This window comes from Zalophus californianus, chromosome 3 (genome assembly GCF_009762305.2).
Source record: "Zalophus californianus isolate mZalCal1 chromosome 3, mZalCal1.pri.v2, whole genome shotgun sequence".
Classification (NCBI taxonomy): domain Eukaryota; kingdom Metazoa; phylum Chordata; class Mammalia; order Carnivora; family Otariidae; genus Zalophus; species Zalophus californianus.
The window spans coordinates 166,395,935-166,540,113 of record NC_045597.1 but is presented as its reverse complement, the minus strand read 5'-3'; the positions used below and the strand labels follow the sequence as shown (position 1 = coordinate 166,540,113).

Sequence of the window (144,179 nt, the reverse complement as noted above, 5' to 3'; positions counted from 1 at the left end):
ATTGTATACAAAAAAGGCTCCATTCAAACAATATGCTTTGTGGTATGAATTCCATTATCAAGAACAGGAGTACTATGGGAGGCCCATGGATGTTGTCTAGAATGGGGTTCCCTCCTTCTGGTCCCTCAACATGTGAGGTGGGCTATGGTTCCTTGCTCTTTGTTCCATGAGATGAAGATTCTACATCTATTCATTGACATATGGTCATAGACCAAGAAACATTTTCTCTGTCTCCAGGGACCTGCCTTGGGCATCTGGAGGAAAAACCTTCCTCTGTCTTGAAGAAGGGCCTCTTCCTGAAATATTCACTGTTGGCTTCATCTCAGCTACTACCAAGCAAACATCGAGGATACTGAAATCTTCTCAGTCCTTTCTGGGTCCAAGTTTAAATGTTTAAAGGCATTTTCTTTCAAACTTTATCACCTTATATCCCATGTAAGATGTATATATTTTGGATTGCTTTCAAAAGAAATTAGTTACTAAAAAGTCAAAAGGCTTTGTTCTAAGGCCAATTTCACCTGTAAGGTGGTCCCTCAATTTGGAACTGAAAGACATTCTCATTTAATTACACAAATAGGACAGAAATACACAAAAGAAGGAGTTCAAATTTGGCAATATATATTTTACAACATAAATGACATGGGAAATAGGTGTCAACTCTAGGGTTTGGTGGAGAAAGGAGACTTGTTTAGGTTGAAGTATCAAGAGACATTTATGAAGAACGCTGGAGTTAAAGTAGACCTTAACATTTGTGTACTTTGGGATGATGGAGATGGAATGGAGATAAAGGGGAAAAGAATGATAGGATCTGTGAGCAGTAATGAAATGTATCAGAAGGTAACTCAAGGTCTGGTTGTAAAAGGCCCTGAACGAGAGAGTATTTGTCTTATATGCTGGGGATCTTGCTTCCATTTGGGAACAGAAGATGCTCCTGTTGCTGCTTTATTTTAGTAAGAGCAACTTGAATAGGTGTATAGAGTGAAATAAAGAGGGAAGAAATTGGTTATGCAAAACAGTTAAAAAATAACATAAGCACTTGGCACGCATTATCTTGATCATTATAGCAACTCTGGAGGTAGTTACTTACTGTTATCTCTACTTTTCAGAGGAGGCTTGGAAATGTTAAGTAACTCGTCCAAGGTCACACAGCTAGCAAGTGGCTGGTCCAGAATTTGAACTTAGATTTGTTTGCCTCCAGAGGTGAATTCTTATCTACTTTCCCATAAACCAATGAGTGTGATAATTCAGTTGTTAAGTTATAATGACCTCTATTGAAGTGATAGCAGTGGGGATGGAAGTGAAGGTTGGAGGTGAGAGATAATGTAAAAGAAGTATCCACAGACCTAGTGACTATGGGTGAGTGACAAAGTGAGGATAGGCAGATATTTGGTTTCGTTGCTCTAAGCATGGATATTTAAGAAAATTATGGTAATATTGGTGGAGAAAGGAAGTTAGGAGGAAGCCTTGGCTGGGAGAGACAGATTATGAATTATTAACAAAGCTGCATTCAACACTGGCCTCCAGTTCTTTCTTTTCCTATCTTTCCCTCTATCTTATCCTCACGATCTCTCCTCTTTATTACCAGCATCAATGGAAGGCAGTAGGATGCTTGCTTTAGTCTTATGCAGAGTCCTATAAGACAAGACTTATATAATACGTGAGAGGGTAGGGTGAGGGCAGGGGGAGGAGGAGGAATTAGTATTTAATGAGGATCCTCAACAGAATTTATTCTCATTCCTCAGGATTTATTGTAAGGAGATTTCACTGTAAAAATACTATTATACTTACTTTGCACTATTCTCTCAGTAATGGCACTAGGCCCACAGTGCAGTTATAGGACCAAATCACAGTAGGCATTTAAAATTCATGATCTTGCTGCTGCATGGCAGAACAATATAAATTGAAAGGCACAGCCTGGATACCATCTTGTGGTCTTTATAAGGGGAAAATTAGTGGCACTTTGATTCACGAAAGGCTTATGACAGGCCTGGGCCTGTGGTGGCGCTAATATAGCCATCACTGGAATGCCAAGAGGTGGCCTGCTGTGTTAACAGCTGTCATTTTGTGCCAAACTCACATAACTAAAGGGTTATGGGCCAATAAAAAAAAAAAAAAGATGCTGCTCTTCTCCTTTGGTTATTAAATGCAAGAATAAGCACTTTGGAAAGCAAGTTACCTCGTTTCCTGCTAAAATATGCCTGTCAAAGTGGCCAGTGTCTATGGTGAAAGACATTCTGTAAACGTGTCCCTGTCAGAGTTTCTTTGTCTAGCTGGTGAGCCTTGCTGAACTGTTTTGTCCTCAGAGCTGAGTCCTGGGCCCCTGGGGGGGAAACTGACTTAGGATAGAGTTACTTTAACATTTCAGTCAGGACGGTGGCTTGTATGGGGGCCAAAGTGACTCTGGGAGTCAGAGTAGAGCAGGACCCCTGAGCTCTGGGGTCAGAGAGACCTGGTTCTGCCACTTGGCAACTCTTTCATTTGGTGCGAGTCACGTGGCTGGTTGCCCATATCTGTAGAACGAAGTTACCATCTATTTTGAAGTGTTGTTTGAAAGGTCAGAAATAACATATACTAGGTGCTTTAAAATAATAACAAACTTGACTTCTTACTCTGCCAGGCTCCATGCTAGGCAGTTCAACATGCATTATATCATTTGATTCTCAGAATTGCCCAAGGAGGTAAATCATAGTTTTATTTCTTATTTGACAGATAAGGAAACTGAGTCTTAGAGAAATAATTTGCTGAAGCGATTTCCCCAGCTAGTAAGTGGGAAAATAAGGATTTAAATCCTAATCTGTTGGCCTAAGGTTCTGTATTACTAAAGACTAAGTTGTAAGGGTTAGTCAATTGGCAGTCATGTTTGTGATTTAGATTCTGCCTCATGTTGTGTCATTCTACCATAAGGAATTATAGATGAGTATATCTCATCTGTTACCTGTTTTCCTATAGGTTTAATTGAATTTTTGTCACACTCTGAAATTGTAGCTCCATGAGCCTGAATATTTATTTATTTGTATAGTCATAGTTATTGGGAAGAGAAAGCGGTTGTGGGACTGGGTATCATGATTCCTCTTTCTTTTTGCCTTTCACTGACAAAAGTTTATTATGTGTCTTATCTCAACCATTAGAACTTCTGTATTGGGATTAGCCATCAGGAAAATGCAAATAATGGCCTCACCTAGGAAATGTTTCAAGGAATCAATTAAACCACAAAATAGTCCTGTTAATCTCCCTTCTGGGGCTATACTGGTGCCAACACAATGATCCTGAGGTGTTGAAGATCATTATACAACCAATGGTACACAAAACACAAGGCATCTTTAATATCCAACATGCCTTCATCAGAGAGAAAACTTAATTTTCCTTCTGTGTAAATAGTTCTAGGATGTTTTGCACTTTTCCCACCTTTGTTCCTAGTGATTATAGTGTTTGTAGAATGCATGGGTGACCTCTAAGAATTTACCTCTCCATGAAAATGCACGTCAGTGTTTTAATGCCTATAGTTCTGAATTAGCCTAACTTAGACTCTAGAGGTTTCTTCGAAGTAGGTGATCAGTTGGCTGAAGTCAAGATGGCGTTCTATATCTATGAATACTTTCCAACATCCAAAGTGGTAGGATATTATAAAGGAATTTGGGTACTTATTCTGACTCCCATTGTAACACTCAATTTTGTCCTATGCCTTATGATAGCTCTGTGGGGCAGACACTGTATTTCCCTATGTTATAGATGAGGAAACTGAATTTCAGAGAAATTGAGATCACCAATTTGACAGGCATGTGTCAAAACTGGACTTCAAATATAGTCTTGAAATTCCAAAGCACAAGCTACTGAATCTTATAACCTCTTCTGAAGGTTTTCATTTCAGCCTTGACTAAGTATTGGCTCTACTCACAGGCAGTGGGATGCTTCCTGGGAACAGGGTGTGATAATTATTGAGCAAAGTACTGAGGCTGAGAAGGGGCTCTGACTGCTTTGACTTAAGACTTGATTTTGCTGTATAGCTATGTAAACTTGGGCAAGTTACTTATTTTCATTGTGCTTCATTCTTATGAAGAAATAGCTCATAGGATTGGTGTAAAGATTAAATAAATTAATACTTAAATCATATATAAGGACAAAAGACACACTCTTTAGAAGTTAGTCATTATTATTCTACCAAAAGGTATTATCAATGTTTTGTTCCTTGCTATAACTATAGCATCTAGAGAAGCATCTGGCACATAGTAGATATTCAAGATCTTTAAATCATTATAAATGATTAAGTTAGTGAATGCATAAGGGAATTATAAGAGATTATATCCAGTCCTGGGAGCCAAGTAAGATATAGATGTTATTAGCTTAGTCCTCTAATCTGCATCATTTGGCAACAAAAATACAAAGAATAGGAGTGCCATGGTATTTAGGAGGTAGGAGTGACCAGTTATATCATCTACTCCACCTCACCGGAAATGAGGAACCTGAGGTTCCCAGAAGTGAGGTGACATTGTGTGAGGTTATTCAGTGAACTGACAAGGCTAGTATGAGAGTCTAGGTTATTTAAATTCTCAAGGACTTCAAGAGCCTGGTGGAACTATACCAGAGGTGCCCTGAACTCAGTTTTAAAAAAAAAAACCAAATATTTTTTTTTAAATTACCTTTTCATAGTTTTCCATGGAAGGAGGGAAACACAGTGGAGAAAGAAGAACCATCTCCTTTTTGAAGCTATCAGTTAATATGGAAGGGAATCTCCATAATGTTTGTGATATAAATCTGCATTCCAGCTCTGGCTCCTAGCTTTGGATTTGGGCATGGGTTGGTATCTCAACTCTGTAATTTGTAATCTTTGTGACCTTGGACAAGTCACTTAACCTCTATGAGCCTGAGCATACCTCATCTATGAGGTTAGTTATCATACAGACTTAAAAAGTTGTCATGAGAAGGATTAACTATGATGATGTGACTAGAGCACTTGGTACAGGGCCTGGCACAGAATAAGTTCTAATTAAGCGGTAGCCATAATTGTGGATCATGTTGATTTTTTTCTATGGAACATCTCACTTAACTATTTCTTGTGGGGTTACTACCCTAGTGTAGTTCCTGGATCGACTACTGGTCTAATACCTTTTTTTGTTTGTTTCCTCTTCATGCCCTACTGCATATAGCTCCTAGCTTTTTTAAATACGCTCCCAAACTGTCCTTTGGTCCTGATGTTTTATTTCTACATAAACTCTAGACCTTCTGATTTGCTTTTAAAAATCCTCATCATAAAGCCTCCCTTTGCCTCTCTTACCTCTTTTTACCACTTCTTTTTAAGTGTGCTTTTCCACTGGACAATCTCTGCTCTGTCCGTGGTCCTGACTTCTGAGGTTCCCCTTATTGGCTTCCCCCCTCTTTTAGGCTATCCAGGGCCTCCTTATGTTTCAAGGAAGGACTGCAGTGCCAGCTCTTCCAAGAAACCTTCTTTGATTATTCCAGTCTGCACTGTGTTACTATTCTGAGTTCTGACAGTGCTTTTGAAACCTATTACGATAGTGCCTGATTTTCACTGCAATGGGTGCCCATCAACTGTAACTGAAAGTAAATTGCTGTAAAGTTGTAAGTGCAATGTTATATTTGATGGTTGTATGTGATCAAGAAGCACACCAAATATATTATTTTAATAACAACCTGTCATATTGACATAATAATATGTCAATTATACAGAACCATAGTAAATATCTGCATGAATTTCTGTAAAGTAGTACAGATGAACACTTGATGTTAATTTGTTAAAAGGAGACCAAAGTATTTAAAAGGGTCCATTTTTCTTAATAAAATATTCATGTAAGGGGGCAAAAATGCACAAAAATGTTTTTGGTAGCATTGTTTAAGATATCAAAACATTGAAAACACTCTAAATATATGTCAGTAAGCCTTGATCCATCTATAGGCAGAATACCATGCACTTATTGAAAAGAACAAAATAGATACATTGACAAGGAATGATATCCTTGGCACATTAATTACAAACAGCAAGCTGTAGACTAGCACATATGACTAAATTTTGGTAAAATAATCACATATTTCAAATGTATTTTATCTTCCTCTATGGATAAAAAAATATCTAGATACACAAAATACCGTTAGAGGTGCTTATCTTTGAGAAGTTGGATATTGGAAATGGATTGGGGAGCTGGAAGAATAGTTACTATGTTTTTTAAGTATCCATACAAGAAATAAAAATCTAAGGTTTTTATGTCATAAGTTTAGACCAAAGCACAAACCAATTATAATAGGTATTAATATCTTATATAAAACGTTGCATTTGTTTTCTAATAATTCTAAGGGCATTTAAAAATATATAAAGTATATGATTAAAAGAATTGATTTTTTTCTCAGTATAAATCATCTCTGAGCAATAGGTGTTACTCATGTCACCTTCTTTTAACCTTGGAGCTGCCTTCAAAGTTGATATCACTCTTCTCAAAAACCAATATTCAGTGTCCTCAAATTTCAGGGACCCATTAAGTAGTTAGGGGAGATGATATCTTAAAAATATGTCACGTCCTCAGGGACCTTTGAACTGACCAATTAGGAAGGATGCTGGCTGCTATGCAGGACTGGGGCATCCTCACAGAACACCAGCCCTGGCCATAGCTTTGTGAATTGGCAGAAGGTAGTCTCTTGGATCTTTTTTTCACTTTTGCCTTCTTGTGTTTGACCTCTCCTTTTTCCCACCCAACCCAGAATCAGGGGCCATTTTGAAGAAGATTATTCACAGGTAAGGTGGAAGTGACAGTGGTTATAGGCATGGTTTGGTCAAGATGATAGAAGGTATGGAGAGAAGTAGCAAGATGGAGGAGGTGTGGGAGACCTAAATTTTGTCTGGTCCCAGGAATTCAGCTAGATAGGGATCAAACCATTCTGAACATCTATGAACTCAACAGAAGATCAAAGAAAAGAATAGCAGCAACTCTATGAACAGAAAAGCGACCACTTTTCTGGAAGGTAGGACATGGGGAGAAGTGAATCCGAGGCGATATTCGGGAGGATAGACAGTGGGGGAGGGGGCCTCCGTCAGCTGCTACTGGCAAGTGCTAGAGCCGCGGAGCACAAAATCAGAACTTTTAGAAGTTGGCTCTGCTGAGGGACTAGCTCCAGTGGCTAAGCAGGGTGTGGAACCCTCGCGGGACAGTGTGGTCTCAGGATCCTCGGGGTCACAGAAAGACTGGGGGTGCCTGAGTGCGGCAGAGCTCCTAGGTTATCAGAGCAGGGAAGCTGGCTGCAGAGACGGAGCCGAGGAGTGGGCTCTCAGCTTGGGGGTGCCATAAACCCTGATCTGAGGAACAGTCAGACCACTGCTCTTCCAGCAGGGACCCAACAAGCAGCAGATCCGGGGAGACTCCCCTTCCTCCCCCAGGAGGAGCGGCGCGGGAGCGCACCACAGGGATCTGCTGGGTTTGGAGACTCCACACGGATGGTGTGCCAGAGATAGAAACACTCGGTCGAGGCCAGGTGAGCACGGAGTGCGGCCGGAGACCAGGGAGACCGGAGTGATCGACTGATTTTCTCTGGGGGCTAACTGAGGAGTGGGGGTCCCGAGGTCTTGGCTCCTCTGGGGCGGAGATTGGGAGGCCGCCATTTTCACTCTCGTCCTCCAAAGCTGTACAGAAAGATTGCAGGGAACAAAAGCTCCGGAGAGCAAACCTGAGCAGATTACTTAGCCCAGACCTGGCAAGGGCGGGGCAATTCTGCCTCTGGCAAAGACATCTGAGAACCACGGCAACAGGCCCCTCCCCCAGAAGATCAGCAAGAACAGTCAGCCAAGACCAAGTTTACTGATCAATGAGAATGGCAGAACTTCAGCGCTAGGGGAATACAGCTCACAGAATTCATGGCTTTTTTACCATGATTCTTTAGTCTTCAAAGTTAATTTTTTTAACTTCTTATTTCTTTCTTTTTTTTTTTTGAATTTTTCTTTTTCCCTTTTCAACCAACATCTTATCAATCCCTTTTTAAAAAAATACTTTTTATTTTTCATTTTTAGAGTCATATTCTATCCCTTCATAGTAGTTACCCTTATTTTTGGTATATATATATATATATATATATATATATATATATATATATATATAAAGTTGTTCTCTCTTTAAAATTTTGGGATACAGTTTCTTCTAAAAGACCAAAATATACCCTAAATCTCTATTGTATGACGTTTTTCCTAGACTCCTGCCTGATCACATTTTTTCCCTTTTTTTTTTAAATCCTTGTCTTTCTTTTTTCAACTAACTTCTTATCTTATCAATTCCTTTTATAAAGTCTTTTATAATTTTCATCTTTACATCATATTTACCCTTATTTTTGTACATATATAAGTTTTTCTGTCTTTAAAATTTTGGGAGACACTTTCTTCTAACAGACCAAAGTACGCCCAAAATCTAGTGTGTGGCACTGATCTATTCACCAGCCTGATAATATTTGATCATATTCTGTTTTTTTTTGTTTCTTTGTTTTATCTTTTTCTTTTTTTTCTTCTTTTTTCTTTCTTTCCCTTTCTTTCCCCCTGCTTTCAGGTCTCAACTGATTTGTTTAGTATATATTTTTCTGGGGTCGTTGTTACCCCGTTAGCATTTTGTTCTCTCATTCATTTATTCTCCTCTGGACAAAATGACAAGATGGAAAAAATTACATCAAAAAAAGAACAAGAGGCAGTACTGACTGTCAGGGACCTAATCAATAAAGACATTAGTAAGATGTCAGAACTGGAGTTCAGAATGACAATTTTAAAGATACTAGCTGGGCTTGAAAAGAGCATGGAAGATATTAGAGAAACCATTTCTGGAGAAACAAAAGAACTAAAATCTAACCAAGTCAAAATCAAAAGGGCTATTAATGAGGTGCAATCGAAAATGGAGGCTCTAACTGCTAGGATAAATGAGGCAGAAGAGAGAATTAGTGATATAGAAGACCAAATGATGGAAAATAAAGAAGCTGAGAAAAAGAGAGATAAACAACTACTGGATCACGAGGGCAGAATTTGAGAGATAAATGATACCATAAGATGAAATAATATGAGAACTGGGATCCCAGAAGAAGAAGAAAGAGAGAGGGGCAGAAGGTATATTGGAGCAAATTATAGCAGAGAACTTCCCTAATTTGGGGAGGGAAACAGGCATCAAAATCCAGGAGGTGCAGAGAACCCCCCCAAAATCAATAAAAATAGGTCAACACCCCAACATCTAATAGTAAAACTTATGAGTCTCAGAGACAAGGAGAAAATCCTGAAAGCATCTCGGGATAAGAGATCTGTAACCTACAATGGTAGAAACATTAGATTGGCAACAGACCTATCTACAGAGACCTGGCAGGCCAGAAAGGACTGGCATGATATATTCAGAGCACTAAATGAGAAAAATATGCAGCCAAGAATACTATATTCAGCTAGGCTGTCATTGAAAATAGAAGGAGACATAAAAAGCTTCCAGGACAAACAAAAACCAAAGGAATTTGCAAACACAAAACCAGCCCTATAAGAAATATTGAAAGGGGTCCTCTAAGCAAAGAGAGAGCCTAAAAGTAACATAGACCAGAAAGGAATAGAGACAATATACAGTAACAGTCACCTTACAGGCAATACAATGGCACTAAATTTATATCTTTCAATAGTTACCCTGAATGTAAATTGGCTAAAGGCCCCAATCAAAAGACACAGGCTATCAGATTGGATAAAAAAAACAAGATCCATCAATATGCTGTCTGCAAGAGACTCATTTTAGACCCAAAGACACCTCCAGATTGAAAGTGAGGGGGTGGAAAACAATTTACCATGCAAATGGATACCAAAAGAAAGCTGGGGTGGCAATCCTTATATCAGACAAATTAGATTTTAAACCAGACTATAGTAAGAGATGAGGAAGGACACTCTATCCTACTTAAAGGGTCTATCCACCAAGAAGATCTAACAATTGTAAATATCTATGCCTTTAACATGGGAGCAGCCGATTATATAAGGCAATTAATAACAAAAGCAAAGAAACACATTGACAACAATACAATCATAGTGGGGGACTTTAACACCTCCCTCACTGAAATGGACAGATCATCTAAGCAAAAGATCAACAAGGAAATAAAGACTCTAAATGACACATTGGACCAAATGGACTTCACAGATATATACAGAACATTCCATCCCAAAGCAACAGAATACACATTCTCCTCTAGTGCCCACAGAACCTTCTCCAGAATAGATCACATCCTAGGTCACAAATCAGGTCTCAACCAGTACCAAAAGATTGGGATCATTCCCTGCATATTTTCAGACCACAATGCTTTGAAACTAGAACTCAATCACAAGAGGAAAGTCAGAAAGAACTCAACTACATGGAGGCTAAAGAGCATCCTACTAAAGAATGAATGGATCAACCAGGAAATTAAAGAAGAATTAAAAATATTCATGGAAACAATGAAAATGAAAACACAACTGTTCAAAATCTTTGAGATGCAGCAAAGGCAGTCCTAAGATGAAAGTATATAGCAATACAAGACTTTCTCAAGAAACAAGAAAGGTCTCAAATACACAACCTAACCCTACACCTAAAGGAGCTGGAGAAAGAACAGCAAATAAAGCCTAAACCCAGCAGGAGAAGAGAAATAATAAAGATCAGAGCAGAAATCAATGAACTAGAAACCAAAAGAACAGTAGAACAGATCAACGAAACTAGGAGCTGGTCCTTTGAAAGAATTAACAAGATTGATAACCCCCTGGCCTGACTTATCAAAAAGAAAAGAGAAAGGACCCAAATAAATAAAATCATGAATGAAAGAGGAGAGTTCACAACCAACACCAAAGAAATACAAACAACTATAAGAACATATTATGAGCAACTATATGCCAGCAAATTAGATAATCTGGAAGAAATGGATGCATTCCTAGAGATGTATAAACTACCAAAACTGAACCAGGAAGAAATAGAAAACATGAACAGACCCATAACCACTAAGGAAATTGAAGCAGTAATCAAAAAATGTCCCAACAAACAAGAACCCAGGGCCAGATGGCTTCCCAGGGGAATTCTACCTAACAATTAAAGAAGAATTAATACCTATTCTTCTGAAACTGTTCCAAAAAATAGAAATGGAAGGAAAACTTCCAAACTCGTTTTATGAGGTCACCATTACCTTGATCCCCAAACCAGACAAAGACCCCATCAAAAAGGAGAATTACAGACCAATACCCTTGAGGGACATGGATGCAAAAATTCTCACCAAAATACTAGCCAATAGGATCCAACAGTACATTAAAATGATTATTCACCACGACCAAGTGGGATTTATCCCTGGGCTGCAAGCTTGGCTCAACATTTGTAAATCAATCAATGTGATACAATACATTAATAAAAGAAAGAACAAGAACCATATGATCCTCTCAATAGATACAGAAAAAGCATTTGACAAAGTACAGCATCCTTTCTTGATCAAAACTCTTCAGAGTATAGGGATAGAGGGTACATACCTCAATATTATAAAAGCCATCTATGAAAAACCCACAGCGAATATCATTCTCAATGGGGAAAAACTGAGAGCTTTCCCCCTAAGGTCAGGGACACAGCAGGGATGTCCACTATCACCACTGTTTTTCAACATAGTACTAGAAGTCCTAGCCTCAGCAATCAGACAACAAAAAGAAATAAAAGGCATTCGAATCGTCAAAGAAGTCAAACTCCCACTCTTTGCAGATGATATGATACTTTATGTGGAAAACCCAAAAGACTCCACCCCAAAACTGCTAGAACTCATACAGGAATTCAGTCAAGTGGCAGGATATAAAATCAATGCACAGAAATCAGTGGCATTCCTATACACCAACAACAAGACAGAAGAGAGAGAAATTAAAGAGTCGATCCCATTTACAATTGCACCCAAAACCGTAAGATTCCTAGGAATAAATCTAACGAAAGAGGCAAAGGATCTGTACTCAGAAAACTATAAAATACTCATGAAAGAAATTGAGGAAGACACAAAGAAATGGAAAAATGTTCCATGCTCATGGATTGGAAGAACAAATATTGCGAGGATGTCAATGCTACCTAGAGCAATCTACACATTCAATGCAATCCTTATCAAAATACCATCCACTTTTTTCAAAGAAATGGAACAAATAATCCTGAAATTTGTATGGAACCAGAAAAGACCCTAAATAGCCAGAGGAATGTTGAAAAAGAAAAGGAAAGCTGGTGGCATCACAATTCCAGACTTCAAGCTCTACTACAAAGCTGTCATCATCAAGACAGTATGGTCCTGGCACAAAAACAGACACATAGATCAATGGAACAGAATAGAGAGCCCAGAAATGGGCCCTCAACTCTATGGTCAACTGATCTTCGACAGAGCAGGAAAGAATGTCCAATGGAAAAAAGACAGTCTCCAACAAATGGTGTTGGGAAAATTGGACAGCCACATGCACAAAAATGAAAGTGGACCATTTCCTTACACCACACACAGAAATAGACACAAAATGGTTGAAAGACCTAAATGTGAGACAGGAGTCCATCCAAATCCTAAAGGAGAACACAGGCAGCAACCTCTTCGACCTCGGCCGCAGCAACTTCTTCCTAGAAACATCGCCAAAGGCAAGGGAAGCAAAGGCAAAAATGAACTATTGGGACTTCATCAAGATAAAAAGCTTTTGCACAGCAAAAGAAACAGTCCACAAAAGCAAAAGACAACCAACAGAATGGGAGAAAATATTTGTAAATGCCATATCAGATAAAGGGCTAGTATCCAAAATCTATAAAGAACTTCTTAAACTCAACACCCAAAGAACACATAATCCAATCAAGAAACGGGCAGAAGACATGAACAGACATTTTTCCAAAGAAGACATCCAAATGGCCAACAGACACATGAAAAAGTGCTCAACATCCCTTGGCATCAGGGAAATCCAAATCAAAACCTCAATGAGACACCACCTCACACCAGTCAGAATGGCTAAAATTAACAAGTCAGGAAACGACAGATGTTGGCAAGGATGCGGAGAAAGGGGAACCCTCCTACACTGTTGGTGGGAATGCAAGCTAGTGCGACCACTCTGGAAAACAGTATGGAGGTTCCTTAAAAAGTTGAAAATAGAGCTACCCTATGACCCAGCAATTGCACTACTGTGTATTTACCCCAAAGATACAAATGTAGGGACCTGAAGGGGTACGTGCACCCTGATGTTTATAGCAGCAATGCCCACAATAGCCAAACTGTGGAAAGAGCCAAGATGTCCATCGACAGATGAATGGATAAAGAAGATGTGGTATATATATACACTGGAATATTATGCAGCCATCAAAAGGAATGAGATCTTGCCATTTGCAATGACGTGGATGGAACTGGAGGGTATTATGCTAAGCGAAATAGATCAATCAGAGAAAGACATGTATCATATGACCTCACTGATATGAGGAATTCTTAATCTCAGGAAGCAAACTGAGGGTTGCTGGAGTGGTGGGGGGTGGGAAGGATGGGGTGGCTGGGTGATAGACCTTGGGGAGGGTATGTGCTATGGTGAGTGCTGTGAATTGTGTAAGACTGATGAATCCCAGACCTGTACCTCTGAAACAAATAATACATCATATGTTAAAAAAAAAAAAAGAGGAAGATAGCAGGTAGGGAAAAATGAAGGGGGGGATATCAGAGGGGGAGATGAACCATTAAAGACTGTGGATTCTTAGAAACAAATGGAGGGTTCTAGAGGGGAGGGGGTGGGGGGATAGGTTAACCTGGTGATGGGTATTAAAGAGGGCACGTACTGAATGGAGCACTGGGTGTTATACGCAAACAATGAATCATGGAACACTACATCAAAAACTAATGATGTAATGTATGGTGATTAACATAACATAATAAAAAAAGATGATAGAAGGTATGAAAGGGACAGTGACAACAGAAAGTGTGGGAGCTTTGGAGCAGACAGATCTGGGTTTGAGTCCTGGGTCACTCATTTTTTGGTTGTGTGGCCTGGGGCAAGACAAGTAATCTCTCGGACACGCTATTTCTTTATGTGTAAAATGATGACATTGATCTTTACTTTATAGAGCCCTTGTTAAGGGAAAATGTAGCAACTTGTGAAGTGTCTGGGGCCATACTTGGTATTTATAAATGTTAGTAATTCTCTCTCTCTTCTTTTCTCCCCAGTCCTCTTTCTCATATGCCCTTAATTTACTCTAAGAATGTAAGGTTCAGGTTTTTTCAGCATCTGCTGATAAATCCACTTTCTCCTGCTGTGTACTATCTGAGTTATTGCTCGGTGTCAGTTGTAATGACGAGTGAAGTACAGGTGTTTATTAGACAGCTTTGAATGGGTAATTATCAAACAGTCTAGAGCACAGACTACACCAACCTAGCAATTTAGCCATAAATACACATGAGTTCACAAGGGTCAGTTTCACCTCTTCTAACTCAATCAGAAGCTCCTTGAGGGCAGAAGTCAATTATTATCCTATATCTACAAAAATGCCTTGCACAATTAGCACATTTACCAATCATTTGTTGAGTGGCCGACTGGCACAGGGGTAACAGGGTCCCTTTCGTGTGGACAAAGCAGTTTTCAAACTGGTTAACAGGGCTTGATAAGAAATAAGGTCCAAATCTGACTGCAGGAGCTTAATTACACTTTATAAGGACACACATCTATACCTACATCATTGTAAATTGGAGAAAATCTTCCAACTATAGCTATTCTTCATTTTCTCATTGGCTTTGCAGCAGCTCATTAGTGAAATGTAGATGCCTTAGGGCAAGCTTCGATAGTCTTAGAGCACAGGCAGACATCCCGGAGCTCAGGAAAGTACCTGGACAGGCCCTGAAAGCATGAGGGAAAGCTTTGGAGAAGGCAATTGAGAAACCTCCCGGCGAGACATTGTCTGCAGATCACTGGCCCGATATCACATAAAGGCCCCATCTGAGCCATTACAGCCCATTGTGTCAATGTGTTTTCTGGGAGGCTGTCATCCATAGATCACAGTCGGCCGCGAAGGTAATGCCTCCATGGGAACTGTTACTATTTCCCAACAGTGAATTCTATTAGAGGTCCATGGGTTACTGCCACTGGAGTTCATATTAACTCGGTCAAAGGGATGGTGATTGATTCTGTGAAATTTTGTGAATACACACAAAATACATTTCATACTGTCATCTGGGTTTTGTATTGCACTTCCACGATTCCTGCTACATGGTAAATCCAATATCATCTCCTTCAATTGCTACAGAGAAAAAAACAAATTTCCCATGCCATTTTAAAGCTAAAATACCTGCCCATTTCTTTTCTTCTCCAGTCAGAAAAGATTTAGACCTGACTATAAACCACTGACTTATCTTCTGACTTAACAACTTGATCTGATGGTGAGGGCATTTAGAGAATGTCCACTGTGTGCCAAGAAATAGCAGTGGGTACTACAGGATTATGTCAGAAAATGAGTACAGCAAGTTTATGCCCCCAGGGAATTTACAATATAGTTAGAAGCAAGCATGAGCAGGGGGAGGGGCAGAGGGGGGAGGGAGAGAATCTCAAGCAGACTCTGCTTTGAGTATAGAGCCAGATGTGGGGCTTGACGTCATGACCCCAATATCATGACCTAAGCCAAAACTGAGTCAGAAGCTTAGCTCACTGAGCCACCCAGGCGCCCTGCATTCTGACATATTCTATGTTCAGTGCCTTGACAGCCTGAGACCTTATGTGTACGTATAGGTACTTGGTGGTCCTCTGACCCCACATCTGGACTCCAAGAGAAGTAGGTACTCTCAGAGAATCCTGGGTTACTTTGGTCAGTGGCACTGTGAACGGAAGGGCCCAAGGGTCTCATATATTATGGAAATTCTTTTGGTTGTGTGACTCTCCTCTCTGAAGGTCTTCAAAAACAGTAATAATGGTGGGTACTTCATTAGATTGAGGTCTCCATTTGGAAGATGGAGTGATGATCTGGATGGATAAACTCCTACAATGTTCCTTGAGTTTGTGCCTCCTTCTAATTCTCAAACTCCCCTGGTTGTTTGGGTTCTCTTTGCCATAGATAGATAGATAGATAGATAGATAGATAGATAGATAGATAGATAGATAGGTGGTAAGTAGGTGATAGGTAGGTGATAAGTGAAAGGTAGGTAGGTAGATAGATAGATAGCAACAACTCTTAGATAATTCTAATTTTCATCGCTCCCTAGCCTAACCCATTCTAAAGCCAACTGGAATGCAGCTGTCTTTAAGTTCAGAAACCACCATGTTATCTCTCCGATCAAGAATTCCCTATTGCTTACCTTAATGGGTCCAAGTTCTTCTCTCTGTCTCCAAGGTCCTTCACAAACTCCCTCTCAGTGCAATTAAACCCCTCTCTCTATCCCTCTCTTTAATCACCAACATTTTTCCTTCCTTTGTACTCTCTGCTGCCTCCTGAGGAAAGTTGGTTCCTTGCCTTCTGTTGTTTTCTGTGAGGTAACCCACTGCTCAAAAGCCCCATCCACTTCTCCCTTCCAAGCCACACCCTTTGAGGCACAGGATTTGTAGCTTATATATTGAGTGTGGTTTAAAGACCCACCTGGTAGACACCTTAGTTCCAGGGCACAATTGTTGCAGAGCCTGGCCGGGCAGACCTATGCAAGACTGAGGAATGCCTTTGCAGGATTCCCAGACTTGGCAAGCAGAGAGCCCAATGTGCAAACACCCCCTTTGCAGGGAGCCAGCATTGGCCAAATGTAGGCATTGGTTCTGCAGGGCTGAGAAGGAGTAGGGGATGCCTGCCTCAGGCAAGATCAAAAGCTGAGAATCATGAACAGAGGAACAATTAAAGCTCAAAAATTACAGGGAAAGCTGAGGTTCAAGTTCCAGACAGACAAAATCCCAACAACCAGCTCTGAGGTCAGAGGGTAGGGCTACACAGCTGAGAGTTTGGAGATAAAAGGAAGTCAGCCACAAAGAGTCCCCAGGAGCTTATGGCAACCTTCAGAGGTGGTAGGGCCAGGGGAGCGGGGTGTTGGCAGGTATGTGGTATGGATGAACCCACCTCCTCCCTCCCAAGGGCAATGGCAAGGAACACAGTGATGGGAGGTTCTTTCTCATTTGCTTAGCCTCTGGGGCCTGGAGTGCTTCCTTGACATAGACAGCATTTTTGTCCAGGCAGGTAAGCATTTATAATAGGCAGCATTACATCTACCTGTATATACCTAAGGGAGCTTAGTTCTATGAGAGTAAGGGCAGATCTGTTTTGTTCACCAAGTCCATGTAGCCTAGCAGGCTGTTTGGCACCATTTCTAGGTAGTATATAGCTGCTGAGTGGGTAAGGTTGTTAAGAAAATTGAAATAAATAATATATGGAAAGATGCAATCGGCTGAATGTTTGTATCCCTTCAAAATTCATACATTGAAGCCCTAACCCCTACAATGTGATGGTATTTGGAGATGGGGCCTATGGGAGGTAATTAGGTTTGGATGAAGTGGCATGGGGCTAGAGCTCCCACAAGGGGATTAGTGCCCTTATAAAGGGAAGAAGAAACCAGATCTCCCCTCTGCCGTGTCTTTCTCCCTCCCTGCCCCTCCCCGTCACGTGAGGATACAGTAAGAAGGCAGCTATCTACAAACCAGGAAGCAAGCTCTCACCAGATACCAGATCTGCTATCATTGTTATAGCAGCATGAACTAAGTCCAGAGGGCTTAGCCAAAAGTGAATCATATATTGAAGGGCTGGTTTAATGATACTAATTAATTGGTGAACAGATCTAACTTGAATTCCTGCATCCATATCTCAACATGTGGTAACACTTCTGCTATAACATGATATGCGTATTTCTGAAAAAACAAACAAACAAACAAACAAAAACCCCTTGTGTTCTGCAAAAGGCCCTACCAAAAACAGCAGCACTTTTGGGAAAAATAATATTGAGGACCAACTAACACAGACAACATTGTAAACAGAGTATCAATAAAAAAAATCATTTCAATTAAATACTGGTATTTTTAAAAATCAAAGCCATGCCGATTTCTTAATAAATATATCTTATGGTATTATATATAAGACTTGAAAATGCAGGAGCTTGATAAAAGGGGTGTTAAAGGATGGAGACAAGGCCCAGATACGAAAAGATTGGGGAAAACTGTAAATCATCACTTCTCAGACAGAACGGGACACAACAATGCTGCATTCCTCTGTGACTTGCTGCATTGAGCTAGGCTAATGTGCTTTGGTTCCAGCTGCCATTTTGCTATATGACACAAAGCATTAATGTGCTGGCAGAAAACTCTGTGTGAACCAACGTGTCATTTATGTTAACACAGTTCCCTTATTTTCCAATCATAGATTAGCTCTTTTACATTCTGGAAACATGTTTAGAAGTGAAACAGACTAGATTTCACATTCTGAATAAAGATGATCTGGAGAATTATTCCTCTTGAATATTCCAAGTTTTCCATTTGAAGAAGGTTCATGGTAACTTACAGAAGCCTTCTGTGTGGCTTACACAGTATTTTTTAAGAATTTTGAATTGGTGTGTTCAAGATTCAAATATTCAGAGGTTTTTAATAAAAATGTGGATTTGCTGCTCCTTATTCCCATGTGGCAATAATTTGGTGGCCTGGGTAGTGGCTGACTTCATTTAGAGAGTGGTTGTATTCATTGATGTCACCTACACGATCCTGTAGGCATTGGGATTGGCAAGACTGGTTCTATTTTTCATTCGCCAGGGCTCTGCTCTTATGTATGTGTATTCATAAGTTGGATATTTGTAGTTTAGGGAATGCCTGCATTTTATTTATATCCACAGTCCTTTTGTGGACTTCTCATTACCCTAAAATGCATACTCTTCAATTTAAAAGTGACCCAGATCCATACTAAACAGGTCACAGGTAAGTGAGATAAATGAATCTCAGAAATAGGATAAGAAATAATGAGTTTTATGGGCAAATCAAACATTACCCTCCTAATTATCACAGCTAGAAGCTTAAGGAAGATCTGTTGATCACCTTTGAATAGTGAGTATTTTAGTGCATTCTTCTAAATTTAATTTGATTTGATTGCTGTGGTTCTTGTGGAAAGACAAGTATATATAATGTCAATGTAATTTTATTAGCTGCCTCCCACATAATTGCTTTAAAATAAGATAATTTTTCATTGCTACACCTTGAGATTCTATTATTATTATTATAAACATAAACAGAATGTAAAACCTTTAATTTTTGTGTGACAACTGTCTATTATTTTTACTGTTGATCTTATTATTGAGATGAAATCAATACACATTTATATATTAGGTCTTTATTTTTTCAAACTAGATGATGAATATTTCTTTATATTGATCTAGAAAATAAAACTGGTACCAGGCTACTCTTCAATATAATTCTTACATTTAGAATGTTTTACTTTGCAATTTGGCATTTCTTTACATCTGATTCCCATGGTATGTAATCACTCCCCCATGTACACTACAATGAAATGAATAATTAAGAGCTTTCTTCCTGTGTTTGACCAGGGAAGGGTTTGTATTATGTATAAGCTTTATTTAAAACATCTCAGATTCCTTGACTTGAATTTAATGGATATGTGTTCACTGCCTCAAATTCACCCTGTCCTGTTCCAACAATGATTGACAGCCTTGATTTAAGATCAGCAAGTTAAAGGCACATTGTTCAAAAGATGGCTGCCATTCCCTATCAGGATATGAATGGTTTACCGATGATATACAATCCACAATCTTAGTTAGAGCTTTTCAAACAAAGAGTGGGAATAGAGACATCATAGAAATATAAATGTATTAAAATATTAATGTAATAGGTTTTCTTCTCTTTATGATTTTACTTGGTTAAAAGATTATTGACACCATTCATGAGCAGTCAGTCACCTAGCATGAGACAATTAAATGAACTATAACTGAACTTTTACAAGCCATTGTTAATTTCATATCCTACCAGACCTGGAAGCTCAACTTATTGTTCCTTTTGGTGTTATTGCTAATTAATTGTGTTTTCAGGGTCAGAAATAGTCAATGAGTTTCTTTTTCCTGTCCTTCCACCACTCAAGTGTTATATAGATTTTTTTGGACTTTAGTAGTTGATTCTCTAGTCAGTCAAAGACCTTGTCATTTTCTACCTCCCTGTCTTTCTGATATCATGGTGTATTTTCATGGAAAAGTAAAGTGATGTCAGAAATAGAAGATTAGGCCTACGTCCCAGAAAAGAATCGCTCTTACCTCCTATGCATCATCTACTGTATCTACTGCTGTTGCTGTCTCAGACCATTTTACAAGTGTTTCTTTTTTAGCTTTTATCTCTGAGTTCTTAAGTCAATACAAAACTACTTTACACAAATTCCCCTTCCCCCAAATAGGTGCTTATTTTTCATTTTCCAAAGCTCCAAATCATCATGGTTCCTCACAAGAATTTCCACTCTCACCTTTGGTAACTTTATTCGTGATTATTGAGTAAGTTACTGAATAGATACATGAATTGCCTCTATTTTTACCTGCAAAAACATTTTAAAAATTCATCTTCAAGGATTTTCCAGTTAGAAAGGAAGCCTGTAAGTGTGCACAGCATGCTGTCCCACTACCGCCAGTCTTCATGGCCCTGGGGACACAACAGATATTGTCAATGACCGTGAAGTAACAGTGAGCCCCAGCTTCTGACACGCTACCTTCTTTGGAAAGACCACTTGGATTGGGGGTTATGAGAGCTGTCCTGACCTTTATAGTATAAATATTTAGTCCCCCATCTCTCCCTACAAATGGTTTGAGACTACTTACAACAATATTGCAACAATAATAAAGCCATACATGGAAGTAATAAGCCAGGATAAAGGAAAGGAGAACCAGAAATATGCCAAGCCTAGAGTCACCAGAGTTGCTGTTGAGCTGGTAGCCAGGACATGGTTACAGTCCAGGGTCTGCCTCTAGCATACTGGTGATCTTGAGCAAGATGATGGGTCTCTCTAGGCTGTGACTTCTTCAGCTGGAAAGTATAAGGATTATATTATTAAGTGATTTCTGAAATATCATCCATCTTAAAATTCCAGGTTTCTAAGATTTGGGGCTTTCATGAACCATTCAGCTGAATATAAAGAAAAAAAATACTGTTTTAGGGCTTGAGGGAGTATCTAACAGTTATCTTGGAAATGGGGCTACTGTTGATTATGATATAACAGTGCACTGAATGCAGAAAAGAGCAGCCTATCTCCGATGAGGGGGTGGGGGAAGGACCTCATGTTTTTATTTCCATAGGGATGGTATTTGCAGTTAATTCTCAAAGTACAGGATCTTCTGCAGTCGTGTTCTCTGCAAAGTCTCCTTTCAACTTTGGACACAGCCAATTTTTCAGGTTTATTCATTCATCCACTTAGAGGTGAATCTAACTTATTTCTTTTAAAGGAAAATTACTTTATAGTTTTTATGCAATATATATTTCTATAGCACAAAGATATTTTAAGTGATACAGAAGAGTACAGGCAGAAACAAAACAAACAAAGCAGAAAAGAAAAACCAAACTAAATCCTGCAATCCAGAAATCAAAATCACTGATTGCTCAGGTAAAGCTACTTTGAGAGAAGCGGTAAATGCAAATGTTTTTCTACTACCTGGTCATATTATACTTACTATTTTAAACACTTAGAATTGATTTTAATTTAATTCAAATTTACAACAAATAAATATAAACTGAAGTGAAACAAAAGGAATTACCGAGTTTAAGATAAATGCTTGCTCCCCATCTGTCGTGGGAAGATGACTTTTATCCCAGTTTGTCCCACGCATTTATGTTCACTTACAAGGAGGTACAGAGACCAAAACATTTAACGCTGAGCTCATTCTCATAACTTTATCATTTTCTTGTACTGTGGTAGTTAAGTGCAACATATGTCTATACCTTAGAGCATAATTCCAGTTAAACTTGAGTATTTGGACCAATGGTTCCGTGGGGATAGATATTGCCTAGTCAAAAGAAAAGAAAAAGTCCCTATGTTTGTGTTTAATGGTTAATCTGCAGGGAGTTTCTAGAGAGATGATTCCGTGGCCCTGAGTATAAGTAGTGCATGGCATGCGCTCCTTCATACACACTAAAGTACTTACTTTTTTTAAACTGGAGAGAGGCAGGTTGACCAAATAGATGTGTGGAAGGGAGTCCAAGGATCTGACCCCCGCTCCCACACAGCAGTCAATAATCCAGTGGTTTCCAAAGCAGAGAGAAGACAGGCTGATCCAGGACAAGAGAACAAATTTTAAACTCGTCCTTTGCAAATCTTTATTTTTGGTGTATGCTTTACAATGTACCTAATGTATGACTGCAGTAGTACAAGTATATCGCTTACAAAGAAATGAATCAAAAGACGTACTTTGGGGGTGCATGCTTAAAATTGTCTTAGAGATAGGAGTGCCCAGTCATGACTCTGAGACCCTGCATTCGATGGAAGTGGAGCCAGCCTCTGTCTCTCCATTTATAGACTGCAGCTCCTCTCCCCCCTCTTTCTGCCGCCTCCCTTCTAGAGAAGTTGCGAGGTCCAGAGATAACTCTGTTGCCCTAAAGAGCAAAAATTCCATAAATATTCTGCATTAACTGGGGTAATTTGATTCAGATTAAAAAATTGTTTTATAGAACTTATTTTAGTTTGCATGTTAATGGTCTCCACTTCCTATGTTTAATTCATGTTTGTGGGCATTCTCCCAAATATATATTCTGAATTAAATTAAGAAACCAAAAAAAGAAAAATGTCTGGAAGAAGCTTTTGACTATACCTGACAGATTCATATTAAATCCCTGTGTCTTAATATATGACTGAAAGGGAATAACGTAAGTGGACTCGGAATTTCTCCCATGTAGCTGATTTACAAGAGTACCTCGGCTGCTAAGGATCTGCCTCTTCTTGGCCATTAGAACACTTACTGGAATATTTATTAGTTATTAACATGGGAAGTGTGTTTGCATGTGTGTATGCACATGCTGAAAGAAACGTAGCTCTCTAGTTGCTTATTATTTGGGCTAGTTTAGATAATAATATGTTGTACTGGCTTAAAAAAATAACTAGATCCAAGAGGGAATGGAGCTGAGACTCAGGAGTAGAGGGTGGTAGGCTGAAGGGGGCAAGAGCAGAGAGAGCCTCACTGCCTAAGATAGCTTGTATTTCTGGGATTCAGAGATGCAATCCCCTATAAATCCAGGCTGCAGCGCCATTCGTGCCTAACCCTGTGGCTGGACCAGTCTGCCAGGACTGCCATACAAAGCACCACAGACTGGGTGGCTTAAACATCAGAAATTTATTTTCCCGCAGTTCTGGAGCCTGGAGGCCTGAGATCGAGGTGTCAGTAAGGTTGCTTTCTTCCGAGGCCTCTCTCCTAAGCTTGTAGATGGCTACCTTCTTCCTATGTCTGCACATTGTCTTTACTCTGTGTGTACCTGTGTCCTAATCTCCTCTTCTGATAAGGACATATATAAGGACATACCAGTCATAGGTGAAGAAGTTCCACCCTAGTGACTTCATTTTATCTCTCATTTTACCTCTTTAAAGCTCCTATCTCTAAATACAGTCATTCAGAGACACTGGGAGTTAAGACTTCAACATATGAACTTCAACACACAAATAGTGGCATTCCCTAAGGTGATGGCTGGCTCATCATGCCAACAGCATTCCAGGTAAGTTACAGGTAAATGCACACTGGGCAGTATCTGTCTTTGGCTTGGACTATCTTTATTCACTATTGTGGAATGCTTTATTGTGTAGCTTTTAAATAAAGTTTGTTGCTTTCCAAGCCAGAAGTGGCTGCATTCCAGATATGAATGAAATGTTTCCTGTGCTTTTTCTGTAATGAGAGATGGTGAGAAAAGAAAATTGGGGACATTAGTACTGGCAATTACTTTTATAAGGTATTCAGGAGTGCAAGTTTTAATCTTATTTGTAGGTTTCATTTTCATGGGAAGAATGTGATTTATAAATCAACATAAATTTGGTTTATTTTCTCCTGATTCAATTCCACTTGAAGGGACCTGAATTTGAATTTTTCAGAATATAGAGAAGAGGGTCAAAACGCAATTAGTTTGCTAAGCTGCCACACAGGATTCTCTTGTTAACATCTGCAGTGTTTTCCTTGGCTGACCAAGCACTTTTCTCCCTGGAAAGTAAACAGCAAACAGCTATTTATGAAATGGGTCAGAGCAGATATATTTGGTCAGGTGCAGGATAAGTAGATCATAGATCGACTAAAATAGTTCTAAACAAAATAGAACAAAACACATCTCTAAGCCACACAGATCCAACCTGAAGGCTTTCAAAGGCAAAATAAACAAACAAAACATCTAATATATTCATGATTAGTTCATATTTCTATTAAAGGTATGTTTCCTAAAGCTTTATTCTGATAACTATAGATGAGCAGAGCACCAACCAACCAACCAAAAACCATAAGCCTGACAGAATTTTTGCAAACTATGGTATCTCATGATGTCATAGACCAGAGAGGTTGTCTAGAGATTCTGGAGTCCTCGAAATTATAGAGAATGGAATGATTGCTGCCTCAAGAGATAGGAGAATATAAGAGGTTATAACCAAGTCTGATATTCCAGATAATGATGAATATTCTTTTAATTACCAGGAAAGAATATGAGGAACTATGTGGACAGAATGTATAGAAAACTAAAATACTCAACTTGTAAAGCAAAATGAACAAAATTTATCACCTCCACCAAAAATGAAATAAGATAATTCAGACAATAAAAAATTTAACTAATCTATTAGATATCAACTTCCAAAGACTTTTGGATTTTTCCCATTCTATTTCAAGTATATCAGTCCCTCAGCAAACCCAATATCATTAAAACTGTCAATGGGTGCAAAGAAGGGCCATATGCACCCCAATGTTCATAGCAGCAATGTCCACAATAGCCAAACTGTGGAAGGAGCTGAGATGCACTTCAACAGATGAATGGATAAAGAAGATGTGGTCCATATATACAATGGAATATTACTCAGCCATCAGAAAGGAGGAATACCCAACTTTTACATCTACATGGATGGGACTGGAGGAGATTATGCTAAGTGAAATAAGTCAAGCAGAGAAAGTCAAGTATCCTATGGTTTCACTTACTTGTGGAACATAAGGAATAGAATGGAGGACATTAGGAGAAGGAAGGGAAAAATGAAGAGGGTGAAATCAGAGGGGGAGATGAACCATGAGAGACTATGGACTCTGAGAAACAAACTAAGGGTTTTAGAGGGGTGGGGGGTGGGGGGATGGGTTAGCCTGGTAATGGGTATTAAGGAGGGCATGTATTGCATAGAGCACTGGGTATTATACACAAACAATGAATCATGGAACACTACATCAAAAACTAATGATGTATTGTATGGTGACTAATATAACATAATAAAATAAAAAAATACTGTCAATGGGATCATAGAATTCTATATTTCACTGGGAAGTTAGAGATATTCCTTCCTTGAAACTCACTTGGTTTTGACGATATTGTTCTATTTTGGCTTTTTCCACCTTTCTAGTTAATTTTTCTTAGTCTTCTGTGAAACCTCTTCATTCTCTGTCCATCCTCAGATATTGGTGGTTTTGTCCTTTGTGTTTTTCTCATTACATCTGGGTGATATTCACTCCCATGTCTTCAGCTGCCATCTTTGTGCTGATGACACCCAGGGCACATCTCTCTTCTGCATCACAATTCACAAATTCACCTCTCTGCTGTCTATCTCCACCCACCTTGATACTATATAAATATTTTATGTTCACACCTGAACATCCCAGACTGAAGACTTCACTGTCCCCAGTTGTGATAGCCAGCTGGCAGGATGACAACTCCCTCCATGATCCCTGCCTCTTGGTTTTTATGCCCTGTTGCATCTCTTCCCACATTAGATAGGACTGACCTGTGTAACCAAGACAACATTGTGGAAAGGATAAAGTGTGCATTTCAAGGCTTACTTATAAAATTGTGACTTCTTTATTGTTCTCTCTTGGATCATTTGCTCCAGGGGAAGCCTGCTGCTATGTCATGAGGACACTCAACAACCCTATGGAGAGGACCATGTGGCATGGAAGATGCCTCCCCCTACCAACAACCATCCCTAACTTACTCTGAGAGAGCCAAACTGGTAGCAAATCTCCAGCCCCAGTCATGCCTTCAGACGACTGCAGCCCCAGCCAACATCTTGACAGACACCTCATGAGAGACCCTGAATCAGAACCATCTAGCTAAGCCATTCTTGAACATTGCACCATAGGAAGAGTGTGAAATAATAAATGTTACTGTTGTTTTGGACCACTAAGTTTGGTGGTCATGCAGCAAATGTATAATCGATACTACAACAAAACCTAAAACTCCTCCTGTGTTTCCTTCCTCGGGCATGTACACCACAATCTAATTTCAACAAGTCATGCAAGGAATAATGAAGATCTGGCTTAAGGTAGTGGTAATAGATGTGGCAAGAGCTGAATGGACTACGGAGACATTAAGGAAGCATTTGACAGACTTGGTGCATGAAGTGGGGAGTAAGAGAGTGACAGGAGTTTAGGATGAGAGGCTTGTTCACTTGGTTTTATGTTTTGCTGAGCTCAGTTCCAAAAGGAATGGAAGAAAAATTCAGCCAAATAACTTTAATGAGTTAGGAATTCTTTCATCAATCAGTTTGTACAACTTCTTCACAGGAATCAGATTTTAAATATTGTGATTGAAGAGAGAAAATGGCAAGAGGAGGTTACCGTTATGGTAGATCAACAATAATCTTTTATACTTTCATATTTCTGTTTATACTCTTGAAATTTCCTTTATATGCATTAGCTCATTTGCTGTTTACAACAATATTATGTATTAGCTCAGCCAGTGTTTATGCAAATATAAGCAGTGAGAAAAAAAAATGAGATAATGTGCCAGTTAGTGCATTTTTTATTGAAATTGTGACAGAAGACACAACTCAAATGGGCTTAAGCGAATAAAAGGATTTGATTACTAAATTTGTAAGAATAGGTAGAGCCTCAGATCAGTGAGATTCAGTCCTCAACGAAGCCACTAGCTTCCATTTTTTTTTGGCTCTGCTTTATTTCTTCCTTTGGGCTGGCTCCTTCTTAGATTCTGTATGGTATGTCTTGGTGGCTTAGGCTCCCAATATTCAGATCAACAGAGCTAGAACAAGTCTCTTCAGGTCACTTTGGGTAAAGTCCTGAGATTCGCTTTGATTGGCTGTTTACCCCTGAATCATCCACATAAGCCAGGGAAATATGAAATGCTGATGGGCCAGGCTTAGTGCACACGATTCACTCCTAGAGCTGAGAAAGGATTGACTCCATCCTGAAGCTCAGAGGAAAACCAGAGTGGGGTTACCAAAGCAGGCAACTCAGAATGCTAGACCAGAAAGCAAATAACTGTCCAATAGTGAAAGCAGGGAACACGTACCCAGCGCATGGTCATTACTAGCAAAAATATTGTTAGGTCTCAGTGTGAAAATTGAAGCAAAGAATATGTGCCTAAGTAAAACTAGAACCCAGAGAGATTGTGTGTTGAATTGATTTGTGCCACTTCTACCCAGGCACTGTTAAGGTGAGTGGTTAGCTGTCTTCCACATTGCACATAGTGGATGGCTGCCCTCAAGTCTCCAGCCCCCTCCACCTTCTCATTTCATGGCTGGGCTGAGTCATCCCATATTCTAAATGCTGACAGTGGAGGTCATGGCCATGCCCATATATTATCTCTGAGCCTCCTGTGACTGCAAAGACTGAGACTTGCAGAAGAGAACCAAAGTTGGAGGTGGGGAGGGAGTTGGTTCCAATGAATCAAGCAGCAAACTGGAGAGAAGGGACACCTCTACCCAAGGCAGTAAATTGGAACGGATGGACGAGCAACAGACATAATGTACATCCTTCATTAGCATGTAGACCACTTCCATCTTGGAGTCCTGGGGAAGGGAAACTTTGCCTCTAACCCCAGAGCAGGGAGCACAGTGTCAAGTGGGGACATTGCAGCAGAGTTGTGGCAAAAACTCTGAAGTCCTGTGGGAAAGTATGTTTCCAAGGAGGGGCCAAAGTGATTCCTCCTAAGCAAAGTGCTAAGAAAATGTGAGTAAGAGGTAGATGAAGCAGTCAGGGCATGTCACTTAGTCATAGCATCATAAGAATTCTACTCAGTGTCCTTAAAATGTTGGCCAGTAAATTCCCTGACTCAGGTGGGTCAGCTTTGAAACCATTTAAATACGCAGTCTTGTGTACTATGTTTAAAGGCATTTGGAAAGAAGATCCCTGGTTTGGAAATGTATTCTTATGATGAAGCACTCTTTCCATTGAAAATTCTTTCTTCCATATTACTATACTCCGTTTTCTGTCTTTAAAGAGAGCTAAGTAGTTTGAATCTGGGAAGCGAGTTGAAGGACCAGTTCCTCATGACTGTTTGACCTCACATTTTGTCATCTTGCTTTTCAGTGCCATAATTTTTACATCTATAAATCAGAAATAAGTAACCTCCTTTATAGGAACATAATGAAGATGAAAAGATACAATATTAAAAAATATATTGAGCCAGAAATACGAAAAGCTCTATTTAAACAAGCTTATTATTATAACCTAAATTACTACTAACAATGATAGTTGTCGTAATATGTCTATTTGCAGAAAAAAAGAGAATAGAGTAATTTCTGGTTTGGGTAAAGATGTATACTTGAGTTAAGGAAAGATGAGTAGTGACATTTGGCTATCACTTGATTTTCCATTTGTTATAAGAAAACAATTGAGAATTTCTATCTTTGAGAGAGAAAGAGAGAGAGTCTGTGTGTGTGTGTGAAATGTACAAAGAATAAACAATATTTTGCATTTGAGGCCAAAACTGGAAATCAGTATGACTCCAAGTTTTGTTCATTAATTTTGATACCTTTCTACAATAGACCCCAGATATGTTACAATTAATCTTTTACTTTCTAATTTGGGGGCATTTTCTGGGTGCGGATGGTCATAAATTTTGAAAGGGATACTGCCCACTTCTTGTAAGACTTATTGGTGATTTCTAGGTGGGAGCATGCAGTCATGTATCATACCCATGAGCTTTAGAATTTTCCCAGCAGACATGCTCACTAGAAGTCTGGCAGCTTTTGTAGTTGCCAGCAATTTCACGGTTACTGTCCGAAGCAGAAAGGGCACATCATCAAATTCTTCCTTCTAATGCAATCTTGTCTTCCTGGAATTTGTAATATTTTTCTAATATGAATAGGGAATATTTTTTTGAGAGTGCACAGTCATGTTAAAGTAAATACCCTGGAGAAATACTTTCAATTAAAATTCAGAAGGTTTAAAAATCCAGGCTAGAAAGGATTTCCCTGACCTACAAAACCTAATAAGATTTTTCCTTTCCATTTTCTCCCTCCTTGTCCCCTCTAAGTGTGTGGAGCCGTCCTGCTTTCTTACCTGGTGGCCCCATTTAGCTCTGTCCTCTAGACATTTAAGTCAGAAAATGGCTTTAAAGAATGTTTTGAGAAAACTTGACATACTGATCTACTCTCAAACTCAATGAATTTTTTTTAAGCTGGAAAAGAGAAAGAAACTGCAAAAGCAAAACAATAATAATATCTTTTAGTTAAGTAAGAGAAATCTGACCTGGAGATGAAGAAGTAGAATTTGTGGTGATTGAGGGAATTAAAACAAGAATAACTGAGAAAGCAGGGATTTTTCAGGCCCGAAGGGAGGGCAGGATGCAAGCAGCAGGTGTGGGAGTAGAACAAGGTAGACCCCTGTTAGTGTGGCCCTGTCTTCTGTGGGGCCAGGGGCCAGTCATTGAATCTCTCTTGGTCTCAGCTACAAAGTGGGATCTGGATGGTGCCTACATTGCAGAATTTCTTAGTATTACAGATAGCATATGTACAATACCTTTAGAGTTTCAGTACATAGGTACTTGCTCGTTTGAATTATCACTGTAAAAAATTAAATGCCTGGATATGAGGGAGAAAGATTCTCTCTTTTTTTTCTGTGAATGTGTTCTTAGGAGTATAGCGATTCCACTGAAAGTAATAAAACATAAGAGTGTTCGTTGAAGATAATTCTTAATTGAAGGCAGGAGAAATGCCCAGGGTGACCATTAAGAGGCGCTGGCTGTGTTTCGCGTAGTGCTGAAAGTGAGCACCTCCTTAAATTTTGCTTGTGAGATGCCTCTCCTGCCTTACCTGAGCCCCTGTCCTGTACAGAGGACATCCTGCCTGGCTCATTGGCGACTGCTTGTTTCTCCCTGGCACTTGCCTTCCTACTTCAATATCTGGAGTCATGACTGCCACTTGTTGTCAGACTCCTTTGGCTCCCCAAAGAATCCCAAAAGACATCATTACAGGGCACAGCATGTGAAAGGGAACAGAAGTGCATTTAAGACTGTAAATTGTAACTGTAGAGATGATCTCATGTGCAGTCGTCAAAGAAGTACATGGAGGGAATTACTAAAATTTCCACTGTTGAGGGTAACAAGTCATGACTTCATTTCCTCACAACAGAACCTTGGTATAAATACTAAGAAGAGCAAGCAGGATCTTTTTTTATTGGCTTGTCGAGAACAACATTGGGGAATGGAAGATACCAGTCACCTTCAAGACCTAGCAACAAAGGGGAGTTTGAAGGACATTGGTGGACAGCCTCCAACTTACTTATTTTTCGTAGACATTGTATTCAGAATGTCTATCAAGGTATGGTACTTTCATTATTCAGTTCCTTCAACCCTTTCTCAATCTAAATCATTTGTAAACATAGCCTGATAATAACTAGTTCTTTTACTCTGGATTACTGTATAATTTGATAAAATCCTATAAAGCCCGTTATTTGAGAATGGCAAAATATATTAGGAATGTGTCATGGGAAACCTCACTGCAACGACTTTTAGCAAAGGTGATAATTTTCCTCATGTAACAGACATGAAGAGTCAGGCAGTTCCTCATGTCGGTTCAACTCCTTAGCTCTCTTGGTCTTTCTCTCCTAATCCCAATAAGGCTGAGTAGCTCCAGCTATGGAGGCAGAATATAAAGCAGAAAGGAAGGACAGTGGGAGGCCATCACACCGTGGCTGTCCTCTTTTGTGAGGAAAGCAAAAGCACCCCCCAAAACACATACTCCTCCCATATTATGGGTTGAATTGTGTCTCCCCACCCCTCCAAGAATATGTTGGAGTATTAACCCCCAGGACCTCAGAATGTGATGTTATTTGGAGATGGGATCTTTACAGAGGTAATCAAGTTAAAATGGGGCCACTGGTGTGGGTCCTACCCCAATATGAAAAGGCAAAATTTGGACACAGAAATGTGCAGACAGGAGAACACCTTGTGAATGGGGCACGCTCATCTACAAGTCGAGGAGAGATGCTGGGAGCAGATCTTTCTTTCATAGCGCTTGGAAGGAACAGACCTTGCACACACCTTGATTTCAGACTTCTAGCCTCCTGAGCTGTAAGACAATACATTTCTGTTGTTTAAGCCATAGCTTATGGCACATTGTTATGGCAGCCCTAGCAAACTCATACAGCCCACGAAACCTCCATTTACATCTCACTTGCCAGAATTGTGCCTTTGGCCATCCCCTAACTACAAGGAGCAAGTATGCAGGTAGTCGAACATATTCTAATGGAGGCATTAGGTTTCTGGTAGCAAATTTTAAAAGGAGTTGGCTGGATAACCGAGAGCATTTTCCACAGGGAAGAGAGTGTTTGTGCTTGGTAAGTGGTGCTAGGATGGGTAGCTCTCCCTCCAACACTGCTCAGATGTTTGGAGCAATACTTTGGAGATATAATTGTGCAGTGGAAAAAAAGCAAGTAGTCTGGATACCAGCAGTGATGTTGCCACTACTCGCTATATGGTTTCAGAAAAGTTGCTTGAACCTCTAAGCCTCAGCTTTCTTATCTGACAAATGGGAATAATAAGCTCTGCTCTGAACATTTTAAGACTAGCTATGTCATTGAACTGCTGTGAGGACCAAGTACAGTAGCAGAGATGAAAATGTATTTGAATGTACGTTTGTCTATTCAGATGTGAAAAGATGATTAAAGAGGAGATATTTCAGCTTCTGCATCTTGGAAATGAAGGAAAGGTGGAACGAAATAGACTTCTCTTAGAAGTTAGGGGAAGTGAAAGGGGAACATGAGTTCCTCTGAATCTACATCTTACCAACAAGAAGGCACCAAGCTGACAAAGTGGAAGCGCCACCGCAGGAGACAAGCCCATGCTCTCAGAATAAATAGGAGCAAGGTAGGTGGGTGTGGCCAGAGGGAAATGGCTGTAGGCTTTAGGAAGCCATTTATAACGAGTTCAAAAAAGAGAGGACATGAGCCCTTGGCCTATAACAATACTCCTCAAACTTTGTGTGTACACAGATTGCATGGGCATTTTGTTAAAATGCATATTGCAATTCAGTAGGTCTGAGGTGTGGCTTGCCAATGTGCAATTCCAACAAGCCTCAGCTATGTAAGTGCTGCTGGGCCAAGGACCACACTTATTATTTTTTTAAAAGATTTTATTTATTTATTTATTTGAGAGAGAGAGCAGGGGGAAGAGCAGAGGGAGAAGGACAAGCAGACGCCACGCTGACTGCAGAGCCTGACGTGGAGCCCAACTCAGGGCTCAGTCTCACAACCCTGAGATCATGACCTGAGCAGAAATCAAGAGTTAGATGCTTAACTAACCGAGCCACCCAGGCAGCCCCAGGACCACACTTTTAGAAGTAAGGTCTGCATCACTGAAAGGGAAGCTGAACCCAAGAGGAGTAGGGTACTTTCAAAACTGAAACTCTAACAGTATATTGATGAATGACTCTACTGAGGAAATCATGTAAAGAATCTAAAGATTCTGCCCTGACTTTCTTGGGGATATCTTCAATAAGCCTAGCTTCTAAAAGAATGTGTAGAAGTTGGAAAGAGAGACATATAACCAGGGCAATTACAAACAAGTAGTGTAGACTTATCTAGAAGGCATTAGAACAGAGTGAGATATGTTATTTAAAAATTAATTAAATTTATAAAGCAATGTTAGGAGTACCCAGGAGGTAGACCCATAGCTAAGAGCCCTTTTTTTCTTAGTAACATGGATATTCTTATAACAATCTATTTGGGAACGCACCAAAATCCCCTCCTGGGTCAGATGATATTTTTATTCTTTTTTTTTGATGATCTATTATTTATTTTAGAGAGAGCAGCAGAGGAGGGCCAGAGGGAGAGGGAGAAAGAGTCTCAAGCAGAGCCCATGCTCAGCGTGGAGCCCAACCTGGGGCTCAGTCTCACAACACTGAGATCATGACCTGAACTGAAACCAAGAGTCAGACACTTAATCAACTGTGCCACCCAGTCACCCCAGATTATGTTTTGATTCCTGACATCATTTCTTAGCAAAGTTCTAGAATAAATTATTAAACTAATGGCTTCCAAGGTCCCCAAAAGGGAAGCCACTATCCCCAGAAACCAGCATCTGTGCCCCAAGATGGAGTCAGGCCAAAATAGCACAATATCACTGTTTAGGGGATGACCCAGTCAGAGGCAAAGGGGTTATGGACATGGTATATCCAAACAAAGTAGCCAGTGAAACCTTTCATGGTATCCTCATAGACAAGATGACAAGCTAAGAATGTGTGATAAATAGTCCATGACTTTATAGTTCCCTCTAATGGAGGCTCAACTTGGAGGATAGTCTTTAAAAGGGTTCAGCGTTTTAGTCTTGTCTGTATAAATTGCCCTCAGAGATTTGAGGGGGCAAAGCGTAGGGTGATGACTAAGCATGCAGGCTTTGGATTCAGATCACACCTAGAGGCTGTGTGGCCCAGAGCTTTACCTCTCTGAGCCTCAGTTTTTAAATATGTATAATGGGTATATGATTAGTACCTAACTCAGAGGGTTGTTGTGAGCATGATATAATACATACATACTCAGAACGGGCCTGATACCTAGGAATCTTTATGTACTTTAGCTGTTAATATTAGGCCTATCCAATTTGTAGGTGACTTGTAATTGTAGGAGTTACATTACAAAATCAAGAGCCTAAAAACATTTTTGACACAAAGGAAATTTGAGCTGAAAGTAACAAAATTTTTCCAGTGAATAGCCATATACTCACCATCCAGATTCTACTGTTTGCATTTTACTATGCTTGCTTGCATATCTGTCTAGATATCATTTTTAAGTAGTTTCAAATATATTAAAATTTCTTTTCTGTGATATTGTATTTAACTCATAGGCTATTTAGTAGTATATTTCTTAATTTCCAAATACATGGGGACTCTACAGTTATCTTTTTGTTATTCATTTCTGGCTTAAATCTCACTGTGGTGAGATAATCTATTCTGTATAGTTTTCACTCTTTGGAATTTGTTAAGACTTGTGTATGGCACAATTTATGGTCTATTTTGGTAAGTTTTCTGCATGCACTTGAAAATGTTTTCTATGAGCATTATGTACCAGGTTCTATATTTGATAATTAGGTAGACAGACATCTTTGTGCTCAAATCTTTTATATCTTTACTGATTTTTGTCTGTTTGTTCGATAGTTACCCCCCAAAAAAATTAAACTCTATCAGTATGATTGTAGATTTTTCTACTTCTCCTCTACTTCTTCCAGTTTACTTTATCATTTTGAGTCTGTATCAATAGATCTAGAAATGTTATATCTTTTAGTAGACTATTGTATTATAAAATACCTTTCTATGTCTACTTTGTTTACTAACCTAAAATCTGATTTGTGGAATATTCTTAGAGCTAAGATAACTTTGTTTTAGTTAAATTTGCATGATTTATGTTTTTTATTCCTTTCATTCTCAACCTTCCCCCCCATGTTTAGTAAGTATCTTTTATAAATAGCATCCATTTCTGATAATAGTACTAAAACTGTCAATATTAGACCATTTCCAAACTACAAAAATGGAAATTTCATTTTATTTGAGTTTTGTTTTTTATTTAGTTACACACTGTCTTTTAATTGCATATTTTAGTCTATTTGCAATGATTGAAATAATTGAAAATTTGGGATTTAAATATGCCATCTTACTATTTATTTTCTATTATTACTACTTACCTTATTTCTTTTGGTCTCCTTTTCTAGATTAATCATTTTATTTCTTCCTTTTTATTAGCTTGTTATTTAAAATTCTTATATTATTTTTTTAGGTTACCTTAGAAATTATAACATTTCTCTTTGATTTGTTAAAGTCTAATACACATGGGGCGCCTGGGTGGCTCAGTCGTTAAGTGTCTGCCTTCAGCTCAGGTCGTGATCCTAGGGTCCTGGGATCGAGCCCCATGTCTGGCTCCCTCCGTGGGAGGCCTGCTTCTCCCTCTCCTGCTCCCCCTGCTTGTGTTCCCTCTCTCACTGTGTCTCTCTCTGTCAAATAAATAAATAAAATCTTAAAAAAATAAAATCTAATACACATTAGTACTTTTTCTATGCCCTGGGACAATGCAAGGGTATTAGAATTTTTTAATTCCATTTGCTTCCCTACTTTTGTGCTATTTTAATTTCACATAATTTAAAACCTCATAGACCTTATTATTATTGTTTTATACAATCATTTACATTCCTTCCTTCCCCCACCCATCATCATACCTTCATCTGGTACCTTATCCTTGTGATGAAGAACTGTCCTTAGTATTACTTTAGAGTAGATCTACCCCCAACAATTTTTGGAGGATATTTCCTATTTTCACTGGGTATAGAAATCTAAATTGGCAGTTATTTTCTTGTAGGACTTTGAATATGTCATTCCATTGTCTTTTCTTCCAATGCTTCTGTTGAGAGTGAAGAATGAAGTCTTTTCTTTGTACTCTTGAAAGTAAAGTGTCTTTTCCCTAAGTGCTTTTCAGATTTTCTCTTTGATAGCAGTTTTCCTGTGAATCTCTTAGCAATAGTTTAGTTGTATTTATCCATCTTGGGAGGGAGTCTATAGCTCTTTGTAGTCCATGGCTTTAGATGTTTTTTTGTTCAATTTTGGAAAATTCTCAGTCATTAAGCACTCTTATGTTACTTGTCTCCCAATCTTTCTTTCCTCTTTTATGGAATCCAGTGATGTAGATGGGAGAACGTTTCACCTTGCCCCATTTGCCTTAGCACTCTTTTTCCTTTTCACTATCTTTTGCCTCCCTATGCTTTTGCCTGAATATTTCCTGCTTACCAACTTCCAATTACCTCACCTGTGTCTAATCTATTGTTAAACTCTGTATTAGTCAGAGTTCTCTAGAGAAACAGAACCAATGGGATATATAGATATCAATAGGAGCTGTATATGAAGAAATTTATTATAAAGAATTGGCTCACACAATCATGAAGGCTGACAAGTTCCACAATCTGCCATCTGTAAGCTGGAGACCCAGGAAAGTCAGTAGTGTAACTCAGTTCAAGTCCAAAGGCCTGAGATCCAGGGAAACCACTGATGTAGATTCCAGTCTGGATCAATGTCCCAGCTCAAACAGTCAGGCAAAAAGGGCCACATTCTTCCTTCATCCACCTTTTTGTTCTTGGCCCCTCAAGGAATTGGATGGTGCCCATGTGGATGTGCACTGGGGAAGGCAAACTGCTTACTGAGTCCACCAATTCAAATGCTAACCTCATCCTGAAACACCTTCACAGACACATTCAGAAATAATGTTCAGCCAAATATCTGGGCACAATGTGATCCGGTCAAGTTGAAACATAAAATTAGCCATCACAACTCTTCCATTAAATTTTTATTTCCAATTATGGTGATTTTTAGTTCCAGAGTTTCGTTTTTTGTTATAACCTCTGATTCTAGGCTGAAATTCTAATTCTTTTCATTTAATTTCTTGTTTAATGACAGTTGTTCCAAAGTGCATGTCTAATAATATCTAGATTTCCTATGGGCCTGTTTTTATTATACTTTTTAAATCTTGGTTTTGAGGAATTTTTATCTTTTTATATTTTTCAATGAGTGCTGGACATTGAGTATAAAAAATTGTTATAGCTTAAAGTCAGACTTCAGTCCTGGTAAGGGATAGTCTTTTTCTGACCCTCACATCCCTTCAACCTCTTGGTCGACTGTAAACTCTTATATTTATACCCCCATCCTTTTGGATTTACCAAAACCTTTGCTCACCTTCTTTTCACTGTGTTTTCTGCTCAGCTTCCTAGCTCAACTTTCTCTTAGGTAATTACTGCAGTGGGATAAAACCATGCCAATTAGGGGACTTATCTCTTTGGCTTCCTTTCTTTTCAGGATCTAGGCTTGGTGAGTTCTTGCTCCACTGTTACTTCTCCAATACCTTCAACATGTAATTTTTGCTCCAATCTAGCTGCTCTTGGAGGTTGGGGGGCGGGGGTTGGTGCTTATCTAATACCAGCTAGTACACATTTGCTGGAAGCCATACCACTCAATGGTATTTTTTAAGCTCTTTCTAATATATAGCCAGGGCTGGGAATATTGAGCATAAGAGTGCTCTGGCCAGAAGCAATGTTGAATCTCACTTTCATTTAGATTTTAGCCTAATGATTCTTTATTATCTTGTCAGCTCATCAATGCTTATGTCCCAGAATTTTGGTTATCTTTATGTAGAGGAAGTCTGTCCCAATAATCTAGTCTGCCATATTACCCATATTATTTTTTATTTATATCTCTCTTCATTTAACATGCCAGTTCTACAAGGGTAAGAATCATATCTCATTCATCCTTAGAGTCCCAGCCCCCAGCACAGTGTTTAACAGAACAGGTGCTCAATAATTGTTGAGTAAATGAAATTATATGGCTTTAAATAAGACTACCTGGGCATTTTAGTGGAGTCACCAGAATTGAAAAATATGAAGCTCAGTTTTACCAGCTTATACACCAAATAGTTAACTTCACAGAGGTGAGACTCTGTGCTCTAGGGGTATGGGTTCACATGAGGCAAATTTACAAGGAAATAATTTATAAGTAAAAACATAGCTTGATCAGTGTTTAATAGCAGACACAACTCGAATGATAATGGGTCCTTATTATGTTTCTTCTTCCCTCTTCCTTTAGTACTTTACTTCTGCCTTTTAGTTAATGCTAATAGTTTTCTGTGTTATCATTCTCATGTTTTATTGTCTTTATTCATACTTCCTCTCTGAAAATAGAAACATAATAAAGTATGTAGATAAATAAAAATAGACACTACATGTTTACAAAAGACAATCTCGTATAAGTCCACTCAGAAGACCAAATTATATGTCAGAAGGTCGCTATGGTAAAAACAAAACAGAAAGAGGAAATTCAGGGTTGCCAAATACTTTCAAGTCACTAACATAGATCTCTTTCTATTCTGTCTAGGTGATCTTTAAAGGCCATTTAGCATCAGGACGTTCTTTATTCCAGGTTAGTGTGGAAGAAACTGAAATTTAACAAATTCTTGTTCCCCAGCTTTCCTTTGTTAAAGTTGTTACTAGTTCCCAGAAAAGTCTGTTATTACATCACTTTGTGAAATGTTACAATATTCAAGATTACAGTCTCTCTTAAATGTAATGAATGTAATAGCCACTGTTCCCTGATAGTACCTTATTTTAAAAAATATATTATCTCTGGGGCACCTGGGTGGTTCAGTTGGTTGAGCATCTGACTTGGTTTCGGCTCAGGTCGTGATCTCAGGGTTGTGGGATTGAGCCCTGTGTTGGGCTCCGTGCTCAGCATGGAGTTTGCTTGTCCTTCTCCCTCCCTCTGCTCTTCCCCCACCCCTTGTGTGCTCTCTCTCTCTTTGTCTCTTAAGTAAGTAAATAAATAAATAAAATCTTTATATATACATATATATATATATATATATATATATATATATACTATCTCCAAATCACTCTGTGAAGTGGATTCTTTGACAATGTGTCTCATGTACTTTATGTAGATGTTGGTAATTTTAATTACAGACATTTTTGCTAAGTGCCTTAGATCTTCTATTTTCCTTCAACCACATTTGACATCATTTGAGGTAATGCTATTTCCTCCTATTTGGGCTAACAGAAGCCAGCACAAACAATACAGTGTCCAAACAATACTGGAGAAAGAGTAATATTATTTTTAAATTTTACTAAAAACATTTTATATGATCTCTTTTAAGTTAGGCTTTAAAAAGTTTATGTGTACTATAACAGATACTAGATTCTCTGTAGGGTGATCAGACAAATGTTCCCTGGGAATGTCTCATCTCAAAAGGGCACCAATGTACAAGAACATGTGGAAAGGACAAACACACTCAGGATCAGTTTAACACAGACAAACCTCACCACTCAAGAATTGATATCGCAGAAAAGCAAAGGACAGATTAATGTGTGGCATGAAGAGAGCTGGGTAGAATTTCACATTTGGACACGTTGGGTGGAGGGAGTGAACCTCTCGGACTTACGTTGCCTTCATCGGTGGGATTGTCCTACCTTCCCCAGTAATGATCAAAAACTGAAGCAAAGCAGAAGAGCATGTCATACATGTCATATGTGGGACCCAGGCTGGGAGAGGCCAAGATGAAATGACTCCTTGTAAAACATGACCACATTTGCTTAGAACGGTCTGTGAGTCTTGCAGAACAGTAGGGAGAGCTGAGAGTTGGCAGAGGGATGTGAAGCTGTGGCGGACACTGAAACAAGCCCCCCAATCCCCTATTTAGATCACCTAAATGGAAGGCCAGGGCATTCGCCTTGCTCACTCCTGAGAAGAGCAGTAACCAGTATTAAACACTGACTCAGAGGACTCTTCTAACCATTCAAATGAGCATCTTTTGGGTAAAGAAAATTCAGTGAAATTCAAATGAGCAACCAGTCAGCAAAAAACTGCTGCTGCTGACATTATTAATCTTCCCAACTACTCGGATCTATCATACACATAAAAACTCATCATTGGGCACTTGTGGAACAGGTATCTCTCACTTAAAGGAATGGTCACTGTCAGCAAAGTTTGTGGTACAGAGACTTTCTACCAAATCTATCCTATTTTCCCATTGATTTCCATTACAAGATCTGAGATGCATTCTGCTGTTAAATCCCATTAAGTGTGTACCAAACCCTTTGGAAATGGCATGTTTAAAAGAAAAATGATAATATTCTGATAAAACATTGACAGTGATATATATATAATACCTTAATAGCAAAGTTGGGCTGTATTCAACATGTCCCAACAACAACAAAATACTCAGGATGAAATATCACACAGTTCTACAAACTGTGCCTCACATGCTGCAAAGGGTAATAATCCCTAAAACATTAGCAACTTAATTTCTCACTAGCTTCACAATTGTCTTGGCATTTCTATCATTACATAGCTAAAGGAATTCTTTCTATTATTTAAAAATCTTTTCTCATCTTCTGCTGGCCTCTTTCCCAAAATCTTTGTCCAGAACCCCCTGAGTAGGTTGTGAGGCTATTCTTAGATGAGGAAAATGAGCTAGGGTCGGTCACAGTGGTTTATCCCAGTACCTGCTGGGATTTCCCCATATTGGAGCAATTGGGCATCTCCTGGAAGAAATGTTGCAGAAGGAAGCAGTGGGTCTGTGAAGGTTGGACTAGATATTTCCAATGCCTTTTCAAACTTCTGAGATATAATACCACTAATGTTGGTAATGTGTCTTTGTTTATACTTCTGTTTTCAATGTATGCACTCTGCATAATGTTAAATGACCAAATGTTTTGCATAATATACATGAATGAATGTTTTGCATAATATATGTTGAATAGCTGATTGAATTTAGATGATGATTTTGTTCTTCATTAGAGGATACTGACACTTTTTTTTAAAGATTTTATTTATTTATTTGACAGAGAGAGAAAGACAGTGAGAGAGGGGACACAAGCAGAGGGAGTGGGAGAGGGAGAAGCAGGCTTCCCACTGAGCGAGGATATGGGGCTCAGTCCCAGGACCCTGGGATCATGACCTGAGCCAAAGGCAGACACTTAACGACTGAGCCACCCAGGCGCCCCAGACATTGACACTTCTAAGTGCTGGTAGCTCAAGCTGGGAAAGTGACTACAGATATTAATCTCCATAGGAATTATGCACTATAGGTCATAATAACATTAAATGTCCAATTCTAAACTCTGGGCAGGACATTCTTGACAGTAAACTTCTAAAGAAAGTTTTGATTTCCTTACCTTTATCACTATGGTGAGTCAATTTTTGTTAAGCAATAGACCACTTGAGTCAGAGCAACATGCCCACCACCAGCAATGCACCTTAGGTCCCCTCTTTACCCTGTTGGTATGACCCAATACAAAGAAGAATTCAACCTTCAGGGTTGGCTTTAACATTTCATTAAAAACAAATATTTTGTTTTTATTAAGCTATAACATACCTAAAGAATTCTGAAAAGCCAACACCAAGATTGGCATGTTTTCTGAAGATCAGTAAACTACCTGCCAAAGAGTTTTTGGTTAATTCATTAAGACAAAGATCTCTTTCTCTTTCTTCCTTCCTTCCTTCCTTCTTCTCTTTTCTTTTTTTTCTTTTCTTTCTTTCTTTCCATCATGTCCAGAAACCTCAACATGTCAGAGTCTCCATATTGAACACATCCAGGGAGCCAGACCCATGCTAACTGTACTCACAAAAAATACAATTATAACTAAAATGTCTTTGTATTGACAAAACAACCAAAACTGTCACAATGAGCACCAGGCTCCTGTGGTCATAGCCAGTACATTCTTTCCCTGCAGGCAGAACAAGTGGGAAACCAAATTATGAGCAGAAAGTGAGTACAGAATGAAAACAAAAGGAGATGTCTATCCTCGAGGAATATTTTATCCAGGACATGAGAGGCCTGATGAAAATGCCTTTTTTTTTTTCCAGTATGAAAGAACTCTCTGGTTATATGTACATATGTACATCATTCATTGTATGACACATATGGCCACATACTTTTTCTTCCAGATTCAAATTGTGTCTCTTAGTCTTGTTTACTAACCTCCACCTCTCTGACATGTTTGTTTTCTGTGATATCATCAAAGCATGCTCCCTAAGTTCACACTTCTTTCACTGTAGTGAGATTGTGAAGAGAAGCAAAAGTCATAAGTAGATGAAAATATTTATTAATGATATGACCACTTAAAAATTAGTTACCCGTTCAAACATCTTTTAAATGTTAGACTCCCCTTCTCCACTCCCCATGGTGGTAAACATTTATAATCCAATGCAAATAAATTCAGTTCTATTGCAAAATGAAATTGCAAATCTTGCAAAAGGTGTAAGGTTTCATGGTATCAATGAGAGTGAAGTTGGTAAAGCAACTGGCAAATGAGGGTCTATAGAGTTAAACAAAGAAGTGAAAGTAAAAGCAACAGGGATGATGACTATATTGATGCTTCAGAAGAAGAGAAGAAAATACTTTGAAAATTAAAAAAACAAATGAGACCCCTGGGAAAACTGATGAAGCCCTCAAACATTTTTACCAAACAACCCTCTTTTTGATTATGGCTTAAAAGTCAAATATGAAATAGAGCATGTTGTAAGGTGCTTCACATTTGTTAAAAAAAAAAAAACAAGCCAACAATAATCTTGGTTTATTGTTTATTCATTCCATAATTAGCACATAGTTGGACTTACAACATATTTTGTTCCATAAAAGATAGACTAAATGTATTTTAATAACGCTGAGTTTTATTTTCAAATAAAGTCCACTTTTCACCAATTGCTCTGAAATTTAGTCCCTGTTTTAAATAGATTTATTTTAAGGAGGCTTTAACAGTGCTAATCACACAATGCTAATCAGGACTTCCTGTACTAATGAATCAGACTTTTCTAGTAGAAACAGTCTGATGTCTTGGTTGTGTCTATTTACATATTACATTTTTACTATGTTGTTCATAAAATAGTTCCATTTCTTAGTTTTGCCAGGGGAGGAGGTGTTAGCATCATTTACTCTTAGGTATTTCCTATGGGATAACTTCCAAAGGGTGATATTAAAAGTAATATTAGTGTCTCATAAGGTAACATATACAGAGGACACAGACTTTGGAGTCATCTTGGATTCAGACTTATATTTGAATCTGCTTCTGCCACTTAACAGACTTACGGTAATGGGCAAATTGTGTGCCCTCTCTGAACTTTGATACCTTCATCTGTGAAAATGGAGCAATGATCGCTCTGTCACAAGATTGTGGTGAAGACCAGATAAGAATATGTATAAAATGCCAGGTACAGAGAAGGCACTTAATATGTGGCACTTAAAGCCATGCTGTTTATTTTTGGTTTGTCTGACTGCCAAATTTCCCTTGTGATCTTAATTTGTTGATTATTTTGTACATTTAGATTCTTTGCATGTGTTTTGCAATGAGAACCTAGGGTCTTTAGGCTATAAAAAGTAGCTAAATATGACTGATATTGAAAATGTGACTTTAGGAGTGCCTCGTTGCATAAATCTCTTAGAAAGAATTCTAAAATATTCTATAAAGCTTTGAAAAACGTCGAAATGAGGTCTTCAGGATTTATATTGTAAGATTTTGGCTGAGTTCTTCTTTAAGTTGGATGAATGACATTTACACGGAGAAAAACCTCAAAGGAAGCCCCCCTTTTCCACACCCAAACATTTTTATAAACAAATCTTGACTTAAAACAAGAAACTTAAAGGCTTTCCCCACACAGAGATCCCCATGCAAAGCACAGTCTTGAAAGTCACATGCTTCTGGATTTAAACCCCTGCTCAGCTGCTTCCTAGTTGTGTGACCTTGACCAGCTTAATATTTCTAAGCCTGGGTATTCTCATCCATAAAGCTGGAGGTAACAAAAGTACCTACCTCAGGTTGTCATGAGGGTGAAATGAGACACTGCGTATAAAAAACGTTTATGTGCCCATAAAGCCTGGCACACTGGAAGTGTTTAACTAGTTAACTATTATCTGTAAAGTCTTCAAACTTACAAGTTAACAAGAATGTCATATTTTGTTCAAAAATGGTAATGGTGTAACACAAAAAACAGAAATTAAGTTCACTTGAGTTCAAACATCAAATTATATGCTTTGGCTTTGCCTTGCCTTCTGCCTCTTGAGTTCCCTATGTTTAAGTTCCTTTCCTTCCCCTATTCACTCAAGAACTTGTTTTCTAACCCAGGCTTTTCAATGGTCTCTTCCCCATCCCCCCTTCCCTCCTCCTCCCACACAATAGGAACATTACATTTGTAATACTTATTACAGATTGGCAAAGGGCTTCTACCTCTCCTCTTCCTCTAAGACTCTGGTATGTCCCCCCATGGGTCTGATTAGCTCAGATATATTATTTAGTTTACTTAGCTAAAACCAGGAGATAATGATGGCTAACATTTAGTATCTACCTAATAGACCCATATACAATGCTGGGTGAGTTACAAATGTTACTTGGATTCTTCATAACAACCAGGCAAGGCAGATACCACTCTTTATATTTCTGAGATGGATAATTGGAGGGTCTGAGCCAATAAGCTCAAAGTCACATGGCGAGTAAGCATCAGCACCAGCGACCATAAGGATCAAGTTAATGCATTAATTGGGATATGATGGTTCTAAGTGGTTTTCTACTTCTGGGAAAGGCCCATCTGGCCTTTCAAAGAGAAGCCTTCTCATACTGGTGCTAACACATATGTGTGCCAGCATGATATCACCTTATTCATGTATGACATTTAACCTTTTTATACCATTTATCCCCTAGCACCACAAACGCCTTTACGTATTAGATGCACTAACATCTTTGCACATCCCATGCACATAAACTCCAGCAAATATGCCAGTTAGATTCCTACAATGGATGTTGTAGATCTGACCATCAGAATTCCAGACATCACAAAGTAAATAAACTAGACTTTCCTCAAACCCAGTAATTCCTTTTTAATTTCCCCTGGCAAGTACTGATTTCGAATTGTGCTTGTTCTATAAAGCAGAATTTTGCAAATATTATGATATGGAATCCCACATACTCAGAAGGAGGGAAAGCTGAGAAGGGCGATTAAGGTCGATGTGTTTCTTTCATTACGGGTAGAATTAAGTTTCTCATCTGAATAAGTACCGAATTCTGCAGTCATTCCAAAAATGTAAGCTCAGCTCACAGAGCGTTTTGGGGAAACTTGAATGACACTAACCACATAAGGTCAAGCAAACTACTGGTCGACCCTAAAAAAAAAAAAAGTGCGTTGTGCAGGGTTTTCATATAAGAGATAAGTTATCTATGTATTTCTATATGCCAGCTCCAGAGTCAGCTCCAGAGTCCGATCCGGTTCCGCCTCTCACCACCGCAGCTCGGCAGACACTTCTCCCGAAGCCACTTGGGGAGCCTCAGGTTTGAGCCCCCCTCCCTCCCCAGTAACCTGCCGGCTTCTGCCGGCGCCCCGCGTCTACCCGGGCGTCTTCTATTCTCTCCGACTCACACTCCAGCGAAACGTCCCTTTCCGATCAACTCTAACTGGGAGACTGCCTCCCGGGGCGGCCCCCCGCGCGGGGTTCCAGCGCAGGGCTGGCGGGTGGTGGCGCGCACTCGGGCGCTGGCGGGGCGGGGACTGCGCGCCGCGCGCGGAGGGGGGGCGGGCGCAGGTCGCTCTCTCGGCGCCGCTCCCCTTTGTTCGGTTCCATTGTGTGCCACTTCCTCCTCGGGCGCTTCTTCCTGCGCCCTGGCAGCCTGTGGGCATTTTGTGAAGGGGCTTTTGGTGCGTTTTTCTTTTTTTCTCGGTTTATTTCTTAGTAAGTGAGGCCCTCCTTGCCCGCCTCTCCCTCCCGGCTCTCCACCCCCGGGCCCCGGAGCGAGGCAGAGTGGGAAGTGTCAGTGCCTCCTCCCCCACCCCCGACGGCGGCTCCGCCGGGCTCCCGCCCCGCTCCTCCTCCAGGAGGCATCCTAACCCCGCAGTCTGGACTTTCACCTCCAGACCGGCCGCGTCACCGCCAGGACGGCGACACGCGACCCCGCCCCTCCGAGAGGCGCAGGCTCCGGGCGCCCGGGGCTCCGCCAGGCAGCGGAGTGAGGGTCGGAGGCCGGCGCTCGGCCCAAGCCCGGCCACCTCGACGTCCCAGGAGCCGGTGTGAGTGTCGCCGCGGCCCTCCCCGTCCCTCGCGCTCGCGCTCGCGCTCCCCGGCCGCCGCGCAGCCGCCTCAGCCCCCTTATATAGCCCTCTAAAAATAGCTCGCCTCGCACCGCCTTGTAAGGCAGCAGGGAGATCCGCAGTCTGCCAATCCGCGCTCGCCGCCAGAGCCAAGCCCCGCCCCGGGCCCCGCTCCGCGCTCCCCATTGGTCCTCAGTGACTTCATGAGCCCCCTGTTTACCTTACATGGTCACACGCGGCCTAATGGACGCCCTCCTCCGAGATCCCACGGCTGCGCGGAGAGCGGGGCCGAGGGGGGTGTTTGGGGAGGGGGAAGAGCAGGAGGAGGAGAAAAGGAGGGGGGGAGAGACTACAAACTAGCAAGGATGGGGTGGGGGGTGGGGAGGGAAGGGAAGGGGGGAGAGAAGCGATCGCGAGAAAAAAAAAATGCAACCTCCCAAAATAAAGAGCAAAGATTGCATTAGGAGCGAACAGCGCTGCAGAAATAGATGGCAGCTTCGTGTCAGTGAGTTTGCATCCCCCTTCCTGATCCACGAGCTGGAGTGATTAGAGCCCTGGAAGGGAATTGTTACTCCCGTGGAGAAGTCCCCTTTTCCTGGCAGCCGTCTGCACTTGTACATGCTGGATGCCTCTCTCCATCCACCCCACTCACTCTCTCCTCTCTCACCTCCTCTCTTCCTCTCTCCTGCATTGATTTTTTTTTTCCTTTTTAGTTGACTGAAAAAAACAAAACAAAACAAAAGGGCCACTGGATGTCTGCCTTCTTGGGGGGTGAGCCAGACAGACTGACAAACAAACAGACCCAACTGTGTTCGGGGGAGGGTTTCTCCTCCCGTTTTGCCCGGCAGCAGCAGCATGGACGTGTTGGCTAGTTATAGTATATTCCAGGAGCTACAACTTGTCCACGACACCGGCTACTTCTCAGCTTTGCCATCCCTGGAGGAGACCTGGCAGCAGGTGAATGATTTAAATTACTTGTGTAAATCGTGTGGTGGCGGCGGAGACGCAGGGGCTGCGTTGGTGTGGGCTTGGGGTTGAATTTTTTGTTTGTTTGTCTTATTCCCCCCCCTTTTTTTGGCTGTTTGTTGTTTAAAATGTTTTCGGAAACAGTCATCTGCGCTTACCTCTCCACCCACCCTCTAACCCCTTAGTGTGCTGAGCTGAGCAGCCGGTCTGAGCTGCCTGCGTTTCAGTCACCAACACACATCCTTGCGCACACGTTGTCGGGCTCACTGTCCCCAGCACAGACCTGCGTAACTTCTGGGGTTCGGGGGAACCGGGTGGGAAGGTGGTTTGGGGCTTTATGAGCTATTGATGACAGGATACTGCGTCCCTACATGCCCGAGCTCTACCTACTTGGTACCTTAAATCAGGTTCAGTTCTTTCAGCTGGTGCTGAAGACCGTCAGATGGGGGTCAGGAGGTAGGAGCATAGCGGAGTGTTTTCTCAGTAACTAGCGAGTGACAATAAAAGATAGAAACTTGATTTTGAGATGAGAAGGTGGGCAGAAGGGAGAGGAGCCCAGTGACAAAAGATACTCAAGGATATCTAGGAGGAGGAAGGGAAAGATGTATCTATCTAACGCTGACCAGGCATTGTAGATTTCCCCAGTGCAATGCCTCTATATGTGTCCGTGTTTCTCTTTTTTGTTTGGGGTCCCTCCCTGGTTAGAAGGCACACAGCCTCTGACAAAGGGTGGTGTGTGCTTCCATGCCTCTGACTTTGTCTTAGAGGACTAGTTAAGAAACTCCTATGATGCTGAAGGGCACTGATGCCAAGTTGGCTAGGCGTCCCACTGAGGGCAAAGTGGGTCTGGTGGCAAGTTCAGTGGGCTTTATGAAGTGGAATAAAGAAAGTGCTGGTCAGTGGAAAGTGCTAGATCTGCTGCGGAAACAGTCGTTTTCTCAGCAAGGGTTAGGAACTGCTGAAGGGACACACTGCAGGAAAGATGGTGGGTGGGGGGCAGGGGGGTATGGGTATTCTTTAAAAAATACTCCAGTGTGCACCATGGAACGTCCAAGAAGACAGTCCGGATTTGCACATCAGAAGTGTGAACTCGCACAGTCCGTCTTGAAGAAACCAGCCTGCCCTTGGGGAGGACTGCGAGAGGCTTGGTGTGTGGCTGCTCATGTAACTTCGCTCAGTGACAGCAGCTTGTTAAGGCTAATGAACGGCTGAATTTCTTCTGCCAGGATCCAAAGCGGGATTTGCCAGCTTGAGGCTGGGATGTAACAGTTGTTGCTGCTTTAGCGAGTGAGGTTTGGCTTTGGGTATAGGGAGCAGAGTGGCAAAGCTGATCCTCTGACTGTACCTTTGTTACTAGTTGCTCTTCTTCCCTGATTAGAGGCGGTGAGTTTTCCTCCAGGTGCTGGCCTCTGCTGTCTGTGTGGCCACCATCCGTTGCTGCCCAAGGATGCTGGCAGAGACCCTCGACTTTGTCTCTGAGTGCACACATAGTTCATGCATTCTTAGTGCAAGGCATTTCTTCAGTGCATCCTTTCCCCATCCCTAATGAGACTGTCTCATGAAGGGTCTCACTAGATCTTTTCCTTCCTTTATTTCACATGCTAATGAAGCCAAAATGTTGCTAGAATTTCATTTTCTGAAATAGCTTTCATTTCACATTGTCAGCCCACTGGTGTCAAACTGGTTGCGTATTAACAACTGTCTAGACAGGTTAGGGTAGGGAATCTGTTGATTTAGTCAGCCTGCCCAAGGCAGCCCTTGTTTGTGACTAACTGTTAAACAGTGTTGGAGGGAAGAAAGTTGGCTTTATTTGTTACAGCGTTCCCTCCTGATGAATCACACAACTTTGTTTTGGTTCAAGTTTTCACAGTAGTAAAGCCTGCTTTTGGGGAAGGCCTCTCCAGAGGAAACCTGCTTTTCTAGATCTGGTTAGACCATCCAGAGAGTCTGGATCTGTGAAGAAACATCACTGGTTTGATAATTAGGGATGTATTAGATCTATTGTTTCCTCTGAAGCCTCCTGTGCTTTTCCTTTCCCCTCCTCCTCTCTACTTGCCTCCATCAAAGAACCTCTAGCTTAGTTTCTATCTGCAGGCCAAGGAATCTCAGCCCCCACTTGCCCACACCTCCCTCCTTACTTCTTGCCTTCACCCTCCCCAACTGGCAACTACTCTTACCTTAAAACCCTTTGCCAAGCTATTTGAGAGGCATGCTCACAGTCCACACTGAAACATAAGTTGTGGGGAAGCACTCCTAAATAAGATATCACTCTAAGGAGCTTTCTGCTCCGGGCTCTGTAGTCACAACTGCGCTCTTGAAAGGTGACTGAGACTCTAAGTTCATGTTGATGACAAAACCTCCAACCTCCATCTCTTCCTTCCTCCCCCCCGCCCCCCCCCCCCCCCCCCCCCCCCCCCCGCCGCCGCTTCTGAGTGTAAGGAAGGGGGATGGTTATATGCAACTGACAGGACCAAATCAACCATCAGATGGTGAAATTTTGAGACTCCTTTGCTCAAAATGGCTTAAGAAGATTGCTACAAAGAACCCCCAGATAGGAGGAAGTTTCCTGATGCTCTGGGGTAATCAGATTTTAGAGGTCAGATGAGGAGCAATTATTAGATGTTCTCTGAAAGTGAACAGTGTACCTGGCCTTGAGGAGATGAGCAAAATACAGAGATTCCCATAATCTGATTTGGTTTGTAGAGAAAGAGTGGCTTGGATGATAAACCCAAGAACATCTGTGCATTTGAAAATTAAGGATGGACTCTTTGGGGATTTTATTTTAAACTGTGGCCTGGGGTAATTGTCCTGCGTAACAGTCAGTGAGCTTGGGATGGTCCTCCTGTCACGGGGGTCGTCATTTTGACATTGGGCTTTCAGGCAGTGACGTCTTTCACGACATACAGCTCCAACTCTGAAAACCATTGCCGATGTAATTTTAAAATCCAGATGGACATCTTACATTAACAGCTCTCCATTCCTGGGCTCTGACTGCATACTTAAGCACTTGGCCAAAGTAACATCATCTCTGCCTGTCATATAACTGTAAATTACACTGTGCTTATGTGGTCTATTATTTTATGAAATTCAGCTGACGCACAACTCTTAAGGCTACCAGCCTTAAGTTCTTCGGAAACTTGCAGGAAATTTTCCAAGAGCTGTCTGAGCAAAAGTAGGAAAAAGTCAAAGGTAGGACAAAAGCTGGAGTAGTTTATAGGGTGCCACTTGATGATGGATAAAGGGAAACACATTCATGAGTTTTGTTGCCAGTAGAAATTGTGATTTTTCTGGACCCACTGCTGACTTGGAAAATAAAAAGGATTTGATATGATACCCTTGGTTATTTTTCTCCAAGAAGCTACAAAGACTTCTAGAATTTGGATAGATTTTGTATACCTAGTCTGTTCTTTTCATGAGTGCAGGTCAAGTAATGAAGTTCTGAGTCTTATTTGCACTCAGCTTTGCTTCATGCCATTGAGGAGCATGGTATGTTTACTTGAAAACTCCTACGGAATTATGCTTGTTGTTAATGCTGATTCATAATTGGCAGATGGGGTCAGTTTCAGGCCTCCTTTTTGCTCAGAGAAAATTTTCCACTGCTACTGGAAACAAATAAATAAATCATAGAACATTCCTCCCTCCTCCCCCATTCCCCCATTGTTTTAAACTAATGGCATACTTGGCTACTGTACGAACTAAAGTGTCCCCATAACACTGCAATTTCATCTTGGTTTCAGGCACCCTGGAACGCTTTTTACAAGGGCCTTTGATATGAGGCATCTCTAGGGGACAACCTACAAAAATGGTTGCCTTCCAAGAACAGCCTCATGACACAAGGGATGGGATTTGTTCTGTGAGCTACATTGCTTCTTCCTCTTTATGGTCACCTTGCCTTTGCACTGCCTTCTATAGGTCTGAGCAGCCAGGTGCTGTCTCAGCCAGAAAGACAAAGCAAACTGTAGGGTCCCTGCATCTGCAGGTTTGCCTCTGTCCCCAATTTGCAGAAAACCTTGTCATGAATTAGAATTTCTTGGCAACAGCACCACCCAGGGAAATTTGTAGACACAAAGGAGCCTTGCTAACCACACTGAAAGGATAAAATAGCTGGCTTTTTTTTTTTTTTTTTTGTATGTTATTTGTGTGCTCTTCAGGTACCATAAATCTTTTTTTTTTTATTTGAAACAATGACTTGGTAGATGAAAAAAAAACTGTCCCGTTATTCAGATTTTCTATATAAAGATGCAATCACTAAATAAATGTAGCTTTACAAATGAGAGCACATGTGAGTGCAATCAATCACACACTTAGCCTTTCTTTAATAGACTCGTTTCCATGTTCTTTTTAATAGATACATCTTTTTGTAGATTTAGGGGCTCACAAACATCATCATTCCGTCTACCTGTTTGCAGTTCGGTATTTTAAAGTGAGTGAATGTTACTCTGCAGATATTTTTACTACATCTGTCTTTTGTGGGGGGATAAAGGAAGTGGTGACTTCTTTGTTCTCCATGAAACTCCCACCCCCCCCCATTCCCTACCCTGAGGAGAATGTGATGTTGGGGTCCAATCCATTTAAAGGGCAGAGCAGAAGATGCACAGTGACAGCCTCACCCTGAAATGATTTATGTTATGGGTATGTCAGAGACCTTCAGTGCTCCGATGTGGGCTCTTCCTCTCTTCCAGCCCATTCTAAATATAAATACCAGTGGGGGCATTTGCCTCTCCGCTTAAATGGGAAGAGTTTAGAGAGGGTCCTAATGGGGCTTTTAGTAGCCGCTCTTATAAATCTTCAGATTCTTCTCCCTTCAGAGGATTCCTGATTTTAACTTTTTGAGTACAAGAAGGCATTGCAGTCTTCTTGAATCACTCCGTGCCCATTGAGCAAAGAAGGGTACAGTTTACTCTGGCCAGCCCCCACTGGCTCGTGTTGATGGAAAAGCTGATGCCCCCTATCTCTGCAGTTTGTAGTAGTGTGCCAGGGTTTTTTTTTTTTTTTTTTTTCTCTTCCTCCCCTATGCTGGACCCTATGACTGGCCAGTGCAGAGAACGTCTCTGTGATTCTGGTTCACTCAGTACATCAGTGAGCATGTATGTTGGAATTGGGATTTGCTGAAAGTTTAGGACAGCTCCCCAGTTTAACCTGAGTAGTGCCAGAAGAGTGAGGGGCAGAGAGTTAGTCTCTCTACAAAAAAAACCCTTTGTTTTCCTGAATCATCTGAATGCTTACTTAGCACAAACAAGTAGAAACGTTTTAACTCAAACTGCTGAATCTTCCCAAATACAGTGATTAGGAAGTTCTACAACTACCAATGGTTTAAAGTCAATGGAACAGTTTACAGTGTCTCATCTGTAATGTTACATGTAACCTGGGCAGGCTCAGAGACACTCCTCCACCCCGGTCCGTTGTGTGCTCACCCTAGAGCATCCACCTGAAAAGCCAGCCTTTTTCGATTTAGTTTAAGAGTTCCCAAAGTAAATGAAGCGTTGCCACTACCAGCACATGCTTTTACCTAAAAATGGTCATGATCTTGATTGTCTTTATCTGCAGCTCTGATTTGGAGAATGATTTCTACTGCCTTGAGTCCTTTCTGTTTTCCTCACTTGGCATTTTGGTGTGACAGAGAACTTGCTAAGTGTCCTGCTAAGTGTATTGTGTCCATTTCTCCCTCCATTAGAGCAGCTTCTAGCAGCCCTACCCACCACACGTGTGGTCGATTGATATTACAGCCAAGGGTCAGTAGCAGCTGTGGCATATGGACCTAGTGTCAGCCTGCTTAAGGTGTGAGTGACTTCTGATTTCATAGTGATACCATACCTGATTGGGCTGGTGGGGGCCGTTGGTCACACCTTGTGAGATTTCCTTTGTTTATGTTGAAATATGGAAAATACTTAACAGTAAATCCTTCATTCCTTAATTGTAGTTATGTGCAAAAATACTCTATGGGAGATGCAGGTATAGATTCTGCCCTGTAAGCTTGACTCCAGTAGGGGAGAGGAAGCACGTTCAAAATTAAGTGATACAGAATCAGAATATAATTGCCAAGAAAAGAAATTTTAAGTCCTGTGAGTTTTCGAATACTTACCTGTGCCTGTCTGTATTTACCCACTTGGCCACAACCTTGTTTATAAAACATGCTTGAGATTTACTAAGTCCTGTTGCTCTTTTAGCTGATGGCATGTTGGGGCTGGTGGCCCTTTTAGGGCAGATGAATATACAGTGTGAATACACATGTCCCTAATGGCCAGGAAACAGCATCCATGTCATTCGGAAATGATTAGAAGTAATTAAAATAATGACTGTAGAGCCACATGTGATATCTAGTTCTGAATATGGGTTTATTGACATTTCCTGAGGGTCATATTGAAAGTCAGGCCCCAGGCCTTGTACTAAACCTAAGAACATAGAATCTCGGAATTTCAAATCCTGAAAAGGGTCTTGGTTTCTTCAGTTCTAAAACGCTAGTGTTGGTCCAAGTGGTTGTTAAAGCAGATGAGACATTGAACCCTCCAAGGCCATATAGCTGTTGTTAACACTGACGGTCCTTCCAGGACTCAGGACCCTTTTTGGATGCCCACATCAGTTTGCTTGCTTTTGGTTACACTGTCTGAGTATACTTTGAGTCACTTCTCATTCTTACTTCCTCTCTCTTTCCCTCCCTCCCCTTAAAGGGAACAAGAAAATCCCCTTTTTTACTTAGAACACTACTAGTACATGGGATCTTGGAATTGTCTGGGGCTTAAACCAAGCCATTGAATATCTTGGTAAAGGCTTATGAGTATGATTGAATCCATTTTCCACTTTTATAATAATGTGTGATAACCTGGAAAACGTACACTGTCCTGGAAAGAAAAAAACAAACAAAAGCCCCCAATTACAACTTTAGTTTTATTTTAAAAAGGTCTGTCACTTCAATGATAACAGGTGGAGTGGGAGTAAGGAGGATGTGTAATGTATACAGTAGGGGGTTGGGATGAACAATATAACTGGGGTTTTATGTAGAAAGCATCCAATGTGAAATGGCTTTTTCTCTGACACCTTGCCAACAAAGGGGCCACACAAAAACGGTAACAGCAATCATGTGCCAATTCAGGAAAAAATTTTTTGAAGTTTTTAAAAATTACTAGAGCAGGCTGGATGGGCAGTGAGGTTGTAATGTTTTACAAATTTAAACCAAAAAAATACTACATAATGAGATAAGCAGTTGGGAAGAAAGTCAACTTCTATGTGCTTTTCAAAATGTTCTTTTGGGGCTGGTGGATGAAGTGGACCTAAGTCCACAGCGTACCTCCTAAGGAAGGGAAATGTGGGGTGCTCTTCACCCCTTTGCCTGGTTATTTTTTGCCTGTCTCTACCCAATCTTGGTGAGCTACGATGGTGAGAATTCTCTCTCGGAACTCATCTCACTGATCTGTTTCATCTCTACAATCTTAGAAACTGCAGTTTCCTCTCCAAATGGAGACTTCTTTATTTCCTCAGAGCTGTAACCTACATCTCCAACTGTAGATATTTTCCTGACTTTCAGGCCCCCAAAGTGGGGATGGATTGAAAACATGGGACTGACAATAAAGGCTTTTGGGGTTGGCTCATGATCACCTCAGCTGACTGTGTCCCAAAGCTTGAACTCAGCAACGTCTTTCCTCTTTTCCTCGCTGCCTGGTTTCTTTTATTGAGATGACCTTTCTTCTTGTGATCTATGTTTGAAGCCCCAGTCATCTTTGGCTCCTCTCTTCCCTTGCATCCAATCAGGTGCAAATCCCACTGATTTGGTCCCTGTACTACTTCACCATGGCCTTCACCTTCCTGTTCCCTCTGCCATTCCCCAGGGCAGCCCCTGGCACCACCCCTGGACTGACTTTCTACCTCCATCACAATGTTTTCAAGCTCTTGATGTCTCCCTGTTGCATGTAGAATGAGACCAAACTTCTGAGTCAGGATGTTCTAGGATGTTCCACTTGGCCTGGGTAATTGTCACATTTCCCCCTTTTATGTGTAGTAAGTGCCATCCAAACTGGATCACTGTGTTTTTCCTGCTTTGGTCTTTATTTCTGTCATTTCCTTCAGCTTTTTCCTTCTTCCTCCATCTTCTCTGATTCTGTTTGTCCAAATTCTACCCATCCTTTAACTTTCAGAGGGTTGCCACATCTTCCAGGAAACTCCTTTCCTTTCTCTTGGCTGTTAGTAATTGCTACTATTTCTACACTCTTGTGTAGAACTTTTTAATTTTTCATGATGCTTTTTAGTTTTGTTTTGTAGTAGAGCTTCTCTTTCTCTTCTTTCTTTCTTTCTTTCTTTCTTTTCTTTCTTTCTTTCTTTTTCTTTCTTTCTTTCTTTCTTTCTTTCTTTCTTTCTTTCTTTCTTTCTTTCTTTCTTTCTTTCTTCCTTTCTTCCTTTCTTCCTTTCTTCCTTTCTTCCTTTCTTCCTTTCTTTCCTTTCTTTCCTTTCTTTCCTTTCTTTCCTTTCTTTCCTTTCTTTCTTCTTTTTCTTTTTACATCCCTTCCTTCCTTCCTTCCTTTTTCTTGTCTTTTTTTCCTGTTGACTTGTTTTTCCAGTCAGGTTGTTTGATGTAGAGCAGAGTTGATGCTTTGGTTATAATTTTTTTAAAGATTTTATTTATTTATTTCAGAGAGAGAGAGAGAGAATGAGAGATAGAAAGCACAAGAGGGAAGAGGGTCAGAGGGAGAAGCAGACTCCCTGCCGAGCAGGAAGCCCAATGCAGGACTCGATCCCGGGACTCCAGGATCATGACCTGAGCTGAAGGCAGTTGCCTAACCAACTGAGCCACCCAGGCGCCCGCTTTGGTTATAATTTTGATAATCAACTTTTAGTATGTAACCCTTCAGGTTCATAGAGAGTCTTGCACACAGTAGACATTCAGTCGATGTGTAGGGATTATGATATGATGGTGAGTTAAGATTTGGCTATGTCTGCAGCAATGGTTTTCAAGCATGGCTGCACCCCAGACCAATCAAATCAGTATCCCTTTGGGTGGAATTCAGGCATCAGTCTTTCTTAAAGCTTCCAGGTGATTCCAATATGCAGCCAAGGCTTTGAGCCATTAAGCTATGGAGAGTTAATATCAGATATACCAGAGTTGCAGATGCCTGCTGCTTATATGGAAATACCTGCTTTCTAGTGTAACTTGGAGTCTAAGTGTAACAGTGGTTTAGAATAAAGCAGGACAGTGCTGGTGGATGCACTTCCTCCAACTCAATGGTTAATAGCGATGGCCCAAGTGTTGTTTCATCCTTCTTGTTTTGCTTTCCCTTGCCTTAAAGTGTCAAATGCAGTCCCATTTGGCTCACATTCCTGTGACCCATTAGAGGTTTGCTTAACCTGGTCAAATTCCATTTCTGGTACCTTTGTGGTGTTGGACATTCAACTGCAGCCATGCCGTGCTTCAAATAATTCATTCTCGGCAGGCTCTCGACCAGGATTTTCCACTTACCTCAGCCTGCTCTGTGGTTTTAAAGGGATGGATGCATGCATGAACATCTGTTGGGTGATGCCAGGTAGGCATTAGGTAGCAGCTCTTCATATTTTTTACTGACCTCACGGTTTGGAAGTAGACTCTGTTTATAAAGGATTTCAAAGGACCCATGTTTCTCGTAAGAGGAGCAAAAATAAACTGTGGAAAAATTGCCATTGAGGACATTCAGGCAAGGAGGCTGCCTCCTTGTCCATAGAAGGCTTAGCTCTTGTGGTAATGACCGTGGCATGCAGCGATCTTCACAAAGAAGCCTTAGACATGCCTCGATTTCACACTGTGATGTTTGCAAAAATGTATGTACTGTAGCTACATCCTTTTATCTATAAACTGTCTTTGATGGGGGTATGGTTGGCAAGAAAGAACATCATGAGAAGAGCTCAGAGCTGAGGGTTGAAGGATGCCTTTTGGAAAGCCCAACCCAGCTGTGAAAACGGCAATTAGCTGTAGAGCAGTTGCTGCGCAAGGAAGTGCCTGCCTGCTCCTGACCCTGCTCGAAGGCTCACCTTCCAGAGCTCAGTTAGCAGGAATTCAATGGAGCGGTCATAGTGCTGGCTCTTATTTTTGGAGAGGCGGCAAATTTAGTCAGCGTACAAAGGAATGGAAATAGATTCTCCCTACCCCATACCTTTTGAGCTTTCGGTGTTTGTTCAGATGGCCACTATAGACCCTGTCCATAGAGCCCTGCCTCTGGTGGGGGAAGGGGTCTGCTGCGAGGTGGCCCTATGTGGGGCTGATTCTCCTGTGAGCCACCTGACACGCTGCTAAACAGCAAACTGAGTCGCTGGCTTCACTTCTGTGTTCTGAGATTGTGCAGCCCTTACCTGTGCGTTTGCCTCTCTACATCAAGGTTTGTGGGGGTTTTTTTTGTTGTTGTTTTTTTGTTTTGTTTTTTGTTTGTTTGGTTTTTTTTTTTAGTATGGACCAAGAGATCATTTCCTCCGTGATGGGGATTTTCCTGTTTGCTTGGGAGAGTCTAACAAGCATCTGTATTAAGCATTCGTTCAGAAGGGCTCCGGGTGTCTTGCTCATGGTCTCTTGTCATTAGCACATTCTTTCTGTAACTAAGGAGCAGGTAGATATTACAGAATTTCCCATTCGGAGGTGAGAAAATTGAAGCAGAGGAAGATTAAGCAAGTTGTCTTTTCGTAGCTGCAAAGGAAATGTGTTGCAAGACCAGTGTTCTTGGAACACACTTTCCTCTTCCCTCTTTCCACTTGACAACTCTTCCTATCATCATAATAAGCATTATAATAATATCTAATATATCTCAAATATGCCCTGAAGATGATTTCATTTGAATTCCTTATATGCAGCATTTTATTTAATCCTCCAACCCTGTGACAATACAGATTCTGCATTTCTCCATTTTATAGATGGAGACATTGAGGTTGGAGGTATTAAATGGCTCGCCTAAAATCACACAACTTGGAAGTGGTTGGGCCAGGATCCAAACCCAGGCAGTCTGCTCAACACTCTGAAATTTTAACACTCATACTGATGCTTGGTGAGATAGGAGACACCAGGGCAGAAGCTAAAGGTCATGGCCTGGCAACCAATGGACCTGTATGGATTTTAACAATTCCCTGGTCTGTTTTCTTCCTGGGACTTGATTTTCTCATCCATAAAAGGACTGGACTATGCTCTATCTCCTTCAGGCCACAATGTTTGGTGTTAGTCAAATTACATGGAGGTTTTGGAATAAGGCAGAGCGGAAACCTTGAGACAGTATCTCTGGGCCTCATTCTATCATCTGTGGAATGGAGTTAGTAATGCTTACATAAGGGCAGGCATGTTGGCTATCTGGCCCAATGTCTGGCAATTAGCATCCACTTAACAAATGCTCATTTCTTCTCCATTTTCAACTATTTTTCCTCTCCTCAGTTGCACTGCAAAGTGGCACAATGCTCTTTTTCTAAATGGTATCACTGATCTAAGACAGAAGGTGAACGATGGAAAGCAGGGCAAGAGAGAGGTCTGGGCATTGGGCATGGTATTCTTTTATCCATCCCATAGGGGAAGCTCTTATGAAGTCACTTGTACTTAGACCTGGGGAAAGACTAGCAATACCCATTGTCCCCCGAAACTGGGCCTATGTGTCATGTTGGAATTTGGCTGGCCTGTTCATACACATTTCCAACCCATTCCCCTTTCTTTCTCTCCAGTCTTACTTATGACTTACTTCTCTTAAGTTTTTCCAGCATGTGGTTATTTTTTTTTAAGAGCCAGAATTAAGCATATATAACATAATACAGTGCTGGTTACTACACCTGCCATTTCTGCCTTACCTGATGACTGAGCTTACAGCAGCTTATGAGAGTGAATCAAGTTTTATGAGATCTATAAATATCTCAGATAGGATTTTTATTTCATTTTCCTCCTTCAAATAAGACATAATGGAAGCACTCACATACACAAGGAATATTCTTTCTGTGATAAAGTAGGGCATTTTTGAATTGGCCTCTGAAAAGCAATAATTTGATGTGGTTGTTCGTGTTGGGAGTTTTATGGGGTGGGGGTAGAATCATGCATATGCTGTTATAAAACTCAAAGATTATTTCCTCATATTGAAGGTTTAGCCCAGCACCTATAGAGAGATTTATTTCAGAGATGCCAGCCCGGTGCACAGACTGCATTCCCTCCTTCTGAGGAGGGTGTGTATTTGTGATTTCTTTGATACACAGAAACCAGGGAAGGAGGGTCCCATTGCCTGGCAGGAGGGGGCTCCTGGAAAGAACATTTCCAGTTCTTTGTCTGGCCTGCTTCCAGCTATCCCAAGGGAGAAAGTCCTCACCCTTCTCCCCACTTCATAGATTTCCTGGGAAGTCTTCACACCACTTAACATATCAATGAGATCTTTTTCCTAGAATTTCATTTAAAAAGAAGGTCCTAAACTTACCCAATTTTTTTTTAACTGTACATCAACCAGTACCAGGAATGGAAAGGATTTTTCTTATCTTGCTCTTGAGAAGTATCTAGAAAGAAACTTGAACATGTAACTTTAAAAAATGTATTTTAAAAAACAAGCTGTAAGTGTTCTAAGTACCCCACTTTTTCTGCCTGGAAAATGGAAGACAGGAGCTCCATTTGCCATATCTAATCCAGGGCCATTGTGACAAATTTAACTACAGATTTAACTATCTGACTTTCTGATTACTTAGGTGTTTTTTGTTTTGTTTTGTTTTTTTTGTACAACTTCTCTCTACATACATATTCCCCAGTTCTCAGTAACTTTGTGTTTAACTAGATGGTAATTTGTTCTCATGTGAACTTAGTGTACCTGAACCAAAGACATACAGAGGATTTTTGCTTTAATATCATTTAATTTTTCTTCTATTTAACATCATCTCAGTGTGTAACGTAATCCTACCATTTTGGCTCTGCCACATATGCTCACTATTTTGTCCTTATCATCAAATGGTGTGATCTCTTTCCTTCTGGCTAGAGCTTACCTTAGGGTAGAACTAGGAAGAGTTAGATTATCAGGGACACAAACAGGAAACTCCTAGGCTGAACTGGCTTGAAGAGCTGTTTTATTTGGCCAGCATACATATTTCAATTTTCTTTTTAATTTGGATGTTTTTAGACAGATTATGTACTCATCAATTAACCTTGTCCCCATTATTTCTACCTAACTTCATTTCTGATCTCTGACTTGGTGAGCATGTATTTGGATTTGTGAGCCCTAGACTGGCAGCTCTCTGAGGCACCTTCCCCTCCAAAATGCTATGATTTGGGAACAACCTTTATTTCTCCACCCCAGTCTCAAGCTGGATTGCTTTATACTCTCACCCAGAATTCATTTTCATTGTGTCTTAGATTTCTCTGCCTTGTTGAATGTCTTTGTTTGGGATTCTGTTTTATAGAGCAGCTTCCAAATTGCATCTGAATTTCTCCTACTCATCCAGGTTCTGTTGTAGATCTTTGAAATCTGGGATGGAAAAGACCATCTGGTTTACCCCTCTCCCCGCCTGGGCTGAGCAGTTGCTCCAGAGCATGTTCATTCCTTATTGGTATTTGCAACATTTTCCAATTTGGAAACTGAGTTTCCTGAGCTTGTAGCCTCTTCTTGGTCTAAGTGAGAGCAAAATGACACAATACCAAACAAAAAGTATTTTTTGGTCAGATAGCATTCATTACCAAATGGCTGCTATTGTCAGGGCTTCTTTTGTCACTCCTGGAGACCCAACTGGTCAGTGGTGGGAAAAACTCCTTTTTGAGGAAGAAAAACACGTAACAAGTTTCTTAGTCTGACATAGAGGCATGTTGTACAGAATCCCATTAATTGCTTTAACTGCTTATTTTTTGTTGAGGTGGATTTTATATGCTTGTTTCACAGAGGAAGTGATGCTTTTTGTATGAAGAAATCCAGGGCATTATAATAAAGTACTTTCCTGAGAATCAAGTAATTTGCTTTCTTCCTACCCCTGGCACGCAAATACTGCCAGCAAGGCACTTGGCCTTCATTTTCTAATGCTTTTAGGATGCTGTTCTACATTAGAGGTATTTAAAAAAATTTATTATTTTATATTGGCTCCCTTAGGTTACTAAGGATATCACTTAGATTGACCAGATGGTGAATTTCAGGGTCGTTCTTTTCCTGTTTAAAAAAGCCATTTCTTTGAAATACTTGATGTTGAGGCTTCCTCCTTTTCTCCAATCTCCAATTCCTTTTCCTTTTTTTTTTCTTTTTAAAAACTTGAGTGCTAAATAAAGGTCCAGGGTCATTATCTTAACATACATATTAATTACTTTTTAAACTAATACCTATTTTACTGTATGAATTAGCTTACCATTAAAGTATTTCTGAAAAAATATTTCAAGGAAGGAAGGAAAAGAAAAGAAATGAAAAGAGAAGAAAAGAAAAGAAAAACAGACGTGGACTTAAAATGTCCTTGTGTAGTTTTCCTATGAAAGAGAAGCAGAATGCAAAAAAACCTTTTCTTCTTACCCAAGATGTGTCTGCCTACTTTTTCCTCCTGCTTTTGCTTCCATGATCTATTCTTTAAGCTCCCTCTTCATAGAGACTAGAATTACAAATATTAGAATTTGAAGATCATGGGACACCTCATTACAGTCCCTCTTCCCCTCCTCAATTTGCAAGTAACCTGCCTGAGCCTTACAGACCATTATTTCAGTCCAAGCCAGTATTGGACCTTTAAGAATTGTGAGCCCCTTTTCAATAGTTTAAAAACATTCTCATGTTAACGCTGTGCGTGGTGCAGGATGGTTCAAGGCAATGCCTCTCAAAGGGTGGGCTGCACTGCTTAAGCTTCAAGAGCACGGTGTTAAATAACAACAAATTAACATGGGAGGCAATATTTTTCCCCTTTCAGATTTTTTTTTTCAATCCTTGTGACTATCTCAAGGAGAAAGACTCAGCTTTGTGATAGTATGTCTTTAACACCAAAGGCTTGGTAATCTTTCCTTCTTTTCTTCCTCCTTCTCCATCTTCTCTTTTTGCGTTTTTGCTTTCTCACTTTCTCTCTCCCTTCCTCCTCCTCCTCCTTCTCTTTCATCTTCCTCTTCTTCTCATAAAGAGAGAACAGATCTCAGACCCAGAGCTTCTGGCAGGCAAACATCCAGCTAAATGTTAATAATATCATTTTGGTTTGTTGTCTTTAATTTTACGGTTATCTTTTATGGATAGACATTTACAGGAAAAGTATCTTAAGATATATGCAACCTTAATATATAATATCTTAGTGAGGCAATTAAAAAAGAAAATGATAGGGAAATGATTGTACAGATGAAATGTTGACTTGGTAAAAATGCATAGAGGTGGAATGAAAATTAAGTTTGAGAAATACTGGTGTGGTAGAAAATTCAAGGGATTTGGAATCAGAAAACCTGGAATTTTGTCCTGACTTTGTAAGTATAAACCAGGGCAAAATGCTAAATTGCATTTTCCCATCTGCAATGTCAGGATTATAATAATAGGATTGTTATAATCAAATGATATATGGATGTGAAAGTGACTTGTAAACTGTCACATGCTATACAATGTTATTGTTTTCTATTCTGTGGTAGGGAAGGCTTTTTTTTTTCAAGCCTTAAACTAGCACTTCTTGTTGGCTTTCTTCCTCATGATTTCTGTTCAGTTTTCTGAGCAGAAATATAGTAGCTTTTTATTTGTTCAAATAGGGCTATTACTTGTGACATACCCACAGCACTTGGAGAAACTTTTCCTACTGGTTGTCTGAAAGTGGGGACATTTCTTGTGTGTGTGTGTTAGCTTTTACATAAATTTTGAAAAAGTAAATTTAGTTTATAATCTATGGCATGCCCAAACTTCTGGATAAAGATAACATATTTGGCTTGATTTTTTAAGATACATTTTTAAAAAATAAAGTATTTTACCATGCATGAAACAGTTGTGTGCATGTATGTATGTGTGTGTGTGTGTGTGTGTGTTAGTACCCAAGGCTGAAGGAAGTTTGGGGTTTGTGTAGAAGTGAGAATTCTGGGGACAGTTTGCTTCTGAAAGTGGAAGTCTGTGTGGCTAAAATGACTCATTAACAATGTACTGTCACATGTTGTTAGATGATAAGAAGATGGGGACTTACCTGGGTAGGAAGTCCTAGACTTACCATGACCTCTTAGCTTGACTTCCAGAGAAACCCAGCTTATGTCACATAGGGATTGGAGTGACAGAGCACCATATGTGCTCTCTGGAATATGAACTCTTATCCCAGCCTAGGGCAATCCTAGTAGGAGGTAACTACAGATAAGAAGGGAGGTTGATTTCTCTGATGAGGACCACACTGACTCCACTAAGGATGCTGAGATCTCCATGCTACTTAAGACAGGCACCATATTGATGAGGACTTAGGAAGCCAGAGTGTCAGGTCCAAAGGTCTGCTTGCATACTGCCTCACCTGGAGTGCTGGTGGAAATGTAGGCATATCTGGATCTCTGTTTGTGAGGGACCACCAGAGTTTAGTCCATCTCTCTTTTGGGGTGGAGTGGCTCTGTCTTTCTACATCCACTAGAAGTAGAAGTTTGCACCTGGGATGGCCCTGGGGAACAGCCTGTGTGGTGGCTTGGCACGGGCCTCTCTTGCTGTGCCTGCTGGGTAAGATCGCAGACACAGTTCTCCCCTCACAGTAGGTAGAGTGGGCTGAGGTCCCTGAAGCTCACAGCTTCCAGTTTGCTCTAGCTCCAGACTTTCAGAGAAAAGTAGAGATGAAGAGGGATAGGAATGTCAGCCTTTCAACCCACTTCTGTAGGGATTTGTCAGGACATCCCTTTGGCTCAACCTGCCACGTGAGAAATTTGATTCTGGGGTCAGGAATGTGACAAAACACTTGAGTATGCCGCTGGATTTTTGCCATCAGTGTGATTTGCAGGGAAGTGTGGCCATAAAATGCTTGAGGTCATGAATTGGACGGACTCCCCATCTGGAGAGCCATACCTTTCTCTGTAAAATTAAATATTTATGTACTTTTAAGGTTTAGTTTTGATTTTTTAAAAAAGGGTAGAAACATACTTAACTATTAAAAAAAAGACAACATAAAATGCTTTGGATCTAGTGGTAACATTTTTAAGTTCACAACAAATAGCTTTATTGGAAAACAGTGTTTTGTTCTTTAAAGAAAATCAAACCAGTCCTAAGACATTTCAAGAGCCAGCTGATCTGCAGCTGGCGGAAAACACGGTGCAGGCAGCAGGGGCCAGGGGCTGAGGTTGGCCTTCAGCACATTATGTTATCAGAGAGCTTGGTCATTGTCACTTGCTCCTCCTCCTCCCGATTTAGGGTCCCTCTGCTGTGGCTTTCTCCAGCAAGCACTGACTTCTTTTCCCTTTTTATTTTTATTTATTTATTTTTTTTAAAAAGATTTTATTTTATTTATTTGACAGAGAGATAGAGAGAGAGCACAAGTAAGCAGAGAGGCAGGCAGAAAGGGAGAAGCAGACTCTCTGCTGAGCAGGGAGCCCGACGCAGGGCTCGATCCCAGGACCCCAGGATCATGACCTGAGCCGAAGGCAGCCGCTTAACCGACTGAGCCACCCAGGCGCCCCTTCTTTTCCCTTTTTAAAAACACTCTTTATTTTGAAATAATTATAGACTCAACAGCGAGTTGCAAAAATAATACAGAGTCCCATTCACCTTCCACCCAACTTCCCCCAATGGTGACATGTTATTATATGGTTATCTAATGATGGCTTGATTCCTTCTGAGGCACCTGTTCTGAGGGAACAGGGTGGGTGTGGGAGGAGGAAACACCTAGAAAAGGGGGGGGGAGGGAGCGCTGGGTGGGGGTAGAGTGGCAAGCTCGAAGGAATCCAGGCCTCCCCCACCCCAGCCTCTTTGCAACTGGGGTCTCTTGGCTGTTAAAATGAAAAGCCAATTATCTCCTGTGTAAAAGGGAAGAAAGAGAATAAAAATGTCTATTATACATGCTGATATGCTTAACATTTCAAATAAAAGGATATATATAAGTACTTGTTGACAGTTTGGAGGAGAAGGAGGAGAGGGTGCTGGGGGGGTGAGGAAAGGGAAATTTTTACTTTTTATACCCTTTCTGTTCCATTTAAATGTTTTTGCTTTCACATATGTTCATTACTTTCAGTTTTTTTTTTTTTAAGAGCAATCCAGGTGATGGAATAATAGGCCACTTATGTTTTCCTCATTATATGGGTTTTTTTTTCTAAGTTTTATATATTAGTTTAGAAATTACCAAGCTTCTTGGGAGGATCAATAATTTGGACTGTTAACAATTGTATATAATTATAGTACAATTGCTGTTCTTTTAGTGCAGACAGTAAATGAAGCCTGCTTCTCCCCTCCCTAACCTATTTGAGAAAATAGATATAAGAACCAGAGAGATAGAGGTTAAATATCAGGTTTATCAGTGATAAAATGATAATGGCTTTAGACCCAGTTGGGAAGGACCATTTCATTTTGGCTTCCCAGTGTTTACCCTATCCCCACCTCCTGCTAGCTTAGGGGCGGACACATCCAGGAAAGTATATGATCCACCAAACAGCAGTTCACCAGGATTCCCCAGGCCTACCTGTCCCCAAGGTGCTTCCCACATGGCAGGGGATAGAGTCAAGCCCTCCAGGGAGGAGTCAGGGTGAAGAGAGATGAGCGAGCACAGCACTCTTTTTCCTTTCTTTTCTCTTTTTTCTTTCTTTTCTTTTCTTTGCCTTTCTTTGCTTTTCCTTTTCCTTTTCCCCTCCCTTCCCTTCCCTTTCTTTTCCTTCCCTTCCTTTTCTTTTCTATTCTTTCCTTTTCCTTCCCTTCCCTTTTCTTTCCCTTTCCCTTTCCCTTTCCTTCCCTTTCCTTTCCTTTTCTTTTTCCTTCCGTTATCACCGATTACTTTCTTTCCTGAGCAGGAGTGAATAAAGGAAGTAAAAGGAAATTTGGAAGTTTTGCTTCCAGAATATTCTGGGAGATATTTATTTCTGGGGGCCCTCAGGGAAACAAAGTACAAGGAAAAGACTTCTCCCTACCCAGAATGAAGTCTAATGAAGAGGGAGCAGCATGCCTCTAGAGGAGGGGAGGAAGGAGCCCCACAAAACAAGGGGGAGAGCTCAGGGTGCAGGAAAGAAGACAGGAGGTGTCAGGGATGGGTTTACATTGGTCTGTCTGACTCAGGGGAAGGGGTCAAGGGTTCCCTATCCTTGGCTCTGGTACTTAAGGAACCCCCCTGCCAGAGAGAGACTGGGAGTGGTCAGGGAAGGGGAGTGACCTGAGGTGTGTTTGGTTCTAGTGGGTTTTAAATTCCACCAATCTCACCTGTAAGTAAAAATGGGAAGAATTTGAGGACTATAGACCAGCAGCCTTAATAGAAGAGTGGTATAGGTGGAGAGAATAGAGCAGAAGAATCCCATGTCTCTTAAAACACTCTGACTATGGGGACTACTTTGTCCTTTACCTGTCCACCTGTCCACCTACCTCTTCTTGGCTACTTCACGTCAGAACAGAACTCACTCCTAGTCCCTGAAGTCAACTGGCCTTGCTGATCAGAGTATGTCATCCATCAACAAGGGATGAAGACATTAGGATAATCATACTGGTACATAATAAACTATTGAGATTATTGAGAAGGAAGTAGAGAGTGCTTAATTTTGTAGCTGTGCTTCATTTCTCTTCTGTGAGTTTTTGGAGGGGGGAGTTTTCTTTCTTTAGGAGTTTCTTAGTGGTGCCTTGTTTATGTGAATAATTGTTAGTTGCTCATCTTATGAGAGGAAGTAAAGTAAAAAACAACCCTTGTCGCCATCTTGATTGTAAAAATTTCCATTTTTACTTGTAGGTGAGGTTGGTGGAATTTAAAACCCACTAGAAGCAAACACACCTTGGGTCACTCCCCTTCCCTAATCACTCTCCTGGTTCTCTTTAATTCATACCTTCAATTCCTCCCTCTCTTTCTCCTTCCCTTCCTTTTTTCTAAGGGCTTTCTATATGCTAAGCACTGAGCTAGGTGCTGAGGATGCAGTAGTGTATCCTATCCTTTCCTTTTACTTCCTCTATAGGTAGACATTGTCCCTGCTCTTGTGGAGTTTAGAGTCTAGCAGTGGATCCAGAAGATAAATACACCCAGAAGTATGCATAGTGACGGGGATATAAAGAAAAGAACAAGATGCCAAGAGAGAATATTTCCTTAGTGATTTTCCTAGTCACATCTGAAATAGTCAAGGAATTTTCCTGTTCATCTCACAGCTATTTTTCCCCCAAATGTTCTCAAAATGTTTTCCTGGAAGTTTACAGTTACCACTCAAAAGGAATCTAAAATGGAACAGACATTTGGGGTTGACAAAACTTAGAACCTTTAGATACTTTTATTTCATTTACTACTAGTCTCTTGGGTTTATAACTTCCCTGCTATGTTTATGGCTGGAGTTTTAGTCTTGCTAAGTAAAGAAGTCATCACATTCCATATCCTATAGATATTGTGGGCATTGAGTAAATGTATTACTGGTTAAAGATTTTGTTTGTAACCTTAACTTCTTTTCTAAAATATTTATGTTATTCCTTACACAGAAAAGAAAATGAGGGAAGGAAAGGAAAGGAAGTTAAGAGTCTTTACATGTCACAAAGCAATCACGGCAGGCAAGAGATTTTGACTATTCATGTCAGTGGAGGCCTTTATGATATCTTACTGCACATCCTTTGTAATGACGTCTATGTATGTAAACCCAGGAGGTGGTTTATGGTCATCAGTTGGTGCCAGTTTTTAAAAATATAGATATGATGAGCATTTCTTTCCTTCAGTTCTGCCCAAGGAGTGATTGGCAAGTTGCCATTGTCCCCTGTTGAGTGATATGAATAGTATCAACAAATGTATCAAGCTGTATTTGTCTGATTGGGGCTTGGTATGTGGTTAAAGGGAAAAAACCTTTCTGACAAGTGTGATACTTCTTTAACAGCAAATGGATTGAATTGATGTAGGTATGATTTGCAATAGGGGATGCTTAACCTACTATCTAGAATTGTAGAAGCTGAAGACAATAATGACTTTACAAAGATAAGACATTTGCTTGATCTTCATGATTGGAGGAAGGACTTTGGGATGAAGATGTGTCTAAAAATTTAGTTTACCTTCAATGTCTACCAGTTTGCAGCCTTGCAATGCCTGTTACTGTCACTGTTGAGGGATGGTGGCAGGATAAAGGAGAGACCAAGGCATATATCATATGAAGGGAAAGATGAAAGGAACCCCTCCCTGGTCATTGGGTGTGCACAAGATTTGTTGGTGATGCTGACGTGGTGCCAGAGGCAGTGGGATTGGGTCATTTGACCTGTGAGAGGGCAGTAGTGACCCAGCTGGGTGGGAGTCCTCAGCAAATCAGAGGGGATGCAAGGAAAGAGTTGGTGACTTCATTTCCATTCAGGTATAATAATAGCTCTGTATTTCCTTTTGGTGGAAACACTTTAACATGTTTATTTTGGTACTTGTAGGTAACCCAGGAAAACTGAGGGGAAAATTAGCAACAATGGGATAGTTAAAAATTCAAGACTGCAGATGAAAGACTGTCACAGCGGAATGATATATTTACAGTTTTGTCTTAGGTTAGCCGCCTGGCATGACCTTTTGGAAGTCTATACCATACAGAAACTCTTTGCCATGCAGAACTTGCTCCGTCCAGCTGTACTTTCTTTCACTCCATCTAACTCCTCGACCAAGGGCAACATTTCTATGGGAGGCTGTCAACACCAGGTTCATCTGTTGAGCTTACATGGCAGCTGCCTCCCCAGAATTAAGACTTTAATGAAGCATCCTTTCCCTTGGAGCCAGCCTGCTTCTCCCTGTCTTCTCTCTCCACCCAGGCAGAGGGCGAAGCCTTCTCTTATGATATTGCAAAGTTAATAATGCTGTTCTATTGATTTTGTAAGCCTCTCAGTCACTGGGGAATGTGTGGGGGATGGGCCCAGCACTCACAGTGCGCTTCCTCCAACTCTTTTTCCAGCCCTGGAGCTTTTGTTTTGAATCTGGAAGCTTCCAACCAGTGCTGGATTTCCAAAGGTCGAATGTGCCTGCACATTTTGTCCTTAATGAGTTAGCTCTGCCCTGAAGCCCTTACTGAACTCGCCAGTGTTCAACCTGAGCAGTAGGAGAAGTAGCTTCAGAACCAGATCCAGTTGCTGACACTCCACCCTTGAAAAGTGCCTCAAGGAGCCACGGAGGGTTATTGGCCAGGAGAATGTGGTCATAAATGCATGTCTACAGGAATGGGTGAGGTTTCCTCTTTGCTTAGAAAGCCAGAAAAACATCAACAGAGAGAGACTACAAAGGAGAAAAACATATCCAGGCACTGAACCTTTGGTCCCCTCGCTGTCAAAACATTTGATGGTTTTTAATGAGGGAATTTTACCTTTTTTTTTTTTTTTAAAGAGAGGGAGATATGTTTTTAAATCATCTCCTTTCCTCCTTTGTTCTTTCTTCTCTTCCACATTTTCTTGTCCTCTTCTGTTGCTTTAAACCTGGTGTGCACAGATCAACTGATCTCTGAGGAACTGATGTTTCATTTATTTGATGATGAGAAGTTCTTAACTCATTGTTGATCTTTTTGCCTTGGCTACCAGGATACTCAGGGCTGAATTTAAATCTGTGCTTGATTCAGTAGCTTTTTATTTTTTAAGCTAAGATTTGTTTGGGGTGGGGGGGGTAATATTTGTCTTCTTTTGTTCTCATTTTAAGGAGTGTTATATGTGTGCTTTAAATTAGGAGTATAAATCTGAAAAGGAAAATGTCTCAGATGATTGTTTAGAACATTTAGGTTCAGGAATATTACTTGGCAATATTGATATGACCACTGGGCCTCACTGCTGTCTTTTGAGCTCTTAATCTTTCCCTGAACTACTGCTGAGCATCTAGAGAAAAAGCCACTGCTGTTCATAAGTATAAAGGCTGAGGCCAGAGCCAACGGTGGTGGCTGGGGAGGGGGAAGGTCCTGAGGCCAGAGCATTATCAGCCAGAAATATTTGGCATTTTCTAGGCCCTGGAGATGCATTTCTTGCTGCCCTATCACATGTACCCCATGCATCAGAACCCCTAGACTGCTCATCCTTTTCCAAATACACAGGGGTGCTTTCATGTGTCTGCACTATTGTTCATGTCATATGTGCTTTCTAGAATTGCCATTGCTTCCTTTCTCTACTTGACAAAAGCTCACTCATTTTGCAAGGTCTAGCTCAAATGTGATTTCTTTGCATGGCCTTCACTGACCTCTCCAGGAGAGTGAATTGTTCCTTCTTTATGTTGCCATAACATTTTGTTCATTTTATTTATTAGTCACACATATACCTTGTTATCTTTAATTGTGTGCATTTCTATCCCTCTTTCCCTACTATACCGTGAGCACCTTGTAGACAGATACTGAACCCTAGGAATTCCCTGAAGTCTCTAGCAAAGCATCTGGTATAAAGTAGAAGCTCAGTAAATAATTGTTAAATTAATTTAAAAGAGATACAAGATACAGTACCACCCCTTGAAAGGCCCACAAAGTTCAACTGGGTGTAACCTGTTTAACCTAGAAGAGTTCTTTCTCCCTGGTCATTATGCTATTGGACAATCTACCTGTCTGATTCAGTCACTCCAGAGAAGAGCATGCAGTGAGAGATAATAGTGGCTCTTAATTAAAATTAAAAAAAAAAATCATTTAAGAAGTATTTGAGAAGCTGATTATGCCAAACACTGTGCTTTAGCCCAAGGCAAGTTTAAAACTTGGTGCCAGACCTCTAGGCTCTCGGAGATTTGTCATAGTTCTTACTGTCTCCTGCGTGACATTTCATGGTGCCGCCTCTGCAGATTTCCTTTCTTGTGACAAGATTCTTGTCTCTAGGCTGAGTGGTGCTGGGCAAGAGTAGCTGAGCAGAAGACTACTGAAAGCTGGGTTTCTCCTTAAATAAGGGATTGCATGGAAAACTGTGGGAAGTGTTCATCATAGTCCCCACCAGTCCCTACAGTCATATTTCTTGACTATTTTACTAATGGATGTGATCCTCTGGGTCCCTATAGGTATTTGAGTTTGTGAATCCTGACCTAGATTTATCAGGAAGGGCATTGTTAACTTCTGGAGTAAAGCATCTGTAGAAACCACACTTTTCTACTTCAGCACCTCAAGGACAACCATGTGGCCTTGTATCATGGGACCTTATCTAGGAGACTGGGCAGAAACTGCAATCCAGAGTCTGAAACTGAGGTACTTAAAGACATGGCACTCCTATGGACAGAGAGATCAGAGTAGTACATCCTGTCTTCCTCATGCCTTGCTTCCCTTAGGCAAGCAAGATTTGATCATGAGAAGCCAAAGACCAAAGAGGAGCTGCCTTGAGGAAGGCCAAAGCTAATTACAGAGGACGAGCTGGTAAAAGTCCTCCTGACTTTGGTCTATATCCTCTCCATGACACTGCATTGCCTTTGACCTTATATATCTATAAAAAATCCCGAAGTTGAAGGATTTTGATATCCAATATTGATTAGGTATGGAATCCCAATATAAAACTAATTAACCTTATTTTTTAACGAAGATGGTCTTCTACCACCACACGTTTCTGAATCACAATAATGTTCTTCACCCACTGACGATCTTCTTTTCTTGTTTGTCGCTACCAGATGATTATAAACAAAACCGCTTTAAAATTAATATTTAGGTTTCATGTAGGGAACAGGGCCAAGTGTCAGTTTTGCCCTTGAGCTGATCTGCTGCCCAAAGTTTGATGGATTCCCTTGGTTAGAGGTGTGTAACCTGATAGGAGCTATTGGCATCCAGGATTTTTACATAGGAATGAGATGCATGCTGTTCATCTACTTTCCATTGCTGCTATTTTTTCCCCTCTTCTTCTTGCTGCTTCTATTCCTTCCATGTCTTTATAAAGCTGCATTTTCTATTTGACTCTTGAACAAAAGAGAAGAGTGATTGATAATACTGGTGTTGAAAATGGGCCAAGAATCACTATTCTGAAGGGCACTGGGTGGGACAAATGTTGAATCTGGTTTACCTAAATTTGTATTTTTTTTTATTAAGGTTTTATTTATTTATTTGACAGAGAGTTAGAGAGAAGAGCACAGCAGGGGGAATGGCAGAGGGAGAGGGAGAAGCAGGCTCTGCACTGAGCAGGGAGCCCGATGCGGGACTCGATCCCAGGACCCTGGGATCATGACCTGAGCCGAAGGCAGACGCTTAACCATCTGAGCCACCCAGGCGCCCCTAAATTTGTATTTTTATATTTATTACAATTAGGAAATTTATTTTAATGTTGGATAGCAGGTTCAAATTCCCCTTTAAAAAATGTAGGACTTCTAGTTTTCATTTATTTGACATTATCCAATAAACAAATAAAATTAGGTCCTTAGTAAACAATTATGATGTTTTCTCAATTCGGATCTCAAAAAAAATGATACTAGTTTCATTTCTTTCTTTCTCAACAATGACACTTGATATGGACAGGTTGGAATGACTGAAATCCTATTTACTTTTAACAATCCAAGCAAGATATGAAGCAGTCAGAGAAACCTCAGGAATCTCTTAATAAAGGGTGGTGTCAAAACCAAAGCTCTTCTTCCAGTCTCACTGGGAGAAATTACACAGAGATATGTAGTTGAAAAGCTTGTGATAAAGTGTTGTGTTTCCAGTTTGGGAAGATCCTGAACTTTTGTCAGGAATCCTAGTCCTTCAAGTTTACTGAGGGATGATAGTTTGTCTAATTTTTAGAATGTTTTGAGGTCCTGGTAGAAGATTTAGAGTTGGACCAGAAAAAGCCAAAAAGTGGCTAAGAAACTTCTGGCTCTGTTTCTGGCCTTATTGATAGTATGGCTACAGAACTGTGGAAAACCCAGTTTTCTTTACTAGGTTGGGCTCCCCATAAATAGGATGGGGATCTTAATCCTTGCTGCCTGGATGGTCTCACAGGGGGACTCTGAGGTTACATGATCAATGTTGATAAGCATTTTCAGAAGCTGTTCAGATAGGAATTCTCTGTAAAAAAAATATATGTATCATTTCATGTGGATTGGATTGGAAAAGTCCCTGTTTCATCTGGCTGCTGTAGTTATGACTCTGTTCCTGATTCTGTCAGCCCGTTTTCTAGAGAAAATGGAAGGTTTCTGTAGATCTCTGATTCAGTGGATCGTGGGTTGAGAGCTCATTGTGTTTTTAAGAACAGCACAGATAAAGCACCCCTACCTTATCGAAAGTGATCCTTTCATTCACATAGTTGTTTGCACACCCTGAGAGTGTGGATGTCATTTTCATTTTCTTTTTCCAAAAAGCACATTCAAGAACTCAAGTTATTGAGGATCCAGCCAAATATGACCAAATTTCAGGGCAATCGCAGATAGAGAAGCAACATCAAAATATCTTCTTAATTAAGGCAGTGGCTCTGCTGGGGCCCACATTCCAGGATTCTCAGTAGAGAAAACATGTTTTCTTTATAGGGGAGTTTTATTAGCAGCAATGTTCCGGTATGTGGTTCAGGTTAATTAATGATGTAGTCACACTGGTGTCTTGCCATGAGTTTTATTCTAGCAAGTAGGGTACTAGGAAATTGTATTGGCATAGCCTGTCATGCCAAAAAGGAATCCTTAATTTGGACCATTTCAGTGTTTAGAATATGTTTCGGTGAGTTCTGTCAACAAGGTAGTTTAAGAATTCTTAATGTGGGTACTACCTTGACTGAGAATTCATTTACCATAATCTATTGAGTAGCAAGTCCATTGGTTTCAATGAATATGTGCTGTCCAAAAATATTTTGTTGGCTGAGATGATTGAGACCTCAAAGACACAGACCACCCACAAGCTCTGGGTAGAGTTGACCCTCATTGTGTAAGGAGATTTGTACCAAAAACCACCTTTTCCCCATGAGATTTTTTATTAATTTTGAATCACAGTGGTGTTTTAAAACTTAATTTATGTTGTGCATATGTAAGAACCTTCCTTAGAGGTTGAAACAACAAAGCAACCGGATTGGAAATTAGATTTTCCCCCTTATGCTGCTAATGTAGTTCTTTTTCCTTTGGGATTTCCCCTTTGCATGGGCTGATGATTTCTTTGAAACTGTATGGAAATTGGTTCAGACAGGAACAAAGGGGCGAGGGGATGGCACTGATGATTCAAATTAGTGTCTCTTCAGTGAGGATCTGGTGTGCCTGAAAGTGCGTGTCATCCGATATCAGCTGAGCCACCTGAGGTTAAGCGAGGGGCCTGAGCTACTGGAATCCAAACTTCAGGGCCCCAGCACTTGATTCTTCCCTGTCAAGTGGGTTGAATTGTTAGTTTGAAATCTGCAGCATCGTAATGTGGCTCCAAAATGGGCCAAGCACAATTTTACTTTTCTTTCCATAATGGAAAACCTTCTCTTCGTTTCCCCCTCATCTTTGTCCAGCCAGCATGTGAAAGATTCCTATTGCCTAACATAATGAACAAGAAAGGGAACAGCTTTGTGGCTCTGGGAACAACGATAGGTTTAGAGAAAGGCATTCGGAAATACATGAAAAAGAATCTACATTTCATTGTCAGTGACACACGCGTGCACGCACACACACAAACCCTGTACAGCTATATTCAACATTTTCACCTTTAGCTCTTGCCTAGTTCAAACGCCATACCCTCTTAATTGGATTTTGGCTCACTTCCAGGTTCAGTGAGGGCTCTGAATCTGTGAAATAATGATCCTGGAATAAATAGCACCTCTCAGTAGAGATATCTTTTTATGTAAAATTCTTAAAGGGAATGGAGAGGAATGAAATCCTGTGTTTAGGAATTTATGGGAAAGTCACCAGAATGAGCCCAAATAGGAATGTCTGGGGACCTCACCTATGTAAGTGGCATGTGGCACTATTTAGGGTGACAGAAAACACAAGTTCTTGATGACTGCTAGATTTGAATGAACTTCATTTAAGGACTGATGATAGTAAGGATGCCAACATTGGGGACCAAAATGATGTGACCCCTCATAAGCTTTGGAGACCAGTGGCCAGAGTTGCCTTTCTCAGGGAGGTCCTTTTAGGTGATAGAAATGGGAATACATGATATAAAGTGGATTGAGCCTCTACTTTTATTTTTTTTAAAAGATTTTATTTATTTATTTGAGAGAGAGAGAGAGAGAGAATGAGAGATAGCACGAGAGGGAAGAGGGTCAGAGGGAGAAGCAGACTCCCCACTGAGCGGGGAGCCCGATGCGGGACTCGATCCCGGGACTCCAGGATCATGACCTGAGCCGAAGGCAGTCGCTTAACCAACTGAGCCACCCAGGCGCCCGAGCCTCTACTTTTAATCTATTCCCTCAAGGCACCAGTTAATAAGCACCTGGTGTGGAGGCCAGGCAAGAGGTGGGTTTTGTTCATCCGAGCGAGAGCACTCGGAGCACACGATGCAACACAGACTACTGGGAAGAAATGTCCTTTTGGCATCTGCTTGAAATAGGCAGATTTAAGGACCCAAGACTGATCTCTTTATCTTGAGAGGAGGCTCCATTTTACTCCCGTTTGATGAATGCACATCAGCGAGTGCCTTCTCAGTGCTAAAAGTTGAACTGAGGAGGAGAAATGATGATGAAGCCTTAGTCCTAATAAAGTAGACAATTAGGGTAGATTTAGGGTAGACCAGCTAGTCATCCCTGGAATTCCAAGATTGATTAATGACTTTGTTGGTTCATTTGTTCATTCATTTAGCTGGTATGTTTTGGGTGTCTTTTGCAGGTATTGTATTAGATTCACTGATACATGAGACTGAGTCTTTACTCTCTTGGAACTTCCATCCCAGTAGAGAAAGGTAGACAGTATACATGCAAATAATTTGGATCTTTCCAGGACTTGGTAAATACTAAAAGCAAATAAAACAAGGTAGTATGATGGAGAACAAATGGGATGTTTGGGCTACTTTATCTAGGCAGATCAAGAAAGGACACCGAATAGGTGACAATTAAGCCCCAACATAATAGATTTAAAAGTGACCCAGGGAGTCTGCATCTGGGGTATGAGAACAGTGGCACTGCACCTCTGAGAAAGGTATGAGCCTGGTATGTTTGTGTGAATGGAGAGGGGTCAGAGATGAGGAGAACAAGGTCAGATCCTGTAGGAGCTGATGTGCCACGGCAAGGAAGTATGCGTGATGGCAGGCCACAGAAGGATTGTTAGCAAGTAGTTTGAGCTGGAAGGGGTCTGTGAGAGTATGGTTCACTCACTTTGTGGAGAAGGAAGTGAATGCCCTATTCGGGCTCGGTAGTTCAGTTAGTGGGGAGAGTAGAGACAACGGTGGGCAAAGTGGGGATGGAACCTGATTCCTAGGTCAGATTCTTTTCATCAATAAAAACGAGAGTTGAAAATCGCATCTTATCTACTTGTCTTTATTGCTTCTCTTGTGTTTTCTGGAGGTTAGAGAAAAAAAAAAAGGAAGTAGAAGAAGAGAGGGAGACACTCTCTTAGGTGAGGAAATGGTTTTTACTTCCTACCCAGGTACATATTCCCAGGGTTGCCTTATAGCCTTTTATGAACCTAAATGTGCCTCTCAGTTGAGAATCCTGGATGTATCCCAGACAGTAAACATTTAAAGGTTTCTTTTCTCAAATGAAAAACACTGAGGAGACAAGTAAATATCACCTTTAGCTAGATCTTAAAATACTGATGTATCCTACAAGAAATGTTGGTAGTTAAATGCATACACATTGTTTCTGATGTTCTTTGTTCTAAGAAGGATGAATTTTTGGCTTTCATCATACTCTTGTACTCCTGCCTGCCCAGGATTGTGATCGCTATTGACTTTTGACTGGCTTGTGTGGAAATTGCTCCATTCATTCATTCATTCATTCATTCGATAAGTGTTTGAGACAGGCTGTGATTCAGGGACTAGTCCATGTGTCTGAGGAGCCTCCATTCTGGTGAAGTGTATGTTTAGATGCTGGTGAGGCTGATATCCATGGGGAACCAGAGAATTGTTTCCAAAGTGTCCTGGCCAAGGATCACCTTCTTCTAGAGTCTCCAACCTTCTTCCTCTCACCACCCAACTGGGCACCAGAGCCATGTGTTCGATCCTTTGAGCCTGTGCTGAGTGAGTCATTCTCACATTTGGTCTCTACTTTCCACTGTGACTTCACAGTAGCATAGAACTCCAGACTAGTAGGTTCCTTAGAAGTCCAGCCCATTTGCCTGGGAGAAGAGAAAACTGAACCCTCAGTGAGGCATGTCATCCAGCCAGAGTCCCCTGTTATATGCAATAGGTTTATTTTACTTTGGTAATTATTTGGTATTTTTTATTTTCCCTTTCTATGTCATTGTTACATTTGATTATATTTACTGTCTTCTTGAAAGTGCAGTGAAATAACACTAGCTAGGTAACAGCCACAACAGATATAGTGTGGGTTTCAGGTGCTGTTATAAGTACTTGACATATATCAAGTGATGGGACTCTCACACACTCCTGTGTGGCAGGTGAGGAAACTGAGGCACAGAGGGGTTAAGTAACTTGCCCAACAGGATGCAAGCTAGTAAGTAGTGTCACCTAATTCTGGACCCAAGCAGTCTGGCTCCAGGGCCAACACACTTAACCCCCTGTCTTCTGCCTCTCCGTGTGCACAGGATACTCTCTTTCCTTACCTGGGGAGAGCATCACATTGGCACCTACACAGTCACCTTAAATATTTTGGGAAGTTGATTCTAAGTATCTGAAATTAAATAAATGTACAACCATCCATGGCAGGAAAAGTGGTTTAGGGCTTGGTTTCATTATATTTTTGGCTGCCATTTTACACAGTCTGGGGAGTAGAGCAAATACCCCTCCTAGTGCTCCCACATCGTCTTTACCATTCCACAGTGGAAGTTCCTGAAAACTCTCTTGGATTTGAAAATATCCTCCATGATCACCAGCCACTGAATTGCATCTGCCACGAGGACCCCCATGGGATTTGAACCTGTTGTTTTTGGGAAATTCACACTTGCGGTGTGTGTGTGTGTGTGAGAGAGAGTGTGTGTGAAAGAGTATGTGGGAGAGACTACACGCACACACACGTCTGTACATTGTACATGTATGCAGCTGTGCTTTGGGGTAAAAGAAGCAGTCATATATATATTTTTATGGGGGATGGGGGTTTAGGGGGAAAGTATATTTAATTAATCCAACTGAGAAGAAGGATATAGCAATGTTCCAGAAGGGAGTCAATGAAATGAGTTTTGCTTTAAAAAAAAACCTCCCAGTAGCCTGAGTCAGCCTGTGCGAGTGATTTGGGAGAGGCAGGGGAGATGATGTAATGGGTTCGGCATGTTCCCATCTTGGCCACTCAGTGCAAAGGGGCCCGGGGAGTTTGGGGAGGGTGTGTGCATGTGTGTGCAAAGTTAACGGAGCTGGTGGGGGTTGAGTAAGAGTGGGTTGTAAAACAGGATTAATAACCCCTTGTCAGACCTTTCCCTGTTACTGTGTTTTTCAGTAATTTTGGTTTGAATGAAGGCTCTCTAGCCAATTAATGTTTATTTGTTTCCTTTGGCAAGACCCGTTGGGGGAAGGGATGAGATTGTGAGTTTAAAATTTTTGTTTTGTTTTTGCGTTTTGGAAGAAGAGGCAAGTAATGTGAGTTTGGGTTTTCAATGAAGGCTCCCCTACCCCCCCCCCCACCCCCTTAAGAGGCAGGAGGCAAGACATGACCAGCTGGTGCCTTGAACTGACACAGGTGCAGAGGCTGTGGGGGGTGGGGAGCCAAGAATAATTACAGGTTTCTGAAGCATCAGGCCCTGCCTGACACAAGCGCTCATCGAGAAAACTGCTCTTTATGGAAAATTAATGGTGAAGCTGAAAAACTGTCAGGGCCATTGTTGTTCCTGGGAAGCCATCACTTTTCAGAGGGGAGGCCTTCTCCCAAGGCCTTGGGCTCTCAGGATTTGCAGGGATAGCGGGCCTCCCTTCCCAAGCAAGGACTGGTTGGCACTCTCATGTATGATGATGGGTTTTTCCTTTAGGAGCGCCTCTTCTGTATTTGTTTCTTTCTCAAACCTCATTGGCAGCCCGCATCTAGGGCTTTGCTCCAGCATAGGATGATTTTTTTCATTGATTCTTAAGGCATGAATTTCATTTCGTCCATGGAAGCGTAATGACCAAAGCGGGGGCATCTCATGAAACTTATTTTCAAGCTATAAAGTAAAAAATGGCGTTTCCTCCAGTGTGTGTCAAACCAAGTAGAGGCTCGGTGTGATAGCAGACCAAAGAATCTCATGTGATCCAGCTGTACAGGGGCAGTGGTGTCTTTTGACCACTCACAAGTTTGAATTTAGTTCTAGTCCAGCAGCCAAGTAATAGCGAGCTTAAGAAGAGCTGATGGAGGGTAGGTGCAGCAATTGTGGGTAGAGGCCAGCGTGACAGACTTGGAATTGGTATGCTGTAATAGGTAACATCTAGAGAAACAACCCTTAACCAAGGTAGGAAGCCATCTCAGGGCACGGGCCATCCTGTCCCTGTAGGACACTTAATTTTGAGGATCACAGATATCCTGAAGGAGGAAATGCTTTTCCAAGTTGTTGGAGGTGTGGGGCACCCCAGTGCCTTCCTTCAAGGAGCATGAGACCTGGGCCCCCCAGCTCTGCGAAGGTTCCATGACTGTGGAACTCACCTTAACATTTAATTTGGATTGGGGTTGTTTTGGGGATTTCTTTTATGCGCTGCAAGTAAGGAACCCTTGGAAGATGAAAGAGGTATATGAGGCTGATTATTTCAAAGACAGCACCCACTCCCAGGCCTTTCATCTTCTCTCCTTCCTCCCCTCCACCGTCTCCCCAAGGAAAAATATACAAACAAATATTTTCTTTGAACGTTAAAAATAGTTCAGAGAGGAGAGATGCTGAAGAGGTTTTGGTAGAAATTTCCCAACTTTCACGTTTGTTTAGAATTCAATTAATTTGCACAGCATTGTCTCTCAGAATTTACAAAGTATGAGAGGGAAATATTTAATTTGGTTTCATCTCCAGCAACCAGTTGATATGAGAAACAGAGGGAAGGAATGCGATCTGACGTCGGTTACAGTCCCGTGGTTATTTTGTGGAGTTCAGCAGTCCTGGCAGTGATGTGTAATGCTGTTGCACCTCTGGGGTGTGCTATTGATGTGGGTTTGGGGTGTTTTTTTTTTTTTTTAGCTTGATAGCTAAAACATGTAGGAAGAGGTTCTCACTTATGTAATTACTTACCTGTATTTTCTAGACAAATTCTTTCCTAATCTCCCACCCTAATATTTCTTGGCAATGAAAGCCAAGAACAAGTGAGTATTTGTTTAAAAGGAATCATTTTTTGAGTCTTACACAATTGATTCTTGTCACTGGCTCTACACAGACTCTGCCATGAGTTAGTATTATATTCTTCTCCTCAAACCCACTTTGAAATGTTGAAACCCAGGAAGGTGGGTAATAAAGTTCAACTACTTGGTATCTGAGGTTCTCCCATGGGCTTAACTGAACTTATTAATCATAACCTTGGTGCTTCTTACCTCTCCTCTCACTCCTGAGAAAAATGGCACCAGAACTCTCTGACCGTGCTGTCTGCTTCCTTTCCCATCTTTCAACTCTGACCTAATTTTAAAAGACTAGATAGAAACATGTCAGAGCCATTGCATCATATCATCTTTAAAGGGAAAAAAAAATCCCCAAATTCCCATAAAGACCAGTCTTTGCAATCCTAGAGAGTTGGTTTCAGGAGTCAGAGAAATAAAGATTTTGCTAAAAAGTGTGTGATACACATATCTAATAAGGAGTTAGAAAAAACTGAGTATTTTAGATCATTTTTAAAAGGAAGCTCAGATTTCCCTACTATCAGTAGCTTGTTTTGTGTCATTTTGTAGTTCCATTCTGGGATGTGTGTGAAGATTTCAAAGTACAAAAAAATTATTAAGCTTTGGGCCAATCCCAGGAGAAAAGTAAGGGATTCATCTCCCTGTTTCTGTACTTCATGCTCTTTGGGGACGGTGGCACCATGGTTAATAGCATGTGACAAAACCACACATAATAAGTGTCAGGAAGGAGCTCCCATGGGCAGCCAAGTGCAGTCACCTGCGTGTGCAGTTACCTGGGTGAGCATCCTTTCTGGAAACTAGAGTTCACCCCTTCCTTGCTAGAAGCATCATCATCATCACCATCCTCACCATCATCTTTGTTGTCATCATCATCTTTATTAGTTCTAGGTCTGATCTCAGAAGAACATGACTGTGCAAGTTTTTATAATGTGGACAACTGTATTTCCTTTTATTTTTGCACTAATATTCTTTCCCCAATTTGCTTTATATCTTTACCATCTTAACTCTTGGATCTTTTAGGTGAATGAAATAGGTAGAATGATTGGGATTATGGGTAGCTGGCTAAAGGGACCACAGATGACTGATAATTGATTATAAACAAAGGTAGTAGTAGGTGGCATTTTATTTCATTGACTCTGTATTATTCCAGAAAAAAAAATCATTCACAAAATGCAATTTCTTTTCTCTTTATTGTTTTTGATTCACTAACTTGAGTATTTGTGGATCTAAAGATGCCAAGTAATTCATCATAATGACACAGTAATGAGTGATGGCAAAAATATTGGACCAATGGCTTTGTCTTATGTTCAAATTAAAAGACACAGAAATGAAAACAAGAACTTTCTATGTTTTAAACACTTGGTTTATAAAGGGATGGCATCAAGGAGACTAGAGTGTGCCCAACTGAACGTGGATGTAATTATGATGGTGGTTATGGATGGGGGTTGTGAGGCAATTGTAGCTCATTCTTTTGGAAAGTTCTAACTCTTGAAACTTTACACCACTTTAAACACTGAGGTATCTTTGCCATCTGAGGTAATAGAGGTAGAAGTTTTGTCCTAAAAGATTATTTTTATTGTTTGAGTACCCGTGTGGCGTAAGGAATATGATCATTCCTTTTAAGGAGATTGTAATTTTTAAAAATTAATTATATTTTTTCTTCTTATTGAGAAATAATTGGCATATATCACCGTGTAAGTCTAAGGCATACAGCATGATGATTTGACTTACATATATTGTGAAATGATTACCGCAATAAGTTCACCCAACATCCATCTTCTCATATAGATAAAAGAAAGAAAAACAAAGGAAAAAAAGTCCTTATGATGAGAATCTTTAGGATGTACTCTCTTAACAACTTTTTATTATCACACAGCAGTGTTAGCTGTAGTTATCATGTTGTACATTACATCCCTAGTTCTTCTGTATCTTATAACTGGAAGTTTGTACCTTTTAACCACCTTCTCCGATATCCTCTCCCCGCACCCCTCCCCCACCTCTGGTAACAAGTTTGATCACTTTTTCTATGAGTTTTGTTTTTGTTTTTGTTTGTTTTTATATTCCACATATAAGTGTGATCATACAGTGTATTTCTTCCTCTGACTTATTTCACTAAGCATAATTCTTTCATGGTCCACCCATGTTGTCACAAATGGTAGGATTTCCTGTTTTTTAATGGCTAAATAATATTCCATTGTATATATATTCTACAACTTCTTTTCCATTCATCCAGTAATGGATTCTTAGGTTGTTTCCATATCTCAGCTATTGTAAATAATGCTGCTATGAACATGGGGGTGCAGATATCTTTTTGACTTAGTGTTTTTGTTTCCTTTGGATATATTCCCAGAAATGGAATTGTTGGATCATATGGTAGTTCTATTTTTAATTTTTTGAGGCTCCTCCATACTGTTTTTTTATAGTGGCTGTACCAATTTACAATCCACCAACAGTGCACAAGGGTTCCCTTTTCTCTGCATCCATGCCAGCATTTGTTATCTCTTGTCTCTTTGATGATGGCCATTCTAGAAGGAAACATAGGAATAAAACTCCTTGACATGGGTCTTGGTAGTGATTTTTTTGGATATGACACCTAAAGCAGAAGCAACAAAATTAAAAATAAACAAGTGGGACTACATCAAACTAGAAAGCAAAAGAAATCATCAACAAAGTGAAAAGAAAACTGGCGGAGTGGGGAAAATATATTTGCAAACCATGTATCTGATAAGGAGTTAATACCCCAGATACATAAAGAACTCCTGTAACTCAGTAGCAAGGAAACAAATGACCCAGTTAAAAAATGGGCAAAGGACCTGAATAGGTGAACAGGTACATGAAAAGATGCGCAACATCACTAGTCATTAGGAAAATGCAACTAAAACCACAAGGAGATTATAATCTTAATAAACCAGGCATACCACCGATCTATGGATTCATAGATTCATTTTGGAGATACTATTTAATTGTCCAGAATTGAGGAGGTGTGTCTTTCAACACTTGGCAGTCAGCATATTTTCTTAACTTCATTTTTTTTTTCTAGAGCAAGCTTCCTGAAGCAGATAGACTTTATGTTGAACTCTGAATGAAACAATGATTAGTGGGAGGGAAGATGAAAGATTGTGTGAAGCATATGAACACAAGGAAAAGTAGAGAGTGGAAAAATGGTGAAGGAAACCCTTAGGGGAGGGTTGTGGGGGAAATGGCAAAAGTGACTAGAGATGTTTGCAGTCCTGAATGGCAAATTTCATCTAATTTATGAAGAGAGAAGGACAGGTTTAATGAAAACCACTTGGTAACCTTGGCATCATCATGCCCATATATGGCCAAATTTCTTACGTATTTCTTGATCCCATGAAAGTAACTACCTCTTGTCAACATTGGGGAGATTTGGGTGATCTTAATTTGTGCTACAAGACTTGGGTTATCCTGTTCTCTGTCAATTTCTGCCTCTGGAGCGTGTCACAGCAGTAGTAGGCATGGCAGTAATAGGTTTGGATTTTTTTCTTTTTTAACTAGGTCTTAGATTATCACTTTTATTTATTTTTTTATTTTTTAAAATTTTTTAAAAAGATTTTATTTATTTGTCAGAGAAGGAGACAGAGAGAGCACAAGAAGGGAGAGCAGCAGGCAGAGGGAGAAGCAGGCTCCCTGCTGAGCAAGGAGCCCGATGTGGGACTCAATCCCAGGACTCTGGGATCATGACCTGAGCCAAAGGCAAATGCTTAACCAACTGAGCCACCCAGGCATCCCAGATTATCACCTTTAATAAGAATGTTTCAACAAGTAATATGAATAAAATGGAGAGAGTATTAAAAAAGATTGTAGGATGATCATTTCAAAACCAATTTCAGGTGATATTTCTTAGGTAACTAGGAGAAGAAGCCACACTTTTCAAAGTTGAAATGTTGAAGAGTCTTCACAAAGCTCATTTGTACCCCACAAATAGTAAGAAAATCACTTTGCACTTGGGCACATTTCCTTCCCATTGCTAACTGTAATGGATTTTTGAGGGGGTGGAGGTTGATCCAGTGGCTCGTCTTAAGTTGTATTGTTAGGTCAGGTCGAGGGAAGCCTCATATCTCCAAGGTGAAGTATTGGCAAGGCATAAATTGACATCTGTGGACTCTTGAGTTGGAGTTTGCTGGCTAGAGTGTCATTGGGACAGAGTAAATCTCTGGTTCTGGTAGATAAACAAATATTTGAACTTGACATGCAAATCTACATTCTGGAGACACTCCTAGTTTTGCTAATGGTTGTTTCTTCTTCTTTTCTCTCTCTTAAAATTATTTGGACTTACAGAAAAGTTGCAAAAATTGTACATAGAGTTCCTGTGTACATGTTGCCCTGTTTCCCCTAACATTACGTGACCATAGTACAATGATCAGAACCAGGAAATTAATATTGATACAGTGCCATTAACAAATCTGTATACTTTATTTGAATTAAATTATTTTTCCCATCAATGTCTTTTTTCTCTTCAAAATCCATTGCATTTAGTTATCATATCTCTTTAGTCTCTTCCTATCTGGGACAGCTTCTCAGTCTCCTTTGTTCTTCCTGATCTTGATATATTTTTTAAAGATTTACTTATTTTTAGAGAGAGAGAGAGTGTGCACAAGTAGGAGGGGCAGAGGGAGAAGGAGAGAGAATCTCAAGCAAACTCCACACTGAGCATGGAGCCCAGTATAGGGCTCGATCTGATGACTCTGAGATCACGACTTGAGTGGAAACCAAGAGTGAGATGCTTAATTGACTGCACCACCCAGGCGCCCCCATGATCTTGATATTTTTAAAGAATGCTAGCCAGTTATTTTGTAGAATGGCCCTCCATTTGGATTGTTCTGGTGTTTTCTCATGATGACATTGAGGTTATGTATTTTGGGCAGGATTGGTGTAGAATAATTTTGTGCCCTTTTCAGCCTTCATACCAGGGTACATGATATCAGTATGTCTTATTATAGGCACTGCTAACTTTGATCATATATTTAAAGTGGTGCATGCTAGGCTTCTCCACTATAAAATTATTGTTTTTGTCTTTGTAGTTAACTAATATCTTATTGAGAGTGATACTTTGAGCCTAGGCAAGTATCTTGTTTTTCATTATACTTTCATGTACTAATTTTAGCATACACTGGTGATTCTTGTCAGTGTCATTATTACTTTTTTGTTTGCCTAATGGTGATTTTCTATTTCCATCATCCCTTCTATGCTTATTAATTATAATTTTACTGTAAGGAGAGGCTAACCCTATCCATTTGTTTATTGATTCAACTATTTATTTATATCACTATGGATTTATAGATACTAATTTTATCCCATGTATTAAAATCCATCATCACTATTCATTTCTGTTGCTCATATTATCCAGATTTGGTCATTAAAAGCTCCTTCAAATTGGCCCCTGAGGTTTTTTTTGACATAGCTCTATCACTTTATGAACACTTCTTACCTTCTGGTACCACAAGATATTCTAGACTCATCTTTTATTTTCTTTGCTCCAGACTTTGAATCAACTATTTCTCCAAGGTGCCCTGGTTTCCCTTTATTGGATAATGATATTTAGAAACCAAGATTATATACTAGGTGTGCTCAGTGCTATTGGGATGTCTTTCTTGTAGACTCTCCCTAAAGACAGAGCTAGAAAATATATGTATACTCATTGACACATATACACATTTATTTCTATATATAACTCTGTGTGTATGTATTAATATCTATGAGTAAATACCTCAAATTTTAATTAAACGTTGTAGGCATTTCTTAAGGGAGTCCTTGTAATCATTAAAGAAAAACATTGGAGATAAGTGCACTCTTTGGCTTAGAAATAATCTAACATTAAAATTCTCTTCATTCTTGACATTTTAATGTCCAGCACTCCTGATGAGTTTCTGATTCACAAAATCTCTCCTCTAAGTAGAGTATTACAAGAAGTGGATTTCTCAAGACAAAAACCATTCCAAAATGATTTCAGAGGGCTATCCAGCGTATCCTGATGGGTACTCATGCCTCTCTAATTCTCAGATGGAATAAGAATGTCCTGTATTAGGGTTGCAAGTGGTAGCTGCTCTTAAGTGGTCCAGCATTTTAGTAGATGTGTCTCTATCTTTAGATCATTAGTCTGACCTGTGTGCTCCTGGGACTTAAACTAGGGCATACTGGGTAGGTTATTTTTTAACCTTCCCAGAAAAGTATGTAAATGTGTTTAGAATCTGTTTCCCAGAACTCTGAATATGAAGAGATCTGAGCTTCCTAACAATCACAACAATTTCTCAATGGCTTTCAAATCTTTGAGCTAGAAAGTATATAAGAAGACATGACATACAAAAACTCTATCAAAAGACAGCGGTGACTAGGTTTGAAATAATCTTTGCGTGTGAGGCAGGGAACTGCCTCAAGGACAACTTATAACCTATGATTCAGCTGATTTTTACCTGAAACATATCTGTGTTTCAAAAGATCTGGTTCTGCCCTTTGGGCCAAAGCTAAAGAAGGATTATAGTTGTGTTCCAGAAGACATGTATTAGTGGTCATTTCTAAGATTGCTAGCCTCAGCATCATCCAGGATAGGGGGTCAGGAGATGGCTTTTGTGGAATGGAGGAGTTAAAATAATCAAAGTAGTAGTATAAAGTTGATTTTGTCTTTGCTTGATAGACATTGTGTACCTGGTGGGTGCCAGGCACTGTGCTTGGTAGGTGAGGGTTTTAGAAAGGAAGGGGAGCTTTAAGGGAGGTTTTAGGAGTAGGATCTCATAATTCAGAAGTGAAGTGAGTGGAACTAAGCCTGAGGGTTTCAATAACGGAGAGAAGTAAATGACAATTTCTAGCAATGAGATGGAAAAAGGAAAGGGAAAATTTTTGAGACAAGGAATTCAGAAAGGGGCAACTGAGGATAATGTAAATTTCTGACCTGAGAAGGTGGTAGTGTTGGTTTCAAACATAAAATGGTGGGAAGCTACTCAGCCAGAGCTATTATTTAATCAATACATAAAATAGAATCAAAACTGACTTTTCCAATAAGCTTCCCTTGATGAATGCTTCATATTATAGAGTGTAGACTTCATTGTCTGCTCATCCCCTAAGAACTTATCAACACGCTTTATTGTATGTTATTTGGTATCACTTTGCTTTGTAAATTCATGTCATTTCTAGCTTGTAATTATTTATTCTGCACGTACATCACATGGATCTATTAATATCTTCTTCTTCCAACACACAGAAAACCTTGCACCTTGCTGTGAACACAGTAGTTGAACAAAAACATGTGATATGAATGTTGAATGAAGATTAGAATAATTCATTAGTTTATGCTAGTAAAAGTCAAAAGTGAAACCAAAAGTTGATTCATAGTTAAAAATCTGGTTTTCTTATTCATAAATGTAGAGTTTTACCATAAGGCTGATTAAAAACCAGTCTTCTGGTAGCTAGACTTACTGTGGTGATCCTTTTGCCGTGTATACAAATATGGAATCATGTTGTATGCCTGAAATGAATAGAATGTTGTATGTCAATTATACCTCGATAAAAATAATAACAAAAAATAAACAGAAGACACAAGACAAATAAATATATAACCAGTGGGAGAATGTAAACAATAATTTAAAGATTTTGAAGGTCAAAGTATATAAGGTGGTGTTGAATACTTTGGCAAATAGGAAAGAAAACTTTGCAGGTAGCATTTGAGTTATTCAGAGAGCAGGAGTGGAGTGAGACAAGCAAGGTAGGAGGAGTTGGGCCCTCGGTATCATAAGGATACAGATGGGGTTTGGCAGCCATGAAGGGCAGGCTGGCCGAGAATACCAAGGGCAGTGACCATCAGTGGATTCTGATATAGAGGTTAAGTGCTAACCCTGGTAGGCAGCTAGAACCTTGTCAAAATAGTGAGCATGGAATGGCTATCACATGCAGTCTAAGAAAAACAGGTAAAATGCTGACATATGAATATGGTAGAGAAGCACAATGTACATAAAATCTAGACAAACAGCTCTGAAACTCCATGGTTCTGTGATTCTGTATCTGGGAAAATGTAAACCCCATCGACAGTGCATCTCCTAATAGAGAAATTTATGGAAGAATAAATGGTATAAGAAAGAGAAGCAAAAACAATCTTTTGAAATGTCACCAAACTAAAATCCTTAACAGATACAACACAATGAGGTATATCATTAAAATATATTCTTAACAGAATAAAAGCCTAGGATCCAAACATTGGTTGAAATCAAAGATGCTCTACCAGGGAGGCAGTGAATTAGGAGCTAGTCTCATCTGAAATTTGCTATCAGTGTTTCTTTGTTGAAGCCCAGAAGCCAGAGCAAATTGAGCTGATGGTGCAAGTTAGCACCATGGTTTTACACAGGATTCCAGAAAAGTAGGATTCTTAAGTGAGGAGAACTTTTTGAGTATAAACTTAAATATCCACTTTTGCCATAAGAGCATTTCCACCATGTTACAAAGAGCACCATGGATGAAGATGTGTTGCAGCTCTGAACTTTTCCATTCTTTTTCTCTATTTCTTTACCAGGTGAAAGCTTTATGTTGGAATATATTGGGTCCTATCTTTAGCAAGTCGAATAGCTGTGTTTGAACTTATTTTTTATCGCACAGAGATGCTAAACCATTGTAATCGGACTTATGCCCCTTGCACAAAATAGGTAGCAATTGTATTTTGAATAACTTGCTGTAAACAAGAGGAGTTTTGTCTTGTATATCAAAGGTTTTGTAAGAGGCATTCTTCAGAACAGTATCCATTCCTGCTGGTTAGGGAATCCAAGGCAGGGCTTGCTGTTGGCTGATTGTGGCTGAGGTTACCTCGTAGTTGGGGCGGGCATGGTTTGTTCTTCCGAGCAAGTCAGAAAATGGACTGATTTTTGCAACTTGCTCAAGTCTATTTGAAAAATGAAGTTGGACTATGGGAAGTCTTGTTTTGGTATGAAAACTTTGTCTGATTCTATTTACTTCTTGCTTGCATGGGAACTCCTAGCAATGCTTGGAGCATCTCACCTGCTGACTTGGATTGTGGGGCAGGAGACCATTTTAATGTGGAATGTTCTCTGGGATCTTGATGGTATGAGATAGCCCTTCTGGGCCTCTAGTTCCACTTCATTAAACTTGCATGATGTGACCCTTATGAGCCTTTCAGAAGTATTCAGGGACTAAATAACAAGGTCAGACCTTTTACCAAGAGAATTTCAGATTCTAGCCACAAAACCATTCTATGTGTCTCTTCCTGCTCTGCCTGTTGACATGTGGCCTCATGGTGTTCTTTGCCTCTGATGGCTGTTTCTCTCCCTCCCTCCTTCCCCTCTGCAGACATGCCTTGAATTGGAACGCTACCTACAGACGGAGCCTAGGAGGATCTCGGAGACCTTCGGTGAGGACTTGGACTGTTTCCTCCATGCTTCTCCTCCCCCGTGCATTGAGGAGAGCTTCCGGCGCTTGGACCCGCTGCTGCTCCCTGTGGAAGCCACCATCTGCGAGAAGAGCTCGGCAGTGGACATTCTTCTCTCTCGGGACAAGTTGCTATCTGAGACCTGCCTCAGCCTCCAGCCAACCAGCTCTTCTCTAGACAGCTACACAGCCGTCAACCAGGCCCAGCTCAACGCAGTGACCTCATTAACGCCCCCATCGTCCCCTGAGCTCAGCCGCCATCTGGTCAAAACCTCACAGACTCTCTCAGCCGTGGATGGCACGGTGACGTTGAAACTGGTGGCCAAGAAGGCTGCACTCGGCTCGGTCAAGGTGGGAGGGGTGGCCACGGCAGCGGCGGCCGTGGCGGCAGCTGGGACAGTTAAGAGCGGACAGAGCGACAGTGAGCAAGGAGGGGTGGGGGCCGAGGCATGCCCCGAAAACAAGAAGAGGGTTCACCGCTGTCAGTTTAACGGGTGCCGGAAAGTTTATACAAAAAGCTCCCACCTAAAGGCCCACCAGAGGACTCACACAGGTAGTGGTACAAGTTGGCCGCACGTGGTTTCTTCTTCTTCTCCTTCCTCCCTTAGGCTCGCGGTGGGAAGGGCTCCCGTGTCCCCAGGAGTGGCATCATGCTGACTCAGAGGTGGCAGCCAGACGGGAGGGCCGGGGTGGGGCAGTAGAGTGCCGCACGTGTGACCTTGAGCTCTGCAGATGTCCCCGGCACAGGCCGTGGGCTTGTCGCTCGCTGGCTGTGCGATCCTTTCGGAGGCAAGGCCAACCACAGGCTAGAATCACACAGTTCCAAGGAGGCCTGAATGAGGCTCTGGAAGTGTGACTCACAGCCGTACACTGTACACGCGCTTGTCACCTTCCTGACACTTTTCATTGTTTTACGAGTGTAGCTCTGTGGTTTTGAGCAACACTGGAATCTGAGGAGGCACATTTGAAAGAATTCACAGTTAAACAAGGTAGTCGGGGTGTCCCTATTCACTCTTTTCCCAGCATCCCTGATTTTTCATCAAAGTCACCAACAGCAGGAGGGTTTCAGAGTTCATTAGATGTGATCATTCTATAATTAATTGGCATCTCCTCTTTTGCATTGTTCTCTGGCGCGTGCTTTATGGAGAGATGGCAGAATTGCTTTTTAATGAGCTTGTTACTGAGAAGTTGCTAAAGTGATTACATTGCTATGTGTGTGGGAAGGGCGAGTGGTAACCGACGGGGACTGTATATTTTACTCAAGACTTCTGCGGTGATTCCCAGGAATCATATTGATCTTTGGAGCAATGGGATTATTTGGAAGAGTGGGGTTTATAGAGAAAAGAGTGAGATTGGCATTTTCCTTGAAACTGGTCTTTGTCCTTTGCTTTGAGGTACTACAAGCTTAGGGCTGGTGTTTCTTCTTGGTGTTAGCCTCCTAGGAGAAATTACCGTCATTGGTGGTTTTTAAACGAGTCCTGGCTTTGTCGCCTGAATGGTTTTGCATACTACTTGCACAGTATAGCTGAATTAGGGAAAACTCTGAAAGTATAAGCAGCAGAGTAGGAGTGCAGTCCAGGAGAAATGGGTGATTGGACTTGAGCCAGGAGAAGTGGCTGGTGGGAGTTGGTTTTGGTCTTGAGGCTCATCTTCCTGGTGCTCTGTGGTGAGTTTCTGTCTGGGCTAAGCAAGGAAATGTGCGGTGCAAAACTCATCTGCTGGAAAATCAGAAAAACCTGGGTTCTGGTTCTAACTCTGCCACTGACTAGCTCTGTGACCTTGAGAGTGTCCCTTTACCTTACTGCCTCATTTTCCATATCCGTCAAACAGACTGACTTAAGGTCCCTTTCGGCTCTAATGGTCTGGGGTGTGGGAGCATGAAATACTTTGTGTGATACAGAAGCACTTTCCTAAAGTAAGATTAATAATATGTGTCTAGAAGAAGTCACCATTCTGAACCTCAGAGTCAGTCCCATGCATGGGAGGACGAGAACACACTGCTTTCATGCTACACAGGACTTAGGCAGATACTCCAATTCTGCACTTAACTTCCTATGTAGCTCTTGCTTGGTTCATGGGAAGGTCTCCTAACATGACTTTTGAACCCTGTGGCTCAAGTGCAGAGTCCCAGCTAGGGTTTCCCAAGAGTCTGAGTGCTCCACCCCACAGACACCAAGGCTAAGACTTCCTGCTCAAGTCAGCTTTTTTTTTTTTCCTTTCTGATATTGTCCTGAAGGTCATTTTTTATTTATATTTCTTTCTTTCTCAAGTCAATGAGTAAAGTCATGACAAGACATTGCAGTGCTCCCAGGCTTTGATGGTGACTCACTTCCCGTTCTCCCCAGGAAACCAGAGAAAGCGGAATGGAGCAAGAATGTTGAGCTTTGTTGGGGGCGTGGAAGTCATGATTATGGACACATTTCTGAATTACTGACACGAAGACAGGCTACATCCTGTCTAGTAGGAAGACTGGACAGCTCTGGGGAAGCAAGATTCTTTTTTTTAAGGGGGAGTCCAGAGCATTTTTCTTCTTTTTCCTATCCCCTTCTCCCAACTGATGTGTCAGAAGGAGACCTCTTTAGGAGTGATGCCTTATTTGGTGCTTTGTTTTTTGGGCATGGTCTACTCAGAGTGATTATCAAGGTGGAGCTCATTATGTTCCCCAGCACCTGCAACCACTTGCCTTATGGTGGACTGATGTGGAAAGACTCCTCCCCATGGGGAATTTACTCAAGGAGGCACCCTGCAGTATTGAAAGGCAGTGTTGCAGAGTGGTTGAGAGTGGGGGCTTTGTAGTAGGTGGACTTCGGTCTGAGTTCTGGCTCTACTCCTTCTTAGATTTGTGACCTGGTTAAGTGATTTATCTTCCCTGAGTCTCAGCTTAGTCATTTGTAAAATATAGGGATAATTTTATCTATATCCTAGATTGTTTTGAAGCCTAAATGAATCAATATATGTAAAATACTTGGCAGATTTGTAAGAGCTCACCGAAGATAGTAGTGGAGTTGGTTTGTAGTTATTAGAATGGATATTGATATTGATTAGTGATGACTGTGTGAAAAAACAGCTCTATGTAAGCTAGAAATAAGGCAGTTAGCCAAAGTTAAATACCCTCAAAAAGCGAGAAGCTTTTTCCTCCCTCTTTGTGGGGGTTATGATGCTCAGGGACACCAGTTGTGGAGAGTGCATCTGGACGTGCAGGCATTGGCTTATTGAAGGTGGCAGCACTGTAGAGCTTGGCTTTCCTAAGACAATACAGAAAGCAATCACCTTGCATCCTCCAGAAGCATTTTGCCTGTAAAACCTTGCTCAGAGATAAGGATGGAAGGAAGATTTGGTGCTATAAGAAAGAGAAGCAGGAGGGGAGCTAGAGGTGAGGGTGGAGGATGGGGAGAGGGAATATGAATTAATTTGGATTAAATGGATGAGAATCAGAAGTATTTATTTGGAATTGGTGTGAATGGGGCACATGGGGAACTGAAAACAAAGGTGATAATTTATGTGGTGTGGATGAACTAAGAATAATGAAAAAAGCATGAAGGATGGAATCAAATTAAGTGTAAACATATAAAGGCAATGGACTAGTAAAAGCTTGAGGGCAAAGGTATATGGCGGTGGGAATTCTGGTTGGGGGAGTGGCTAATATAAGTGAGTGGAGGGGCAGAGCTGCCCACCAAATGTTGAAATGGAGTTTAAAAAATGGGCTCTGGTTGGATCCAGGCAAGTTATTTTAACACTGGGCTCACTTTAATTCAGTGGAAATATTTCTTTATCTTTCAGTTGGGGGAGTGTTTGGGGCCAGGAAAAAAAAAAAAAAGAAGAAGAAGAAGATGAGAAAACCATCGGGTAAAAAGAGGGAAAATATTGGCATTCTTTTCTCTAGAGTCATATATATGCTCTATCTCTTCTATATGGTAATATGTTGAAAAGGAGACACAGTTGCAAAAATGAAATAAAATAAAATGTGTGGGTCTCCCTCTATGCATAAGAAAGACAATACATCCTTGGTAACATGGATTTGCTTGCACTGAAGAATTTTTAAAATGTTATTCATTTAATCTTTATATAGACAGAATTTACTGAGCTGGAAAAGATATGCCTTTTTTTTTTTTTTTTTTTTCCTCCTTCTGTGGCTGTTCTTTTGAGGATGCTGAATCCTTCAAACTTTTTGCCCTGGAGGATGTTAGGCAATGAGGTGATTTTTTTTTTTTTTTTTTTAAGGTAGCAGATGTTCAAGTTGGTAGCTAGGGCACAAATACTGTTTGCCCAAGGAGGTGAAGTTGGGGATGGGGGAACCGAGGGAGGGGGGAGATGAGGCAGGGACTGGGACAAAGGGAATATTGTGAAGCCACAAGATCTTAGTGAAAGGAAGCATAGAAAAATGGACATATGGTTTATTCATTGCGAAGAGCACTTAGTGCTGGCATGTGCGTAAAAATGTCCTTTAGCAGCCAAACCATTACAGACCTTTCTCTCCCACTCTGTTTTCTGGTCTTTGTGTAACATTATTTTTCTTGCCCAATAATTCAATCATTATGATCACAGGTTTATTCATCTTCTTGGAGTCAGCTAAATAATCCTTATATTTTGATACAAAGGAAATCTTCACTTTCAATTTAAAAAATCACTTTACTATGCTTGTGTTCAGCAAAAGTCAATTTATTGAAATGTTAGTAGTTTCTACACAAAAAGAGAAAGAAAGAAGTGTTTTCTACATTTCTTCTTGATCACTTCTAAGGAAGAAAAAAAGCCTGTGACTGAAATGGCACTTTGTGTTTAATTGAGCCGACTTTTCTAATATGGAAATTCATATAAAAGCATGTCCACGTTTATACTTTTCAGAGTGAGTCGTGTTGATAAAGTCAGGACAAAGGCCAGCAATGAAATCTTTGGTAGTTGGTCACCAAGGAGGGAGAAAAGAGGCCATGTTCTCACATGTCCTACTTGGAGGAGTCTTTTCTATGGACGGGGTTGTTTTAGCGTAGTCCATGGGTGTGGGTAAGGACATTCTGGATTTTGCATCAACGAATGTAAAGGGATGCTTTTTAGGTGGAAAGATTACACAAGTGTGCAATTTGCTTAACAGTTTATGTCTGCTGTGGGGCAGGTCTTGAGGTGGCACCATTTTTAAGTTTAACTCAGATTTAGGGAAATAGTTTGTTTTCAAATGAAAAGGTAGCTAAAAATATTATAAATAAAAAGATGAGTGTCATGTTTAAAAGGCAAGTAGAAGTGTTTATTTTATACACATAATGAAAGTTCTTTAAAGTTTGAAATATAATTTATTTATTCAACAAAGATGAAGCAGTTGCTACGTGCTAGGCATTGTTCTAAGTCTTTTACAAATATTAACCTTTTTAATCTAATGACGTAGGTAGTATTCTTATTTTATAGTTATGAAGGAATGAGGCCCAGAGAGGTCAATAACTTGCCCAATGTCACACAGCTTCTAGGTGGCTGGGCCAGGATTCAAACCAAACAGTATTGCTCAAGTCTGAGCTCTTAACTTCTATGCTAACGAACAAGGGGAGAAGAAATCAAGTAGATATTCTCTTAATAACTCATTATTAAGAGGAAATGAGAAACATAGTTTAAATACAAATGGACAATGAAAACCTCTTTGAGTGTCTTCTAAATAGAATAAAGTTGGGAGGGTCCTTAAACATACTGCCTCATCAAATGACTAACAACCAGAACAAGGAAATTACAAAGGGATGGTCTTCCGTTTCTAGGCCCATTATTGTTACGGTTATAGTTATTGTTATTATGGTCATTACTATTAAACCATTTTTTACCTTAGGACTAAAGAGAGAGTTTCTTGTAACAGTCCCAATTCACTCATTAAAATGACAAATGCTAATACTCCATCCCTATGAAATTAGGGCAAGCATTATCACATATGGGGGAAACTGAGAACCAGCAGTGTAAAAATGCCTTCTTAAGCCCAAGTTCTATGACCTGCCGTGGCAGAATGAAAATTTGACCCAGGACTCCTGTCCCTTGGGCTTGCATCCTATTCGATAGGTGATCATCTTATTCACTTTGTTTGTTCTGTCAGTCATTCCCCAAAGTACGTATAGATGTCAGGTGCTGTGCCACTGAGTAAGCAGTCCCTGGGAAAGGGACAGCCCTTCCAAGAAAGAGTGCAAAGGGAGACAGAGTGCTGAATGAGAGTAGGGGCGCCTATCAGAGGTCAGAAGCAGCAGCAAGGAGATTTAGAAAAAGTTGCTTTTCTCTTTTTGGACAGGGTGTTTATTCACGCTATTCATCGTTTCAAATGATGCCAATGTGATAATACACTAATTTATATAAATAGAAGACCTAATTCAAGGTCAGGCGTATCAGCAGGATAAAATTAAATACCTCAGTCTGGAACTGTAGGGGGCCCATCGACCACTTTCAACCTCCTCAGCCCCATAGATAAGAATTCTTTGAATTTATACAATAGCAACTGAAATAGGGCAATTTTAAGGCATTAAAGGGCCTTTAATATGCTGAGACACATGGCTGCTAATGAAGTTTATCCATGTGTTGAGGCAGAAACTCATTAAAGCTCTATTATGGGATGGAAGCTAGAATAAGGGTTAACTGTTCAGTTCACAAGGTGGAGAGAGTTTAATAGAAGGGTGTGATAGTTTGGATTTAGCATATTCAAGAGCTTAAGGGAAAGAGTTTGAAAAGAACGGGTGTGAATGAGATGACGGAAAACAATTGACGGGATAATTTTATGATTCAAGAAATTCTTAGAGCTTCACCACATGATAATTTAGCAATATGCTAGCTCTTAACATTTATGAAGATAAATTTCAGTAAACATATATTGGATGGAATGGTGTAAACTCAGCATATACACAGCAAGCACATTTATTTTATTATTATAATATGGTAATAAATGAAGGCTTCATGGGATGCCTATTCCAGATGTCCTTTTAATGGATAATTGGTAGTCATGAAGTAAATAAACATGTTAAAATGAGAATGGAAGGGAAAGAAAAAGAAAAAAGCATGAAATTAATAAGTATTTCATCATAAACAATATTTCTCGAACCCCCATTACACTACACACTGTTCCTTTCCCCATCTCCGAGGACCTTGCTTTTTGATGCAAAAACCTGAAAATGGTTTTATAAAGTCACTATATTTGGAATCTGGTCTGAAAAGAGAAGAGAGCATGGATTGGGGTGGGAAGTAGGAATTAGGGAAGAGAAAAGAGGAATCTCATTTCAGAAAAGGCCGTGGAAGTAATAGAATTTTATAAATTCTAAGATTTAAAGGTTAGGTCAGCTTTGCTTGATGGAGAAGAGAAAAAGAAGGTCATGAGTAGTCTGTGCAAATGAACGAGTAACATTGGGAAGGCCAAGTGTGAACTTAAAATAACTGTTCTCTTTAATAAATAGATAATGTACAGAAGCTGTTTCTATTATAATAAGAATGTTAATGACCATGATGATCATGGTTATCCTGTACATATTATACTGGGGAGATTAAGTGGAGCTTTGTAAAGAGTATCTAAGTGATATTAGAAGAATTAGCTGGGGGTAGACAATACTTATGTCTTATGTCTCTTGAAGTTAAAACAATAGTGGAGTGATTCTGTTTGAATCAGACAACAAAGGAGTTTAAGAAGGTCGTATGTAATAAAAAAACAAAACAAAACAGTTTTTAAACTGGAATAATCCTTTTAAAAAGCTTAGTTAAAAATATAAGGAGAGATGAAAATATATTTGTAAAATGAGGGTCTTTCTTTGAAAAATAGCCAGTTTGAGTTTCGTAGAAATTATAGTTGAAATCTTGAAAATGGATCAAGAGAATGCAGACGTTTCATATAAAGAGGTTAGTTCCGATAAGAAAATGGAACTCTTTGGGAATCCAGCCTACTGTGGGCATATATGTAGTGGGACGCAAAGCTCTGGCAGGTGACTCAGGTATTCAATGGTGAGAGGCTGGCTCTTTCCGACCAGGCAATTTCTATTTGTCCCCACCCTGATGGAGGTGAACTGGATGGCCCTGGGCAAACCTATTTCCCAAAATCTCAGTTCTTTCTTCATGCCCCACCTAAGTATCTTACACCTGATGCTTGCCTGCACTGAGTCACTTCCTGCCTTTGAAGCCTTCCTTTATTACCTTTCCTTACAGTCAGAATGAAATTCCTTATTGTTATTATTTTTTTAATCTTCGATTATGGGAGGCTGTGAGTGGAATTTCAGGAATCTTCCAGCAAGTAGGGAGGGAAGGTGGGGCGGGTTGGAAGCGGGGGCAGCATTTCCCACCTTGACTTCCTCCCCTTCCTTCTTCTGCTACTGGATCTTCTACATTTTCTGAGAGTAACTTCTTTTCAACCATTTTTAAAAGTCATATATTGATATGACAGTTATTAAGCTAAATGTTAGTAGAAGGAAGATCGTTTAAAGTAATCAAGAGTTAGTGACATTTTATTGTGCTGGTTATTTGGCCAACCAGTGACAGAGTTCTTCCCCATTCCTGTGGTGTCTCCATGTTTGGTTGCCAATGTTAGAATCTGACTAGCTTATGTAATGGAGGTCAAACCACTTAAATTATTTAAGAGTGTCTGCAGTGAGAATAAGCTTTTCATGGTTTGTCCCATATTTCTGTTCACCTTTCCTTCTCCTTCACCATCTGTGCTTATTGAAGTAAGAGAGTCAGGGACTGACCCAGGACTGGACCCCAGAAGCTTTTAAGGATGGAAGACCCCATTACTAGTTCCTTACAGAGCATAGGTCCAGCTTTGTCCTGAACTAGGCCTAGTTGGCAGATCCTGCCCCCGACACCCCTGGACCCGGCTACTGCCTTTTTTTTTTTTTTTTTTTTTGGATCCTGCATCTTTTCCTTTCTTCCCTTCAAAAGTTACCTGCATTCAGGTTAGATCCCCTTTATTTTGTTTGCAAAATAAAATGCATTTATAATTTAAAACTCATTTTATGTTGTAAACCACTCATCTGGTGTCATAAAACATAGAGTTAGGCTTCTTTTGTTATTTCTGCCTTCAGAATGCATCCTCTTTTCATAACTATAATTGACATTTAATTTATGGAATTCAGTAAAGTAAAACTGTTATGCATATTGTTTTCAGTCAAACAAGGTACAGTTTTTTAAAATCCCAACTTTGTTGTGATAGGATAGTTTCAACTGTTTCACTAGGTTAGCTAAAGTTGGTAGAAGCCATCATTCCTTTTATTTTAGGGAAGGAAGCCAGAAACCCTTCAGTTGAGAAAGTCCTCTCCCTTCATGGTAGATTATTGCTCAGTTAAGTGTGTTATGGTATATAATGTCTTCCTCTGGAGCCCTTGCTATTTTCATATCAGGGAATATTTTGTAAGAAGGACTATAAATTGTTCCACAATTGAAGGCACTTTTAAGTGAGAGAAGTTCTAGGAGTCTAATGGATGCCCTAAAAAAAAAATGTAGAATTATATAATCTATGCCCTGATGAATAGAACCCATGAAAAAGCTTGACTGGTACATATTCTAGTATCCAAGAGCAGCAAGATGCAGTAGGATTATCTGAGAATAGTTGTGCGGTAGTCGTTTTTAAGAGTTTTCTGTCTTCATTTTGTGTGTTCATGTGGTTTAATGTCACCTCACTGGAATTCATTACTGGGATTATGAATTTACCATGTTTGATCCCCTTACTGTGGGCCACATACACTCTTTACCTGTACTCAAGTTCTCTTGTAGAAAGGAAATAATGATTGCTCATACTGAATTCTCAATTGGTCATGAACTTGTTGAAACTAGTATTGGTATTTTTAAAAGAACAACAAAAGATACATCTCCCTTCTCTGATATAGGTAATAAGACATTTTATGTTCCTAGCATTAGGAGAGAGTGTCAGAAAATCAATATGAATAAATTCAAGTACACAGAGGATTCAGCCTCTTCGGAAACGTAGCGTATGGCAAAATGACAGTATGCATTATTAAATATTTTTTTGCTTCACCCACATGTAAATATTAGCATATAGAAAAGGTACCATAGGCTACTTACAAATTTAGGCAGAAGGCGATTTGCTGGCTTTTTTGTTTTTTTCATTCTTTGTTGTTGTTGTTGTTTAGTGTCTCAAGGCTTACAGCTAATCTAAATTTGAAACTAAATACTGTCATTATGGAAGATTTTTTTCTGAGTTCTTCCAATTTCTCTGGGGACAAAATAATGGCCGCTCGAAGCAGTGGAGAAACAGTAATTAGGGCAAATAGTAATACTGTGCATGATTGAGGAAAATGTGAGGAAGGGAGGGAGAAAACGCAACAGACAGACTTGTACAGCCTGTTACTAGGAAACCACATCAGCATTAAATACAGTGTGCTAATTGGCTATCCTGTTTCTGCCTGGGTACCAGCCTGGGCCTGCTACACAGCTGTTTCTGCTCTTTCCGGTTGCTAGGTAACTGCATCATTTCCCCCCCCCCCCCTTTGTATTCTGGAGGCTAATTGGCTACTTCTGCTCCTGGTGTTGCTGCTGGGTACCAGTCTGGGCCTGCTGCTCTGCTGTTTTCCAAAGGGATTTAGAGGGGGGAGGGGAGGAAAAAGGAAAAGGAAGATATGCTGGCAATTAATGGAGCATAAGTGCAAATTCTACACAATGTCTGGCACCTGCGTCCCCTCATCCTGCTTTCTCAACTAAATCCTTTAGCTATGAAAACACATTCGAATCTTGGAGTCTTTCTTTTCTCTGCATACCTTTTGAATGTAACTTCAAAGAAATAAGACATTTGAAGATTACTTAAATGATGGATTTAGTCTTCTTAAGAAAGAACTGGCAAATTGTTACACATTTATATTTGCTACCGGCACTAATAGTATTTGCACAAACATTAAAATTACTAACGTAATAACAAAGCAGCATCTTTAACATCTTAAAGGCAGTGCCACTTTATCTCTTAAATGGAACAGATTCTTTTGTAGCCATTCTTCTTGATATCATACAGAGTACAAAGTAAGAAATAAAATGGACCAAAAGCAATTATTGGGTTTTGCCAACTGTTTTATTTATTAAGAAGGAGTAAAAGGAGACTTCTAGATCCATGACTTTTCATTATGGATGTCATTCCTTTGATATGCACAAGAAATGTCTCAGATGCTTTTTGGTGGTACATGGCTTTACCCAGAAGTAATGCATGTTTTGCACACCTTGTTTTCTTTCCTTATAGCAAATGAACAAATGTGGTACAAAATCAATCTAAAATCAGTTTTGTGATTTTAAAAGAAGTGTAATTGCTTTCTATCTATTGTATCTCCTATTTAAGTAGAGGTTTCCATTTCTCACTGGAAATGTGGGGAGGAGAATTCTTCAGAAGTGAAGTGATGCTTCACGGAGGTTTCACTTTAAATGGTTGAAAAGGGGTATGCAAATTGAGGCCCCTTGAAGAGGCAACTTCATTGCCCTGCAGAGGAGCTATTTTATTGAGAAAACTCTGAGCACGTTGTGCGACTGTGCTCAGAAATAGTTAGCAAAGGCAATTCTTATTTGACGCTAATGGCTGGTACTGGTTCTCCATACTAATGAGATCTACCACCCCCTATCGAAAGTGAAGCTTGGAGAGTTCTATTCAGAGCAACAAGCCCTGCCACTATCAGACCAGATCAGGCTTCATGGAATCATTTCTGCGTAAAGTATCCTTAAAATAGGTAGGAGACCTCAAACTAGGCTAAGATGATGGAGAGAATATTGTACTGTCCCAGAGACCTTAAACCAGCTAACCAGTAGTAGCTTTCCAAATGCAAAAGAAAACCTTATCGTCAGAGGATAATGACAGAGCTGGCAAAATATTATTTCTGCTACCAGTTATTAATCACTCAGAAGTACTTCCTAAGTACTTACTTACTAAGTCCTAAGAAGGACTAGCCATTTGATTATGGGAGCCATCAGATGTCAAGCGATTCCTTCATCGCTTGACAGGTTTTATATTCTGACTTTGGGAGGGGGTGGTTTTGATTTTTTGAGCCTTTAGTCTTTGTTGACGGTGGATTGTCAGAATAGCTTTCCATGTGTGTGTATTATGGATTGTCCCTAGTCGACCGAAGCAGGATCTGGAGTGAAAAGTCCAGAGATGTTCAGGTGTCTTTTCCACCACTCTTCACCCATCCACTGGGTGTGGTTACATATCTGCACTCTGGTTCTGGTAAGACCTGAGAAACAGGGGTTTTTGAAGGCTAAAGTAGTCATGGATAGCCCCAGCCATGAATGAACACCAGTACCCACTTCTGAACCTCCTCTCTTCCTGCTCCTCTAGGTGGGCTATCTTTTATTCTTTGGATGAAAGCAATCATGGGAATGCAGGCATGAGGAAAGGAGGCATTCCACCTAGCTGCTTCAACCTTTCGATTTGCCTCTGTCACATTCTTGGCTAATTCTCATCCCCACGTAATACTGCTGCCTCTTATATGAGGTAAATCCATTGACATACCTGGAAAAGAGGAATCTGATGGCTGCTGTCTGCCCGGCAGGGCTGTTGCTAACCCACATCATGCCTTTGTGTGAATCAGAAACAGGTGCCCCTTCTGTGGGGCAGGTGCACCCCTGTGCTCGAGGGGTGGAGCTGGAGTCAGCCCTCAGCCCTTCAGCTGGGCACCCAGTGCTCATGCCCTCCCATGGCTGCCTGCTCACCGTGGGAGCTGAGCCACTCCAGCAGGCCTTCCCTGACCCTTCAAGAACTTGTGAGGCTAATGACGTGCCAGCAGGGACATGAAAGTTGCGTGAATGTTTAAGGGGGGGGGTCCTGGGGCCTCCTCTCAGTGGCTAAAGGACCATTATATGTGAGAGCAAAACCTTTTAGCCCAGCCATTCTCCCCAATGTGAGATCATTAGTTGCCTAATGCAGTGATTCTCAGCTTGGGCTGATTTTGCCCCTCAGGGGATGTTTGGCAATGTCTGGAGACAGTTTTGGTTGTCCATCTTGGAGGGGGATGTTGCTGCTGGCATCTGGTAAATGGAGGTCAGGGATGCTGCTGAATATCCTCTAGTGCATAGGACAGCCCCCCCCACCCAAAGAATCATCACACCCTGAATGTCAGTGGTGCCAAGGTTGGGAAACTCTGGCTTCACACAACCTTAGCTGTCCTTTGCTGCTTCTCTTTGTGTTACTTTGCACCACATGCAAAATACTTCCTCATCCTTTTAAGAGCACCCACCAGGTCTTGGTCCCCTTTTATGATCTTTTAAACGTTGACTAAGTATAAATATTGTATAATTTATTATTTTCGTCAGAACTTAGATGTGCTGGTCTCCCCCCCTTATGACATAAGGGAAATCTCTCCACCTCTGCTAGATGCTTAGCTTTCTAGATTCCACATTTGTGATTGGAACTCTTCACAAGCAACATACCCCTTGCCCCCCTCCCCTTTGCTGAAGGCTCCTGACCTGTAATAATTTGAGATTTTGCTGAGGCAGGGATTTGAATCACATGAGCTGCCAGGCTGGTGTGTGAGAGGGAGGCTTTTCGCCAAGTGGGCTTAGCTGACCGGGCACTAATGATCATATTCTACCTGTCCTCTGACATACAGCAGCTTCACTGAATCACAACAGTTGTTTCCTCATTATCAAAAAGAAGATTGACTGTTGGTGCAGAAGTAAGTGTTTTCAGTCAGAAAAGAGAACTTTTCTTAGGAAAACCGCATTGCATTCGGATGCGCTCCTGCAACACCTTTCCTATTGTTCATGATTCCGGTTCACACCAACACCACGTGGAAAGTACTGTGAAGCAGTCTGAGTTCTCAGGGGGAAAGGTGCTATCGGAGGTAAAGAGATTTAAATGGCATTATCTAATGGACACATACTTTATGCTTACATTTTGTCAGGAGATGTGAATTATGCATTGGCCCTTTCAGCCACATTCACATGCATAGAAAATAATATTGTCAGATGTGTCATCCCCAGATACAGTGGACAATATGCTATTATAATTGTATGGCATTGTTCTTGCTGTTTGGAGATAATACTGCTGACATTATTCCTCTCATCCATGTGAATGTGGCTGTAGGGAGTACGTGACATCTGTGTCTTTCACACGGATTAGCTTATCCCTTGCCTCTTGGAGGGATTGCGCTTAGCGAGCTGGTCTCCTGGGGTCATGGTAAGTGCCATGTTTTGGATCACAGTTGTTATCGGACCTTAGTTTTAGGCCCAGTGGGCAATTAGGAATATTTAGCTTGATGACCTGAAGACATAATGGTTATGGAGACCACTCCCCAGAGCAGATGGGCTAAAGAAAGGGTAGGCTGAGGCCTTCCTACTCAGATTGGCTTTGGGAATGAGAAGGCAGTTGGGGACCCAGCCTGGGAATGGCTGCCTCCATAGTATTGCCTTGTCCAAGTAAATAGGCAATAATACCACTTGCACTCACCTTTAGAGTTTACTAAGTGCTTTCACATACCTCATGTCATTTCACCTTCACTCACCTGTGGGGTAAATATTCTCATTGCTCCCATTTTATAGATGAGGAAGTGGAGGCTCGGAGGATGATCTTTCACAGGTTTCTCTGCTGAACTGTAGAGCCTACCTTACACAGTTTTCCCTTTAGAAACCTTTTTTTTTTTTTTTTTTTTTTTTTGCGAGGGTGCCTAAGTTAAAATAGGGTATAAATGAATTTAGGTATATTGTTATAGTTCAGCAAAATAAATGGCCTAATATTTGCCATTCTACTTATTTCACACATGTGCTAACACATGAGTTATTATCTTACTTGTTCAATGTGACAGCAAATTCAGAAGAGCTAAGAAAATGGAATGATATAATGCATAGGAGTATCGTATATTCCTGTATCCTGTCTGTTTTGATTGAACTTAAAAATCCTTGATCTTAGTTGTTTTTTTTTCCATTTTAAGAAAGAAAACTGGTTTCGAAGATGCAAGGTATTGATTCTCTAAGTGATATCTCAATACCAGTGTGTTTGCATATTGTAGAAAAATTGTGGAGAGAAGTCGTAAACAGAAACTTCTCCCTGACTCCTTAAAAGAATGCACCTTAGCAGTCCTCGTTTATTCCTAAACTGGGAAATCCAAATGGAGGTGCCTTCGGGAAGTTGGAAGAAGCTATGAATGGATGGATCTTGGTGTACAAGTTGCCCATTGCTGTCTTAGGGGAGTGTGAACAAACAGTTTGTGCTTTTATTTTTATTTGTATGATAAATGTGGAGTTAAGAGATAATCGTGTTTTATCCCTCTTTTGCCCCACTTTTTGGAGGATATTTATCAATGTATTAAATGTGTTATGGAGAAAAATACTCGCTCCATACAGGAATTATGAATCCCCTAATGGGCAAAGACCCCAAACTCAGGTTTAGATTCTGCTGCTGTGTGCAGCAGTCTGTCCTCTGTATTCACAAAAGCACGTGGTGAGGGAGAAGAGCTGGTTTCTAACATTCTGCCACAAGGATCTACAGGAACCTCCAAGCAACGGGCACTTGCATTGTCCTCCAGAGGTCTGCAGAAAGAAAAGGTTTTAACAACAAAAGATAAATCCCTGGAAGGTGGAAGGAACGGCACACATGACCCCTGTGGGCTCTACTTTTTGAGGATTGTTTGCCTATATTTATTTTATTTTTTGTCTAATCCTGTGTTCCTTTATATCTTTGTATTTCCAAATTTACTTTCCTCTTTTATTTATTCTACCTGCCAAAGAAATAACCTTCATAAATCATTAGAGTTGGCAGGGCCCCCATCCTGCCTTTGATATTTGCCTTTTGCTTGCGAAGTTTACTGCTGGGCATATAGAAGGCTTCCTGAACCCACCTGTGTGCTTTCCTCTCCCCACACTCAGGTCTCCCAAGTTTTTCTGTGGTCTTTTCTGTGGTCTTTGGTGTCCATCTTCTCCACAAAGAATGCTGAATAAGGAAAGGCAGGGACTGGAAAGAGTCCTTTCAGCTAAGGAAACCTTTCATACTTCCTTCCCACTACTGTCAGTGCTCGAGCTGGAAGGACCATAGGCGCAAAGCTTACGGGATCAATTACCACCAGCTCACTGTTAACCATTTTTTTTTTTCTTTTTTACTCTGTTGTGGGAAGAATAAAGCAATAATTAAAATTAACTGAACAGCTTTTGCTCTATTGAGGCGTTAAATCTTTGTGTAAACACAATCACATTGTGCAAACATAGGTCTTTTCAGCTGGCTGATTTAGACAGTGAGGCCACTGAAGTTTTGAGGTCTCTGGGTCAAGGGCCCGTTTTGACACGGTTTGAAAGGTCACCTGCTCATTTGTGTCTCTGCTGCGCTGCACAGAGTGCCCTGAGCGGGTATGATCCTTTGCCCGCCGCCTCACAAAGAGGAGCCGGCTCGTATTTGGCAGATAGCGGGCTGAGCCGAGGGGGCAGGAAACCTGTGCACAAAGCAAGACTGTGGCGCACAGCGCGGGCGGGGAGTGCTTGTGAGCCCCTGGGGCCCCAGCAGTGACACAGCTCGAATGTGAAGAAAACAGCAGTTATAAAATATAAATGTGTTTGTTATTACACTGGGCTCATGCTATATAATTTTACACGCACTCATATTTGTGATTTACGGCCGCAGCTTCATACGGAAGAGAAGCGTGCTAATTTACCCAAATTGATAGGGAGGCCTCTGAAGATGATCAAATTAGAAGCAGTGGTAACTGAGAAAAAAGGGCCTCCTAAAACAACAAGAACAACAACAACAAAAAGTGGCTGCTGTGTCAGAGGCATCCTTTGTTCATTTCGTTTGATAAGAAGAGCTTCACTTTAATTATTCATGATAAGGCTTGCCCTGGAAGGAGCGTGCCTCCCACATCCCCGCTGTCTGGCGTGGTGTTCGGTTCTCCATGCAGGGGACACCGAACCCGCCTGCGCGGCTCTTCCGGAGCTTTGTCGTGCTTATGCCTTTGAGACGTGAGCCGGCTCAAGGCTGGGAGGTCCCGACGCACCCGTCGCCCCTTTCTGGGTGGCGGGTGTCCAGGGCGCTGCAGCGAAGGAGGAGGAAGGCCACCTGGTCCCAGCCCTGGTTTGGGGCACTCCCTCTATTTCTCAGATGCTGTACCTGTGTTCTTGTCCTGCATCCTCCCAAGGTAGGTGGGGCTTTTCCCCAGGAGGGAGGAGGAGCTGTAAACCTGGAAGAGCCAGGGGTACCCAGCTAGTAAGGCACAGACCTGGCTTTTGAGTCTGGTCTGCCTCCAACGCCCGTTCCCCTGCCTGTCCCATCTCCTGGAATTTCCTAGGAAAGAAGCCAGGAAGAGGCCTGGGAGCAAAGACCCAACCCTGCTTCCACTGCCGCCCATCCCAGTTGTTGTGCCTTCCGCTCATTTCCTGGTCCCAGCAGCAGTTACCCTCAGTGTTCCCGACAGCTTTCCAAAGTTTTTTTTGTCTGGGCAGAATCTTGAGTTACTTGTTCTGGGAGCTCTTCAGAAGGAAAGCACTTTGGAACAGCATGCTCTGGTTCCAGAGCCTCCTGGAGCATCCGTGATTCATGCCCCTTGCAGGGGAACTTCATGCAGACAGCCTGCTGCCATCCCAGGATAACTTGATGGGCCATTTTTACCCGATGTGTACTTACTAGGGTGTGGAAGCTGAATGACCACCCGATCTTCATAGCAGAACCTCGGGAGGCATCCCTGATCCGTACCCTTTCCTTTCTCCCTTATTCATCAATATCTGTATCTTGTTGGCACTACTTCCTAAGGATGGTTTCTCTTTGTCCACTTCTCTCCATCTCTGCTGCTAGGGACAATGCCATCCGTGTTTTGGCCACTATCTTCTGTCTCCCAGTCTGTGTAGCGCCTCCTCAAGTGCCCTCCCGCATCAGCTTATTTCCCTCTGCAGCCCATTCTCCATTTTGTAGCCAGAGTTTTGAGAATTCTTGTCTGATCGTGTTATGCCTCGGCTTAAAGGTTCACAATGGCCGCCATTGTTCTTAGGATAAAGTCCAAATTCTTAAATGTGGCCTATACGATCACTGTCCAGTAGAAATATATAATGCGAGCCATGTGTATACTTACATATAAATTTTCTGGCAGCCTTATTTTCATTAGTTTATTCATTACTTCATTAATTAGTTGTACTAATTAATTACTTTAATACTTGACTTTAACTCAGTATATCCAAACTTACCAGTTCAACATGCAGTCAATGCAAACAATTGTTAATGGCCAATTTTACATCCTTTTTATTCATACTAAGTCTTTGAAATTCAGTGTGTATTTTACATTTAAAGCACATGTCAATTCACATTGCTCACATTTCAAGTGCTCAGGAGCCACCTTCAGCTGGTGGCCACCAGATTGGACCATGAGCATCTTTTTTTCTTTTTTTGAGAAAGAGAGAGCACACAAGAGCAGGGTGGGGAGATGCAGAGGGAGAGGGAGAAAGAGAATCCCAAGCAGGCTCCACGCCCAGCACAGAGCCTGACGTGGGGCTTAGTCTCACGACCCTGAGATCATGACCTGAGCGGAAATTAAGAGTTGGACGCTTAGCTGACTGAGCCACCCAGGCACTCGTGGACCGAGCACATCTTTAAACCTTGTGGTCTTTAAGCACATCTTTAAGCCCTGCTTGATTCTCCAGCCCTATTGTGACTTCTGTCCCTTCAGGACACACACTGCAGATCCTCTGTGCCAGGCATCTGGGCTAGGTGTGGGAATGGATGTGGCAGAGGGGTACAGAAACTCACCCCTCCTAAGGAGTTGGAGGAAATAGGCCAGCAGTGGGCTGTCTTCATTTTACACTTCTACTCTGCAGGGTTCTCAGGCACTCGGGGGTATGGGTTAAGAATGAAGGCTTTGTTTAGCTATTGGCCTTGGGGGGTTTCTATTTTTGGTTCATCTAGGGCTATGTCAGGCTAAACAGATGTTCTTTGAGAAAGTAAAGGGATTTAAATGGAGAAAACACAGGTAAAGTTGATATGTGGTATTCTCTTCTGAGGGAAATGGACTGCCTGTCCCACGCCGAGGTCCCGTAGCGAGCAGCTCTGTTCTGTGAGTGGCAGATGGGCCTGGGGGAGTGGGTGTGAGTTGTAGTTCACACCCCTGGCTTCTCGTCGCAATAAATTACTTCTTCACTTTCAAAAAGTTGGAACAGCTACTGTAGGGGTGCATCTAAATATTTTTGTCATTCTTTCCAGTTGAAAGATTGGCTTTATCAGAAAATATTTCCAAAGGGAATGTAAACATTTATTCTATTTTAATTGCTGGCATTTCAATAAGAGTCAGAGTAAGGTCGGGGTTAAGCCTGTGGACGGAAGGTAAAGCTGCCTGAGTTTAAATCTTGACTGTGTACCACTTATGAGCTGGAGAACTTGGTGAGTGGCTTTACTTCTCTGACCCTCCGTTTTCTTATCTGTAAAATGGGGAAGATACTAGCATGTGTCTCACAGGGCTGTTGAGAGGATTAAAGGAAAGAATGTTCATGAAGCCTTTAGTTTCCTGGCACATAAGGAGAGCTCACTGAATATTGCCCCAGGATTTGTAAACCACTACCATTAATTGAGGATGGCTGGATGGGGCCCCAGTCTTTGGCTCAGGATGGTCATTCAAGGTGCTTTCTCTGAAAAGATAACGTTTATTGTCCAAGTTGTGTATAACGTTTTGTGTCTTTCTCTCACACTTTTGTATTCTATGTGTATCTCTGTGAGGAAGAAAAATATGGACATCTCATCATGGTTTGATTCTGCCATCTCTGTCTCCAGTAGGAAAAGCCAAGCATATTTCAGTGCAGGATATATGAGGCATGGCGAGATATACCATATTTTATTGGTACACAGACTTTGGGCTTCCTTTCTAAATGTAGTGTTGGGTTTGTGCTGTTTGGTCTAAACTCTTTGGCTTTCTAATCAATGACATGTTGCCGGTTGAGGCACTGGGGCTTGGAGTATTGAGTTAAATGAAAGGAGGTCTGCTCCTAAGACCATAACACTGATCTCTAACCATTTTAGCTAAAAACAATGGCTGCAGGCCCTTTATTCACGAGGAAAGTATATCCAGGGACTAGGTTTTGATATGAGCCACCTTGCGTAAAGGAGGATTTTTGTTTGGAATATTTTAATAACCATCTTGCCTGTAAGTGCTTTATACTATACAAAGCCCTTACACAGATAATCGTCTCTCTTCAGACTTCAAAATAGTCCTGAAAGGCCAACATCAAAGAAGGGGTTAGCCCCACTTTGCAGAGGAGGAAAGTGAGACTCAAAGAGTATGTAACTGTCCTAAGATCACATAGTAAGTAGGAAGAACTGGGACTAGAACCCAGCTGTCCTGATTGCGCATGTGTGCGTGTGTGCATGTGCGTGTGTGTGTGTGTGTGCGCGCGCGTTCCACTAAACTGTACTTGCACACACGAGACACCATTGACAGGAGCTCTGGTAACCTTTCTGAGTAAAAAAAGTGTGACTGAGATGTGAAATAATGTTCATACTGTAAGTTTGGGCCATTTAGGCACGTATTGTTTTCATTCATCAGTTTCTGTTACCCTTTGAATTACTAAGAACATAGATGAAACTATTTGTAACAGAGGCTCAAGCTAGCAGAGGCTCTAAAAAGATACAAGATTTTTTTTTCTATTTCATGTAAAAGTCCAGAATCTCAGACAGCTATGCTCTGAGAAGTTGTTGGAAGCTCAGACTCCGTCTGTCCTGTTTGCCCCGTCCTTAGGGTTTCTGTCCTTTAGGAATTGCCTGTGTGTATGGGGTTTGAGATGGCTGCCGCCACGCCTGCTTTCCAGGAACCTACTTTTCGTGCAGCTATTTTAAAAGTGGGAAGGGGAGAGGATGTCCCAACCTTTTAAGGTACAGCTTGAAATTGCACTTGTCACTTCCACTCACATCTCATCAGCCAGAACTTAGTCATATGTCAACATGCTGCGGCAAAGGAGCTGGGAAATAGTCTTAATTTTGGGTGGCAATGAGCCCAACTAAAATTTGGGGGTTCTCTTACAGAAAAAGGGAGAATGGATATAGAAAGTCGACTGGCAGTTGCACTGTGCTCTTCTCTTAAGAATAGTTTCTTTTTAGCCTGTAATGCAGACATTTGAACATGAAACACCTGAGTTCTGAAATTCTAAATGCATAACATGGTAAGGGGAAAATTTTAGTATATACGAGTTTGTGGCACGTTGCAAAATCAAAATAACTGCACGAAAACTAGGTTCCTCTGGCATGCCAGAAGTTCTGAATGGAAACTTAATTTACATTTTGCATTTTATGAGAACAGTGCATTCCTGGAATAATATGAAGTGAATGGGAAATTAATAACTTGAGAGAGCAAGCTTATAGGATCAAAAGAACCATATCTTAATATTTCTTGCACGTTTCCCCCCTCAAAGAAAAAAGTCACATTGCGTTGACACTTTTGTCCCAGGATGAAAATTAAGTAGAAGAATAAAGAGAAAGTATTTTGTAGCTGTGGGTTTAGAACAGACAAAATTAAGGCTGTTTAAGGTTAGAGGTATACAGGCTGACAGATTGTGTGGGGGTGTTTCTATATAGGTGGGTGTCAGTATGTTTGTGCTGAATTGTTTGCAGATTTGGTGGGGGGATGTCTTGTGTGTGTATCTGTGTGTGTGTTAATGTAGATTCCATGGATGGCTTCAATCATTGTGTTTTCTTCCTAATTATTCATATTCTGGAGCAGCAGAAAGAGGATGTAGGAGGATCTAGATTACAGTGTTTAAAGAAGGTTTGAAGAAGGACTTCTAACAGATGTGCGTGTTCGTTCAGTCAAGTTCATCAAGGATCTTTGGCATGTCTTTGGCATCCTGAGTCTTGGAAATACTAAAATGAATAAACCTGGTCTCTGCCCTTGAAGGAACCATTGGGTTTTGTGAGGCTACATCATGTAAAAAAAAAAAAATGACTCAAGCAATATGATAAGACTCTTCTAAAGGAAGTTATAGGAACAGAGAGGAAGAAGAACCCAACTCTACCAGAGTTGGTCTAGAATCACTTCCCAGAGGATATGCTTTTTAAAGTAGTAGTGCCACACATTGGGCCAAGCTCTGAGGATACAAATATGCAGAGGCCTGGGTTCTGACCTCATGGCAGTCAGTCTTCTGGGGGGGATAGCTTGTCATCAAGGTCCCACAGGGTCTGGCTCTTACCACTTCTCCAGCCATTCTTGAAATTCCTCCTTATGGACTCATCCTCTACCCCAGCTCTAACAAACCACTGTCTCTCGTATCTGGGTCTTTGCACATGCTATAGCCTCATGCTGTTTGTATGCACCCATGGGGCTTCCCCACCTGGGAACTCCTCTAATGCAGAGACCCTTTGCTTTTAGCTTTAATCTCCAGCACTGTCATTGCTCAGTACATATTAGACTGATAATTAATGTAGATTGACTCCCAACTTGTCACATTAAAGAGGCTGTATTTTTACCATGAATGAATGAGACCAGAAGTCTAGACATTTGACTTTGCCTGCTCACCCATGGACAGAGATGAGGTATTTCAGATAATGCATGTTAGGGCTTTTGAATCTGGAAGGCAAGGTGGTAACAACGCTTTGTGTACTGTTAATTTTTGATTGATCACCAATCTGTTAATTAGCAAGCATCACATGGAGTATGTATGATGTGCCTGAGCCTATGCTAGACGTTGTGGGTGGTGACGAAGAAGCAAGTGAGAATCATCTAGCCCTGTGCCTGGACACACATTGGGTTCTTAATCACATTTGTTGAATTGGCAGTGTTAGGCATCCCAGTGTTAAAAGCACTTTCTGTGTCATGGGTGGGGCAAGCAGGGCGATGGATCAAGGCATAAAAAATTAAACATCTCCCAGAACATAGTCAATAAGTAGCCAAAGACTGCAAATTCTGACAAGACTGTAGATTTCTGAGCAGGAGAAACACTTCAGACTGGGGTGATATGTGGAAGACAGATTCATTCTAGTAGACGACATTCTAGGAAGTGGGACAGGGTGGGGAGGGCTGCTTGAGGATGCTGGAGAGCGAGGGCTTTATGTAAGCAGCAGTGGGTAGATTCGGGTAGAAAAATAAATGAGATGATTTTGTGGACATCTGTTTTTAAGTACATAGGTAGTGGTACATGAAGAGCATCTGTCTTAGGTTATTATTTGTCAAAATGAGACACTTAAATTTCCCTTCCGAGTTACCCTTTTCTTACACTTCATAGTCGGGTAAGGTACATATTTGGATTGCTTTAGCTAATGAGGAAATTCAGTCTCTGAAAAACAGTGTTTGATCATCTTGGAAGAGAGTTATGCAGACAAATTGATGTTTTAAAGCTTGGGTGATCTAATATTTACCTCTAAGAATCTCTAGAGAATTAGATCCATATCTATTCAACTTGAATAGTAGCTGGTCCAGGGGAGGGCCCATCTCTTTATCATCTCTATGTAAATTATCCAATTTGGGCTTCTTGAAGGTTGATAAAGTTACCTTTTTTTTTTTTTTGCTTTTTAATTTTAGGGCAAATTGCCTATAAAATAATCATATGCTTGGGTCACTTTTTCTCCATGATCTGCATTTATATAATCAGGGAATAACAATTAATATTAGCTTTAGCTTAATCAGAACAAATTCAGGATGCTGAAGCCAATCATTTGATAGCTTCCAAAATCATATCTGTGATGGTTTTTGGATTATCCACTCCCATGGGTTTTCTATACCACTGATGCATCTCTTTTCATATTTATCAAACATGTAGCAGAAAGTTAACTTTTATCCTAATAGTAAATGATTCGGGCTTATATTTTCTCATTTTTAGTTAGTGAAAAGTTCAATATGCCTAGGACAATAGATTAGGCATCATCAACTACTGTGATATGTACCAGTTGATGACATGCATAGGTCCTGGGTCTCATGAGGTTTGTTTCAACCTCCCGCCACCCCCCTGCCTCCCACATATCCTGGACCTCCATGCACCCTCTGTTTCCATGACTCTCAGGTACCAGCCCTCTCACACTGCCCTCAGGCTCCCTGCAATCCTCTCCAGGAGGTAGCAGGTAAGCCTACCTTACCTCAAAGCTGTGTGCTCCGCATTTGTTCTTTTCCTTACTACTACCCTCCATGCAGAAGAATCTGTTTTTTGCGATATACACTTGAAGTCATACACCTGAATTTCCAACCTCTGCAATAAATTGGATCTTTGGGGGAAGGGTTCATGTTCTGGGTTGGTTTACTACTGAAGGGTGCCTGTCTGCATCAGAGATGTCACTTTCTGAGTGGCTCTGATATTAACTAAGCTTGGAACATGTGGGGAGCTAAAGTAACCTTTCTTTTTTTTTTTAAAGATTTTTTTTATTTATTTGACAGAGAGACACAGCGAGCTAGAGAGAACACAAGCAGGGGGAGTGGGAGAGGGAGAAGCAGGCTTCCCGCTGAGCAGGGAGCCCGATGCGGGGCTCAATCCCAGGACCCTGGGACCATGACCTGAGCCGAAGGCAGATGCTTAACGACTGAGCCACCCAGGCACCCCTAAAGTAACATTTTTTTCTCTTCATTCTTAAAATTAAAGTTTTAAAAGTGATTCAAAAATTAATAGTTTGGTCATTGTGGTTGTCATAGGCTGTGCCTACATACATCCTTTGCAATATGGTTGTCTTTATATTTGAATGCAAAAAAACAAAGATTGGCCATGAATTTAAAATTCATATTTTGAAATAATCAGGTTCCTCTCTAAATACATCGAAGTGAATTATGGGAAATTGGCTTACAGGATAGTACCTTTACTACTAAGTGGAAGAAATGTCCTATAAATTCATATTCAACAAATTCACGTGGTGTCATCATCATCATCTTGACAGGAAAAAAGATGAGTGTTTTAACAACTTTTTTCTTCAAATTCAGTTTATATCTAGCTTTTGACTTGATCGTAACCCTGGTATCACCAAAATATGCTGAAATTTCCAAATTGACATTAAACTTTCTTTGGATTTATCTCTGAAAAAGCTGATAAAAATAATTTTAAAAAATTAATCTTGAGGGGCATTTGGGTGGCTCAGTTGGTTGAATGTCCAACTTTTGGTTTTGGCTCAGGTCATGACACCAGGGTTATGGGATTAAGCCCCAAGTTGGGCTCTGTGCTCAGCGAGGAGCCTGCTTGAGATTCTCTCTCCCCCTCCCCCTCTGCCCCTCCCCTGGTACATGTGTGCAAACACTGGTGCTCTCTTTCTTGCTAAATAAACAAATAAAATATTTTTTAAAAATTCAAAAAATATTAATCATGAATAGCAACAACAAAGACAAAAAGGATAAAACCAAAATAAGAAAAAAATGCGAAAAAAGAAAAAAGAAAAGAAATTAACCTCAGTGCCAGAAAAGTATGTAGTTTCCCTACCTGGTCATGCTTACCTATTTCACAACATGAGAACATATAACTTTAGGTATGAGTGTTGAAGTCTACATTTTTAAGTGAGTTTATAGTCTTTTGAGAATTACAATAATACCTATCCTAAGACTTGTGGTATTTTATTTTGTTTTTTGGGGGGGAGGGTATGAGTTACACCTCACTCAGCCCACTAAAAATATTAGAACACTGTATACATTTTTAATTAAATAAAGATTCAGTTTGACTTTAAGAATATTATGAGACCCCTTGGCCTAGGAGAAATATGCTGTGGTTTCTGAAACAAGCATTGGGATCACAGGCTGCACGCTGAAAGAACTCCATTTGCCAACAGCTATACTTAATTCCAGCATCTGGGGTAGTTGCCAGTCTTCATGACCAACCCAGTCTTCTTCCAACATTTCATACACATTTACCAGGAATCTAACACCTCACTTCCAAAGACTTTTTGGTAGAAGTTAACAGTCATTAAAAATGGAAGCTGGTGCCCAAAGATTTGTTTAATCTTGTGTATTTCCTGGCTGTGCTTTACAAGGTAAGGTAGATCTGAGAAGTGATGCTTGGGCTCTTTAGGTCTCGTGGAGAACATGTGCCCTTGCCCTGCACACAGAGCTGACACGGTCTCTGTGCTGTTAGCCTTCTCTGGCCTCCGCACGCCTGCACCCCTCTTCTGATATCCCCATCATCATGATAACACCTTTTTTTCATTTGGGACTTTGTAATTGACCAGTAACTTCCATATACTAGATTCCATTGAATCATCATAACTAGAAGGGAAGTAGGACAGATTTTTTTCTATTCCTTCCCCACACAGTTAAGAACAAGAAGTCCCAAGAAGAAGTTTACTCCAATCTGCAAGGCTACATTGCTATTAGGCAGCAAAGGCGGAACGAGAAGAATCTGGCTTTCTATGGCGAGACCTTTTTTTGATAACAAGTCCATTTTTCTCCAATAGAGCAATGATTCAAGTTTCATCAAGGCATCAAGGGATGGCTACCCTAATGCTCCTACAGAGTCCTAGAGATTTCCTCTCCCAGATGTCATGCGCATGCCTTTATCAAACACGTGGGCCTTGTGTAGTTCATATGCACGCGTGGGGCTTCCCCACCTGGGAACTCCTCTACTACAGAGACCCTTTGCTTTTAGCTTGAATCTCCAGCAGTGTCATCGCATGGTAGAGATTTGAGCCAACAATCAATGTAGATTGAATCCAACTTGCCACATTGAAGAGGCTGTATTTTCATCATCAGTGAATGAGACCAGAAGTCTAGGTATTTGACTTTGCCTGCTCAGCCAGAGGCCCAGATAAGGTGTTTTGGAGAGATGCATATCAAGGGCTCAGGGATCTGGAAGGCAAGGTGGTAACAAGCTTTTTGGGCTGGGCATGGGAGAAAGTTTATGCTCGAGGTGATGGTGGGGTTTCCATATAGAAAATATATTTTAAAACAGTGCTGTCTAAAATAGAAAGCAAGTTGTATATGTAATTTAAAATTTTCTAGTAGCCACATTTTTTAAAAAGTGAAAAGGAATAGGTAAAATTAATTTTAATAATATTTTACCTAAACCAATATATCTAGGCTATGATCATTTCAACATAAAGTCAATATGAAAAAAAATTAATGAGCTCTATCTCACATTCTTTTTTAAACTAAGTCTTTGAAATCCAGAGTGTATTATGTATTTACAGCATATTTAAATCCATATGCTGAATTTTCAATAGTCAAAGTTAAATGTATTCCTACCATAACAAGAGTATAAAATATTCTTTATAACGTTTCAGTTTTAATTTTAATTAAACTTAGATTAGAAGTTCAGTTCTTTGGTCATTTAGCCACGTTTCAAGTGCTCATAGCCACATGCGGCGAGTGGCTACTGTCCTAGACACCACGGTTGTCAGTAGCTGTGGGATTATATCAAAATTCTTTCCCACGCCCCTCCCCATATTCTGAAGTAGGAGCTACCCTTATTGAGGGCATGGTTTAACCTTTAGGTTATACATTTTATTTTATTTTATTTTATTTTATTTTATTTTATTTTATTTTATTTTATTTTATTTTATATTTTATTTATTTATTTGACAGGAGAGACACAGTGAGAAAGGGAACACAAGCAGGGAGACTGGGAGAGGGAGAAGCAGGCTTCCCGCCTGGCAGGGAGCCTGATGCGGGGCTCGATCCCAGGATCCTGGGATCATGACCTGAGCTGAAGGCAGATGCTTAACGACTGAGCCACCCAGGCGTTCCTTAGGTTATACATTTTAAACAGCCATTTTAAGGTGGTGATCCAGGCTATAAGGATTTAACCTGACTGAAGCTGGTCATCGTTTCATTAGTTGTTTTCTGAATGCCAGAAAAGAGAGGAAGCTTGTGTGTTTGGGGCAGTGACGGCTCCTTTATGCAAATTCAACCGCTCAGGTGTCCCAGCACCTTGGGGGCTGTTGGGTGAGCAAGTAATGGATGAATGAAAAAATCAACATGGAATGTAAATAAATGAGAACACATTTTGTTTTATGTAGTTGTTGTAAATGCTCTTGAAGTTCTAGAAAAGAAAGCCTTTGTCTCGTTTTTCAACAATCACCTAATCTAAAATACCTTGAAAAAAGAGAATCTTGCAGATTCAGCTGGAATCCAAGAGGAACTCTGAGCCAGTTTTCCAAAGCAGAGTTAATAATTTGGGGTGTTTGGGCACCTGGGTGGCTCAGATGGTTAAGCATCTGCCTTCGGCTCAGGTCAAGATCCCGAGGTCCTAGGATCAAGCCCTGCATCGGGTTCCCTGCTCAGCGGGGAGCCTGCTTCTCCCTCTGCCTCTGCCTCTCTCTGTCTCCCTGTCTCTCATGAATAAATAAATAAAATCTTTTTAAAAAAATAATTTGGGGTGTTTTTTACTTGCAGCTCCTATACCCTGAGAAGGGATTGCCAAGCTGTGGAGTGATGTTTACTGCTTACTCTTTTTCCAGCGTTGAGAGCTTAGTGACATTTTCTCTCTCTCTCAGTCTTTATTCTCCAGGTGGCTTAAATTCTCTAGTGCTGGTGAGTGTGATGTGGAAGCAATTGCCTGGTTTTTGCTGATTTCCTCTAGATGTACTCGGTGGCAATGCAAACCCATTACAAAGTATTCTTCCTCCTTTCCATTTTACTTTTCATTTCCTGATCTGCAAAATTTCAGGTTCCTCATCTAAGTCTTAAGGAGACCAGGACCTTGACATGCCCAGATAACAGAAATTTAGTAACATTTTTTAAAAAGTAAAAAGCAATAGATAAAATTAGTTTTAACAGAAATCTGGGCATGTCAAGGTCCTAGTCTCTCTAGGAATTGGATTAAGAACTTGAAAATTTGCAGATCAGGAAATGAATGCAGAAGATTTGCATTAACGATGTTTATTTTCAAGGGGTTTTTAAACCTGGAGTGCACGATTCTGACATGTTCATATTTTATTCCACAATCTATATCTTAAAGGCCAATTTATGGTACAGTACATTTGACATATCATTCATGCTCTCCCAAACACATATTCAGCGAGAACCTTTACAAATGAGTTCCATAAAATGACGCACTTGGCTTCCCAGAGGGGATGTTGCTCAGGAGACTGTGGTCCCAGATATGAGCTGAATATTACAGGAAGATTTTCAGGATATGCCTTTCTTTCGGCTCAGGCAGATCGAGAAGAAGTGGAAGTGACCTTTGATGGTGAAGGAATATTTAATCCATCGTAGTTCCATACTTCATTCCCTGGAGTAGAGGATTGGCCAGCAAATAAACATTTTCTACTCTAAGCCAGTTCAATACGTAGAAACCCAGGGGCTGAAATCACACAGGCTGCCCTGCCCCCTGTGTCACTTGGTTCTTCGTTGCAAACCAGGATGCTTTATTCATTCCCTGTATCCTACGGGACTGAGCCAGGCCCTGCTTTAGTGCTGTTGGTACCACAGCAAACAAAACAGATGCCTGCACAAAACTTACATTCTGGTAGGGGAAGCAGACAATAATACAAACAATATGCAGTTTAATTTCAAAGTGATTGAGTGATATGGAGCAGGTGACAGAATCTGCTGTTTTACAGAAGATGGTTGAGGGTAGGTCTCCCTGAGGAGGAGAAGCTCTAGAGCAGGGACCTAACTGAGGTGAGGGAGCAAGTATGCCAGGCAGAGGGGTTAGTAAGTGCAAAGGCCCTGAGATGGGGGTAGGAGATGGGATTAGAAAGGGGCCAGATCATATAGACTCTATACCACAGGGCTGCCCAGGCTTTTGACTTGAATTCTGAGAATGACAGGAAGCCACTGCAACATTCACACTGTAATTTCTTCTCAACATCGTTTGGGTCATCAACTTCTTTGGCAGTCTGGTGAGGTCTGTAGAACGCTTTATAGAGTGTTTTCAAATGCACAAAATATAATCCAGGGGGATGTCAGAGAAACCAATTATATGGAAATATAGACACTAAAATCCCCTAGAAGGACCCCCCCCCCACCGTGCTGATTATATTTTCAAAGGATTCCTCGGACTTCTGTGGGGAGAATGGACTGTGGCATCCAAGTCTGGAAGCACTGAGACCAGCAGGCTTGGAGCCAAGCTGTTTCCATTTATCCTATGGAGCGGCGGTCTCTAAAGTAGGGCGTACAATGCAGTCTTTTTGAGTGCAGGAAGAAAAATGTAAACCTTCTATTTGTATTTAATTTAGTCCCATTCTTTTTAATTTCTGTATTGAAAGCATATTTTATAATATCCTAACATACTAAGACATCAGTACATTTATACAATTCATGAATAAATCTACTTGTATTGGAGGTACATGTTCAAAGGTATTTATGTGCGTTTTGACCAATCAAATTTGATGATCATGTTGTAGAGAGAGTTACTCTGTAAGAAACTAAAAAAAAATGCCATACTGGTTTAGCCCACATTCCATTTCGGAGGCCATTCTGTGGGAGAGCATGAATTCTTGCCATGATTCAACCTTGCTAAATGTCAAGTCCTGTTTCTTAAGCATCCTTAGCTCTCCTTAAGAGCCCTCCTATGGCTATAAATGTATTTACACCTGATTAGACCTACTATACCACCTCTGAGGGAAATACGTCTCCCGGGGTTAATTTCTAGATAGGAAAAGTAGATCTTGATATTCCACTTGCAATTCAGGGGGCTTCTGACAGTGTCTCCACTTCTGGCCCCGTGAACTGTGCAGGCACTACTATGCCCCCTCGCCCATCTGATTTGTGCTGTGCCTGCCTTCATCCACACACACCTTCCAGCCTTGAGTCCTAATGTTTTAAGTTTCTCTCCCATCTGCCTGTCTCCTACAGACCTCTCCTGAACATTTTTGATCATTATTGAGTTGCTGTGAGCTGAAAGACAGGCATTGTCCCAGGTGCCATACAGTATAGCGTTGTGCAAGGGTATGCCATTTTCTGTGTTCTACCCAGGAATAGTGCCTGGAGTGGAGCAAGGAGATAAGGAGGGTGCAAGAGAGGGCAGGATGAAGGAGATAAGCTGATTTTGCGTAAAGTCCGCTCCAGTTACAACTGACTGCCCCTTTCTCTTTTTTCCTCCCTCCTTCCTTTCTTCTTCCTTTCCTCCCTCCGTCTGTCCCCTTTCTCTTCCTTTCTTCCTTTCTTTTAGAAAGAAAGTCATTCTTCTATAAAGAAACCCAAGATTTTTATGAAATACACAGAAATCTTTATGTAAGCTGTTCAGATGGAAACTAATGCATCGTGGATATAGGTGGCTCTGCCCCCGACATCAAGCAGTGGGTGCTGTTGTCTAGGGAGGTGTGATCTTGGCCATGCAAAGTACTGACAGAGGATTTTCACTGATGCCTTTCAAGTAGGCACTGGTTTACAGAAGTGGATATGGGACCTAGAAATAAGGCCACCCTAATCCCATCATTTCTGAGCCCTAAATATGAAGTCATATTCCCAATTCTTTATATATATTTTTTGCTCCTCTGATTTCTGTACTCTGCCTGTATCAGGCACTGCTCCTTCACCTGGTCGAGTTCTTTCTTGGTTATTTTAAAGTTCATATTAGTGAGCATTTGCCGAAATGGCAACTTAAAGGTAAATGAATCAGACACTGGAAAAATAGATTGATGAGGCACCATAATATATCTTGACTAAACCATAAGTACACAAAAGAGCTTCTTCTGCTAGCAGGAGACAATGTTAGGTGATACAACTCAAAGCCAAGTCAAACTATCTGTAGTTTCTGTCTATACACTGGCAAAAGGGATACTGAAATAGCCACTGGATAGGATAATTGGCTTGTGCCAGAACTAATTGAGTCTATATTATTTTCTGGGAAGTATCTAAATCCTTAATATTAATCGTCAAAACAAAACTATTTAAAAAATTCACCAAGGGGAAAAACCAAACAGTTTGAAAGAACAATTTTTCAAAAATATCTGAAGACATCCACTTGAACCTCCATTTTCTCTCTGTCCTTCCTCTGTCCTTCAAAATGTGGTTGCCTGTGAGGGGTTAGTTCAATCATGGGTTTGATTTTGGGGAGTAGATGTCTCTGCCTGTGGCCATAGAATGCCGTGGGATTTCCAGATGCCTTGTTGTATTTGGGGTGTGTTGGGTCCCCCAGGCTCCAGGAACCTGCAGTGTTACTTGCCTTTGAAGGCCTTGGGTGGGTGGAGGGCATTGTGAATTTCTAAAGTCACTGACGTGCCTCATTCTCCTTTTTTATTTGTTTGTTTGTGTCAGATTTCCTTGAATAATGGAGGCTGGTGGGCAATCAATCACATTAAGTAAAGGATGCCAACACGCCTCTCAGGGAGGGCCCACCTCTCTCCAACTGGGATCTCTTCTTTCCCCTCAGCATCCCATTCCTTCATAGTAGATCGCAAGAGCACTCAGTTTTTCTGGAGCATTCTCATCAGTATACTGAGAAAATATTTAAAACTTAAAAACACTATTTTTTCCAATATTTAGATTGCCCAGAGTGGTTCCAGACTCAGCTGTCCGGAGCCTGAGCTTCGAAAGTTTTGGGTGACAACCTTTAGACAGCTTCTGAGAGCACAGGTGTACATGGGAGGAAGAGAAGTTGAAATTGATAGAATATTTACCTTGTGTCTGGCTCAGGTTGTGTGTCCTATATATGACAACATATTTAAACCTCACAACAAACACGGGAAGCTCAGCCCCATTTGACAGAGAAGGACACTGAGGCATATTCTGTAATGAACTCTGTAATGAATGCCGATCCCAAGTGTGTTAATTCCAAAGTTGATTTGACACCCCCCTTCTGCTATTTTCTTTTCAGCAGGGGCAATTTTCTAAAATTTTGGCTTTAAGGACCCAGAAGGTGAACTTTTAACACTGCTCAGTGATTCTTTTTTTTTTTTTTTTCCCCTGGTCTCCAAAACTGAATGGGTTTCCTCCTGTGCTTCTAGCCCTCCTTCATGTCCTCTTGGTTCCCTTTAAAAGAAATGCCTGTGTTTCTCATTTCCTCTTCTCTAGGGGCCTTACAGAGCAGTAGCTCACTAGGGCATCGATTTAATGAAATGAAATTTTCCATCATGTTTGGTTCAATTCTAGGTGATACAAATAAAGAATTGTGAGCACTTTGTAGTCAGGTTTAAAGGGAAGGAAAAAGGTGGGAAGAAGAAAGTGGGTCAAGTATAGTACCTGGGCAATGTCTCCTTAAACGCTGCCTCGTGAAGGTCTGGCTATTAAAAATAGAGCAATAATGGGGCAGCCATAGTACTACTTTGGCACCTGTGTATCCTGAAATTTGGGGTTTGGCAATTTATAACATTTACCAGTGATGTGAATCTTAAGTGAACCAGACAGTGTTCTAATGAATATATAATACCTGCGTATATTAAGTTATGCTCTCTGAACACTTTGAGCTATGTACTATTATTATCTCTAGAAAAACAGAGACACAGATAGGTTTGTTAACTTGCCCGGGGTTAGACAGTTAGGGGCAGCACTGAAAGCTGGGCCTGGGAAGGTCGTCTTCGGGGCTCATGACCACTGCGCTAACCTGCCTCTCAAGTTACCAGGGCTCAGTAACTCTCATGACTTCGTGGGGTTTTGAAAATTATTTTTCTTCTTAATCGGAACCAGGCACCATACAGTGGGAAGGGTAAATATTTGCCATGTTGGGTGACAGCTGTTGATGGGTTAAGGAAAAAGGTCTACAGAAAAATCATGTACTTTCTCTTACATATCGCTCCGTCTGTATTTACCATGCAAAAAGGTCACTTGAGCGCAAGAGCTCTAATTTTGTACTTCTAAGCAGCTTCACTGTGGCTAAAACCTTGCTCTACAAATTGGCTTTAGAAATATTTTGTAATACTCTTCATCTCTCTCTAATATGAATGCTCTGGAGCCATTAAGTTAGGGGCTTCTTAAATAGGACTTTGTGACTGCATTTTACATAAACGCCAGGAATCGTCAGGTGATTTTTGTTTTACTCTCAAGTCATAGCCCTTTCTCCTGACTGTCCATCCATTCCCATTTACTGGAAGGAACAGTGGTTCTGGGAGACCTGAGCTATTTGCCTTGTCAGTCAGCACCCTGGCTCCAGTTTGTGGTAGGAGGGAGAAGGCTAAAAAGGTTGAAATGGTAAATTACTGTAGGTTCTGGAGAAAAACAGAATTAGAAGCATTTGTGGTTCAGATGAAAATAGCACATTTTCTTTCTGCTTGGACAGTGAGGGGTCAAAGTGCTCCAGGGAATAGAAAATAAATAAAAATTGATCCTTCACCAGTTGAAGGAAATGCTCTGACTCTGGGAACTGAAATGACAGCTCCAGATTAGAGGATCCTGTGAAACCACTTTTGAAGGTTAAAACAACAACAACAACAACAACAACAACAACAAAATACCAGGAGCCTAAAGAAAATGTGACCAACTGTATTAGGAAATGCAGTCTCTCAAGAATAATTTATACAGCCCTTTTCCAAGACGATGGACAGGTAGCAGAACCTGATCAGGCATGTGGCCATTTTGTTCCTGTTGTTGACCATGGTCGTTCATCTCTTCTTGCAGGTGAGAAGCCTTATAAGTGCTCATGGGAAGGGTGTGAATGGCGTTTTGCACGAAGCGATGAGCTCACGAGGCACTACAGGAAACACACAGGTGCAAAGCCCTTTAAATGCAACCACTGCGACAGGTAAAGAAACACAGAAGCTGCTGGGATGGGGAGGGGAGAAGGCGAGGCGGGTCCGGGTTGGGAGGGTGGGCTGTCCTTGTGCTTCTGGGGTTATCCCAAGCCTTTGCCTCGGACACTTAGGCCTGCGAATACCTTTTCCTTCTCCACTGAGAAAACCCAATGAGATAAGGGTGCCTTCTTGCATATAATCCAGAGATGACATAAATTCTTGGTTCAGTCACACAAGTATTTACTGAACACCAGCTTTGGGGCCAGGAACCATGTGAGCCACTGAGTGGCAATAAGACACAGTTCCTCCCCTCAAGGAGATGATGTGACAGATGATTTTACTATAATATGAAAAGTAATAGGATAGAGAATGGTCACCTGTAGCTGTTTCTTCTGATCTTTTTATTAACATCAATACCATTTTTCCTCATTCTTAATAACATGAAAGAGTAGAAAGCCTGCTCAATGGAAAGAAGGTTACTCATAAGGCTTTCTTCCGAAGCATCATTAGAAATGAATTTATGAATTTACTGGTGAGAGTCCCCATTCTTTGGGGGCCTGAATCACTCTTTCTCCTTTGAAAATAGGTACAAAGGTCTAAAAGATGGCGAGGCTTTGAGAACTTATCCTATAATTCAATTTCCAACCTTCAGCATTTGATAGTGGAAGAAAGAGCACGTAGCAACAGATACTACACAAGTAATAGTATCTGACAGCCCTGGCATTATCAACCAATAAACCCCAAAATGGAGACTCTGCAGGCCAAGGTGAAGGCAGGATTAGGTTTAGACATAATCAAATAATGGGCTTGCATCTGAGCATGTTATCCTTCTAATCCTATTTCTGTGTTTAAAAGGAAGCTTAAGAAAATTAACCATCTTTTTAATGCAATACTAAAGGTCTCAGTTATGATGAGAAAAATGCTTCTAATACGATAAAAGCCCTGAAAGCCTCAGGGTTCCCCAGCTTGCAGGATGTCCGTAGAGGCCTGGCTCTCCGCGGGAGGAAATGAGATCGCTTTCCCATCCTGCCTCCCAGTCCCTGTGCCGGCCCCTCCCCACACCACCTTCCTCTGTTGTAGTGTGTGTGTGTGTGTGTGTGTGTGTGTGTGTGTGTGTGTGTGTGTGTGTGTGTGTGTGTGTGTGTGTGTGTGTGTGTGTGTTTGGAGAACAGAGCAGTAGTGGCCAAATCTCACACCTTCCTCTGTTGTAGTGTGTGTGTGTGTGTGTGTGTGTGTGTGTGTGTGTGTGTGTGTGTGTTTGGAGAACAGAGCAGTAGTGGCCAAATCTCATGGGTGGCCAGCTGGCTTGGTGCTCCCTTAAAATGCTTATAAAGGAGCATTCATGTTTTTCCTCCTTTTTTCCCCTTCTTCCTGAAGAGGCTATTTTCCTCTTATCTTCATTCTTTAAGAACTAAATAAAGCCCCCATGCCTCTGGAGTCCAGAGATAACCTCCCACCCCAGAGCTGAGGAAGTCCACACTGCGAAGCTATTGTCTCTCATTCCCTTGGAACTCTCTCCTCTGCTACCCAAGAACACAACCTGCTTTTTTATTTCTATCCCATTACGTGCAAGGCCCCCTGAATTGATGTGAATCAGTGGCTGTTTTGCTACAGGAGTATATTTGGGTAATGTTTCTCCTTATTTGACATCTTTCCTCAACCGCCATCTCAAGTTCTTTCTCTTTAGCCCTGGCCACTAATAAAGAAGCTGCATAGAGGGTGACTCTTTGCCCACAGTCCTTTGAGGAAGAGCATTATATCAACTGGGATGAAGAGGAATCCCCTGTGAGTTGTGAAAGTATGGTGGTAGTAGGCATACACAGAAGTCGCCCATCCCTGAAGGGTGATGAGGCTACTACGTGGAGATTGTGCGTTATAGATTACATTCATCCTTTAGATGAATTTTTTCTTTAGAAATGGACAAAGAATTCTTACTGGGAAATTGCCAGAGCTAGTATTCCTCTCTGCAGATCAACTGACCTATTGAGGAATTTACAACTGTCCAGCAGTTTACTAGGATTAAATCTGACCATTTGTATGATTTATGTGGAGAAATATTTCAAGCCAACTGGGTATTTCAGGGAAGGAGGTGTCAGAGACGGGTAATTTGGTTAGCCTTTTGTTTTATTTTTCTTCACCAAAATCTACAGTTCCCGGAGCTAGAAATTTGCTGAGCAGATGGTACAAATTCTTTGAGAAGGTATTTGGGGGAGATTGTGATTTGGGGGAGATCTGGGTCAACGTCCTGTGACATTGGCCAAGAGTCAGGGCATTTTCCGCAATGTCAGAAATAAGGGGTTGGATTCTCATTAGTGTCTCACGACTGGCAGCACCTTACATTTCAATTGCAGTGACTGTGCTAAGAATAGAGCAGGTCCGGGAGGCGGCGTGGGGAACTGGAGTGGTCCCAAAGCAGATGAAAGGAAAGCCTGGCGTGACTGGGAGCTGGCATTCCTTAGAGGACTTTTACCATCCGAAAAGAGGGCATCTGTAGCCCTTAGCAGGACTCTGAATCCTGTAGGTAACACAGTGTGTATAAGTGTAAGAAACCTCCCTCTTCCTTCTTAGAATTTGAGAAATCAGACCACTCTAGAGGCTAAGCTGGCTTTGGGGCTTCCTGTCTTTAAAGCATGTACCAGGTCTAATTTATACTTTTATTTTGCCTATTGGGTAGATTGAAAAAAAATAAATGAGTTTTTCTTTGTTTATTTGCTTTACTTACATTTAAAATTACTAGATGCCACAAAAATGTCTGCATCTCTGGCTTTGTCTGGAAAAATCAGAAGATCTGGTAACACTGGGCTCACATTCCCATGTGGCCATAATTTTCTGAAGCTAAATAGTAATCACTCCCCATTTGTGATGGCCATGTGATCACTAATTTCTCACTGTTCCCTCCGCTCCCTGCAGTCTCCCCAACATGAAGCCAGACCTTCCATTGCCGTGTACCATCACCCTTGTCCTCTTACAGAAGAGCGGCATTTCTTCATATCCAAGCCTTATCAAAAGTAGAATCTGATAGTCCTTGACCTATTGCACTCATTTACTTTATCTGCCAGGCCCCTGAAGACATTGGGTTTTGTGACCTCAGGCTTCAGGTTTGGGTTGGGGGAGAAAGCAGTGAGGCTCTGCCACTTCCTCGCTGTCAGACTGAACCGTATAGCCCATGGCTGGACCACAGCTGCTAGAAGGGTGAGGCTTGTTTCTCAGCCCATACAGCATGGGGCTGCTGGTGGTGGTAAACAGGGCGGTGATACATGGGCCATTGTTCTGCCAGCTCAACGCAGTTGTCATTCAGGGAGACTGCTGTCAGGGTAGTACCTTCAAGATCTTGGGCAGTTGAGAGGACACTTTTGGATCTTTGAGTCAACCCATTTATAGGTGGTAACAAATACCAACCCATATCTAGCCCCTTTGGTGCCCTGGAGCATTGCTGTTGGCTTAGTGCCCACATGACTTAACTGTGCCTTTTTCAGAAGCCAAGGGAAATGACAACAGTGGTTTGACTAGTTCTCTGTAATGAACAAATTTCAATCATTAAGGACATTCTTCTTTAAGGTCTTCTGACTACTGTATAGTCATAAATACTCTCTGGGGGTATATTACCCTTAGAATTATTTGATTCCACATTTCTAGATGGTGAGTTTATCTATTACCTTTTACTATTCCTATGTGGAGCTCAGTAAGTGTAAATTAATAAATATAAATTAATCATGACTAAGTATCTTGCTGGTGTATTGAATTTAAATAAAACCCCAATGGTGAGGGACCTAGTCTAAATTCTAAGCAGCGTATACTTCCGAGAATTTGAAGAAATAACAATGCTGGTTCAATTCAGGAGTGCAGTTAGATTTCATACCATGTTAAAGACTTGGTTTGGGCTTTTTTTTTTTACTTTTCTTTTTCCCTGCAAGATCTCGAAGAATAAATACAGATGCTTGTACCTATATTGCTAGATACCCAGCACACAGTAGGCAGTTGGGAAAGGCAGAATAAAAATTTGGAACTCATACATCACTGAATGGTGTCTGCAGATGAAATTCTGTATCAAGAATGCTATTTTCCCTTAGGTTTCCAGGATATAGAAAGGAAAGGAAAGGGGTGTTGTCCCCAGGCCAAGACCTGTCCTCCCCCGCTCCTGTCTCCAATCCCTCTGTTCCTCCCTCAGACAGGCAGGCTTCCTGGTGCCTGCTTCGTTGCTTTCTCACAGGTGCTCACTACTCAGGCCTGACCAGACTGACTTCTGGATTCATTTTCTAGTTGCTACCATTACCAATTGCTACAAATTTAGTATCATCTTTATTTAACGTTACAAATGTTTTATCTTATAGGTGACTTCTTATAGGTAACCTTCTGTAGGTTAGAAGATCCACTGGGCTACAATTAAGGAATCAGCAGGGCTGTGTTTTTTTCTTAGAAGCTCTAGGGAAAAACCCGTTTCTTTGTCTTTTCCCGCTTCCAGAGGTGGCCCACGTTTCTTGCCTGCTCTCCCCATCTCTCCGTCATCCAAGCTGTTGAGTCCTTCCAATGCTGCTGTGTTCTCTTTTAATTCCGTCTTCCGCTTTTGAAGATAATCTAAATAACATTGGCCCGACCCAGATAATCCAGAATAATCTCCTGATTAGCAGGTTAATTTCATCCACAGCCCTAATCCTCCTTTGCCACATAACCTAACATATTTACAGTTTCCAGGAATTAGGTGCAGACATTTGGTTGGGGGGAAACCCCTTTTTCTACGTGCTACAAACTCCTGAAATTGACAGTTCAGCTCTCCCTTCTTCTCAGTCTAAAGAGCAGGTGTGCCTAGAACATGGGCTCCAGGGTCACACTACTTGGGTTCAAATTTTGGCTTTGTCTCTTTTTAATGAGTATATCAGCTGGTAGAAGGGATAAGAATGGGATCTTCTTTACAGAGTTCTTGTTAAGGATGTTAACTTTAAAAAGGAAATGGCTACAAAAGGAACTTCCCAACTTAGATCTTCTTTCTCTAGCCTGTTGGGATGAAGGAAGGAAGGAGGGAAGGCAGAGAGGAGGCAGGGAGGGAGGGAGGGAAGAAAGAGAATAGGCAGTGGGCAATACTGAGTGTGCCCTCAGGACAGGACAAGGTCATGGGAGTTAACTGCTGAATTCCCTATAGGCTGTATTGCTATTCTGTATACCAGTGACATCACCACTGTTTTGTGGTAAATTAAATCCTCTTTAGATGGCACTCTGAGGGATTATCCAAATATCTTGCTCATATTAAATTAGGGCCTAAAATAAGTGGGTGTAATTAGAATTATTATTATTCGGGGCGCCTGGGTGGCTCAATCAGTTAAGTGTCTGCCTTCGGCTCAGGTCATGATCCCAGGGTCCTGGGATGGAGTCCCACGTCGGGCTTCTTGCTCAGCGGGGAGCCTGCTTCTTCCTCTCCTTCTCCTGCTCCCCCTGCTTGTGCTCTCTCCCTCTCTCTGTCAAATCAATAAATAAAATCTTTAAAAAAATTTTTTTAAAAAGAATTATTGTTATTCAGTATGTTATTGGATTATTTTATTTTCTACTGTACCTTCCCATTCTTATGTGTTTCCCATTTGCCTTGGTTCTGTTTTGCTTCATTTCCATGCGGTCCTATCCTGCATATGTGCCTATTTAAAAAATCAACACAAACAGAGTGGGTGGAGAATGTTGGGGTCAGGAGATAGGGTGGGTTTTTTGTTTGTTTGTTTTAAGAATGAACAAACACAGGGAAATCCTGCATGGAACAGGAAGTCTTGCTAACCTGAAACAGGGCAGCTTGCTAACATCCTAACAAGAATCTTAGACTATGAGCATGGCTCGGGCCTCGGGAGAGCCTGGGAATATCCTCACAGGTAAGAGATGGCCAGTTTCAAGAGAAGAATCCAGAGGGAGAGCACACACTCAGAGCTATGCTGTCTCGTGTGCTGACTTTACTGGGATTCTAGCCAGAGCCTTAGATTGTAGGCTGCGGAGATATGGAGATGCCCACTCTATTAGTTATATGATACAGAAACCCGACTCAGGCTGATGTTAGCTTCGAAGGGTGTTTATTAGCTCAACTGACTAAGGAGACCAAAATTAGATTGGTCTTTAGGTTTGGCTGGATCCAGGGTCTCAGATGTTGTCATCAGGCCTCTTTCTCTCTCTTTCTGTCCTCCTGCCCATTTTTCTCTGTTGACTTTGTTCTCAAGGAGGCTCTTTCCCACATGGCCGTATGGATACCAGCAGCTCCAGCTTCAGTCTTAATAGCACAGTAGCCCCAGTGGTAAAAGAGCTTCTCTCTTTGAGTAGTTTCAGCAAGTGTTCAGGACTGGCTCTCATGAACCTTGATGGGTCATGCGACTGTTGCTTAGTGGACCACCATGGCCATAGCTTTAGCCTTAGGAGGAGGGTCAGTCAGCCCCATACAACTGGGAGCGCAGAAGCACAGCTACCCAAGAGAAGATCAAGTTGCTGGTGCCAAAGGAAAGGGGGAGGAGTGAAGATGACCACTGCCTATGCTCTGAGGCTGAGGAAGGCACTCAGTGGTGGCCCTCAGGCACCAAGAAAACTGGACGTTCGAAAGGGTGGGCATTCGAAAGAGGGGCCTTGCAGATCTGCCTGAGTTTTAATCCCAAATCTGCCACTAACTAGCTGCATGACCCTCGCCTCAGTTTCCTTACCCCCCCCCCCCAACACACACACACGAGGTGTGAACACAGCATGGAAGGTTGCCCAGAATGGTACTGGGTCATATTGGGGAAATGCCTAGCACATGCCTGCATGTTATCTCATTCTCAATAAGCATGAGCTCACTTCTCCATTCTTTTTCTTGACTTGGTATAATAGAGACCTTGTAGGTATCACAGGCAGCATTTCTGGGTCTTCATTGACTCAACTCTGGGTGTTGAAATGTTAAGAGTTTCACCATTGGATGATATGAGCTAATCATTTTCTGCCGTACTTCTGGTATACGGGCATGTCCTGTGTTTCCAAAGCACCTTCCTATTAGTTTCTTCTTTAATAATGACAACTATGATAATAGTTAACGTTCACAGACATCTTCCTTCCTATGTGCCAGGCAATATTCTAAGCACTTTATGTAGATCATCTCATTAATCCTCAAAACCAGTCTATGAGGTGAGTGCTGTGATTACCCCCATTTTACCGAGGAGAAATGAAGGCACAGAGAGTTTAACATGCTCAGAGTCACACAAGGGTTGGAAGAGCTGGGGTTAGAACCCAAGCAGTCTGATCCTGAGCTTACCTTCCCCACACAGTGCCTTGTTTCTCAGTACATATGTACTGCCACTTTTTGAGGTAGGGTTAATCATTTTCTAAGGGGTGCTGGAAGTTGAGTTTGTTGCCTGGACCCCTCTTATATCCTTGTTGTTGTTTATATTTCCTAGGTGTTTTTCCAGGTCTGACCATCTTGCCCTCCATATGAAGAGACATATCTAAAACCCCTAAAGGCCAGAGTTGTCATGGCGTCGGCCGTTGTCTGAAGGAAATGCCGTGAGGCAGGGGGCTGGACTTCAGGCGGGGTTCCATTACCTCGCAGAAGAAAGTTCTCACTCATAAACCTCTGTGTACACACACACACACACACACACACACACACACACACACACACACACACACACACACACACACACGCACGCACTCACATAGACCCACACACACACACACTGTCATGCACTCAGCTATATTTAAAATATATACGTCTATTCTTTATGCCTTGCCCTTGCCAGATGGTAGAAGACGAAGAAGAAGGAAACCAGGTGAACTCAGCAAGGCAGACTGGCTGCTTACTTCAGCACTATTGGAATTATTTCCCGCTGTTGCCAATGGAAATCAAAGAAAATGGATGTGACGTCTCTGCAGGTGGACGGCAGTAAGAGGGGCTTATTTAACTTGCTTCTCAGTGCAACTTGATAGGAGAATACAACGTCGTAAAGTTGCATATGTGTAGCACTAATGTTTCTTTTTAAATAGTTGGGGGAAAATGACCTAGAAAACCAAATTGCAGTTTGGTAGCCAAAATTAACTCTTGGTTTATTTGTCCTTTGTGTGTGAAAAGTCCTACTATTCCGTGCGTCCGACTTCCTCACAGAACTGTTGATCGGTTTTGGTTCTTCTTAGTACTATTGAGATCTTTCGAGTCGATACCAACGGCCTTAGCGGCGGCAGACTCTGGAATAACACCTTACACCTTTCTGGCCTGCATTTCTCTAGACTTCACTCTCAAGGGAGGAGTTTTCTTTTCTTACTTTTTGACTCTTGCACACCATATGCACTAGGGATTCTGGAAACTTCTAGCATGACTGCAAAGTGGCCAAGAGAATAAAGTCCTTGATGATAAATCACAGTATATCCCTTGAGCCTCACCTTATTGCCAGTGCTAGATTTTTTCTTTTTAATCTCTCTGTTTTTGCTAATGAAAACTTGAAAAGCTTATTTGGAAGCTTAAATGTTTTATCTTTTCTCCATGGACTAAATAAACCTCTCCAGGACTCTCTCGGCACCTGGATGTCCAGCTCTCGAAGCAGCCAATCAGATGGGACATCACAGTTCTCTCATCCCCCTTGAGGCATCATGACCTCAGCGCATAGTGATCAACCCCGTGCTGTGTGTCATTGCTACCCTATAACCAGTTTCAGCATAGATGTCGCTAGTCTCAAAGGGCAGCTGCATATTTAACCTAACTCTGGGTTATGACCTGACAAAAAGCCAAAAATATCACTCTTTCCAGGAGTGGGGAGAACTGAGGATGCCTCCCGAGTCTAGTGGCTTCAGAAAACATCATCCTATCTTCCTCTCTCATATCCACTGAGCTCATACTCCCCCACTTGTTAAAACACACAATTCAAAATGCCATTGTGGGAATGAAGGGTGGACATTTAAGGAAAGGGTTGAGAAGTTTCTCTCACGGTCTGTCTAAAAGGAGAGACGCGTTTCTAAATCTTTTTGGCTAGACCCACCATGACTTGTGACCTAGAGCACCCGGGATCAAGAGGCCTCACATTTACTCTGCAAGCTGACTCCAAGGGGGTTCACGTTCCTCACTTTTCATCCCACACACATCCACTATCGGTCTCTTATCTACCCGCATTCTTAGCTAGCTGGCACTGGCCTCAACTCCAAAGACTGCCTTTAGGACCATTCAATGGCCTATGCAAGCAAGCGGGGTGGTTATTAGGACAGATTGTATATTTTGTATATTCTGGGACCATCCCTTCAAGACACGTCTAAAAAACAAAAATGGCATTTGGTCCGCACATGGTTGCTGCTCCTTCATACCAGCTGGCTCCCCTTCTGCCCACCTTTGACTGTTTGACTCATTGACTGTTAAAATGCCGCCCCATACCTATTTGGGATGCAAAACTGAAGTCTTTAAAAGGAAATAATAATATAAGAAACACAAATACATGTATGACAGCAACCTTCAAGATCCTTGGCATTTGGTTTCTCAGCTTTCTGCAACCTTTGATTTCCCTGAAATGTTGAAAAGTGCCCATCAAAGGGTAAAGGAGCCTCCTGATCACAAATGTGGTAGCTTACCGATGGGACACCTGGGCATTCTGAGGTCTGGCCCTTAAAGTTTTCTTTCTCTTTTCCCCTTTTGCAAGGTAGACCAAAAACCAAAACAACAGCAACAACAACAACAACAACAACAGCAACAACAAGAACAAAAACCAACAACAGCAACAACAACAGCAAACAAAAACAAAAAGAAAAACCACCCTAAAACACACACACCTAAAAATCTGCCCATTTGCCGGAGGCAATTCTGTATATGTTAGTTGGAGGGTATTTAAAAAAAAAAAAATCAGTTTTATTCCAAAGATTTAAAACTAGACATGACTTAGAAACATTTTCTGGAGCACTGCTTGCTGACAATCTCATAGTTCTCTACTGCATTTGAGTGCATTTCGGGGCCAGTCCATCAGGGCGTATCATGGGATTATATTTGAATGTGTGGTGCATCCTTTCTGGGTGAAGGATGTGTGAGGGACCTTAAACCTCAGCTGTATTCAACTGTAGCGCCTCCAGTCAGTGCACTAGATGAAACTTTAGACACCCCAGATTTTGTTGGTTCGTTGATTTCCCTTTCTATAGCAGCCTCCAGCATGAATGCACGCACATACCCGTGATGGCATTATAGCCGTGGCTGCCACCATTTACAAATGTTCTCTCCCCAGCTGGAGCTGCTCTTGCCTCTCGAAATGCTATTATTAAGGGTTTATAATACTGAATTTAATTTTTGAACTGACCAATGCAAGGCTCTATTAAAAAGAAAGTTAAAAAAAAAAGAACGCAAAAGAGTAATCATTGCTTGTTTGCTCCCTGTTGTCATCTGTGGTCTTGAAAAGTTCTCATTTGAATGTGGCGGAACAAAGGCCCTTTGCTCCTCATTAGTGTCTGAAATGTTCAGTGATTCCTCTCTCTTTTGTATCAGTGAGGTCCTTTGTACTGTGTTCCTGACCTTTCTCAGAGCAGGGTGCGCTGAACCACGATGGTGGGGCTTGCTTGCTTCCGAGTCATTTGTGGACTGTGAGAATTGGCCTGAAATTTGGTGGGTGCTAAGTGTATGGCTTTGAAACTGTTCTTCTCTAGCCCGAGTGACACCTGCGAACGATAACCTATCCCTAAAAGCTAGGGTAGCACCAGTCATTTTGGAAGTGGATTTGTGAGAACATGTCCATCATCTCTGAAATGGCAGAGATGGTTGGTAAGAGTCTGCGGAGAGTGAACAGGCTCTCCAAGAAATCACCGTCTGAAGATACTTGGCTCCCAGGAGGACAGGTTATTTAAAACAGTGCTTTACTGGACATTTGAGACACATTAAACCATTGCTTTCTCATTTACCTCCTGACATTCCCCGGGATCCCAAATTTGGAAGGAAAAACCTGGCATGGTGTTTCTTGTGGTTGTCCCCTCAAGCACATCTTGTCCAGGGTTCCGAGTTTGATGTATAGAGAAAGCGTGTTTCTAAGCCATTGACAATTTTCTTTATTTCAAGTTGTGCTTCTTTCTCCTACCACATGGCTCTAAGTCAAAGATGTGGAAACATGAAATTATAATGCTTCTCCTAGCTACTGGCCTCCTGCCCCACTGATGGTTAATTGGCCCAGCTTAAAGCCTGGTGGTGATGAGTACTGTGTCCAGAAAAAGAAATGTTCAGATTCCATGACAAAGCTGCATTTTATAAAAATATCGGAAACCCCAAAATGAACTTCATGCTGCCCATCTCCTTCTCCTCTCCATGTGCTTTCCCTTGCAAAGCCCTTCAAACCCCCCATCTCCTCCCCTCCTGCACCTCTTGTGCCCTTTTTACATCTTAGATTGCCTGATTATAACAGGGTAAAAAAGACAGCCAACCTCACGCACGATTAGCAGAACTGATTCCTATTTTTAAAAAAATCTTCTTTGAATCTAGAAGCCAGAGAAGATTTTTTAAGGACTTGAGTTGGGGATAAGCTTCCAGAGTAGCCATGTCTATTTGCATCAAAGGGGAACTAAATGGGACTTTCAGGGCAGCTCACCTAGTGCATTCAGAATATTCCGCCCATAGCCCCCCGTGCCTGAATTCGATGGCAAAGTCAAAAGAAATGAACTCCACCGGCAAGAACGGCAACATCTAGTGATCGGTTTCATTGGTTCAAAATGATTTCCTCGATGGAAGTCGCTCCGTAAGATAAAAAATCCAGTGCGAAGTGCTTTTGTCTTCTCTTTTGCATGAGTTGGTTTTAGGATAAGGAAGAAGGTAGGGAAAGTCAGAGAGATGCAACGTATTTAACTGCAAAAATCAGGTTCATTGTTTCTTTCTTTTTCAAAGATCTTACGAGGGCCAGCATTTCTGGCCATAATTTTGCACCCGGATCTTTGCCAAAGTGAAAATTCACTAAGTAGAACCTGTTTGAAATGTACTTGTGGAAACTTTCCCTGGCCTCTTCTGGAGGTGGCCACCTGCCAAGCGTGGGGTGGGGGCAGGAGGAGAGAGTTCGAATTCCAGGTCTGGGTTGCATTTCGGTAAACATGGTGAGATCTCATTTTGGAAACGAGAGGGGCTGGCCTGAGCATACATCGATGCCTCTTTGACGGCCTACTTTCCTCAGTGAGGATCTTTGGGAATACGTGAGATGGAACAACAAAAATGTGTCCAAGGAAACAAAAACTGCTGGTCAGTGTGAGATCCCGTGACTAATGGCCTGAGGCTTCAGGGTTTTCTCTTGCTTTTAACACTCTTAAATCCCCTTGGCTGGTTCCTCATAGATCCTGGAAAAGGGGGAAAAATAAAGCTGCAATTCACTTTCTTCTGCGCGCCCTTCCAATAGAGTACTGTATTCTTCAGGTGTTTTGCATTTGCGTTTGTAAGTCCTCGGGAAACAGGTATCAAAAATGGCAGAGCGAAATCCTAGGCCGTCCGTCACTTCACTAATATCCCAAACCAGATACTCTTTTCAAACAGGGCTCCCTCTCAGCGGTCACGAGGGAAGGGTGATACGTTCTTTGTTGGGGACTGTTTATACAATTTTTTTCAACTGTAAGCTTTGGAATCGTAAATTGCTTTGACTCCAGCTTCTGTCTACTGCCATAAAATGGACCCCACGTCAGAATAATGAGGGTGGTATGTGTGCCCACGCCTAGACACGTGGGCAGATGTACCTATTGTACCTTCGCAGAAGGAAAACAGGCTACTGACGTTTAAGAGGAGTAGCCACCAGTGCCTAATATCTTTTGGGGGGGATGGATGCTTATAATGCCAGTATATTGAAACCACACTGGGAGCTCCACATGGAGGGGAGGGGCGGAGGGTGGGGAGAGGGGACATTTTAATCCTAGGCCTTGGGACTGGAGGCAGAATGATTTCTGCAAATCTAGGCCCTGAAAGGCTTTGGGGCTCATTGGCTGGTTCTCAACCTTTTTATTTTAGTTTTCTTTTCCAGCATGCATTTCCTATCTAAACCCAGACTTGGTTTAATTTCCTTATCTTTCACTTCTGCTTCATTCCAGGGAGGAAAAATACACCTATTATGGCCAAGATCTCCTTGCTAACACAGAGGCAAAAATAAATGTTTAATGTTTTTGCAGCCTCCCCTTCCTTTCTGTAAATCCCCACCCCCACCAAAACCCTTCCTCTCTCATCACCTTGTCCCCCTTCCTCTCTCATCACCCTCTCTCCATTCCCGCCACACAGCTCCCCAGCCACCACCACTTTGCTTTCCAGTCTCTGTTATCCTCTTAACAATTGCTTGAAGAAATTTATTTTTGCACTATACATTTTCTTTTTGCCAGATGTGTCTAACAAGTGTGTTCGGAGAGACCTCCTCCCAGCCCCCTCCCCTTCCCCTCCTCCCCTCGGTCACATTCTCTCAGGCCTTCTCTGGTATTTATAATATATCACAGAAGTACCCAGTCTTATAGCCCTCGGTTATGCCTTTTTTTGACATTTTATTTTTTTTAAGCTTTTTATATATATATATAAATATATTACTTTGTCAAGTTTTTTTGCTGTACAAAAGTCTTAAGATTTAAAACTATTATTTGTATTATATGATGGTGGTATGTTAATGTTACAAAATTATTAATGAAGAAAAAATTTATTTTTGTTACTGGTCTGTTTCATAATTCTTTTTTAAATTGGTATATTGTAAGATATCTATGCAAAAAATGTTATGTGACGCATTTTTATTTAAGAATGTAATATGTGTAATAAACGGTAGAATGTGTTTGGCCTTGGAATGCCTTACTGTATTTCTCCTTAGCTTATTTCGTCGGGAAGAAGAAAATCCTCAAAGAGACACAAATGGGTCCTTATATACCTCACGAGAGTTTTCTTTCTCAGAGAGAGAAAGGGAAGTTGGGATTAGGTCATTTTTCTTGGTTCGGGAGGTTGTTCGTGCGTGTGTGTGTGTGTGTGTGTGTGTGTGTGTGTGTTTGTGTACGTGTGTTTTATGGTTTCACTGAGGTACCTCAGTTCCCAAATAAGAAGGAACTCCTAAGACAGTTTGTTTCTTTGAGGGGAGGGGAGCAAATGGAGGTTATGAAAAGCAATATTTTAGAACGAGGTGGATTATGGGATGTTGTTTGTTTCAGGGGTTAGGAGAGGCTTATTGAAAGCAGTTTATTTGGTGAGAGACGGGGCAAGTTTGTTCTGGGTCAGTGTTCAATAGGAGCATATTTGGAAAGGATAACTGGAAGCGGTTTGTGGAGGAGGGAAGGGCCAAGGCTGGAGGGAATATGTGAGGTGAGGTGAGGTGAGGGGAGGGGGAGTCCGCGTACAGGAGATGGTTGGGCACAAAGTGAGGAAGAGACGGCTGACCAGAGGTGGAGAACTTCCCGTAGCGCCATGGAGGGCAGGAAGGTAGATGCAAATACGAGCAACCTCAAACAGGAGAAGAGGCAGATGAAAGCCCTAGGGAAAACTCTCAGACCCCAAAAATAACACTCATGAAAATCGTCTCTTCCACGCATGACCTCCAGGCAAGAACATCCAAGTGAGGAGGAAGGTAGAGAACCTAACTGGTGTTCTTATCCCAGCATTCCTTGCAGGGTGCGTCCCCAAGAGAAGTGGTGTCATTAACTGGAAACAACAGTAAACACCTCTTTCACTTCCCAGGGACACCGCGCTCCTCAAGCTTTCTTTTCACGCTTTGGATTTGGAAACGGATACAATGGTGAGTAACTTTAGTCCCTTATCAAATGAATCTGACAAGAAACTCTTCTGTAAATTTTCACACAAAAAAACTGTGGCTGCAGCCGCCGAACTTAGTACATTGGCACAGACACATCCCAGTCTCTGAACAGGAAAGCAGGTGTAAGGATGGTTGCAGTGGGTTTGGAAGGGGAGCTGGGTGATTGTGTCCTCACCCTAATAAAACTTAAGCTACAAGGAACAGTAGGCACTGCAGGGGTCAGGAAAATGTTTTTGAAAATTGTAAATATCAGCTGCCACATCTCCTGAGCAGACAGTGAGCTGGGCAGCAGGGCAACCCAAGGTTGACTGAGGAGAAACTGGGGGATCCAGGGTAAATGCACTGGCCCAGAGTCTACAGACCAGTCTCCTGGTGCCTGGTCATTCAGATGCTCCATAACTATATGAGTAACTTAATTCTCATAGCCAAAGTCATTAGCCTAGAATTTCTTTGCAGGAGGAAGGATAAGATAGCTTTGCAGTATTAGAACAAGGATTATGGGGCGCCTGGGTGGCTCAGTTTGGTTTGAGTGACTGGCTCTTGATTTCGGCTCAGGTCATGATCACAGGGCCCTGGGATTGAGCCCCATGTTGGGCTCCATGCTCAGGGGGGGTGTCTGCTTAAGGATTCTCCCTCTCCCTTTGCCCCTCTCCTCACTCATGCTCGCTCTCTCTCTAAAATAAATAAATCTTAAAAAAAAAAAGAACAAGGGTTATTATTCTGTAATAATAAGCTGACTTACAAAAGGATAGCAAATTGGACATTTTAGGTGGAGGACAACCAGTATTGTGCTGGAATGAGGAGAGGGTAGTAAGTCCAATCATTTCACATAAGGAAACGAGATGGTTTACATAAGGGGTTATTCTAGACAACTGAAGCTTCCACATTTAGAGACTTAACTTTTGCTTAAAATATGTCTAAAAATACACTACCCACTTTACAACCTCTTCGAGCATCCATTTTCGCAATACAGTATAAGTTCAGGGATGACTTCAGACTTTGGGATTACTGACCTCACACACTTTACACTCAGTGACTCTACCTTCTCTCCTGTGTCCTCCCTATTAGAAGTTGCGTGCTCTTTGTGTCAACTTCTAGCAATATTTACCTCCTCATCAACTAGCAGATCAGAGAAGCAAGCTTGGTAACTTAGGGCAAAAATAACTATAACCCCAATTCAACAGGCTGTTGTCTGAAAGTGTAACCTGGCTGTCCTAGGGGTGTGAAGTGCATAAACCTCGTGACAGTTGTAATCTGAAGTTGCATATCCAGTTGGGGGTACTCGGTGGTAATGAAGAGGAAACTCATAAAAAGCAGACTTCAGTGCAATTGATAAATAACTGAGTATATCTAGCTCATCTTCCACTCTGATTATAGGTTTAGAAGAGGAGAAGCAAGATTTTGAGGTGACTGCTAGGCGATGGTTTTCTGGGGTATCCATGATGAGCCAACTCATGATTCCTTCTCCAACATTAAACATTTTATCTGAGCTATTAAAAATGGTCGATACTGACTGCCTTGAACTTAACCTATTACTTTTTTTTTTTCAATGTAGCCTGACACGGGGCTTGAACTTACAAACCTGAGATCCACACCTGAGCTGAGATCAAGAGTCAGATGCTTAACTGACTGAGCCACCTGGGCTCCCCTTAACCTTTTACTTTTTAAACAAGTCTGTCTGATCACAGTATAGTTGTACATACCACCATACTATTTTAAAATAATGAAATGACAACAACATTTACAAAAAGGGGGTAGAACAAGGTTTAGGTTTGTATAGAAATTTCACTTCACGTGCACTGCATTTGAGCTGTCCAACAAGACTGCATAGTCCTGGAATAGGTATCATTCACCACCATGACCCTTTGACCTCACAAATACAGAACTCAGGACTCAAAGAGGGCACATGACTTTGTGAAGGCCCAGGGGCCAGAGTAAATGGCAAAGCTGGCTTCTAGGTCCCCTGACTCTCAATCCAGTGGACTTACCTCTATCCCTCACTGCTTTCAGATAATCCAGGAGCTAACTTGATGCTTATGTGTGTCTAGCCATGACATCACCATTGGCCACACTGACTTTATTTCCCCATTTTCTACCCATTAGTTTCAGAAGGTAACATTTAATTTGGATAAACCCTCACACACGAGAATTGGATGGGAAGTTAGAGATCTCTTTCAAGGCTACTATTGTACTTCAGGATACTGTGGCTCAGAAAGTTTGCAACTTGCCCAAGGCGGTCTAGCACATCCTTTGCAGAACAAGAGTCAACACAGTGTTGTTTGTTGGTATTCGATAATACTCTACCAATATTGCCAGCATTTCTCAAAATTTCTCAAATTTTAGTCACCTGAGTACGACATTCAGGATTCTTGAGATATCCTTGCACTATTACTTCCTTAATACATATTTTAAATCAACCCACTGTTTGAAACCTTAAATATGTGTTTTAGCTTCTCCTAAGCAAAAATATACCTGAAACCACTGATTGGACTGTTTTTCCTTTCAATACAAATGAAAATAAACATATAACTCAAGATAAAATGTTTCTGGTTGTGTCACATTAAAAGACAATGACTACTGGTGGTAGTAGAGAGACACTATTCTGTGCCATAGTCTAAAATCTATTCTGTTCCATTTCTCCTTAGCTAATTATTTAGTCCATATGATGCTCCTTGGAGCACATTTCAAATTGAATCTTAAACTAAGTGCATGTGAAAATTTAATAAAGACTGATTTGATGACTGGGAAGTTACTTAAGGACCCAGAGGTCTCTTAGGAGAAAGCAGATAATGTGACCGTGAGGGAAGTGAGCATGCATTCTCTGCCATGTTTTCCCATCCTTGGAATACCCATTTTTCCCTCAGGGAAAAGCACTCTCAGTGGATGGGCTCATGGCCAGGTCACGCCATTATCCTGGGAATGGAGCCCTGGACGTTAGGCATTGACTGCATCAAGAAAATCACATTTTCCTCCTGCCCCCGCCCCCAAATCAATAGTCAATGCCTAGAAACAAATGTATATACTATAAAATATGACTTCAAAAAGGTACTCAACTTCATGGTATGTTTCCTGGAATACCCAGGCCACCGTCTGTACTGTGTGTGTGTGTGTGTGTGTGTGTGTACACACACACACACACACACACACACACGCACGATGCAGCCCTCAAAATATTTTTCCAACCTTCTTCCAGGCACTTGATAGTCTAAATATTTATTTTTTTGCCTAGTGGCTTTCCTGCTTTTAAACTACAAGTAGGCAGAAGTAACTCTTTATGTCTTATCCATCGTGTATACCTTAATGTGCATGAGTTTCTTCTCTCCTTTCACTAGAAAAGGCTTCAAGTGCAAGGCAGATGACAGATAGGGGGATTATGGATAGGAAAAAAACACAGAAGCAGGTGGCTAACTCTGGGACTCGGGAGGTGGAGAGGGGTAAGCAGCCCGGTGGGCAGCTCTTCACCCATCTCCACAGAACACCACAGGAGAGTCAAATGACCTCCTAAAGGGTCTGAAGCAATATTTTGTTGCTGGCACAGTCTGCTGTACGATCAAAATAAGAGTTTACAGGAAACTGGTCTGCAGAGCTTATCACAGGAAACAGCTACCAGCAAATAGGTGGCTTCTGGTTTGATAATAATGACAATGACAGACCCCCGGTTGCTGGGCTGGGTTCTGTTCCTTGAAGCACCAACTTCCTGGGTGCTGGTCTTGTGAGTAGAAAGTCAAGTTCCCTTCATAAAAATGGGAATGAGCTTGAGTCCCTGGGGGAATGTTTAAAGGATCATCACTGATGGACTCCAAATAATATGAAAGACAAAGCAAGCCGATGTATTTTCTGCAGTTCCACAACACACTGTCTTTTTGGGGTTAGATTTGCAGACGGTTCTGAGAAGCACCTGACCTGGGATTATGGGATCGCCAAAGGATCCAGGCTATAAGAAATAAACACCCTGATCTTATTTACATGCTCTGGAGAACTCACAGAAACACAGACACAGAATTGCCACTTGAAACCTTGCAGAAGTCACTCAGTGTCAAATCGGTTACAAAATCATTTTCCATCCCTGCTTAGAAATAGCTAATCACACTACACCCTAATGTATACCATATATGATGACAATATTAATGACTGACTATAATCTGAATCTTGTCTTTGGCTCGGGGAACTTTTAACACCTTTCTGTTCCTAATTTTTTTTTTTTCATTTTTGTTCCCGTTTATTCTCTTTTCCTCTTTTCTTTCTCCCTCCTCTCTCCCTCCTGGTGTCTTCAGAAAATCCTATATTGGGCCTCGCTCTCTGGCGTTGTCCCAGTGACCTGGCCTCATCTTCCCAGGTGCCTCTTCTTCCTCCTCCCTGCTTCCTCTTTATAGCCTCACTGTGTCCCAGTTGAAGGGTGTACAGTTTTCAGCATAACTTAAAATGGTTCTACTAAGAGAATGGTTTGGGTCATTCTCCTGGCTCCTCTAGGTACAGTTAGAAAACTGCAGGATGACACGGAGGATTCCAACATGTCTTCATTTGCTAAACACTGTGATCTCCAGACAGCGGATCAGTCACTCAGGATGTGTGTGCTCTCCAAGCTGTGTCGGCCACGTGCATACCCGTTTGCGTGTTTCTTAACAAAGACACATGAGCAATCAAAAAAATAATAATAAAATGAATCTTAGAGAGTCAGGATTGTAAAATCCCAAATGTAAATTTTCTCTCTTAGCTCACAATCCTGTCCATTACAACATGGGGGGTGGGATTCATTTATGCAACATCATTGTCCCCCAAATAGAAATTGACCTCTGTTTAAATGCATATGGAAGCCAACTGTGTGCGGTGTCTTTCAGAGTGTGAACCAATGACCACCCACATCAGAATCGTCAAAGGTTCTTTTCAAAAGTGCAATTTTCTGAGTCTCATCCCAAACGTGAATTGGATTCCTTGGGGCGTAGGACCTAGACATCCAGATTTTAACATGTTCTCTCAGGGTCCTTTTCAGAGCACCTCAGAGTCTGAGAAACACTCACATGTAAGGCAAAGAAAGCAACATTTTGTAATTTCATATAAGTGTTTTCTGGTTTTAATTCTGTAAAAATATGGATTTTCATATGCACTTATGATTTGCTCAGAGTATGGTATGTTTGTTCATCAGACCTCATTTGTTTAGGATCTGACGCGGTGAGAATTGCCCTCCTACCAATTACTACTGGGGGACCTCCAACAGTGTAGCTGATAAGGTGAAGTCCCAGGGACTCTCTCCTGATTGTGTGCTAAAACAGATCTTCTCTGGGTCTTAGAAAAGAACTCTGGCGGTAACTCTTTGGGGCTAGTAAGGTTCCTATTTGTTGGTTCTGATTCGATCTTCTTATCTGGGCTTGGCAGCTCATGCCCTGTGCTGACATGATCTCTGGGAGAGTCCTAACCTGAGCATAGGAACGCCAGCCTATTACTGGGTCTGAATGACTCACCCGCTCTGGGCACGAGACCAAAGTCTGGGCCCTGTCCTTGGCTTCTGAGACCCCAATGGCACCCATTCTGTGTCAAGTCCTATTTGTCTTTTAAAACCTTGCCTCCTTCATCACTGCCCCTTGATGCCGTTGAAGCTCATCTTTTAAGCAGAAATCACCTGGGACTGAGAGCTTGAGGACCCCAGAGGAGTCTGCTATCTCAAAGCCCTTGAGCTAAGCCCAGTTTTACATCTAGGTTTTATCAGCTGAACTAG

General features: G+C 41.2%; 1 protein-coding gene across 3 annotated transcripts; it reads left to right on the top strand.

Annotated features, from left to right (window-relative positions):
* Nucleotides 1-46,269: 46,269 nt before the first annotated feature.
* KLF7 (Kruppel like factor 7) lies at nt 46,270-132,140 on the top strand. Of its 3 annotated transcripts, none has more exons than XM_035726641.1 (4): nt 46,270-46,841; nt 89,351-89,779; nt 123,679-123,802; nt 131,177-132,140. In XM_035726641.1, exons 1-4 carry the CDS (start codon nt 46,740-46,742, stop codon nt 131,212-131,214), a joined length of 693 nt encoding a protein of 230 aa, XP_035582534.1. In that variant the 5' UTR covers nt 46,270-46,739; the 3' UTR covers nt 131,215-132,140. The 3 variants fall into 3 exon arrangements, with proteins under 3 accessions (XP_035582534.1, XP_035582533.1, XP_035582532.1); XM_035726640.1 differs by having other exon boundaries at nt 89,351-89,981; XM_035726639.1 differs by having other exon boundaries at nt 89,351-89,984.
* Nucleotides 132,141-144,179: the final 12,039 nt, after the last annotated feature.

Coding starts and splice junctions, on each gene's coding strand:
- KLF7 (XM_035726639.1), top strand. CDS start 46,740: ATGGACGTGTTGGCTAGTTATAGTATATTCCAGGAGCTACAACTTGTC. Junction 89,985..123,678: donor CCAGAGGACTCACACAGGTA/GTGGTACAAGTT, acceptor CTCTTCTTGCAG/GTGAGAAGCCTTATAAGTGC. Junction 123,803..131,176: donor AAATGCAACCACTGCGACAG/GTAAAGAAACAC, acceptor TATATTTCCTAG/GTGTTTTTCCAGGTCTGACC.